General features: G+C 49.1%; 3 protein-coding genes across 6 annotated transcripts; 1 reads left to right on the plus strand and 2 right to left on the minus strand.

Annotated features, from left to right (window-relative positions):
* The first annotated feature begins 1,675 nt into the window (after positions 1 to 1,675).
* On the plus strand, positions 1,676 to 54,715 carry DHRS7B (dehydrogenase/reductase 7B). 3 transcript variants are annotated; one of them, XM_030923073.1, is made up of 8 exons: positions 1,975 to 1,993; positions 9,919 to 10,007; positions 37,446 to 37,624; positions 42,911 to 43,020; positions 47,195 to 47,411; positions 47,972 to 48,064; positions 51,688 to 51,840; positions 54,240 to 54,715. In XM_030923073.1, exons 3-8 carry the CDS (start codon positions 37,471 to 37,473, stop codon positions 54,443 to 54,445), a joined length of 933 nt encoding a protein of 310 aa, XP_030778933.1. In that variant the 5' UTR covers positions 1,975 to 1,993; positions 9,919 to 10,007; positions 37,446 to 37,470; the 3' UTR covers positions 54,446 to 54,715. The 3 variants fall into 3 exon arrangements, with proteins under 3 accessions (XP_010382070.1, XP_030778933.1, XP_010382069.2); XM_010383768.2 differs by lacking the exon at positions 9,919 to 10,007 and having other exon boundaries at positions 1,676 to 1,993; XM_010383767.2 differs by lacking the exons at positions 1,975 to 1,993; positions 9,919 to 10,007 and adding an exon at positions 34,213 to 34,350.
* A 6,426-nt stretch (positions 54,716 to 61,141) lies between these two features.
* TMEM11 (transmembrane protein 11) lies at positions 61,142 to 77,789 on the minus strand. Of its 2 annotated transcripts, XM_010383770.2 has the most exons (3): positions 77,217 to 77,789; positions 74,104 to 74,395; positions 61,142 to 62,034 (listed from the first exon to the last, which is right to left on the minus strand). In XM_010383770.2, coding segments are annotated over exons 2-3 (519 nt in total). In that variant the 5' UTR covers positions 74,106 to 74,395; positions 77,217 to 77,789; the 3' UTR covers positions 61,142 to 61,517. The 2 variants fall into 2 exon arrangements, with proteins under 2 accessions (XP_010382072.1, XP_010382071.1); XM_010383769.2 differs by lacking the exon at positions 74,104 to 74,395.
* Positions 77,790 to 103,580: 25,791 nt separating this feature from the next.
* Positions 103,581 to 118,682, minus strand: NATD1 (N-acetyltransferase domain containing 1). Its single transcript, XM_030923578.1, has 3 exons — positions 118,408 to 118,682; positions 108,781 to 108,899; positions 103,581 to 108,110 (listed from the first exon to the last, which is right to left on the minus strand). Exons 1-3 carry the CDS (start codon positions 118,511 to 118,513, stop codon positions 107,994 to 107,996), a joined length of 342 nt encoding a protein of 113 aa, XP_030779438.1. The 5' UTR covers positions 118,514 to 118,682; the 3' UTR covers positions 103,581 to 107,993.
* Positions 118,683 to 142,176: the final 23,494 nt, after the last annotated feature.

The following is a 142,176-nucleotide window of genomic DNA, read 5'->3' on the forward strand; positions in this document are numbered from 1 at the left end:
ATAATATCCTGGCTGTGAAGTTAGAGCTCTTACATTTGCATTTGGGAGACGCAATTCAAATTGGTTACCAAAACATTAAAATGTGTTGAGTTGCTTCTAAAACAAATACCATGCAGGATTGAAGAGTGGGTTGGCTAAGAGGGTAGCAGGCCTAGGAAATGAACCCCAGGAAACTGACTTAGTCAGGCGTCACCCAGTGGAGGGTGTCCAGGTTCTTGGCGTTTTGAACAAAGAATTGGACAAAACGCACAAAGCAAGGAAAGAATGATGCAACAAAAGCACACTCCACAACGTGGGAGCCTGCCTAGCATGTGGCTCAAGAGCCCGGTTACAGAATTTTCTGGAGTTTAAATACCCTCTAGAGGTTTCCCGTTGGTTGCTTGGTGTGCACCCTATGTAAAAGAGGTAGTGGCCTGTGATCAGCCTGATTGGTTGCAAGAGGGGACCAATCAGAGGTACCTTCAATTTTTCATCTGCCAGGCAGAAAAGCGGGGCAGGTTGCAAAGGGAGTAGCTTCTGGTCCTTCTGTTACTTGGGCATGGAAAGTTCCGGTTTTCCTTTTGATTTAGTTCTAGGAAATCAGCGTGAATTAGCCTTAGGTTCCCCTGCCTCCAGACCCTACTTTCCTGCCTCACAGGTTCATATTGGGTTTGTTATAAGGATATTCAAACTTTGTGAATAGGCAAGCAGGAATCTAGAGTTTCTAGAACATTGGAGAGGGACCAGAAGGGTATAAAAACTTGTGTGAAAACATCAAAAATAAATATTTAGTTAAAAATAAAATTTCCCATTTTCAGAGTTTGTGGATATCTGTAAGAATTTCCATGATATATTAATTCGTTAAAGTGAATAAAAGCAAGAAACAGAAGGGTGTTTCAGAATGCTATTGTTTGTGTAACAAGGGGGTGTTGAATATATATATATAATTGCTTGGTTATCAATAAACTGGCTCTGAAAGGACACACATAGCTAATAGCATTGTTACCTAGGGGGAGGTGAAGTGGGTTCCTGGAGAACAGAGAGGGAGATTTTCCACCTTACACATATTTGCCATCTTATGAATTTTGAACGATGAGAGTCCCCCCACCCCTTCCTTCCTCTGCCCTGCCCCTTCCTTCCTCTGCCCTTTACTCTCTCAATATCCTCTTTTCATGCTTTTTTTTTTTTTTTTTTTTAAATCACTTCAGGTCCTTCAAAAAATTTATTTGCAAGAAGTACGTATATATTCTGAATGAAATTCATTTTCAGATATATGTATTACAAATACCTTGTCTGTTCTATTGTCTTTCTCTTTTCTCAATGGGGTCTTTTTGGTGTCTTATAGTTACTGACGCCCAATTTATCAGCCTTTTCCTTTAGGACTGGCACTTTTTGTGTTCTGCTAAAACGTTATTTTCCTCTCTCATGGTCATGATATTCTGCGATTTTATTGTCTAGAGTTGTACTGTTCACATTCAGGTCTACCATCCATCTAGAATTATTTTACTTGAGATAGGAGTCAAGGTTCATTTTCCCCCAATCGACATTCAATTGACGTAGCACTATATATTGAACAAAACTTTCCTTATTGCATTACCGTGGCTACTTGTAGGAGGAAAAAGTGACTACATAGCTGCGGGTCTGTTTCTGGCCTCTCTCTTTTTCATTCATTGTTTTTACCTTTGTACCAGTTATCAGACTGTTCAGATTACTGTGACATTATAATCATCTTGATAACTGTATCGTGAATTCTCCAACTATGTTCTTCGCCGAAAGTCCACGGAACACCAACCACGACCTTCGGAATTTCTCTCCGGAAGATGAAGGCACTGTAGTTATGCAGGTGGACCCTGTTCAGATCTCGGGTCTAGCGGGTCCTACGTACACCTCGAGGGACGCCCGCCCAACGTGCATGCGCAGCCTCATCGCTGGGATTGGACGGAGCCTCGCCGGCTGCGTTCACGTCATTTCCGAGGCGGGAGGATGGATTGACTATGGTCTCTCCGGCAACCAGGTAGGGGCTGGGGAAGAAGGAACCTCCGAGATCAGGGGATAGGGTCTGGCCTTGAGCTGAGGCGACTCCCCGGCCTGGGTGAGGGGAAGCGGTGTAGTGGTCGAGCGAAGGCCGCGGGCCCTGGGGGAGCGCGCGGAATCCCGGGCGGCTTTCGGATCCCCGCGACGCCGAACTCTGAAGGAAGACAGCCCAGGCGCTGGGACCAGGGCTCTGGCTCGGGCGAGTGCTTGGCTGGGAACCCCGCCTGTCGCCGAGGTCTCTTCAGTCCGGTTTCCGCGGCTGGAAATGGGTGTCGCGCTGGGCTCTGTGTGTGAAAGGCCTCTGCTCCCAGAGGGCTCCTGGCTCGAGCCTGTTTATTCCCGCATTTCTGCGCGACGTAGGGGAGCCCCCGCATCGTGTGCCAGCGGCGGGACCGAGGGTTGAGCGCTGGGGGCCGGTGGCGCCTTAGCCAGTGATGGCGAGTTAGGACTAGCCAAAGGAACTCCGGTTTTTCAGAAGGCAGAAGGAGGGTGCTGACTCGAGCGTCCACGGGAATGGCTGTTTGAGATGTCTTGCTCTTCCAATACTTACTCTGTGGCTTCCTGGCTGTGCGGCTTTGGGCAAATGTTTTAAACTCGGAGTGTCTGTTTCTTCAGCTGTAACTGGGAATAACAAACCCACTCATAAGGTTGTTGTGAAGCGTAAATGAGACTGCACTTGCAAGGTGCTCAGCTGGTGTCTGGCACGTAGTAGGTATTCAACAAATGGTAGCCACGTAATGCTCTTTTTTCAGTTTCCAAACCTTTGGTGTAATGATTTGAGAATCGTGAAGTTACTTTTGAAGTAACGTTTGGGTTTCATATACATTTAGTAAGCAGAATACTTGCTTACACTGTTGCCGATTGCAACGGTGTGTTTGCATAATGGAAGCTATGTTTGTGCCTTTATCAAAGGTGTGGAATGTGCCTTCCCTACCATGTACATGTCCCCTTTTCTCCATTCCTTAATAATAGTTGATATTTTTTGAGTGTTTACTATGTTCCAGGCACTGTACTAATCCCTTTACTGAATTACTCAATCCCGTAATAACCCTAATAATAGGAACTATAATCTTCATTTATGGAGGGAGAAGTGGGCTTAGAGATGTTGAGAAATTTATCCTAAGGCATAGAGCTATTAGCCAGGCATGGTGGCACAGGCTTGTAGTCCCAGCTACTTGTTGGGACCGAGGCAAGTGGATTGCTTGAAGCTGGGAGATTGAGGCTGCAGTGAGCCGAGATCAAGCCATTGTATTCAAGTCTGGGTGACAAAGTGAGACCCTGTCTTAGCTAGGTACGGTGGCTCACACCTTTGGGGGCTGAGGTGGTGGGGGGATCACCTGAGGTAAGGAGTTCGAGACCAGCCTGGCCAACATGGTGAAACCAGTCTCTAGTAAAAAATACAAAAATTGGCCGGGCGCTGTGGCTCACGCCTGTAATTTCAGCACTTTGAGAGGCCGAGGTGGGCGGATCACGAGGTCAGGAGATCGAGACCATCCTGGCTAACACGGTGAAACCCTGTCTGTACTAAAAAAAATACAAAAAAATTAGCCGGGCGTGGTGGAGGGCTCCTGTAGTCCCAGCTACTCGGGAGGCTAAGGCAGGAGAATGGCGTGAACCCGGGAGGCGGAGCTTGCAGTGAGCCGAGATCCCGCCACTGCACTCGAGCCTGGGCAACAGAGCAAGACTCCGTCTCAAAACAAACAAACAAACAAAAATTAGCCGGGCGTGGTGGTGGATGCGTGTAATCCCAGCTACTCAGGAGGTTTTGGCAGGAGAATCGCTTGAACCTGGGAGGCAGAGGTTGCAGTGAGCTGAGATCCCGCCACTGCACTCTAGTCTGGGCGACAAGAGCGAGACTCCATCTTGGGGGAAAAAAAAAACCGAGACCCTGCCTCAAATAACAACAACGAAGGCATAGAGCCGGTAAAGGCAGCTCCAATACCACGTCACTTCAGAACCTAGCGCTTAGCTACAAATCTTATTAATTCCTTCAGATACTTATTGAACGCTTACAGTGTACCAGGATTGTGCTGGGTGTTGTGGATACAGTGATGACCAAAACAGATAAAACGCTGTCTTTAAATTGCTTATAAATCTAGCAAGGGAGATAGACAGTAAATATATACATAAAACTAAATGTTAATTACGATTGTGGTGCATGCTGTGGAGAACAGTAGAGGGTGCTGTGAGAATACATAATGGAGTCACCGGCATGCTGGGAGCGGTGGGGGTGTTGGGGGGGAATGAGGAGAGACAGGGAAGGCTTTCCCAAGAAAATAATATTTAGCTGAGACTTCAAGGACTGAGTTGGAGGTAAATGGACAAAGAGCTAACAGAAGGAGGGAAGGGCATGTGTGAAGTCTTGAGACTAGGAGGAGTTTCTATCTTGTTACCTAAAGACCTGTGTGAGGCTGAATGTGGTGGCTCACACCTGTAATTTCAGTGCTTTGGGAGGCTGAGGTGGGAGGATCACGTGAGGCCGGGAGTTTGAGACTGGCCTGGGCAACAAAGGGAGACCCCATCTCTACAAAAAATAAAAAATTATCTAGGTGTGGTGATGTGCACCTGTCGTCCCAGTTACTCTGAAGGCTGAGTCAGGAGGATCGCTTGAGCCCAGGACTTTGAGGCTGCAGTAAACTGCATTCCAGCCTGGGCAACAGAGTAAGACTCTGACTCAAAAAAAAAAAAAAAAAAAAAAAAAAAGAAAAGAAAAAGAATAATAAGCATTAAACCAGACTGGGATGTATTATGGATAATATACTAATGCAGTTTCTTTCAGAAAAGAAATACCAAATACAAATAAATGCCACCATTTATTTGTATGTAGCTGAGCAGATACAACCCATTATGTAGTCTCAAGATTAATGGTAATTTGTCCTCTTGTAAGAAGACTTGATAGCACCATTTGCTTTACATGCTTTCATAGTTCATTCTAAATTCATTTGGTAATTGGGTTGGTCATCTGTGCCACCTAGTTACTTTTTTCCAAAGGAAAACATAAAACAGCTCTATGATAAAACAAGTAGTTGAGGTGCCTAGGTTAAACTCCCACAGTGACAGGGCTGGGTCATTTTCTTCCTGGATATTTCCATTTAAAATAGGGGATTCAGGGGGTTTGGCTGAGCATGGTGGCTCACGCCTGTAATTCCAGTACTTTGGGAGGCTGAGGAGAGCAGATCACTTGAGGTCAGGAGTTCGAGACCAGCCTAGCCAACATGTCGAACCCCATCTCTATTAAAAATACAAAAATTAGCTGGGTGTGGTGGCACGCGCCTGTAATCCCAGCTACTTGGGAGGCTGAGGCAGGAGAATCACTTGAACCAGGAGGGAGGTTGCAGTGAGTCGACATTGTGCCTCTGCACTCCAGCCTAGGCTACAGAGTGAGACTTCATCTAAAAAAAATTTTTTTAAATAAATGAATAAATATAAAGGAGGGAGTTCCAGGCCCTTCAGAAAAACAGTCCTGGGTTTTACTGTATTTACTGGGTTTAAAAAAGGTAAGATAGGGCTAGTTTATTTAGTCTTTTAAAAGATTTGCATACATATCAAAGGGAAAGAGGAATAATTTATAAATACTGGGTTTTTCAAAGAAATGCTGTAAGGAAAAGGAAGGAGAGAAAAGATCTCCTTCCCTTTAGGCAACAGGGAAAATTCAGTTTTAAAATTTTTACTATATGTTTGCATGACAACTAAAAAAAAATTTACTTACAGTACGGTAAAATGTTGGACTAGAGCAACATCCATAATGTTGACTGGTGTAGGAATTATTCATTCCCACCCCATTATACACATATGAAACCTTTCTTTGGTAGCCAATGTTATTTTAATGCAGAAATTAACTCTCTATTCTGGAAAGCCATAAGCATGAGGGTGAAAACTGGGATGGAATGGCGTGTAAATTCAGTTTGAAAGCTTCTTGCCACCCACCCAGATAGGAAATACAACAAATTCCTTAGGATTTTATCTGAACTCTCCCTGCCATCTTCTAAAGTTCCCAGTAACATGAGACTTGGCCACTTAAACTGCTTAGTGGAGGGAGAGGTCTGTGATGGCCACTGAATTTGCTAGCGGAAAAGAGTCTCGATCCAGACCTCAAGAGAGGGTTCTTGGATCTTGTGTAAGAAATAATTTGAGGCCAATTCATAGAGAAAAGTGAAAGCAAGTTTATTAGAGAAGTAAAGAAACAAGATAATGGCTACTCCATAGGCACAGCAGCCCTGAGGGCTGTTGGCTGGCCACTTTTATGGTCATTTCCTGATTATATGCTAAACAAGGGGTGGATTATTCATGAATTTTCCAGGAAAGGGGTGGTAATTCCGTGACTGAGGGTTCCTTCCCTTCATAGACCATATAGGGTAATTTCTTGACCTTGCCATGGCATTTGTAAACTGGTATCGTGCTGGTGGAAGTGTTGTTTAGTGTGCTAATGCATTATAATTAGAATGTATGAGCAGTGAGGATGACCAGAGGTCACTTTCATTGCCATTTTCCATTTGGTGGGTTTTGGCTGGCTTCTTTACTTCAGCCTGCTTTATCAGCAAGGTCTTTGTGACCTGTATCTTATGCGATCTCTGTCTCATCTTGTGACTTAGAATGCCTAACCTGGGAATGCTGCCCAGTAGGTCTCAGCCTTATTTTACCCAGCCTGTATTCAAAATAGAGTTGCTCTGGTTCAGATGACTGATAAATTGATTGAATATTGCTTACCAGTTGTTTTGAGCTTCCTTGCTGTACTTAGCTAGTATTTTATTAAGTAAGCTATGTTTGCACTAGGAACAGTGGCCTTTCTTAGGCCACCAGAGAGAGACCACCTGTGGACAGGTCAAGTGCAACCAAGGGTTCTAGGAGCTCTGGCAGGAGGTTCTAGACAATTCTGGGCTTTCTTGTGATCTAATTTCTTACTCTCAGGTTGAGAAACACTCACCTGATGTAGACATGCAGCAGTAGAGGATGCTTGTAGCAGCTGAGGACAGGTCTGAAGACAGATCATTCCAGCAGACTCCATTCAACGTGTAATGCTTTATGGTGAATAAGGAACTGTTACCTCTTTAGGTCTTATCTTATAACTGCCTTGAGATGCAGGTAGAATGAGAATCTACTCATTCTGGAGGTGAGAAAACTGGGGTCCAAACGGGATAAGTTCCCAAATCAAACAGAGGAAGTAAATGGTGGAAACATTTTTATTCCAAATCAGTTGCTCCAACATGCAGGAACTATAAATCTAACAAGCATTTCATTTGTCATGCTGGACTGCCTTAGTTTAAGGAATCTAGATTTAGAAAAACCCAGGTTTACTAATTCACCCAAGTTTAAATGGTGAATATTTGCATTGCAGAAGGATTTTCCAGGCTGGGCAGGGTGACTCATGCCTGTAATCCCAGCACTCTGGGAGGCCAAGGTGGGTGGATCACCTGAGGTCAGGAGTTCGCGACCAGCCTGGCCAACATGGTGAAACGCTGTCTCTACTAAAATTTACAAAAATTAGCTGGGCATAGTGGTACATGCCTGTAATCCCAGCTAGTTGGGAGGCTGAGGCAGAGGAACCACTTGAACCCAGGAGGCGGATGTTGCAGTGAGCCCAGATCATGCCACTGTACTCCAGCCTGGGTGACAGAGTGAGACTCTGTCTCCAAAAAAAAAAAAAAAGATTTTCCAGTAAAAGTAGGTATTGTAACTTGGAGCGTACAGATGGGCTTCAAGGGTTTTGTAGGTCTCCTGAAATCATTTACACAATTTTTTATATACTTGCCTTTTAGCAGACATAGTAAAAATCAGATTTCCAAAGGAATCTATTCAGAGAAATGATAGAGACCCCCACCATTCTAGTGGATTAAAAAAAAAATCAACCTGTAGGCCGGGCACGGTGGCTTATGCCTGTTATCCCAGCACTTTGGGAGGCCGAGGCGGGTGGATCACGAGGTCAGGAGATCAAGACCATCCTGGCTAACATGGTAAAACCCCGTCTCTACTGAAAGTAAATACGAAAAATTAGCCAGGCATGGTGCTGGTGCTTGTAGTCCCAGCTACTCAGGAGGCTGAGGCAGGAGAATGGCATGAACCCAGGAGGCAGAGCTTGCAGTAAGCTGAGATCGCGCCACTGCACTCTAGCCTGGGTGACAGAGCAAGACTCCGTCTCAAAAAAAAAAAAAATCAACCTGTCAATTTTTAAATTGTGGTACTTAATGGAATGTTTCTCAGTAACTCTTCAGAAAATGTGTTTAAAAACATTTAAATGCAGGTTTACGGGGAAATGTTACATTTCTTAGTATGTTGCATGTGGTAGAATATTGTACTTGCAGACGCATCTCAATTAATGAAAAGGGGAATTTTAAAAATTTTAAAAATTTTCCATTGCTGGATAAGGAGAGATAAGGAAATTTAAACTACAGATGGTTCCCAGCTTATGATGTTTTTACTCAACCATTTTTCAACTTTATGATGGTGCAACAGTCATATGCATGTAGAAACTATACTCAAGTACCTATATACCCATTCTGTTTTTCATTTTCAGTACAGCATTAATAAATTACATGAGCCGGGCGCGGTGGCTCAAGCCTGTAATCCCAGCACTTTGGGAGGCCGAGACGGGCGGATCACAAGGTCAGGAGATCGAGACCATCCTGGCTAATACGGTGAAACCCCGTCTCTACTAAAGAATACAAAAAACTAGCCGGGCGACGAGGCGGGCGCCTGTAGTCCCAGCTACTTGGGAGGCGGAGGCAGGAGAATGGCGTGAACCCGGGAGGCGGAGCTTGCAGTGAGCTGAGATCCGGCCACCGCACTCCAGCCTGGGCGACAGAGCCAGACTCCGTCTCAAAATAAATAAATAAATAAATAAATTACATGAAATAGTCAACACTTTATTATAAAATAGGTTTATCTGAGATGATTTTGCCTAACTGTAGGCTAATGTAAGCATTCTGAGCATGTTTAAGGTAGGTTAGGCTAAGCTATGATGTTTGGTAGGTTAGGTGTATTAAATGCATTTTTATTTATGGTATTTTCAACTTATGATGGGTTTATTGAGATATAACCCTATGTAAATTGAAGAGCATCTGTAGTTAATTTTGTTGCCCATTAGTGTTGGGCACAAGGAAGAATAATAATTTATCCATTTTCTTCATTCCTTCTCTTTACTGTTTCTTATATTACCTAACACCCACTCCAGATAGATAATCCAGTAGTTGTCGTAATAATATCATTTAGCTAAACCAAATAAAATGCCTCCTAATCTACATATAAGCCTGGGTGCTGTAGCATAGCACATGTTTGTAATCCCAGCACTTTGGGAGACTGAGGCAGGCAGATTGTCTGAACTCAGGAGCTCAAGACAAACCTGGGCAACGTGGCAAAACCGGATCTGTACAAAGAATTATCTGGGCATGGTGGCATGCGCCTGTAGTCCCAGCTACTTGGGAGGCTGTGGTGGGAGGATTGTTTGAGCCCCAGAGGTCAAGGCTGCAGTGAGCTGAGATCACGCTACTGCACTCCAGCCTAGGTGACAGAGTGAGACCTTGTCTCAGAAAACAAAAACAAAAAACAGAAAACAAAAAACATGCATATATGTATTTAATCCTTTCTGCAATCTCATAAGGCAGATATTAGATACATTTTGCAGATGAGGAAACTGGCTAAACCATTAAGTAACTTGTTCAAAGGTACTCACTTAGTCAGTATGATGTTGGTATTTGATCCAAGATCTGCCTGGTTCCAACAATAGTTTGCTGTATCAACCATGTGAAGTGGTCATTCACACCTCAAATTTATTTATATCTCAATAGAAAAATGGCAGCTAGCAATTTGATCTTAAGCAAAAAGCAAGTCAGACTTGAATTTAAAGAGAATTTATTTTGTGGAAAAAACAATGAATTGCAAGAAACAAAATGTGGTTTCTTACTGAATCAGAAGGAAGATGTGGTTGGACAACTATAGCAATTGACCCCAGGCCAAGGGTACTGGTTAAAGTGAGGAAACGTTAATTCTTACAACAAGAGGTAAGTTTTGCAATGATCTACTATCTTTTTTTCTCATAAACTTGGAATTAAGGATATTGCCTTTTTCCCCAAACATTTTTTATTTAACTTGGCATATGTAATGTCTTAAAAGGCATCTCTTCTTGAAAGTTTCTAATTGACATGCATTACTATGAAGGCATTTGGATAGGATTATTTCAGAGACATAATTTCTATGTGATTAGGGTTTTTTGTCTGTTTTATCAAGATTTTAATTTCTAGCAGTGGGATAATTATATTAATAAGTCCTTGGGAAATTTGCGGCGCTTAGAATCTGTTGAGTTGCTGAACAGAGCTGGGGGTCTTGCTGTAGCCAGTGATCTCAGGACATTTTAAATGCTGCCACTGTTGTAGACCAAAACCAGTGTGCCTTATATCAGTGAAGGCTCTGAATGAAGCCTTGGGCTATGGCAGAACTTGGGGCCCTGAAGTACACATGGAAGTCAGCCCACTGAACATGGGGTTGACGAAAAGAGTACAGAAATGAGAATATATATTTGGACTACTTCTGGTTCCAAAGTAGCAACATAGAAATAAGCTGACTTCACTCACTCCCACAGAAAACCAAAAACAAATGTATAGTACTGAGAGTATCACCAGAAATGTCCCAGAACTCAAACATGAAGATGAGACAATTCTCGAGGCCATGGAGAAATGAAAAAGCTCCCAGCAGATGGTAAGAGAATTGGACTTCCACATCCATTCTGCCTGGCACCAAGTGTGAGGAAAATTTCCCTGCAAGTCACCATTTTTGCACTGGAAAAAGTAAGACTGAGATGAACAACCAACATCCTCATCATCTTAGATTCCCTAGCAGGAGACTTGTCCCTGCCTTAACCCACAGGAAGCATCTCAAGTGCCTGAAGGGGGAAATCCTGAGGACAGGCAGAGACAAAGGTGGGAGGCAGGACTGCCATCTCCAGCCCTGGAAACTCTGCTCTGTAATTCAATGGAGATGGCAAATCATAATGGCTACTCAGCAACACAACACTGTAGGAGGTTTTTACCTACAGGTCCTCTGGGCACAGTGTGGGAGGATCAAGAATTCAAAATAGGCCAGCACAGTGGCTCAGGCATGTAATCCCAGGCATCAGGGAGGCTAAGACAGGAGGACTACTTGAGCCCAGGAGTTTGAGACCAGCCTGGGCAACATGGTGAGATAGTGTGTCTATTTTATTTTTTATTTATTTATTTTTTATTTTATTTTATTTTATTTTTTGAGACGGAGTCTCGCTCTCTAGCCCAGGCTGGAGTGCAGTGGCCGGATCTCAGCTCACTGCAAGCTCCGCCTCCCGGGTTCACGCCATTCTTCCGCCTCAGCCTCCCGAGTAGCTGGGACTACAGGCGCCCGCCACATCGCCCGGCTAGTTTTTTGTATTTTTTTAGTAGAGACGGGGTTTCACCGTGTTAGCCAGGATGGCCTCGATCTTCTGACCTCATGATCCGCCCGTCTCGGCCTCCCAAAGTGCTGAGATTACAAGCTTGAGCCACCGCGCCCGGCCTAGTGTGTCTATTTTAAAAAATAAAATAATTTTTGAAATTTATTTTATATTTTTTGTAGAGACAAGTTCTCACCATGTTGCTCAGACTGGTGTCAAACTCCTGGGCTCAAGCAATCCTCCCACCTAAGCCTCTCAAAACACTGGGATTACAGGGAGAAGCCACCATGCCCAGCCCTGAAAAATAATTTTTTAATAAAGAATTCAAAATAGTAGTTTCAAGGAAACTCAATGATCTCCAAGGTGACACACACACACACACACACACACACACACACAATTCAGAAATTTATCAGAGAAACTTAACAAAGATATTGAAATAAAAAACAGAAATCTCAGAACTGAGAAATACAGTTGCTAAACTGAAAAATTCATTAATGGCTTTCAGCAGCAGAATGGATCAAGCAGAGGAAAGAATCAGTGAGCTGAAAGACGATTTGAAAATACACGGCTGGAGGCCGGGCGCGGTGGCTCAAGCCTGTAATCCCAGCACTTTGGGAGGCCGAGACGGGCGGATCATGAGGTCAGGAGATCGAGACCATCCTGGCTAACACAGTGAAACCCCGTCTCTACTAAAAACTACAAAAAACTAGCCGGGCGAGGTGGCGGCGCCCGTAGTCCCAGCTACCCGGGAGGCTGAGGCAGGAGAATGGCGTGAACCCGGGAGGCGGAGCTTGCAGTGAGCTGAGATCTGGCCACAGCACTCCAGCCTGGGTGACAGAGCGAGACTCCGTCTCAAAAAAAAAAAAAAAGAAAATACACGGCTGGGCGCGGTGGCTCATGCCTGTAATCCCAGCATTTTTGGAGGCCAAGGGTGGATCACTTGAGGTATAGGAGTTGGAGACCAGTCTGGCCAATGTGGTGAAACCCCGTCTCTACCAAAAAGTATAAAAAATTAGCCGAGTGTGGTGGTGTGCACCTGAAATCCTAGCTACTTGAGAGGCTGAGGCAGGGGAATCGCTTGAACCCAGGAAGGGGAAGTTGCAGTGAGCCAGGATCATGCCACTGCACTCCAGCCTAGGCGACAGAGCAAGACGGTAAAAAACAAACAAACCAACCAACAAACAAAACCAGAAAATACACAAAGGTGAAAAAAAAGTAAGGAAAAGCCATGAAGATTGCCCATAAGATATAGAAAACTACCTGAAAAGGCCCAAACTAGGAATTATTGGTGTTCAGGAGAGAGTTGAGCAAGAGCAAAGGGTAGAAACCTTAGTCTGAGAAATAACAGAAAACTTTACACAACTTAAGAAAGATACAAATATTCAGGAACAGGAAAATCAGAGAACATCAAATTTGACCCAAATAAGACCCCAAGGCATATAATAATCAGACTCTTTTTTTTTGGTTTGTTTGTTTGTTTGTTTGTTGTTTTGAGACGGAGTCTCGCTCTGTCGCCCGGGCTGGAATGCAGTGGCCGGATCTCAGCTCATTGCAAGCTCCGCCTCCCAGGTTCACACCATTCTCCTGCCTCAGCCTCTCGAGTAGCTGGGACTACAGGCGCCCGCCACGTCGCCCGGCTAGTTTTTTTTGTATTTTTTAGTAGAGACGGGGTTTCACCATGTTAGCCAGGATAGTCTCGATCTCCTGACCTCGTGATCCACCCGTCTCGGCCTCCCAAAGTGCTGGGATTACAGGCTTGAGCCACCGCGCCCGGCCAATAATCAGACTCTTAAAGGTCAACAAAGAGAGAATCCTAAGAGCAGTAAGAAAAAAGAAGCAAATAACATAAAGGAGCTCCAATTTGTCTGGCAACAGACTTCTCGATGAAGAAGCCTCATGGGAACCACGATGCAAAAAAGCATACAGGAAACCATACAGGCCAGGGAGGTGTGGAACAACATTTTCAAAGTGCTGAAAGAAAAAAATAACTGCCATTCAAAAATACTGTATCCAGCAAAATTGTCCTTCAAATATGAAAGAGAGATAAAGTATTTCCCAGACAAACCAAAGTTGAGAGAATTTACCACCACTAAACCCATCTTACAAGAAATGCTAAAGGGAGTTCTTCAAACAGAAAGAAAACACTCAATGTGGAAATAGGAAAACATTTGAAGGTATAAAACCCACTGATAAAGGTAAGTACGTGGACAAACCCAGAATACTCTAATACTGTAATTGTGGTATACAATTCACTTATAACTCTAGTGTGGAGCCCAAAAGACAAATCTATCAAAACAATAATAGGTATAGCAACCTGTTAAGAGGTAGATAATATAAAATTATGTAAATTGAGACAACTAAAAGTCAAAATATGGGGGATGAGGATAAAGTGTAGAAGGGTTTTTTTTTTTTAACATATTTTTCTTTGTTTCTATTTGTTTCTTTGTTATTTAAGATAAGTTGTTATCTCTTTAAAATGACTTGTTACATCTGTGAGATTTTTTTGGTAAGGTTCGTGGGAACCACAATACAAAACACTTATAATAGGTTTACTAAAAATATAAAGCAACAAAACATTCTACCAGAGAAAATCACTTAACCACAAAGGAAGACCAGAAGAAAGGAAGAGAGGAGTTACAAAACAACCAGAAAATAAGGAATAAAATGGCAGTATTAAGTTCTTATCAATAATAACACTGAATGTTAATGGACTCAGTTCTCCAGTTAAATAGCATAGAATTTTCTTTAGCCAGGCATGGTGGCTCATACTTGTAATTCCAGCACTTCGGGAGGCTAAGGTAGGAGGATCACTGGATCGCTTGAGTCCAGGAGTTCAAGACCAGCCTGGGCAACATAACAAGACTCCATCTCTATTTAAATAAATAAATAAATAAATAAGGCATAGAGTGTCTGAATGAATAAAAAGTCCTTGGCAAAGGGGCAAGGTATCTGGTATGGCAGACGAGGAGGCTGGGAAATCTCCTAGAAAACCAACCTATTAAAAAAGTATGAAACAGGATGAAATTGTCAAAAACAACAATTTCATGGGTGTGGAAATTGACCTAAGACATGCAATAAACCAAGAAGCATTTCTTTGGCCAGGCATGATGGCTTATGCCTGTAATCCAAGCACTTTGGGAGGCTGAGGTAGGTGGATCACCTGAGGTCAGGAGTTCAAGACCAGCCTGGCCAACATGGTGAAACCTACAAATACAAAAATTATCTGGGCATGGTGGTGCATGCCTGTAATCCCAGCTACTCGAGAGGATGGGGCAGGAGAATCTCTTGAACCCAAGAGGCAGAGTTTGCAATGAGCCAAGATCTCACCATTGCACTCCAGCCTGGGCAAAAGAGCAAAACTCCGTTTTTAAAAAAAGAAGCATTTATTCATGAAAAAACATGGAACTTTGAGTGAGAGCAGTAGGAGTCTGTGACATACTTGCCGAGAGCTATAATAAAATTACCACAAATTCAGTGGCTTAATAAACCACATATTTATTATCTTACAGTTCTAAAAGTTGGAAGTCCTAAAATTAAGCCATCAGCAGTGCTTGATTTCTTCTGGAGGGTCTAGAATAATCCCCCTATCTCAAGATTCTTAATTTAATCACAGCTGCAAAGTTTCTTTTTACCATATAAGTGAAGTAATATGCCCACTGATTCTAGAGATTAGGATTAGAATGTAGACATCTTTGAAAGGTATTATTTAGGCTACCGCAAACATTAATATACATATCCAGGAAACTTTGTGAGCTCCAAGTAGGACAGTCACAAAGAGATCCACCACATCTAGATACATCCTAGTCAAACTGTTGAAAGCCAAAGGCATAAGCTCAAAAACAGCAAAAGAAAAATTACTCATCACATGCAAGGGAACAACAGTTATATGATAGTGTCTGGCTTCTCATTATACGCAGCAGGGCTTTTAGCTTTCAGTCCAGCAGGTAGGTAGCTTAGAAGGTGCCACTTGTAGGCTGGGTGTGTGGCTCACGCCTGTAATCCTAGCACTTTGGCAGGCCTAGGCAGGTGGATCATGAGGTCAGGAGTTCAAGACCAGCCTGGCCAAGATGGTGAAACCCTGTCTCTACTAAAAATAAAAATTAAAAAAAAAATTAGCTGGGCATGTTGGCAGGCACCTGTAATCCCAGCTATTCGGAAGGCTGAAGCAGAGAATTGCTTGAACCTGGGAGGCAGAGTTTGCAGTGAGCCGAGATCACACCACTGCACTCCAGCCTGGGTGACAGAGTGAGACTCTGTCTCAAAAAACAAAAGTTGCCACTTGTTCCTAACAAGTAAAAAGCTTAACAAACCAAGAAATTGACTCTTCATAGATACATCAGAGACATGAAATCATACCGCACACTGTTGCCCCCAAAATAAGAGACAGATAGGTGGATACATGGAATCACATTTACTGGAGCAGAAACCTATGTGGGAACCAGTCCTGTGGTAGGAAAACATGAAGTGTAATTGACAAATTGCTGGAGACTCCTGTGAACAAGACTGAGAGTAATTTAGTTGAATGTTGTTCCCACTAAAATCCCATGTTCAATTGTAATCCCCAGTGTTGGAGATGGGGTCTGGTGGAAGGTGATTGGATCATGAGGAATCTTATGAAATGGTTTCATGCCATCCTCCTGGTGGTGTCCTTGCAACAGTGAGTGAGTTTTCACAAGATCTGACTGTGTAAAAGTTTGTGGCATCTTCCCTCTTGTTCTGTCTCACCCCCGCTCTCAACTGCTCCCTGTTCACCATCCACCATGATTGTAAACTTCTTGAGGCCTCCCCAGAAGCTGAGCAGATGCTGGCACGATGCTTGCTGCAAAACCTGCAGAACCATGAGCCAATTAAACCTCTTTATAAATTACCTAGCCTCAGGTGGTGTTTTGTTATTTCTATTTTTTGAGAAGGGGTCTCACTGTGTCACCCAGGTGAGAGTACACTGCCCCAATCTCAGCTCACTGTAGCCTCAGCCTCCTGGGCTCAAGTGATCCTCCTGCCTCAGCCTCCCTGAGTACCTGAGACCACAGGCACATGCCATGACACCTGCCTTATTTTTGTACTTTTTTGAAGAGACAGGATTTCACCATGTTGCCCAGGCTAGTGTTGAACTCCTGGACTCAAGCAATATGCCTCAGCTTCCAAAGTGTTGGGATTACAGGTGTGAACTACCACACCCAGCCCAGGTGTTTCTTTATAGCAGTGCAAGAATAGTGTAACACAGAGAGTTAAAAACTTCAGTGGGACCCAGTCATGGGGGTTGCTCATGCTTTCGTAAGTTTTACCTCCAAGACTTCTACCAGCCCCTCACAATGAATATTAGAGAGAAATCCCCTTGTGCTTCCAGCAGAGGGAAGGAAAAAAAAAATCATCACTTTGAAATATGCCAGAGCATTCTGCTCATCTTAACAAGGCCTACCCTCAGGAGAAACTATTTTACCAGAGCCTAACTTACTTTGGGGAAGGATAATACTCAACTTCAGCTCACTCTATTCTTTCATGTGGGGGAAATTAATACCCAACTCCAGCCCTCTCTAGCCATCCTGTCTCACCTAAAGGGGGAAAACTGAGAGACACTGGTGAAATTTGTAGTTCACAGGCTCACCAAAAAACTGAGAACTAATCATAGGACTGTAGAACACTTCCCCTCCCTCCAGCACCTTACCACTACATTACTAAAGGCCTGCTTGCCACAGTTCTTTTTACCCAGTGCATCCTATCCACCTTTTGATAAAAAATTACAAGGCATACTAAAAGGGAAAATACACAGAAGAGACTGAAGAAGCATCAGAACCAGAGTTTGATATGGCAGGAATGTTGGATTTATCAGACCAAGAATTTTTAAAAATCATGGTTAGTATGCTAAGGGCTTTAATGGAAAAGTAGACAACATGCAAGAATTAATGGGTAATGTAAACAGAAAGATGAAAAAGCTAAGAAGAAAAACAAAATGCTAGAAATCAAAAGTGATATAACAAATGAAGAATGTCTCTGATGGGCTCAGTAGACTGGACATGGCAGAGGAGAGAATCTGGGAGCTTTGAAGATATGACAATAGAAACTTCCAAAACTTAAAAGCAAAGAGAAGGCCGGGCGCGGTGGCTCAAGCCTGTAATCCCAGCACTTTGGGAGGCCGAGACGGGCGGATCACGAGGTCAGGAGATCGAGACCATCCTGGCTAACATGGTGAAACCCCGTCTCTACTAAAAAATACAAAAAACTAGCCGGGCGAGGTGGCGGGCGCCTGTAGTCCCAGCTACTCGGGAGGCTGAGGCAGGAGAATGGCGTAAACCCGGGAGGCGGAGCTTGCAGTGAGCTGAGATCTGGCCACTGCACTCCAGTCCGGGCGACAGAGCGAGACTCCGCCTCAAAAAAAAAAAAAAAAAAAAAAAGCAAAGAGAAAAAAGACTGAAAAAAACAGGAACAGAATATCCAAGAAATGTGAGATAACTACAAAAGATGCAACACACACATAACGGGAATGCCGGAAAGAGGAAAGAGTGAAAGGAATAGAAGCAATATATATATATATATTTTTTTTTTTTTCTTTTTTTTTTGAGACTGAGTCTCGCTCTGTCGCCCAGGCTGGAATGCAGTGGCTGGATCTCAGCTCACTGCAAGCTCCGCCTCCCGGGTTCACGCCATTCTCCTGCCTCAGCCTCCCGAACAGCTGGGACTACAGGCTTCCGCCACCTCGCCCGGCTAGTTTTTTGTATTTTTTTAGTAGAGACGGGGTTTCACCGTGTTATCCAGGATGGTCTCGATCTCCTGACCTCGTGATCCGCCCGTCTCGGCCTCCCCAAGTGCTGGGATTACAGGTTTGAGCCACCGCGCCCAGCCTAGAAGCAATATTTTAAGGAATAATGATTGAGAATTTCCCCCTCAGAGAACACCAAGCAGGATATCTTAGTCCTGTAGACTAGGTAATTTATAAAAAGACAGAAATGTGTTTCTTACAGTTCCAGAGGCTAGAAGTAGAAGATCAATGCACTGGCAGGTTCACTGTCTGGTGAGGGCCTGTTCCTTATAGAAGGTGCCATCTAAGTGTCCTCACATGGCAGAAGGGATAGAATGGGTGGGAAAAAAGGACAACGGCATGTAATCCCATTCATGAGGGCAGACCACTCATGACTCAATCACCTACAAAAGGTCACAACTCTTAATACTATTGCATTGGGGATAGAGTTTCAACATGAATTTTGAAAGGGACAAAAACATTCAAACCATAGCACAGGATAAAGGGAAAAAAGCCTATACAGACATATCATAGTCAAACTATAAATAATCAACGATAAAGAAAAAAAATCTAGAAAAAAGCCAGAGAGGAAAATTACTACCTATAGAGGAGCAAAGATAAGAATTACATCTGGGCTGGGCACGGTGGCTCATGCCTCTAAATCCCAGCACTTTGGGAGGCTGAGGTGGGTGGATTACCTGAGATCAGGAGTTTGAGACCAACCTGGCCAATATGGTGAAACCCTGTCTCTACTAATAATACAAAAATTAGCTGGGTATGGTGGCATGCGCCTGTAATCCCAGCTACTCTGGAGGCTGAGGCAGGAGAATCACTTGAATCCAGGAGGTGGAGGTTGCAGTGAGCCGAGATAGTTATAAGTGAAATGAATGACAGTAACAGTACAAGGGAAGAGAGGGAAGAATCAGGATTATTTTGTTATTATAAGGCACTTGCAATACCTTATAGTATTTGCATAGTGTATATTGCATAGCACTATAGTATGGTATAGTGTTATTTGAAAGTGGACTTGGATTCATTGGAAATGTATACTGTAAACTCTAGGGCAACCACTTAAAAAAGTTTGTTTGGGCCGGGCGCGGTGGCTCAAGTCTGTAATCCCAGCACTTTGGGAGGCTGAGACGGGCGGATCACAAGGTCAGGAGATCGAGACCATCCTGGATAACAGTGAAACCCCGTCTCTACTAAAAAATACAAAAAACTAGCCGGGCGAGGTGGCGGGCGCCTGTAGTCCCAGCTACTCAGGAGGCTGAGGCAGGAGAATGGCTTAAACCCAGGAGGCGGAGCTTGCAGTGAGCTGAGATCCGGCCATTGCACTCCAGCCCGGGCGACAGAGCGAGACTGTCTCAAAAAAAAAAAAAAAAAAAAAAGTTTGTTTTTTTTTTAAAAAAAAGCATAATTGATAAGCTATGAAAGGAGAGGAAATGGAATCATATAAAATGCTCAGTTAACCACAATGAGCAGAAGAACTGTGGAAGACAAAAAGAGGAGCAAAGAACAAGATTAACAAAAAAAAATTAACAAATATGGTAGCTGTTAATCCAGCTATGTCAATAATCACTTTAAATGTCAGTGGTTTTGTCAGTTACATCAATTAAAAGGCAGAGATTGTGAGAGTTTAATCAAAGAATAAGACCCAAATTTATGTTGTCTACAAGAAACCAACTTTAAGTATAAAGATACATATAGATTAAAAGTAAAGAGATGAAGAAAGATCCACCATACTAACACTAAATAAAGTGGGAGTAGCTATATTTCTATACAGAGCAGACTACAGAGCAAGGAAAGTTATCAGGGATAAAAAGCATTACATTATGACCACAGATCAATACTCCAATAAGACAATAATCTTTAATGTATATACATGTAATAGAGCATCAAAATATGTGAGGCAAAAACTGATAGAACTGCACAGAGAAAGAGATGAATCCACTATTATATTTGGAGACTTCAGTGCTGCTTTATCAGAAAGACAGATTTGGCATGCAGAAAATTAGAACATAGTTCAACTCAACAGCAGCAGTCAGCTGAATATAGTTAAAATGTAGAAACTACTTTGTCCAACAACAGCAGATTATACATTCTTCTGAAGTGAATGAAACATTCACTTAGACCACATTCTAGGCCACAAAACACACCTTAATAAATATAAAGGAACAGAAATACATTGTCTGCTTCCAGACCACCATGGAGTTGAACTAGAAATCAGTAACAGAAAGATAACTGGAAATCCCTCAAATAGTTAGTGATTAAACAACATACTTGTAAATAACGCATGGGTTAAAGAAGAAATCTCAAGAGAAAACTGAAAATATCTTGAAGTAAAAGAAAATGAAAACACACCTTACCAAATTTGTAGAATGCAGCAAAAGCAGTGCTTAGAGGGAAATTTATAGCATTGAATGTATGTATTAGAAAAGAAGAAAGATCTAAAATCAACAATCTAAGCTTATACTTTAGGCAACTAGAAAAAGAAGAGAAAATTAAAGCCAAAGTAAGCAGAAGAAAAATAATAAAAATTAAAGCAGAAATCAATGAAATTGAGAATAGGAAATCAGTAGAGAAAACCAAACAAAACTAAAAGCTGGTTCTTTGAAAAGATAATAAATAAAATCAATAAGCGTCTAGTCTGGCTAAGAAAGATAACCAAAAAACTAAGGCACAAATGACTAATATCAGAAATGAAAGCAAGGACATCACTACAGAGCCCATGAACATCAAAAGAATAATAAATGTAGCCGGGCATGGTGGTTTACGCCTGTAATCCTTGCACTTTGGGTGGCCGAGGCAGGTGGATTACCTAAGATCAGGAGATCGAGACCAGCCTGGCCAACATGGTGAAACCACATCTCTACAAAAATACAGAAGTTAGCCAGGCATGGTGTTGTGCACCTGTAGTCCCAGCTACTCGGGAGGCTGAGGCAGGAAAATCGCTTGAACCTGGGAGGTGGAGGTTGCATTGAGCCAATATCGTACCACTGCACTCTATCCTGGGTAACAGAGCGAGACTCCATCTCAAAATAAATAAACAAACAAAGCTGGGCGTGGTAGCTCCAGCCTGTAATCCCAGCACTTTGGGAAGCTGAGGTAGGTAGACCACCTGAGGTCAGGAGTTCAAGATAAGCCTGGCCAACATGGTGAAACCATCAATACTGAAAATACAAAAATTAGCCAGGCGTGGAGGCATGCACCTATTGTCCCAGCTACCTGGGGAGCTGAGGCAGGAGAATCGCTTGAACCTGGGAGGTGGAGGTTGCAGTGAGCTGAGATCGTGCCATTGCACCCCAGCCAGGGCGACGAGCAAAATTCCATCTCAAAAAAAAAAAAAAAAAAACAGAATGCTATGAATAACTCTGTACCCATTACTTGATAACCTAGATGAAATAGACCAATTCCATCAAAAGACAATCTGCCAAAACTCACACAATAAGAAATAGACACTCTGAATGGGCCTATATTTATTAGAGAAATGGAATCAATAATAATGACTTTCCAAACAGAAAGCACCAAGCCCAGATGGATTCACTGATGAATTCTACCAAACAATTAAGAAAGAATTATACCAATTCTCTACAATCTCTCCCAGAAGATAGAAGCAGAGAGACTTTCTAACTCAACCGATGAGACTTCCATTACCCTAATACCAAAACCAAGGATATTACAAGAAAATAAAAATATGTACCAGTATCTCTCATGAACATAGATGCAAATATCCTCAACAAAATATTAACAAATTGAATGCAATAATGCATGAAAATGACCAAGACCATGACCAAGTGGGATTTATCCAAGATATGCAAGTCTGGTTCAATATTCAAATCAGGCTAGGTAAAGTGCTCATGCTTGTAATCCCAGCACTTTGGGAGGGCGAGGTGGGAGAATTGATTGAGCCCAGAAATTCAAGACCAGCTTGGGCAACAGAGCAAGACCTCATCTCTACAAATAATAAAATCAGCCAGGTGAGGTAGTATACATCTGTGGTCTCAGCTACTTAGGAGGCTGAGGTGGGAGAATTGCTTGAGCTTGTACAGTTGAGGGTGCAGTGAGTAGTGATCACACCACTGCACTCCAGTCTGGGCAAGAAAGTGAGACCCTGTCTCAAAACAAAACCAAAAACTAATGTAATCTGGCTGAGCGCAGTGGCTTATTTCTGTAATCCCAGTACTTTGGGAGGCCGAGGCCAGTGGATCACTTAAGCCTGGGAGTTCAAGACCAGCCTAGGCAAAATGGTGAAACCCTGTCTCTACAAAAATGACCCAGGTGTGGTGGCACACTCCTGTAATGCCAGCTACTCGGAAGGCTGAGGCGGAAAAAATTAAGCCTGGGAGGTAAGGGCTGCAGTGAGCTGAGATTGCGCCACTGCGCTCCAGCTTGGTTGACGGAGTAAGACCCTGTCTGAAAAAAATAATAATAATCCATCACATCAACAAACTAAAGAGGAAAAAAAAGTCACATGATCATATCAGTAGATGCAGAGAAAGTATTTGACAGTATCTATCTCGGATTCATGATTAAAACTCTTAGGAAATAGGAGTAGAGGGGAACTCCCTCAACTTGATAAATACTTACAAGAAAACTACAGCCAACATCATACTCAATGGTGAAGAATTCAGAGCTTGCCCACTAAGATCAGGAACAAGGCAAGGATGTTCCCTCTCATCAGTGCTTTAAAAAAAAATTTTCCCACCCAAATCTCATATTGAATCATTACTGTTTTTTAACATCATACTGGAAGTCCTATATAGTGCAGTAAGACAAGAAAATGAAATAAAAATTGTAGAGACTGGGAAGGAAGAAATAAAAATGTATTTGTTCACAGATGGCAATCATTTATGTAAAAAATCTGAAAGAACAAGAAACTCCTGGAACTAATAAGTGATTAAGCAAAGTTGCAGGATACAAGGTGAATATATAAACGTGAATCACTTTTCTGTATACCAGTGGTGAACAAGTAGAATTTGAAATTAAGACATTACAGTATGAACAAGTTTTTTAATGAGGCAGACTATAAAACTGATGAAATGTAACAGATAACTAAATAGATATTCCATGTTCACAGAACAACTCAATAATGGCAAGATATAATTTCTTCCTAATTTATCTGTAGAGTCAATGCAATCCCAATCCAAATCCCAGCAAGTTATTTTATGGATATTGACAAACTGATTCTAAAGTTTATACGGAAAGGCAAAAGACCAAGAATAACCAGCTCAATATTGTAGGAGAAACAAGTTAGAGGACTGACACTACCTGACTCCAAGACTTAGTATAAAGCTACATTAATCAGGACAGCAATACTGGTGAAACAACAAGTAGATCAATGGAACAGAATAGAGAGCCCAGAAATAGACTCACATAAATAGAGCCAACTGATCTTTGACAATGGAGAAAAGATAGTCTTTTCAGCAGATAGTATTGAAACACTACCTGCATGCAAAAAAAAAAAAAAAAAAAAAAAAAAAAATCTAAACACAGACTTTACACCTTTCACAAAAGTTAATTCAAAATGGATCGTACACCTAAATGTAAAATGCAAAACTATGAAACTCCTAGAGGATAACACAAGAGCAAATTTGATGACCTCGGGTATGGTGGTGACTTCTGGGCATGATCCATGAAAGAAATAATTGATAAACTGGACTTCATTAAAATTACAAACATCTAGTCTAAGAAAGACGATGTCAAGAGAATGAGAAGACAAACCACAGACTAGTAGAAAATATTTTCATTCTTTCTTTTTTTTTTTTTTTTTTTTTAAAGACGGAGTCTCGCTCTGTCGCCCAGGCTAGAGTGCAGTGGCGTGATCTTGGCTCATTGCAACCTCTGCCTCCCGGGTTCAAGTGATTCTCCTGCCTCAGCCTCCTAAGTAGCTGGGATTATAGGCATGCGCCACCATGCTTGGCTAATTTTTTTTATTTTTTTTATTTTTAGTAGAGACGGGGTTTCACTGTGTTGGTCAGGCTGGTCTCAAACTCCTGACCTCATGATCCTCCTGCCTTGGCCTCCCAAAGTGTTGGGATTACAGGCGTAAGCCACCGCACCTGGCCAATATTTTCAAAAGACACATTTTAAAGGCCTGTTAGCTGGAATGGTGGCTCATGTCTATAATCCCAGCACTTTGGGAGGCCAAGATGAGAGGATCACTGAGCTCAGGAGTTTGAGACCAGCCTGGGCAAGATGGCAAGACCTTGTCTCTGCAATTTTTTTTTTTTTAAAGTTAGCTGGGCACAGTGTGGTGTGGCTATAGTTGTAGGTACTTGGGAAGCTGAGGCAGGAGAATCCCTTGAGACCAGGAAGTTGAGGTGGCAGTGAGCCACTGGACTCCAGCCTGGGCCACAGAGCGAGACCCTGTCTCACCAAAAAAAAAAAAAAAAAAAAAAGGACTGTTATCTAAATTATACAAAGAACTGTTAAAACTCATCAGTGAAAAATAGGGCCAGGCGTGGTGGTTCATGCCTGTAATCCTAGCACTTTGGGAGGCTGACGTGGTGGATCGCTTGAGGTCAGGAGTTCAAGACCAGCCTGGCCAACATGGTGAAACTCTGTCTCTACTAAAAATACAAAAATTAGGCCAGGCGTGGTGGTTCACGCCTGTAATCCCAGCACTTTGGGCGGCCAAGGTGGGTGGATCACAAGGTCATGAGTTCGAGACCAGCTGGACCAACATGGTGAAACCCCATCTGTACTAAAATACAAAAATTAGCCAGGCATGGTGGTGTGGGCCTGTAATCCCAGCTACTCGGAAGGCTGAGGCAGGAGAATTGCTTGAACCCAGGAGACAGAGGTTGCAGTGGCTGAAATCGTGCCACTGCACTCCAGCCTGGGCAACAGAGCAAGACTTCGCATCAAAAAAAAAAAAAAAAAAAAAATTATCTGGATGGTAGTGGCAATGTGCCTGTAATCCTAGCCACTCAGGAGGCTGAGGCAGGAGAATCACTTGAGCCTGGGAGGTGGAGGTTGCAATAAGCCAAGATCATGCCAGTGCACTCCAGCCTGGGTGACAAAGTGAGACTGTCTCAAAAATAAAAAAATTTTAAAAATTAACAATGAACAGCACAATAAAAAAATGGACGAAAGATCTGAAGAGACCTGAGTGAAGAAAATATACAAGTGGCAAATAAGCATATGAAAAGATGCTCTGCATCATATTTCATAAGGGAAATGCAAATTAAAATGACAGTGAGATACCACTGCACACCGAATAGGGTGGCCAAAATCCAGAACATTGACATCACCAAATGCTAGCATGAAAGTGGAGCAATAGAAACTCTTATTCATTACTGGTGGGAATGCAAAATGCTACAGCCACTTTGGAAGACAGTTGGTAGTTTCTTACAAACTGAAATGTACTCTTACCATACAACACAGTAATCACACTCCTTGATATTTACCCAGATAAACTGAAAACTTACATCTACTCAAAAACCTGCACACAGATGTTTATAGCAGCTTTATTCATAATTGCCGAAACTTCGAAGCCACCAAGATGTCTTTGAATGGGTAAACTGTGGTACATCCAGACAACTGAGTATTATTCAGTACTAAAAAAAAAAAAAGAGCTATGAAGCTATGAAAAGACATGGAGGAAACTGAAATGTATATTACTAAGTGAAAGTAGTCAATCTGGAAAGGCCACATACTATATGGTTCCAACTATATGACATTCTGGAAAAGGCAAAACTGTAGAGGTAGTTAAAGGTTCATGGGTTGGGGAGGAGGGAGAGATGAATAGGTGGAACACAGAGGACTTTTAGGGCAGTGAAACTATTCTGTATGGTATTACAGTGGTAGATATATGTCAGTATACATTTGTCCAAACCAAGAGAATGCATAGCACCGAGCAGGCACTAATGTAAACTTTGCCCTCTGGGTGACAATGATGTGACAGCATAGGCACATGGGTTATAACAGTGTAACACCGGTGGGGGATGTGGATAATGGAGGAGGCTGTACTTATGTGGATGCAAGGGTATATGGGAACTCTGTACTTTCTGCTCAGTTTTGCTGTGAACCTAAAATTCATCTCAGAAATTTCATTAATTTAAAAAATGGCAGCTATGAGGCAGTAGAACTGTATATTCAAAGAATATACATGGGCCGGGCACAGTGGCTCACACCTGTAATCCCAGCACTTTGGGAGGCCAGGGCGGGTGGATCATGAGGTCAGGAGTTCGAGATCAGCCTGACCAACATGGTGAAACCCCGTCTCTACTAAAAATACAAAAATTAGCTGGGCATGGTGGCGCGCACCTGTAATCCCAGCTACTTGGGAGACTGGGGCAGGAGAATCGCTTGAACCCAGAAGGCAGAGGTTGCAGTGAGCTGAGATCATGCCATTGCACTCCAGCCTGGGCGACAGAGCGAGACTTCATCTCGGGGAAAAAAAAAAAAAAAAGAATATACACGAAATTCTGTATCTAAAACTGTCCTTCAAAACTGAAGGTAAAATAAAGACATTCCCATATAAACAGAGACAGATAATTGGTAGATTGCAGATTTGTCCTTCAAGAAATGCTATATTAAAGGAAGTCCTTTAGGCTAAAAGGAAATAACTCCAGACATTATCTTGAATCCCCAGGAAGAAGGCCCTGTGAGAGAAATAAGGAGAGAGAAAAATCTATCTATGAAGAAAAGTGGGAAGTCTAACAGTGGGTGAAATAGATTGATTACTTACTGTATGACTGTCCTAAAGAGACACAGCCGTGTCCTCAGGAAATATTTGCTAGGACGCTTGGTAAAAGAAAGTGATAGGGCACCTGCTTAGGCTATTTTTAAGTGAAATCATAGATGTTGGGAGTGGCACGGCCTTCTCAGCTCATGATACTTGCCTTCCCAGTCAGTCCTTCCAGCATGTGTCCTTCCTCCTGTGTGTTTGCTGGCATTAAAAGTCAGTGTACCAAATGTTTTCAGGAGAGTTGTTATAGAAACTTTCAAAACCTCCTTCAGAATAAAGGTCATTTTCTAGTTAAATTTCACAAAAATGTTTTTCACACAGCTCTAAAAATAACTTGGAATTCAGGGTGAGCCATCATCCTAGATAAATTACAGTAAGGCACATTTGTCTGAGAGAAAGAGAGCGAACAGAGACATAATGATTTATCTAACTCTGTGAGGAAACGAAGACAACAATTTGTTAGAATTCAAAATATTCTGATTTCAACCATGAGACTACATGAAATTAAGCAACATTTAATGTTTAATCCCTAGTGAATGACATACTTTTGCCCCGGGATGTGATTTGGTTGCCGTAATTTGTTTTAGTGATATTTTGCTGAGATAAAGCTGCAGGAATGTTTGCTTTTCTTATGGCAACTGGCGAATAGTTGAAATGGACTGTGAGAACTTTTGTTATTCAGGATTCTGCATAATACTGAGTGTAGGCAAATAAAACAACACATCAGGGCTCTTGTTTTTTCTGTAATCTGAGGATATTAGATTAGATTATTTCCATAATACAATCTTACTCAACAAACATTTATGAAGTTCTCACCACATAGATGGTGTGGGAGTCAGAATGAAAGGCCAGACCCTCAGAGAACTGCCGTCTAGGGAGGCACATGGCAGTGAAGGGTAATCATTGTGATGCTTTGTGAGATGCCATGGAGGCTACACTGAAAAGGAAGTGATTAACGCTGTCCAGGTATGGGGGGCAGCGCTGCTGGGTGGCTTGAAAGGTTTCAGGGAGGAGATGGTGCCCAAGCAGGACTTGAAGATTGGATAGAGTTATCAAGGAGGATAGCAGGCAAGAACGAACGTCTAGAGACCCAATTTTTCTTATACTTTCTACTTATCAAAAAGTATTTAGCATTGAGAGTATTTTCTATAATGAAGGCTCTTAAAATTATTATTTAATATTTCTTGAGCATCCTTGGTACCATTTAAAATACAGGTTTAAGCCAGGCACAGTGGCCCACACCTGTAATCTCAGCACTTTGGGAGGCCGAGGTGGGTGGATCACCTGAGGTCAGGACTTCGAGACCAGCCTGGCCAGCATGGAGAAACCCCATCTCTGCTAAAGACACAAAAATTAGCTGCGTGTGGTGGCGGGCACTTGTAATCCCAGCTACTCAGAAGACTGAGGTAGGAGAATCGCTTGAACCTGGGAGGCAGAGGTTGCAGTGAACCGAGATCGCGCCACTGCTCTACAGCATGGGTGACAGAGCAAGATGGTTAAAAAAAAAAAAAAACTAGGTATAATCTAAATAATCAAGTTAAATTAGAAAGAAATGGCTTTGGTACATTGTCAGGACACTAGGAGGACGTTTACTTCTGGAGTTTTTGTCAGTTCTGTGTATTTTACTTCTTGAGTCTTCATGCTGACCACTCTATTTCAGTGAATTGAGTTCACTTTAAAAAGCATATCAGGAAGTAAAACTGCTTTTGTTGTGTTTCTTTTCCTGCTACAAATCTCCCAGAGTCTGCTTGCAGTGAAGTGTTAATAATGCGGTCTCTCCTGTCCGCACTTCATTGCCCCCATGAAGAAAATCCCATGAAATGTTACAAGGCATTTTAGTGGATGGAAAAGCAATACAAATGACCAGATTACCTAGGTGCTTAAAATTGCATCAGGTGGCCTCCTTGTAGCCCTTGCCACATGGTAATTAAATGTGTGTTACTGATTGTTCTCCTCACTGCCTTAGTCCACACACACGGTGGCATCAGGGGCTGGGTCTTGTTGATTCACTGATATCCAAGCTTCACATCCTTAGGGCATGATCACAGCTCACTGCAGCCTCTACTTCTGGGGCTCAAGTGATCCTCCCACCTCATCCTCCCAAGTAGCTAGGACCACAGATGTGCGCCACCACCCCCTGCTAATTTTTGTATTTTTGGTAGAGACGGGGTTTTACCATGTTGCCCAGGCTGGTCTGAAGCTCCTGAGCTCAAATGATCCTCCCGTCTTGGCCTCCTAAAGGGCTGAAATTACAGGTATGAGCCACCGCACCTGCCTGTGCTCAATCGTGAGTGTAGATATTGTCATTTGTTGTGCTTCATTTTGTTTTTTGATTTTTTGTTTTTTAGACAGGGTCTCATTCTGTCTCCTAGGCTGGAGTGCAGTGGCATCATCATAGCTCACTATAACCTCAAACTCCTGGGCTCAGGCAATCCTCCCACCTCAGCCTCCTGAGTAGCTGGGACTACAGGTGCATGCCACCACACCTGGCTACTTTTTTCACTTTTTTTATACAGACAAGGTCTCACTGTGTTGCTCAGGCTGGTCTCAAACTCCTGGGCTCAAGCAGTCCTCCCGCCTCAGCCTCCTGAGTAGCTGGGATTACAGGCATGAGCCACTGGGCCAGCCTTGCTTAATTAAGTTTCTGAAACTGATGCCTGTATATAGTTCCTCTTAGATACTCTAGTTGACGCTCTAGCATCTCCTTTTAAACTAGATTTCTGACCTCATATTTATGTTGGCATCTTATCTGTCTTGTTGCTGTTGTTATATGTAATTTTTAAAGACAATAATCTGATTTAGGAGTCACAAACCAGCAGTGGCCTCGGCCAGGTGCGGTGTTCGGCCAGCACAGCAGTTTGAATTGTTTTGACTTTGAATGAAGTCTTCAGGCAAGGCTTGTACTTCGGACAGCCCACTACTCTGTGTTGTTTTACATTGATTGTTTCTTTCATTATCACAATTACTTAATTTTTGTGTTTCTTTGTGTATTGTCAGTCTCCCATAGGGGCTGCCTCCATGAGGTCAGACAGCTTTTTTCCTTCTTTCATTGCCCTCCACCCCAGCCCTAGACCGGTGCCTGGTACCAGAGGGCACTCGAGAAGTATAGTTGAGAGGATGAGTGCACGACATCCAGGATCTGAGGTGATCCCCGGTGTGGGTGTGGAAGAATAAGGTTGGTCTTTCTACCAAACATACTCAAACATGACAAGCTCTTAAAGCTGCCAGCTTGGCTGCTATTGCTTGGAACGTTTCTGAAATTCTCTCTGGGGAATTGCCTTTTTTCAGTCAGTTTATGATTCAACAGCACAGTTGTTCAAGATTTTCACATTTACAAAGTGCTTTCCCATGCATTTTCCCATTGGAGCGACCATCCCCGTTCTGATGTGAGTGCGCTTAGTTTCAAGTAGTGAATGAATCTACCTGTGTAGAACAGCAAGTATGCAGCACGGTGGTCTTGTCCCCCACCCCTCGTGCTGACTTGGTGCTTTCTCTTCTTCACCACCACAGTCAGTGCCTTGTCCAGTTTCTGTCAGAGGTGGGTGCAGTGGGCCTGGGGCCTCTGGTGTGTTTTCTAGGAAAGAGAGTGACATTATTCCAATGTCTTCCAGCAACACTATATTCACTTTTTTCTTTCTTTTTTTTTGAGACAGGGTCTTACTCTGTCACCCAGACTGGAGTGCAGTGGCACGATCTCCACCTCCTGCGTTCAAGCCGTCCTCCCACTTCAGCCTCCCAAGTAGCTGGGACTACAGATGCGTGCCACCACGCCTGGCTAATTTTTAATTTTTGGTAAAGATGGGGTTTCTCTGTTGCCCAGGCTGGTCCCAAACTTGTGAGCTCAAGCAGTCCACCCACCCTGGCCTCCCAAAGTGGTGAGATTACAGGTGTGAGTCACTGCGCCTGATCTAATTCACTTTAAAAAGCACATTAAGGCCAGACATGGTGGCTCACACCTGTAATCCCAGCACTTTGGGAGGCTGAGGTAGGCAGATCACGAGGTTAGGAGTTCGAGACCAGCCTGGCCAATATGGTGAAACCTCGTCTCTACTAAAAATACAAAAATTAGCCTGGCGTGGTGGCATGCACCTGTAGTCCCAGCTGCTCGGGAGGCTGAGGCAGAAGAATCACTTGAACCCAGGAGGTGGAGGTTGCAGTGAGCCAATATCACACCACTGCTCTCCAGCCTGGGCAACAGAGTGAGACTCTGTCTCAAAAAAACCAAAAACAAAAACAGAAAAACACATTAGAAAACAAAATTGTGTGTGTCCAAGTTCCTAGGTAGCCGTAGTAAGTGCTATAATTGATAAGCAGGGCTTTAGGCCAAAATGAACAGGCAGACTTGGCATGGGCTCTGCCTCCTGCTCGTTGTCACCGCACTCCTGTGCCATCACATTACAGGGCCCAGGCTGGGCTTTGGCACCTTTCCCCGCCCCCCCACCCCGCATGGGATTGCTGGGAAGCATGTGCTCGGCGTCTTACTGGAGAGCAGAGCTCACTTCAATGTGGCTGCTCTTCCCAGGATTGAACACTCAGGAGCCTGGTCTGAAATCTTCCTTCTGGTTTTATTTTTACTAAAGCCAGCCTGTACTCTTTTAAACCAAGGGGCTGAAGGCTGGCTTCTGAAAATACACCCCATGGGCCACTCTGCTGTGGCTTGTTCAGGCATTCCAGGGAGGGCTTGCTGACCTGAAGGTGTCCTCTGGCCCAGGTCAAAAGACCAGAGAAGACACTGGCACTAGGACCCGCCACTGGCAAAGTAGCTGCCATCTGAGGTAGGATATTGTTCTTTTTTTTTTTTTCTCCAGTCGAAGGCACCCTTAATGTGGCTTCTCAGACATTTGAGACCAAAAAAAAAAAAAAAAAGCAAAAGCAGTTTGACCCTGCCTTTACTTTCTGAAAATGACAGAAGCTTTCAGATATATTTCAAGATATGGGTCATAAACATGACCCATAGTTTATGTCACCTTAAATAGAGCAGCTGATTAGAACTGGCCATTGCTTATAAAATAAAAGAGTAGGTGTAGCTTTGTGGGAGCAGGATCCTAACTGCTTTAGCGGTACTAAGCCAATCCTTGCCGTGTGATTTCAGTGTTTTGCCTTCCAGTTGAAACTCCTCTCTGCCCTTTAGCCCAATTTTCTTGTGTGTAACATGGCAAATTATTTCATGGCTAATCCTTCTTACAGACCTGAAATTGTTCTTTTTGAAAAATCTTTGGTGGGTTTTGAGATCCCCTCCTTTGATTCTCAGATGTGGCTGTTAGTAGTTTAATTTCTATGTGTGGTTTCTGAGTAGATTCCAACAACCTATTTTTATTAACAGTTCTTTAAAAAAAAATGCTTGAGAGAAAGGAATCTTAGGAACGGATTCCGTCTGTGAAATGCAATGGAGAATTTTGGCCAAAGTAGAAGGAATGGAATGGATGACATAAAGGGTGACATTTGTGCTCAGAGTTGATTTCTTGGTGATAGTCTTATGTCTAATTTGAGGTTCCAGAAGCCCTTTAAAGGGTGGATGAGCTGCATGAACGGATGTGAGGGAGTTAGACAGTGGTGGGTTCAGCAGAAAGTAAAGGTGCAGCAGAATCACAGGGAGAAACACCGAACTCTGGCTGCCCGGGCCCAAGGAACACTCACCCTTAGAGGGACTTTGCTACCTTTGTACTCTTTTTTTTTTTTTTTTTTTTAAGACGGAGTCTCACTCTATTGCCCAGCCTGGAGTGCAGTGGCACGATCACGACTCACTGCAAGCTCTGCCTCCCAGGTTCACGCCATTCTCCTACCTCAGCCTCCCGAGTAGCTGGGACTACAGGTGCCCGCCACCTTGCCCGGCTAATTTTTTGTATTTTTAATAGAGACGAGGTTTCACCGTGTTTGCCAGGATGGTCTCGATCTCCTGACCTTGTGATCCACCCGCCTCGGCCTCCCAAAGTGCTGGGATTAGAGGCGTGAGCCACCGCCCCCGGCCCCTTTGCACTCTTTTAACCTGGGTCTAGAGCTCATGGATCTGGCAAGGGATGAAAATACAAGCAGACAGCATTAATATGTGAGCCCCTGAGATCTCTCCCTTCCTCACGCCAGTTCGTGAGTCTCATCATCAGTGCAAGACCATGCTTCAGGTCTCTTGCCCAAGGACTGAGAGTGTGACTGTGAGTGTGCACATTCCATGTGTAGGTGGTGCTGTCTGATTCCAGATGCCGTGTGCACTATGGTTTCTATTTGCGGGGCTCTCACCTTCTTCTGGCCTCACTCTCTCTCCCCATGTCTCTGTCCTGCTTTCCGCCATGGCTCACAGTGGTGCGGGACAGACTCTGCCCCTTCTTTCTACAAGCTAATCTCCAAATGCTGAAGATCGTGAGCCAGATATTGTTTCCCAGTCCCTTTTTATACCATCAGTCTTGCCTTCTCAGTCCATGATCTGACTATATATCTGAAACTAGCAGTTAATAAGGATTTTGGTATAAAATGCATGATTGATAAATATATTAAAGTTTATACATATATATAAATCCTTCTTGTATGCCATTTTCAAAGAAAACAGGCCTCCCTTTGACCTTGTTTTATGTAGATGTATTTCCTAATCTGGAAATGTGGCCAGCTAGAACACTGTTCCTTTCTTCCACTGTGAAGCTGTCCTTTTAGCTGGTAGAAAGGCCTAGACACCACAGCAAGGTGATGGGGCTTTCCGTGGCTAGCTCTCCTGGCCATCCCACTTCCATAGTCAAGCTAGGAAAGTGTTGGCGCAGCTGTCTCTAAGAGCCCAAGAAGGCCCAGCAGTGTGGCCACATGCCCTGCAGAGTGGAAGAACAGTTAGAAGGGCTTTCAGAATTTGAAAAACTCTGGAAAGAGTCAGGATTATCAATATGAACAACTTCATCCGGTCAGGAAAGTTACGCTGGAATTGAAACTGATTCTCAGATAAATGGCTCGCTCTGGGGTATCTTTTCCCACCATGGTCATTCTTTGTTAGCAGAGGAGAGTTGGCACTGGATTTTGTTTTCTGTTTGTTTTTGAGACAGGGACTCACTCTGTCACCCAGACTGGAGTGCAGTGGTGCAATCTTGGCTCACTGCAGCCTCAACCTCCTAGGCTCAAGCAATCCTCCCACCTCAGCCTCCCAAGAAGCTGGGACTACAGACGTGCACTACCATACCTGGTTAGTTTTTGTATGTTTTGTAGAGATGGGATTTCACCATGTTGCCCAGGCTGGTCTTGAATTCCCAGGCTCAAGCGATCCCCCTACCTCAGCCTCCCAAAGTGCTGGAATTACAGGCGTGAGGCACTGCGTTTGGCCTTGGCACTGGCTTTTAATTTACTTTGCATTCTGATTCAATAGCAGCCTACCAGACTGAATGCAGACATGCGCTCTCCCCACAGAAAGCGGCCCGGGCCAAGGATGGATCCCATTCACCCGGCGCCATGTTTGCCTCAGGCAAAGTGGTCCCCAGGGCCAGGAGACCAAGGCTGGCCTATGATGTGTCAGGTGCTCAAGGAATCCCAGAAGTGTACAAGACGGTGTGTAGTTTTCTCTTTTCTTCATGACATAGATTGCTGGCTTGAGTTTTAATTAGGTTGCATGAAAGTACAATTCGTTGGGAGCTTTAATCATCTTCCACTGGGGAGCCTTGCTGGGCTGGTTTATTTTCATCCTACTCCTCCCTGGGTGTGAAAACGGGGTTGAGGGACATTTTGGTACCTGTCTGCTCTCTCCTGCTTTGCTGGCCTTGATAACCACATTTTCTAACACAAAACTTGGGACTGACTTCTGCCAATGTTGTGGATGGAGCTTTTTCCTATTTGTTAATTTGATTAAACTGAAGGGTTGATGAAGATATAGAAGTTAAACAACACTGGACACTTAATACATTTAATGAGCTTCCTTTAATGAGCCAGGGGTTCGACAGCCTTGGGAGCCTGATTGCTGGGAGGTGAGGTCCTGAGATAGTCGTGATCATGATGATGCTGGTGGCAGCTGTGTTCCTTCTGTGCGCACAGATGAATTCATCCAACATCGTAATAAACCCAGGAGGGAGGCCCTCTCATAACTTCAGCTCAGAGGCAAGGACACTGAGGCTCAGGGCAGTGAGGCCCCTTTGCCAGGCTGCCAAGTGACTGGGCCAGAGTGTCACCCAAGCCAGGCTGGCTTGAGGGTTCATCCTCATGACCCCTGCACTGCCACTGTTGTGCTGCAGTTAGTGTTTTTCAGGTGGCCTCTGGGTTTTGGGAAGCGACAGACTGCATACTTGGCTCTTGACCCCCATGACCTCAGTGGCATTCTGCCTCAGCCCCAGGTCGTCGGTTTGAAATGGGGCGGACTTCACAGGCTCTGGCCTCCAGGGGCCCATGGAGGAGTGTTCAGAGGGGTTTCCACCCCACACGCCTAGTGGGGCTCTGGGTCCCGGCCCCAGAGGCTGAGGCCTACTATCCTTCCCTGAGCTGAGGCCCCTACCCCTTTTGTACCTCAAGCTCATCCTGGGCAGTGGCTGCGCCCTGGGCCATTCTGGACAAGGCAGGGTGGTCCTACCCTGAGACCTACCTGTTACAAAGACCTGTGATTGCAGTGGGAAAAAAGCTTTTACCAAATAGCCATCCAGCCGAGTTAACTCTTCCTAAGTCCCCACCCCTCAACCAACTTATTATATGCAAGTTTTAAGCTACCCTTACCTCGAGCCTTCTCTTGCCTTTTGTCAATTGCTATAATTTTCTGGTAAAGCTATATCAACAAACTGGCAACCATTCCTGCCTCCCACTGTCTATCCCTCCTTCCCCTGGGAAACCCTCCCACATTCCCTGTTTTCAGGATCTTGGTCCTGTGCAGGACTTCAGGCAGCACCCACAGAACCCTGGAGTGGCACAGGCCTCGGTGCCTACCCTACACCTTTCCTGAGCACTTCTCAGATTCCAGACAAAGGGTCCTTGGGACCCAGCATAGCCTGCAGGCAAGAACACCTGGCCAGAGCTTCCTCTTGGGGCAGGGATGCTACCAGTAGTGCCTGGGTGAAGAGCTTGGTGCTTTAGATACCACTTTAATCCCCAGTTTATCCAGCAGAGGCTTGGCATAGTGTAGGGCAAGAGGGAGCTTTATCCACACAGCAGATAATAGCTGAGGTGTTTTCAGAAGTGGATTGAGTGGCAGTTGGTGGGAAACTGTCATTTTTACAGTCCGAGAATGTGGCTGTTTTTTACGGTGGTTAAGAATTCAGGTGTATCTGGAAAACCAGGTGAAAAAGTAAATGCTAAACTAGTTGACTTGACAGTTCCAGTTGCAGTAGAATCCCCTTGTAGGGGGTGGTTTAGTATAGATCAGGGCAGCCACCCTGAACATGAACTTCAGGATCAAAGCGACTTGGTGCATAGATGGATGCATGTTGGGAGTCCACAGTATTCCTGGCCTCACTCTGGCATCCAGAGTTGATGTCCTCTTAGGAAAGGAAGCAGAATTTCTTTTTTTTTTTAATGTGTGGGGGGCTTGAGATGGGATATTAAGTAGGTAAGTGAGGGTTTTACATCATTGCTCCAAGCTGATGAATAATTTAGAGCTACAGGCTGGTTTGCCAGAACTCTCTTCTTGGATTCCAGCCTCTTCCTTCCTGAGAAGGATTCTGTGCTTGTAAACCACAGTCCTGGAGGTGGACTGCTGGGGGCCTTTTGTCTCATAGACGCTGGCTCGCTCATCCAGTGGCCTTCCAGGGCATTGCTTCCCAGCGACAGCACGTGGTGCTCACCATGGTCCTCACCAGCTCCTCCTCGGCCTTCCTTTAACCCTGTGTCCCCCTCTTATCTCCTGCTTTGGGCACAGGGGGACAGGTGAATGTGGAAGAAAGGAGGAGGTTCAGGGGAAATAAGGGCAGGTGGGGAAAAACACACATTTCCCAAGAATCAACTGCACACTGTTGCATAGACACTCATACAGCGTCCGGATTTCACGGCTCACTGGGGAATGCTGGGCAGGAACATGCCACAGGCACAGCAGGGCAACACGCTCACCAGCCGGAGCCCACGTTGGTGCCTGGGGCAGGGCCCTGCACTGAATCCCCTTTGGGTGTCTGTGAGGCCTGTGGTCAGAAGTCCATCTGTGGCCCTCACTGTAACAATCTAGGGGCTGCTCCACCCAGAAACGTCCATCCTCTGAGTGTCTGCTCTGAAGAGGGTAAGAATTGGTACGATTTCCTTTTTCCTTTCCTCAAAAAAACCCCTTTCTAGTTTCACAAGTATTCAGGGATTGAAAATGAAAACAGGTGTTACTCGAGGTAAGGCCAACACAGGTTTCCGAAGGAGAGGCAGGTGAGTACTGACACGCCACCTCTTCCTGTAACACTGTGGGTGACTACATCCTAGGCTGAATGGCATTCTCCGCTTGTTCCCTGAGGGGCAGCATGAGGCCTGTGGCTTTTCTGTCCGCTCATGTCAGTACTGAGTAAGAGGGAGAAAGTTCTACAATGCTCGACAGTCAGCCGAGGGTGCAGGGCCCGGGTCAATACTTTCTGGGGCTTAGAGCTGAAGTCCACAGAAGGAGATCTAGGATTCGTATCAGATGAGAGGAAGAGCCTAGGAAAGTCCCCTGAGCTCTGCTACTTTGTCACTGGTGTGTTTGGTTTTGGTTCTTCCAGGAAGAATCTGCCAAAGGCGAGGGCCATGGACTTCATCACCTCCACAGCCATCCTGCCCCTGCTGTTCGGCTGCCTGGGCGTCTTCGGCCTCTTCCGGCTGCTGCAGTGGGTGCGCGGGAAGGCCTACCTGCGGAATGCTGTGGTGGTGATCACAGGCGCCACCTCAGGGCTGGGCAAAGGTGGGTGCTGGAGGCAGTGCTGCCAGGGGGCGGGGGGAAGTCAGCCAGCGATGGGGAGCGGCCCAGCTGCACAGGAACCACCAGCGCAAATGCCCAAAGCGGCAGCAGAAGTCCAGATAATGGAAGTGGGCCGGATGGCACTGTCCTTGGTCCAAGTGGAAAAAGCAGGAGCCAAGGCACAGTGAGAAATGACTCAGCGTCAGGGTGGGAGGCAAGCGCGAGAGAAGCAGCCTGGCCCCGGGGGTGGGGTGGGGTGGGAGGGGATGGGATGGGATGCCTGCCCCTCACAGGGCAGCCCTGCTCAGCCCCAGCTGCTTGCTGAGGTAGGAATTTTATGTGAAATCTCCCAATTTCCAAATATGGACAGCTAACTTAAAACGTGTTTTTACCTCTATGAGGACCAAATGAAACATGTCCTTTCCTAGATTCAGCCGGGACCTCCGGTTCACAGCTTTGGTGCAGCTTTCTCTGGGCCTTGCCTTCCCAGGCCAGGCCCCCAGCTGTCCCCTCAGCATGGTCTCGGCAAGGTCAAAGACAGGATAAGTGGTGCCTCAGCTGTTCCAGGGTCTCTGGTCTAGGTCCATTCCAACCCAGTGAACACCATGAGCTTCTAAGTCTCAGGAATGGTGTACCGGGACCCTGGCCTGGAGTGTCAAAACCTGGGTTCCCCCTTCTCCCATTTCTGGAAGCCTCTGAGTTACAGGGCTCCATTGTTTTCTTGCCACACACGTATATTGACTTGGCACGTTGCACATGCACACACCATACCATCTGCCATCCACACTCACGCTGAGTTCCATGGAAGAAGGCTGAGGAGTTCCCTGAATTGTGGTGACCCACCCGTTGCTACATCTTCTGGTTGGTGATAGCTCAGCTGGAGCTGATGGAGCGCGTGCTAAGTGGGAGGCTCTGGATCAGGTTCTAGAACAAACAGATGAAAGACAGGGTCCCTTGCTTGAAGGAGGTCACAGTTGACTGCTGTAAGGAGAAAGGCAAGGACTTATCTCAATATATTGCCATTGCAGTAGCATATGCTCCCAAACCAGCCTGGTGGCGACAAAGCACATGTATATGTGCTGGCTTGTGCTAAGCATTTTTTTTTTTGTATTTTTTTTTTTTTTTTTTTTTTTTTAGTAGAGATGGGGTTTCACCGTATTAGCCAGGATGGTCTCGATCTCCTGACCTCGTGATCCGCCCGTCTTGGCCTCCCAAAGTGCTGGGATTACAGGCTTGAGCCACCGCGCCCGGCCGTGCTAAGCATTTTTACATGCATTATCTCACTGACTTCTCACAGCTAAGATTCAGAGAAAGAATAACTAGGACTTCCAGCTGGAAAGTACAAAACCAAGAGTCAAACCCACATCTCTCCGTCTCTAGAACTCAAGTCTCAAAGCTGCAGCAGGGGAGATGGCCAGGTAAAAGGAATAGGTGGGCTGGTAGACAGAACATTCCAGACAGGCCCAGAGGTGGGAGAAGCACGGTCCCGCAGGGACTTATAAACAGTTGGGTGTTGCATGAACACAGAGAAGCAGATGGGTCTTTGTGGTGGAAGTGGCTTGCAGTTGGCCAGGGGTGGCCTGGGAAGGCTTTAGGGAGTATGGATTCATTTATGCACCACTGTAGATGTTAGGTGAGGTCTCTAGGGGTAAATACCGTGTCTGTCATTGGATATCCAGACCTTTGCAGGGACAGCTGTCTGCAGGCCCTTTGCCATCGTCAGTCCTCTGACCTTACTCAGTTGCTATATATAGGGTGGTCAGCAGCCACTTCTCTTGAGTTCAAAGAGAAGCATTTTGTGAAAGTCCTTGAAGAGCATTTGAGGGCTGGCAGAGGTGGAGCTCTGAGTCGCAGGTGCTCCCATCCGTGGATGTTTGAGAAACATGCTGTCATCTTCATTCTGCATCTCCTCTCCTGACACCAAGACTATGAAGGGAACAGAAAATGTCACGGAGGTCACCAGACCTGTCTGTGTATTATAAGATGTCAGGCCCTTCCTGGATTCCAGTCACTGCTTATATTCTGCCCCATTTTACTTTTTGGGAACAGGAGTTCCTCCATCCAGATAAAGTAGAGCAGATTCTTAACTGGCCATGTCAAGTACAGCCACTGTTGATGCCACCAAGGACGTGCTGCTGTTGCCTTGCTTCTGTGAGGAGGCAGAGCTATGTTGTCCTTAGTGGCTCTGCCTGCCGTGTCAGCCACCCGGAAGGTTTGGAGTTATGCAATGAGTCTTCAGTTTTTCATATTTCTCCTATCTTGTCTCTTGTTTTGTGTATTTAAGCCTCTTGAGCTTGTCCTTGTAGAATAGTGTGGGACCACTGACTAAAGGAACAGAACATTCTGAATATCAGCTTCCTCCAGCTTTAGCCACAGGGCTGTGCACAGCTCTCTTGATTTCCAAGCTAGGCATGCCAGCGGCACTGGACAGTCATCTGCAGCCCTTCACGTATGTACCTTGGAGTTGTTTTTCTTGGACCCTCCAACCTTCCAGTATCAGCTTTTCAATAAATGAAAATGGAATCCTTCCAATCTGTTGTTTTCATTTCTGTCACTCCCTACACAAACTTTCATTTCCTCTCTTTTTAGCTTTGCTCGGAAGCAAAACTCAAACAAAATTGAGGCAGTCAATTCCCCAAAGCAGTTTAGACTCCAGCGGGACTCCCACCTTTGAAGGGTTCTGTGTCTGCACCCTTTGGTGGGACCTCACAAATGTCCTAGGTATTGGTCAGGACAAGACAAAATGGGGTGAGGCAGCCAGCAGGACCCAAGGTTCCTAGCCTTTGGGAATGATTTATAAACCGGATGAACAGTTCCAGCCTCAGGAATGCTGGCGTCTGGCTGGGAGTGCAGCCACCACCCGCCTCATTCCTGTAGGGGTTTTGCTGGTCTGCTGAGAAGAGGACTAGGGCAGGCAGGGTTGGGGCGCTGGGACCAGGCCTCACTACCCATGGTGGGTGCTCTCTCTGGGCTTCCACCCTTTGTCGGGATGAGAACACACCAACCTCATCTCCTTCAAAGAAGATGGTGTGTCTAGATTGAGTCTACTTAACACCTTACCGAAGACTGGCGGGTGTGTGGAGAGGCGCCTGGGGGGTGAGCAAATGCTGTGTAGGGAGCTGAACAAGAAGCTGTGGAGCACAGGGAGGCTTCACACCATGAGAGACATCAGGGAGCCTTCCCTCAGACCTCTCAGGACCCCTGGTCCTGAAGGATGCTGGAGTTTCTTCTCCTCCTCTGTTTGGAACCCATCTAGCTTTAAGGAAATTTGATCCTTCTCTGAGGGCAGGCCTGTTCAGACCAGTACACACCGCCTGTCCCTCTGACCTTTCCTTTCCAGCGGAGGAGATGGCAGCCCTGATCCTCCAAGCCTGCAGCATTGGCCCCTCACCACATGGCTCCTAGAGATGGAGCTAGCCTGCAAAGGCCATTCTCTTCCATGAACCAGGAGCTAGGGCGCCACCTAATCACCTGGGCCTCTTAAGATTCCATCTAGAACCAAGTCAGTGGCTCACTGGTGTCAGGTCAGGGTTAGCCAGGGGCCAAGGTGTCCTGTGCAGATCTGCTGGTGAGCACTTGAGGGAGACGCCTCAGGTGAGGACAGGAGTTCAAGGCTGCGGTAAACTATCATTGTGCCACTGCACTCCAGCCTGAGCAACAGAGTAAGACCCTGTCTCTAAAAAAAAAAAAAAAATTTTAATAAATAGAAATACAAAAATGACAGTTGACACTGCAGGTGCTGTTTATCTAACACTGTGGTAAGAGATTCCTACCTTAACTCATTCAGTCTCACAGTCACACCCCCAGGGGCTGAATGAGTTAAGGTAGGTAATCTCTTACTACTGTGCTTGATAGATAAAAAGCGTCCTAAATAAGAAGAAAGTCAGAAACAAAGAAGTTCTAACCGGAGTTGGAAGTCTAGCTCAAGTCCATTCTCTTGGCTGCTGAGCTGTCCTGCTTTTCATAAGCTGTATGGACGTTTTCGGGGCACTGAACATTTATATAGGATATGTTGCAGGGGAGGGTAAGCAAGAAGCAACGACACCACCGTCTGCCTCCTCTCCTGCCATCACTCCGTTTCCTTTCTGACTCCCCACAGACTAGTCCTCCACCGCCAGTTCTGATGGTTTACCCTCCTGTGTCCAGGGGATTTTTTGTCGGGCCCTCCTGCTTAGCCACAGGAGAATTACCTGTGACCCTTGCTGGGCCCCCCACTCACGGCTGATCATGGCCTTCCCTGGGATTTGATCGGAGCTGGGAAGAGACAAGACAAAACCGTGCATGTGAGCTCTGGGGCCTGCCCACGTGTGAGAGCACCCGGGCAGCCAGCGCTTGGGTCCTTCCTAGGTTTCGGCCATCCGGCTCTCCTCTCCATTCTTGAACTTCCCCACAATCCCTCTGGCAAATTCTCTTTTTGCTTTACCCCAGTGTGAGTTTAGTTTCTGTTTCTTGCCACCAAAAGAATATAGACCATGTGTCTGACTAGCTTTGGACTGTCCCTGCTGTGGTCTTAGTTGAAGTCCTCACAGGTTGTCACCTGAAATAGTGCAGCGGGCTTGGTGGAGTCTGCTTTCCTCCAGTGTCCCCACTCCCTCCCACCCAGCAGGACTGAGCCTTTTCAAAGGTAGGCATCCTTAATAGTCCTGCGTGTGGTAGGTACTTGCGTGCACTGCCTTGACCCCTCCCCAGCCAGTGAGGCTATTAGACCCTCCACATTCTGTCCCAGCTCCATCTGCCTATGGCCCCTCAGGCACTCTGCTCCCTCTGCCTCAAGCACTCCCTCGGAAACAGCCCATCAGACCTGGGAAGGGCCTCGGTCCTCTGCCCCAGCTTTTCTACAGGACTGTGTGAGTAGTTCCAGGAGAGCTGTGCCTGGGTAGTGCCACCACACAGCCTTGGCAGGGCACAGCACCATAATAGCTGGCCCTGACTGTCCTTGTCAATCAGGACAAGCCTCTGCCTGAGTGACCTTGCTGAGCTCCCTCAGCTGTGAAGATAGGTGATGCTCACAGCTGATCCAGGTGAACAGGAGTTATCATGGGGCGTTCTGAGCACGATCCTTAACACATCTGTCCACCTTGGCCTGCCTTTCTTTTTGCCCTGTGGATGTCTGTAGCACTGGGTGTGAGCCCTGCATTGAACCCTAGCTCCCAGCTTCATGCTGGACCACAAGCAGGGACCAACACAGACATGTCAAGGGTGTGAAGCAGCAAACAGCAACACTGGGTGAATTTAAACTGAATGGCACTGGGGAAGAATGGCTGTCAGGGCTCTTTTCTCTTCCCTTAGAATGTGCAAAAGTCTTCTATGCTGCTGGTGCTAAGCTGGTGCTCTGTGGCCGGAATAGTGGGGCCCTCGAAGAGCTCATCAGAGAACTCACCGCTTCTCATGCCACCAAGGTGAGCCACGGGCATGCTTTCCATGGGGAAGGAGTGTAGGCCATCTTCTGTAGACACTGAGGAGATAGAGGCCCACTCCTGGACTGCTGAGTTACAGGACATCCATGTGTCACACTGTCCCAGGGAAGGCAGCAGGTCTCCATAGCGAATCGGGTCCGCTGCATGGGGAGGGAGAACTGTCCAGTGGTTTACATCCCGATGCCCCTACTGGCTAGCACTATGAGTTTAGAAAGTTCTCTTTTCTCCCTTACCTTTTACCTGGCTAAGCTCTACTCATTGGGTGGGAGTAGGGGATGGTGATAACTTTAAAAGGTTTTTTTGGAAACAGAGTCTTGCTCTGTCACCCAGGCTGGAGTGTAATGTCCCAATCTTAGCTTACTGCAATCTCCACCCCCTGGGTTCAAGTGATTCTCTTGCCTCAGCCTCCCAAATAGCTGGGACTACAGGTGTGCACCACCACACCCAGCTAATTTTTGTATTTTTAGTAGAGATGGGGTTTCACCATGTTGGCCAGGATGGTCTCAATCTCTTGACCTCATAATCCGCCTGCCTCACCCTCCCACAGTGCTGAGATTGCAGGCATGAGCCACCGTGCCCAGCCAAGTTTTATAGTTTTAAATCTTACATTTAGGTGACTGATCCATTTGAGTTAATTTTTATAAATGGTATTAGATAAGAGTCCAATTTCATTCTTTTGCATGTGGTTATCTACTTTTCCCAGCACCATTTGTTGAAGACCGTCTTTCCTCATTGAATGGGCATCCTTACAAAAATCAATTGATTACATATTTGAAGTGTATATTTCTCGGTTCCTTGTTCTATTCAGTCAGTCTATATGTCTGTCTTATGTCAGTAGTACCGTACGGGTTTTTCTCCCCCTTAGGGGGAAGGATGGAGCATGAGGGTAGGAAGGGGGAGGCAAGGGGGAGGAGGAGGGAAGGACCCATACGGTTTTAATTGCTGTAGCTTTGTGCAAGTTTTGGAGTGAGGAAGTGTGAGTCCTCCAACTGTCCTTTTTCAGGAGTGTTTTGGCTATTCAGGGCCCATTGTAATCCCATATGAATTTTAGGATTATTTTTTTCTATTTCTGCCAAAACTGCCAGTGAAATTTTGATAGGAATAACATCGAGTCTATTGATCAATTTGGGTAGTACTCTCACATTAACAACATGGTCTTCCAATCCGTGAATATAGAATGTCTTTCTGTGAACTTATATCTTCTTTAATTTCTGTCAGCAGTGTTTTACAATCTTTAGTGTACAGTCTTTCACCTCCTTAGATTATTGCCAAGTGTTTATCTTAGTCTGTTTTATGTTGCTGTAACAATAGCAGAGACTGGGTGATTTTTATTTTTATTTTATTATTCTTTTTAGAGACATAGTCTTGCTCTGTCATCTAGGCTAGAGTTCACTAGTGCAATCATGGCTCACTGCAGCCTGAAAATCCCAGACTCAAGCAATCCTCTGCCTCAGCCTCCTGAGTAGCTGGGACTACAGGCACATGCCACTGTACAGGGTTAATTTTTTCATTTTTTGTAGGGACAGGGTCCTGCTATGTTACCCAGGCTGGTCTCGAACTCCAGGCCTCAACTGATCTGCCCACTTTGCCCTCCCAAAGTGCCAGGATTATAGGCGTGAGCCACTGCGCCTAGCCAGACTGAGTAATTTTTAAAGAAATCTAGTTTTCAAAGTCTGGAGGCAGAGAAATCCAAGTTTGAGGAGCCGGCATCTGGCAAGGGTCTGGTGTCTGGCAGGGGCCTTCTTGCCACGTCATAACATGTAGGAAGGCATCACGTGGGCGAGAAAGAGGGAAAAGGGCTGAATTTATCCTTTGAGAAGGAAGCTCCCACAATAACAGCATTAATCCATTCATGAAGTTCCCAGCTCTCAACACTGTTGCATTGGGGATTAAGTTTCTAACACACAGGTTTTGGGAGACATATTCAAACCATAGGATATTTAATTTTTTAAACTGCTATTGTAAATAGAATTGCTTTCCTGATTCCCTTTTCAGATTATTCATTGTTTGTGTATAGAAACACAGCTGATTTTTGGATGTTGCTCTTTTTTTTTTTTGAGACGGAGTCTCGCTCTGTCGCCCAGGCTGGAGTGCAGTGGCCGGATCTCAGCTCACTGCAAGCTCCGCCTCCCGGGTTCACGCCATTCTCCTGCCTCAGCCTCCTGAGCAGCTGGGACTACAGGCGCCCACCACCACGCCCGGCTAGTTTTTTGTATTTTTTTAGTAGAGACGGGGTTTCACTGTGTTAGCCAGCATGGTCTCGATCTCCTGACCTCGTGATCCGCCCGTCTCGGCCTCCCAAAATGCTGGGATTACAGGCTTGAGCCACCGGGCCCGGCCGGATGTTGCTCTTGTACCTTGCCACTTTGCTCAATTTGTTAGTTAACTCTTAGTAGCTTTTTGTGGATGTATTGGAATTTCCTATATATAGAATCATGCCATCTGCAAACAGAGATAGTTTTACTTTTTCCTTTCCAAATTGGGTCATTTTTTTCTTGTCTAATTGTTCTGGTTAGCACTTCCAGTACAGTGTTGAGTAGCTGTTGCAAAAGCAGGCATCCTGTCTTGTTCCTGATCTTAGAGGAAGGCTTTCCATTTTTTTCCACTGAGTATGTTATCTGTGGGTTTTTCACAAACACCCTTTGCTGTATTGAGGAATTTCTGGTGTATTCCTAGTTTATTGAGTATGTTTACCATGAAAGGGTGTTAAATTTTGTCAGATCTCTTTTCTGCATCAATTGAGATGATCAGGTGGGGTTTTTTCCTTCATTCTATTAATGTGGTATAACGTTCAATTTTCTTTTTTTTTCTTTCTTTTATTGAGAAGGAGTTTTTGCTCTTGTTGCCCAGGCTGGAGTGCAATGGCACGATCTCAGCTCACCACAACCTCCGCCTCCCAGGTTCAAGTGATTCTCCTGCCTCAGCCTCCCGAGTAGCTGGGATTACAGGCATATGCCTCCATGCCCAGCTAATTTTGTATTTTTAGTAGAGACGGGGTTTCTCCATGTTGGTCAGGCTGGTCTCGAACTCCCGACCTTAGGTGATCCACCCACCTCGGCCTCCCAAAGTGCTAGGATTATAGGCATGAGCCACCACCCCCGGCCAATTTTCTTTTTTTTTTAATTTAAAGAGACAGGGTCTTGCCACGTTGCCCAGGCTGGCCTGGAACTCCTGGGCTCAAATGAGCCTCCCTCCTCAGCCATCCAAAGTGCTGGGGATTACAGGCATGAGCCACTGTACCTGGCCATGATTGATTTTCCTATGTTGAACCAATCTTGCTTGAATTCCTAGGATAAATCCCACTTGGTCGTGGTGAATAATCCTTTTAATATGCTGTTAAATTCAATTTGCTGGTATTTTGTTGAAGATTTTTGCATCTATATTCATAAGAGATATTGCTCTATAATTTTCTTGTGGTATCTTTAATCTGGCTTTAGTATCAAAGTAATGTTGGCCTCAGACTGAATTAGGAAGTGTTTTCTCTTGTTCAGTTTTCTAGAAGAGTACGAGAAGAACTGGTGTTAATTCTCCTTTCAATGTTTGGCAGAATTCACCAGTGAAGCCATCCGGTCCCGGACTTTTCTTTGTTGGGAGGTTTTTGATTGCTGATCCAATCTCTTTATCTGTTATAAGTCTCCTGAGATTTTTTATTTCTTTTTGAGTCAGTTTAGGTAATTTGTGTTTTTTAAGGAATTTATCCATTTATTCTAGTTTTTCTAACTTGTCGGCAAATAATTGTTCATAATATTCTTTTATATCATTTTTTATAATCTTTATAATCTTTTTTATCATCTGTTATCATTTCTGTAAAGTTGGTGGTCCCACTTTCATTTCTGATTTTAGTTATTTGTGTCTTCTGATTTTTCCTTGTCATTCTAGTTAATGCTTTCTGAACTTCGTTGATCTTTTCAAAGAACCAACTTTTGGTTTCATTGATTTTTATTGTTTTTCTGTATTCTGTTTGTTTGTCTCTGTTCTAATCTTTACTATAATATTTCCTTCCTCTGCTGGTTTTGGGTTTAGTTTGCTATTCTTTTTCTAGTTCCTTAAAGTATAAAGTTATGTTATTGTTTTGAGCCTAAGTGATCTGTGGGACACATAGCTCGGATGGCCTGCCATTCAGAAAGTGAATTTGGTGTCTGTTGTATTTGACCAGGTGCAGACATACAAGCCTTACTTGGTGACCTTCGACCTCACAGACCCTGGGGCCATAGTTGCAGCAGCAGCTGAGATCCTGCAGTGCTTTGGCTATGTGGACATACTTGTCAACAATGCTGGGATCAGCTACCGTGGTACTATCATGGACACCACAGTGGATGTGGACAAGAGGGTCATGGAGACAAACTATTTTGGCCCAGTTGCTCTAACGAAAGGTAACAGTCTTGAGAAAACAGCAGTGATAAGTGATATGTTGGCATTCTTTTTACTTCACTTGGATCCTTTTCAGCTAAACGTTCCCCATCTCCATCCTCTCTATTGCCCTGGAGTGGGTGTTAGGTGTTATTGTCACAGTTTGGGTATTTGCTTTATAGCTTCCAATCAAGATGTTCTCTTTAGTGACAGCCACATTTGTGCAGCATTACCTACATGTCTTTTTCATGCTATCTGCAAACCCCTACAGGGTGGGGATATTTTTATGTCCCACCACGGATTTCAGTCCAGGGGAGAGGCTCCAGCAGGAAAAGGGAACTGAGCTAACCATTTGCAGTGACCTCCGTCCCTGTTTCCTTGCCTCTCTCCTCTCTCCTGCCAGCCTGCTGGCACTCTGCTGGGCATAGGAGGCTAGGAGTTCCAACACAGTCCTCTACCCTAAGAGGTTTTCACCATTCTCCCTTACTCTGACTAAATATCAAAAGCAAGGTCGCCTTCCATCAGCATCACACACAATGACTGGAAGTAGGGTGCTTGTCTAAGCCTCTGCCTCTGTCCTCAGCACTTCTGCCCTCCATGATCAAGAGGAGGCAAGGCCACATTGTCGCCATCAGCAGCATCCAGGGCAAGATCAGCATTCCTTTTCGATCAGCATGTGAGTACTGCCGTCTCCCACAAAATGCTCTGCTTTATTGTTTTTCCTGATTATAAAAATAATACATTCACTGTCTAGAATTTACACACTGTAGAAATAAACTATCCAGAATGCAAAGGCACTTTAGAATGTGTTCTCCAGAGCCACATGTCTGGGATCAAATCCCAACTCTACTTTTTGTCCCCTGTGTGACCTTGGGCAAGTATCCCCACTTCTCTGTGCCCTGCCCTCAAGTGTAAATGGAGACAGCCTCAGTCTTAACCCAGAGGACTGCTGTGAGCACAGTGCTTGGAGCTGCCTCAGGCACTAAGCACTAGGCATGTGCTAGCCACTCCTACTGTTACGATTATTAGCTTGTCCCACAGATATAACCATGCCATCACTTTGGGGCATATGCCTCCACAATTTTTTCTACGTGTAATTCAAACATGCAAAAATGGGATGGCATTATTCATATTGCTTTGTAGCTTGCTAATCCCACTTAACAATGTATCTTTCTACATCAGCACGTATGGATTTACCTCATCCTTTCAATATAGTAATCCACTGAATACATGTGACATAATTGATTTAGCCATTTTCCTGGACACTTGAGGATTTTTTTCCCCCCACTCTTTGACCATTAGCAGCAGTGTGCTATGTAGAACACTCTCAAACATTTATATCTTGGGGCACTCAATGGGAAGGTTTCAATAAAGAGGGTTGTAAGGTAATTTCACAAACTGTCCTTTCTTTGCATCACCTCCTAAAAGGAAATACTGCCTCATCTCCTCTCAGCCACCCAAAAGCTAGACCCAGCCACAGCCTGGTCAGCAAAGGCAGGGAAATCTGAGCTGCTGCAGCACTTTGCAAGGGCAGCCACAAACATCCAGTTCCATGACACTATATGGCCACCTGTGAACTGGGAGGGTAAGATAATTTATTCTTTCTTCCAAGATCTGGATCCCAGCTGTACCTTTTGGCTCTGGTATACAACCAGAAAATCTGGTTGTATTTTCTTGGACACATTACTTAACTATTCTGATCCTGTTTCCTTACATATTAGTGAGATTTACAATCATCATACATGCTTGTACATACATGCTTTCCCTGTTTATTAATGTTCTCTTTCAACTTTGGATAGGACACCATCTAAGGCTTCTCAAATGGTGCAGGAAAAAAAATACTATATATAGAATCATAACTAATAAAGCAAATGAATTAAAATGTTAAGAATAGGTAAATCAGGGTAAAGAGTTTGTTTGTTTGTTTGTTTTGTTTTGTTTTGTTTTGTTTTTGAGACAGAGTTTCGCTCTTGTTGCCCAGGCTGGAATGCAGTGGTGCGATCTCGGCTCACTGCAACCTCCGCCTCCCGGGTTCAAGCGATTCTCCTGCCTCAGCCTCCTGAGTAGCTGGGATTATAGGCACGTGCCACCACACCTGGCTAACTTTTGTATTTTTGGTAGGGACAGGGTTTCACCATGTTGGTCAGGCTGATCTCAAATTCCTGACCTCAAGTGATCCGCCCACCTCAGCCTCCCAAAGTGCTGGGATTACAGGCGTGAGCCACTGCGCCCAGCTGGAGTTCTTTATACTAAATTATTTTCAAGTTTTACTTTGATTTATAATAATACCACTGATTTTTGTTGTCTGTTTGGCCTGCTGACTGCAGTAAGGCATACAATGGTTGGTCTCCATATTCAGCTTTATAATGACCAGGCTGAATATGGAGTGCCTCTTGGGCAAGTTGGTTAACCCAGATAAGTAGCAGCCTTCTCACCTATAAAATGGGGAGAACGGCATTCTCTCTCTCACACTGCTACAGTGAAGACCAAGTCACATGATCCACGCAGTGTGCTTAGTACTGGGCCGCACACTGGCAGGGTAAGTGATGTGGACAGTGGCGAGGTCAGCACAGCCTGGCTGAGAACTCACAGCCTGAGAGCTCTGGGGAGAACCAGCTGTCAGAGTGTAGCCTTCTATTTTGGGGACTTACAGGATAACCCACTCTCCCCTGTCCCCAAGCCTGGGCTGTACTCTTGGAATCATGGCTGATAGGAGCAGTCCTCTCCATCCACCCACAGCCAACCCATCCAGCCCCCAGCAACTGTGCCCCAAACCAACGGAGCAGGCCCAGCCAGGCACTGCAGCAAGCTCAGACGCTACTGAACTGCCTCATGTGACTTGCTGCCACACTTCCTTGCTTTCTCCCTTCCTGTTTCCTTAGCTGACGGATGCCCCTTCTTTCCTAAGGCTAAAACATTTACAATTCTGAATTGGAGGAAACTGATTTACTGTGGAGACACTGGTATGTTTCCCAGGAATGTCATTATAGGGTCACTGTGTTCCCATTCAGAGCACCTTTTACTGGGTTGTGAAGCCCTTGCTCGAGAGCAGACACAGCTATTTCTTGCAGGTGGAGTAAGCTCTGTAGCTCTTCTAGATGAAAAGCCACTGCCTGGATATTTGGCAAAATGAGATACATAAGAAGGCAGGCCTGGATTTTTTACACCCATGAAGGCCCACTGATGGGGCCAATTCTGTCACCTGGTAACTCATTGGGGAAGACTAGGCAGCCAGAGCTACATGGCAGGTCTGCAGGGCCAGCATGGGAGCGGTCCAGCCTGCCACCAGGTGAAGAAAGCTACTTGCAGGAACAGTAGAATAGGTAAGAGTTCATTTCTGTATTAAAAGATGTATATATATTTTTTATGTAAAATGTGTAAAATCACACGGCTATACGTAGGATATATTAAAAAAACAAATCACTGGGCATGGCTGCTTACTCCTATAATCCCACCGCTTTGGGAGGGTTAGGTGGGAGGATTGCTTGAGGCCAGGAGGTCGAGGCTGCAAAGAGCTATAATCCTATGATCATAGCTCTTCTCCAGCCTGGGTGACAGAGAAGATGTCTTCTCTAAAAAAGCAAAACAGAATTAAACAAAAATCCTGGGAAACTGTTAGCACTGATTATCTCTAGGAATGGAATTTGGAAGACAGGAGGACTGTCTTTTTCTTTTTTTTTTTTTTTTTACTTTCTGTCCTTTTATGTACTATTTGAATGTTTTACCCAGTAGGCATTCAGTTTTGTGTTTTTTTTTTTAACTTTTAACTTGGAATAACTTCAGACTTAAAGTTGCAGGAACAGCACAAATCACTCCCATGCACGCTTCATGCAGATTCCCTAATAACCTTTTTACCTTATTTCCTTTATCATACTCCCTCTCTGTGTATATGCATATATACCGTTTATAATATATATAAAACTGTATGTATATATAGCTTATAATTTTTTTCCTGAACCATTTGAAAGGAAACTGGAGACATGATGCTCATTTATTCCTATTTCAGTGTGTCTCCTAAGAACAAGGGCACAGTACACTTCTCAAAGTCAGGAAATGAACATTGGTATAATACTGTAATCTTAAATTATAAAACCAGGTTTTAAAGCTGCAGTCCCAGCTGAGGCGGGAGGATCACATGAGCTCAGGAGTTGGAGTCCAGCCTAGGCAACATAGCAAGACCTGATCACAAGTAAAACCAGGTTTTGAAAACAGAGAGCGTGAATGGTGGTGAATAGTTGGGTACCAGGCCATGCCCACCCCAGAGCACTCACTCCCCTGCCTCTCCGTCCACATGTGTAGACGCAGCCTCCAAGCACGCAACCCAGGCTTTCTTTGACTGTCTGCGGGCCGAGATGGAACAGTATGAAATTGAGGTGACCGTCATCAGCCCCGGCTACATCCACACCAACCTCTCCGTCAATGCCATCACCGCGGATGGATCTAGGTATGGAGGTGAGGCCCGGTTTCTCTTTTCTCCTATGAAAATCTGTGGGTCAGCCACAGTGAGACATGCGGCTCCTGCCTCAGGGATTCTTTGGTCATTTTCATTTGGAATAGAACTTTTAAAATGAAAAAACTTGACAGAGGTGTTGGTTCTAGATATGGACTATTGAATAATCTTCGTTTACCCTACCATGGTCTACCCTTAGTGTGAACGCCACCACTGCAGTGTTCAGAACAGGACTTCTGTGGACAGGACTCAAGGGCTAAAAGGAAGTTGCCAAGCTGGGATGCCACCAGACTCCCAACTAACCCGTTCGCAGATCCTGAGTCCACAGAGTATTATCAGCATCGGGATTGAGTGAACTGACCTCATGGCAAGTGTAGGGTGTTTGATGGTCTGTCTCTGTCCCGTAGGCTTGAGAAATGACTGATTCTGGGCCAGTCTTCTGGGTGAGGCCGAGTTCAGCAGTCTCAGCACCTTCATCTTGTCTCATTTGGAGACAGTGCAGAGCTGACCTGCAGTCACCACTCGCGGGCAGAGCAGCCGGCCCCGGCATGCAGGCTCAGGCCAAGCAGAGACCAGTGTGCCCATGATCACTGGAGCCCTTGGAGCTGGGGCTGCCTCCCCTTGCTTGGAACAGGGCCTGCTTACCCCTCCAGTGCTGTCCTGCCATGTCTTCCTCCCTGAAGTGATCTCTCGGGGTTTGTGCTGTGATATCTGCCAGGGGCCTCATGGTCGTGCACCCAGCCCAGGCAGGTCTGAACCAAGACTGCCCATGTCCTGGCAGCAGCTGCTCTCTCACACAGCGAGTCCTGTTTTCCCACAGTAGACACTACAGAGGCATGGGGCTTCATACAGCTTTACACCTGTTTAAACCTAGAAGATGCCACTTAAAAAATTCTCTCTGTGGCATTTAAAAATAAGCTGTAATCCGGCCGGGCGCGGTGGCTCAAGCCTGTAATCCCAGCACTTTGGGAGGCCGAGACGGGCGGATCACGAGGTCAGGAGATCGAGACCATCCTGGCTAACACGGTGAAACCCCGTCTCTACTAAAAATACAAAAAACTAGCCGGGCGCGGTGGCGGGCGCCTGTAGTCCCAGCTACTCGGAGGCTGAGGCGGGAGAATGGCGGAAACCCGGGAGGCGGAGCTTGCAGTGAGCCGAGATCGCGCCACTGCACTCCAGCCTGGGCGACACAGCGAGACTCCGTCTCAAAAAAAAAAAAAAAAAAAAAAAAAAAAAAAAAAAAAGCTGTAATCCAAAACTTCCTACTTTTCTGCATTAACAAAAACACAATGAGAACAGACATTGGTGAGGGAGCTCAGGCAATCTAGACAACTTAATAGTGGTTTCATATGGCTAGGCACTGTGGCCCACACACACCTGTAATCTCAACACTTTGGGAAGTCAAGTCAAGAGGATCACTTCAGCCTAGGAGTTTGAGACCAGTCTGGGCAATAGTGCAAGACCTTGCCTCCACAAAAAATATGAAAATTAGCCAACCATGGTGTCACCGCCTGTAGTCCAGCTACTCAGGAGGCTGAGTCAGGCAGGAGGATTGCTTGAGCCCAGGAGGCCGAGGCTGCAGTAAGCCATGATTGTGCCACTGCACTCCAGCCTGGGCAACAGAGCGAAACCCTGTCTCAAAAAAAAAAAAAAAAAGTGGTTTCACATGGTCTGTGCTAGTGGCCTCTCCTGTGTGCCTGCCAGCTGGTCCTACTTTGCTGGCAAAATTGTCAAATTACTAGGGTAGAAGGAACATCAGTTGCTGTTAACCTAACACCTCCTTCTAATCTCTTCCAGCTGTCCCTTCTAACGCCTAAAACAAACTAAGGATTTCTTCCTGTTTCTCATCCAGTTAATACTTGACATCGAGAACAGGGACATGTGTCTGCTCCTGACTCAGTGAGCTTGTGCATATGGGCGTCAGTAGTCCCCAGCCACCTTTGTCTGGCCACCCTGAAGCCAGGCTACCCAAGACAAATGAGGTGGCACAACATCCATTAGTCTTTCGTTGTTCTAACAGGCACATGTTTCCCAGGTCAGGAAGCTGCTTTTCAGATGCAGTGTGAGGGGCTCACTCTGTGCCTCTGCTGTGGACCACCAGGCAGACAGACTCACTTTGGTTCCAAGCCCTAACTGGGATCCTCAGTCTACCTTGTTTCCACATCCTACCCCGTTCTCGCTTCCCCTACTGACTCACATCCAGCTGCAAAATGGTTCCTCCTTTCCTTGGAGCATGGAATCATCAGGGGTGGTGGCACACCACCGGCTTCCTCGTCCTGGGAAGAGCTTCGCGGTGGGAAAGGCAGCAGGCTGACCTGACGGCTCACATCAGCTCCACTCCTCAAGAGGGACCTCTGCTTCCAAGTTAGTTCATGTGTTTCTTTTGTTTTATTTATTTTAGTTATGGACACCACCACAGCCCAGGGCCGAAGCCCTGTGGAGGTGGCCCACGATGTTCTTGCTGCTGTGGGGAAGAAGAAGAAAGATGTGATCCTGGCTGACTTACTGCCTTCCTTGGCCATTTATCTTCGAACTCTGGCTCCTGGGCTCTTCTTCAGCCTCATGGCCTCCAGGGCCAGAAAAGAGCGGAAATCCAAGAACTCCTAGTACTCCGACCAGCCAGAGCCAGGGCAGAGAAGCAGCACTCTTACACTTGGTTACGCTACAAGGGACAGTTGTATTTGTTGAGACTGTAATGGAGATTTGTCTCACAAATGGGAAAGACTGAAGAAACACGTCTCACGCAGATCTGCTGGCAGAGGAAGAGAACCAAAAACAGCAACAAGCTTCTTCCCAGGGTGAGGGGAAACACTTCAGGAATAAACATGGAGCTGGGATTTAACCCTAAAAATAAGAAATAAACATCTCAAACAGTAAGAGTTGTAGTCTTCAAGGACTAGAACCTTGTGTCCTTTGAATTCTGGCCCTGCCAGCTCCTAGAAATTGTTTCAACCTTGGAATCAAAAGATATTATGTCACCTGACCCAGTTGTTTTTGCATTTGACTTAAACCTCATTGTTTCGGCAGAAAGACCACCTCCAGTACTCAAGGGAGAAAGCTGTAGTTTCAAGAAGTCAGTAGTCACACCCATTTCCAGGGCCCTGTGATATCTCATCCAACATAAAAAGTGGGCCAGTATGTAATGGCTTATTGGCGTATCCCAAGGGATGCCGGCTTTAGCACCTCATAGGAATTCCTGTTTCTCTCTTAACTCTCACTGCATCCCTGTAGGATGCCAGGCACCACTCCAAGCAGAAGGTGAACTTACTAAAGAGAGAGCAGCCAAAAGGGAGAGGAGGATGCTGCATGGCCCCGTGCATCCCTCTAGAAGTGACACCATCAAATTGGCCAGCTGGGCAGATTCTACAGCAGCCCCTGGTCTGGTAGAAGTGAGCCTTTGTTAGCTGTGACTAGTTGGATCATAGCCAGAAAGAATGCCTGTTTCTGCCTTTCTGATTTAGTAAAAATACATGGTTGAGGCTCACTGAGTAGGTCAAGTTCATTTCTAGTGTTAAGGAAGAAACTTTTCCTGTTATTGAAACTGAAAATTGAAATGTAGGTCCACTGTAGACTTCCCCAAATTGGATTACAAATCTCCTATCATATCATACTGACATCTTGCACCATGTCCCTACTCTGGCCTTGTTGAGCCTATATTTTATGACCATTATATAACATTGGCAGCAACATGGTTTTTTTTTTTTTGTTTTGAGACGGAGTCTCACTCAGTCGCCCAGGCTGGAGTGCAGTGGCGCAATCTCGGCTCACTGCAACCTCCGCCTCCCGGGTTCAAGCAATTCTTCTACCTCGGCCTCCCGAGTAGCTGGGATTACAGGCACACGCCACCACACCCAGCTAATTTTTGTATTTTTAGTAGAGGCGGGGTTTCACCACATTGGCCAGGCTGGTCTCGATCTCTTGACCTCATGATCCGCCTGCCTCGGCCTCCCAAAGCTCTGGGATGACAGGCGTGAGCCACCGTGCCTGGCCTGGGCTCCTGGACGTTCCAGGAGCCTCTGGGTAAAATGTGGACACAGACATGATGGGTCTTTCTTCATTTTCCAGGTAAATTGTCAACCTCCCTCCTGACATGGAAGAGAAGGGTCTCCTTAGTGTTCCAGTGTGAGACAGTAGACCCAGGCAAGAGCTGGAACTGAGACAGCAGCAGCACCTGTCTAAAGCTCAGCCTGAGTCTAAGGTTGAATGAAAGTGTCGAGCACACAGCAGGTTTCCAGGAAATGGCAGCAATGAAGGGCGCTGTCCCTCTAGATGGAGATGAGAGGACGTTTCTCCTTGGACGCTGTTGGCTGCCACACTCAGAGGCACCTGGTGTCCAGGTGCTGTCCTTTCCTCTCCATTATATAACATGGTCAGCAACTGGAGGTTGTGATAGGCTGCCCTCAAAGGAATGCAAGTTTAGCAACCCTGTACTCCATCATCAGAAGACAGGAACGTCACATATGTTGTTGAGGTTGTTGGTTTTGGGGCCTTTGTGACCTGACTCACAGCTGGGGTGCATGGAGCTTGGGCTGGCATTAAATATTTCTTAACCTACATACCACCTGTTAGTTGTAAGTGGTTGGATTGCAGCCAGAACGAACACCTGCTTTTTGTTGTTTTTTCTTTTTTGTTTTTGTTTTTTTTGAGATGGCCTCGGCCTCCCAAAGTGTTGGGATTACAGGCCTGAGCCACCGTGCCTGGCCTCTTTTTCTTTTTCTTTTTTTTTTTTTTGAGACAGAGTCTCGCTCTGTTGCCCAGGCTGGAGTGCAGTGGCATGATCTCTGCTCACTGCAAGCTCCACCTCCCGGGTTCACACCATTCTCCCGCCTCAGCCTCCTGAGTAGCTGGGACTACAGGCGCCCGCCACCGCGCCCGGCTAATTTTTTTGTATTTTTAGTAGAGACAGGGTCTCACCATATTAGCCAGGATGGTCTCAATCTCCTGACCTCGTGATCCACCCACCTTGGCCTCCCAAAGTGCTGGGATTACAGGCGTGAGCCACTGCGCCTGGCCTCTTTTCTGAAATGGAGTTTTGCTCTTGTTGCCCAGGCTGGAGTACAATGGCACGATCTCAGCTCCCTGCAACCGCCACCTCCTGTGACTCACCTTCAAGTGATTCTCCTGCCTCAGCCTCCCGGGTAGCTGGGATTATAGGTGTGTGCCACCATGCCCAGCTACCACCTTTCTAATTTATTAAAAATACATGGTTGAGGCTTACTGAGTAGGTCCAGTTCATTTCTAAAGTTCATTTCCTCCCAATTAAAGTGGTTAGCAACTGGAGACTGACATGCTAGATCAGCCAGATCTCAATATTATTGTTTACTTATCCAACACTCTAAAAACCTCAAATCACTTTCTAAAACTTAACTTTATAAACTTTATATTTTGCCATATAAACTATAACACAAACTGAAGAATTGTTAAAATCTAGCTAAATAAAGCTGTTTGCCAAAGGCGGAGTCTGAGGCCCACTGTTCTTGAGGAGGAGGTTGGCGAGTCCCAGAGGGGACCTGTTAAAGTCGCACCAACACCAGACAGACGCTCTTCTTGGCCTCAGAGGCTGAGGACTAAAAGGGCCTGCAGCTGTGTTCTTTCATGTCCATGTTGTCTTGGGTCGCTGGAGTTCAGTGTCCCTTCCTGGAGACAGCAGTGGTTTGGATAATGTGGGACTTACCGAGCCTTTAGAATTCTCCCAACTTAGCAGCTGAAGCACCTTCCTGTGGGTGGGCCCCACGTGCACTGCTCCAAAGCAAGAAGCCCAGCCACAGCCCGGGTTCAGCTGATGGCCTTTGAGCAACCTTCATTGCTCTTGGATTTTAAAATCAGTGTTTGAACATGGACGTTGCCAGCAGGGTTAGCGATGCTGCCGTTCCACTTTCTCTTTCCTGTCTTTAGAGGGTTTTTGCCCCCTTCGCTTTCATCCTTAAATTCTGCTGGGGAGGTCTGAAAAGCATGATTTTTAATTGGTTCTGCCTTCAGATATCTGATGAAGTTCAAAGACACTTTCCACTTTGCTCTTTAAGCCCCTTGGTGTTTCACATCATGCCAAAACCAGAGACGGAAAAATAAAACCAATTAGCTTTTCCAAACAGCAGCACCTCCATGCAGTGCAGAGGGGCCGTAGCTGATTAGTGAATCGAAAAAAAGGTGTAGAGCCCTGGGCTCCCTGCCCGTCTCTCAGCAAGTCTCCCTTCCTTCCCTCAGGGCCCAGCAGCTGCTGCACCAGATGTGAAAACTCTGGAGGGAGCTAACAGACCAGAATGAGGAGATCCATCAGTTGTCCTTTTACATAACGGCTCTTCACTCTTCTCTGAAATTGGGTGGGGATGGGTAGCTAAAACTAATTTACTAGATTAATGACACAATCTATTCCCTAAAGTGGTCCATGTAGGACTCATTTAAGTGGATTTTGCAGAGGAGGGCCCCGGTATCTTGGCCTTTGCTTTCCTCAGCAGTTACTGAATGCTGTTTAAAAAAAAGAAAAAAAAAAAATTGGCCAGGCACAGCAGCTCATGTCTGTAATCCCAGCACTTTGGGAGGCCGAGGCAGATGGATCACCTGAGGCCAGGTGTTCAAGACCAGCCTGGCCAGCATGGTGAAACCCTGTCTCTACTAAAAAGACAAAAAATTAGCCAGTCATGGCAACCTGTAATCTCAGCTCACTCGGGAGGCTGAGACAGGAGAATTGCTTGAACCCAGGAGACAGAGGCTGCAGTGAGCCGAGATCGCGCCATTGCACTCTAGCCTGGGCGACAGAGAGACTCCATCTCAAGAAAAAAAAAAATATTTTTTGGAGAAAGGGTCACACTGTGTCGCCCAGGCTGGAGTGCAGTGGCAAGATCACAGCTCACTGCATCCTCAACCTTTGAGGCTTGAGCGATCCTCCCTCCTCAGACTCCTGAGTAGCTGGGACCACATTTGCGTAGCACCACATCTGGCTAATTTTCGTCTTTTTTTTTTGTAGAGACAGGTCTTGCTATGTTGCCCAGATTGGTCTTGAACTCCTGGACTCAAGTATTTAACGGTCCTCCTCCCTCAGCCTCCCAATGTGCTGGCATTACAGGCATGAGCTACTGCACTCAGCCTTCGAATGCTATTTCTTCAGAAGTACTGTCGCATATCACAGATGACCATAAGCGACTTGTCAGCAGCTCTGCCATGACTGATCCTCTAGGCAGGACAATGGCAGGAACAGAGAAGTCAGCACTGACAGTGGGGAGGGAGGCGCACTTCTGCTTCTCCTCGCTGCCAGCCTCAGGCACATGAAACCACTGCCTGCTGTCCACACCAGCACCTCATCCCCATCTCCCTGGTCAGGGGTCATGTAACTAAGATGGCATTTCAGAACCTGGGTTAATACATCCAACAAGAATCACTTGGCTCAGTGCAGCTTGGGAAACGGTGGAAGAGCTACCCGTTTGCGCCTGGTTTCTACTTCGGGCGAGGACTTCTGCTCAGCTGACTTGAGGTTGCCTCAACTTGTCTGGCTTGTCCAGCTTGTGCCTTCTAGTCAACTCCCCCATGAAATCTAACTTGTTGGCAGAGCACTTCCAGGCCAGGCATGGGGCTCCCTTTCCAAATCTGGGCATTATTTAAAAACAAAAAACAAAAAACAAAAAAACCTGCCCAGCAGGCTCAGATGCCAGCACTGACACCTGAGGGGTCATAGGCAGCTGCATTTCAACTCACCCTGCTGTCGAGATGAGGCATGTTTTTCCGGGATCAGTTGTGTGGCTAAGGCAGTTCCCTCTTTACCATTATTCCAGGTGCCTAGAGACTGCCACGTAAACAGTGCTGCACACTCAACATCGTCATGCCCCCAGCACTCAACTGAGTGATAAGTATTTCTAAATCTCTTGGAATTAAATCAAAGTTTCTTAAACTTTCTGTGGGCCATGGGTCCCTTTTAAAATCTTTAAAAGCTCTGAATCTCCCCTACAAAAAATGGCCCAATCACCCCTTGTGAAGCCTTTCCATGCACCCCTCCATGACTCTGTCACATTAGGTCTTCCTGATGGAGCTTTTAAAACTAGGTGAGAAACCACTTTGGCTATCTCTTAAAGATTGGCCTGGCTGGGCACGGCAGCTCACGCCTATAATCCCAACACTTTGGGAGGCCGAGGCAGGCAGATCACTTGAGGCCAGGAGTTAGAGACTAGCCTGGCCAGCACGGCGAAATCCCGTCTATACTAAAAATAACAAAAATTATCCAGGCATGGTAGCACACACCTGTGGTCTCAGCTACTCGGGCCTGAGGCAAGAGAATCACTTGAACTCAGGAGGTAGAGGTTGCAGTGAGCCGAGAGAGATCACGCCACTGCACTCCATCCTGGATGACAGAGCAAGACTCTGTCTCAAAAAAAAAAAAAAGAAAAAAAAATGATTGGCTTTCAGAAGGAGGTGCCACGTGGCTCTTCAGGGATGAATGGGCCTTAGGAAGGCAGGTGAAGACAGGGGCCCTAGCCTTTTTGTGGAAGTGGTAATTTCCCATTTACCCAAGGCCTTAGAGCAAGCTTGTCCAATCACCAACCAGCAGCCCACGGGCCTCATGCAGCCCAGGACGGCTTTGAATGTGGCCCAACACAAATTTGTAAACTTTCTTAAAACATTATTTTTTTGCAAGTTTTTTTTTTGTTTTTAGCTCATCAGCTATCATTAGTGTTAGTGTATTTTATGTGTGGTCCAAGACAATTCTCTTTCCAGTGTTTGACAGGGAAGTCAAGATTGGCCACCCCTGCCTTAGAGGAAACGTGGCAGGTGATGCAGTCTACCTTTCGGTGTGAGGAAGGAGCACTGGCTTGGCTCCTGTGGAACAGGGAGCACTGAGGCCAGAGGGTGTTTCCAAGATGGCTCTGAGGGCTTTTCTGTCAGCCAAGGGCAATGGGTTGATAAACTCAGGGTCCACAGCAGGAGGAGTGTCAATGCTTCAAAGAAAACACAGTGTTCAGATCTCCGAAGAGGGATCCTAGAGCCCAGAGTTCCCCACGTGAACCCAAATGGAGACCCAAAGGCCTCCAAGCCTCATCACCTTATCCTACCATGTTCCTGAATGGCATGGTAGCAGTGCTGGCCTTCGGAATGATGAGGCCAACGTGAGCCAGGAGACTGCTCCTGGGTGGGGGTTGGCCCCAGGACTACCTCGGATCTAGGCTTGTCGTCGCTGTAACTGGTAACACTGGGCCGCAGCTAAGAGCAGGGCAGGGTGGCTACCACAGCACCTGCTGCTTCCACGTACAAGCCGCCACCCAGAGCGGATGTGCAGCAGCAGCTGCAGGCAGACATGGAAAGAGAGAACAGCAGGAGTTGAAATTCTCATAATTTTAATGGTCAATAGCTTCTGGTGGGCTCTGGATGGTATAGTTAAACAATAGACTTAAAGACCTCCCCCAAAGCACGTCCACACCCCCTCAGCAGCGTCTGCCTCCATCAGCGTTTCACTGCCCAATCGGACTTCCACAGCCTCAGACCCCCCTCTTGGGTTATGGAAATCCACATCTTAGTGTAATGAGCTGAAAAACCCTGGGTACACCCGTGATCTGTTATTTTTTAAAAATAACAAATATTAAGCCTTCCCAGGCTCTGCTGCCTCACAGAGTAAGAAACGTGACTGTGGCGATCTGAATACTCTGTTGTCTCTTGTGGGCCAGGTGGTTTTGCTTCGCTCCCTGTTCTACTGAAATCATACGGCATAGAGTTCGTAAATCTTCTTTACACAGTACACCAGGGCGGCCAGTGCTATCGTGTTGTGCAGTCTCTTTCTGTGCAGGTCGTCCTTCCGGACCAGCACCACTGGGGTGGAGGAGGTGAGTGTGTGCAGAGGCAGGCGCGACAGTTTATAGGCGTCGTACTCCACTTGGTACTTGCAGCAAGGGTCAAACTGCCAGGAGATCCCGTAGAGGGTGCAGCAGGCCAGGCTCAGCACACCAGCGGGCAGGGAGATGTAGTGGGAATAATCTAAGGGCAGCGCCAATGGGGTGAAGAGGCAGGCGGTGCCCGCCAGCACAGCCGTCTTGTGCAGACAGTTGCCCACGGTGATCCAGCGGGCCGTCTCGTCGCCGATGCGCGTGGGCTCAATCACAATATACTTGTACTGGGCTTCCAGGGCCTGCTCCAGCTCGTACTCAAACTGGTCTTGGGCATTCTCCCCATTGTAGATCTCGTGCACAATGTAGCAGTCTGTGGCCGACAAGCTCACCCTTTTGATGGAGGGGGCAGGAGAGGGAGAGAGAGAGACAGGATGATTAGGCTGAGGAGCACTTAACTGTGTTTCAGTGCTGGGGGAGGTCTGAACCTGCACTGCGGAGAGCACATCTCACTTAGGTCCTTATCTCCTTTAGATCCCAACACAAGACAATAAGTAAAAAGTATTTTTCCTGAAATAGTGAAATAAGCCTGGGCGCAGTGGCTCACACCTGTAATCCTAGCACTTTGAGAGGCTGGGGTGGGTGAAACATGAGGTCAGGAGTTCAAGACCAGCCTGGCCAACATGGTGAAACCCTATGTCTACTAAAGATACAAAAAATTAGCCAGGTGTGGTGGCGCATGCCTATAATCCCTGTTATCTACTCGGGAGGGTGAGGCAGGAGAATCACTTGAACCTGGGAGGCGAAGGTTGCAGTGAGCCGAGATCGCGCCATTGCCTGGGTGACAGGACGAGACTCTGTCTCAAAAAAAAAAAAAAAAAAAAATTTAGATATAAAAAGGCAGGAAGAGGAGTACCTCAGTGTTTAAAAGAACAAACGCAGGCCTGGTAGTCAGCCTAAGGCTGTGGACCAACTGATCTGAGTCAGCAAAGGAGCCTAAAGGGGAAAGAACGATTGGCACAGTCACATGATCACACACGGCAGCACGAGGCCAACAGCCTGAGAGCCGTTCTTAATCAGGGCAACTGCAGGAGGATTCTTACTGGAAACCACAGGCCTCAGGACAGATCATGCAAAGCCCTTGCCCTCCACACGGTTCCTAAGTGGTCATCCTGGGCCCGCAGAACAGAGGCACAATGGAAGAGCTCTGCCTTGGGCGAAATCCAAACTCCTTTGGCTCTCCTGGGAGGCCGGGCTGCACAAGCCCTGGGTGCCCTTCCCACCGCGGAGGGGAGAACAGGAGACCCAGGACACTAGCCCACTGCATAGGAAAAGCGACCCTTTCCCTGAATGAGGAAAAGACGACACTTCAAGGACAGTAGTAGCCCCCAAATGTAGTGGGCAGGAGGGTCAACTGAGGGGCTTCAAAACATCCAGCCAGCAATGCCACCGATTCCGGCCCTGTAGGCCCAGGCCCCTGCCCCACAGGCAAATACCACTCATTTGCATCAGAAGCACAGCCACAGAGACCACACAAGGGGCTTTCCCCCCGGGACTGGGGTGCATGCCATGACCCCAACCAGCAGGAGATCCACCACATGGTAGGCTCAGCTCTGCAGCAAGGCCAGACAGCAGCCCCAGCAGTGACCGTGGGCCAAGCTGCATTTTAGGCAGTCTGGCTTTTCTTGGTGGTTTCAGGCCTTGCGGTCCAAATTTCCCACCCAAAGCAGAATCTTCTTCACCTGTGGTGGGCAGGCCTGAATACAGGGCTATCCACGCCTTGTCATTTTTCCTTGGCTGGTTTCAGCGGAGACAGATCTTTCTGCATCTCCACAACGCCACTCCGCATCCTACTTTTCCATTATCTGCTCATCTGCGAGAAGTCTTTATCTGAGCCCTGACAGGGACACTGCTAGACACAGCTCTTGAGGCTGGATCAAGTTTTCCAACCCATGGCTCCCACGGCTGTGCAGAGCCATGTTCTGTCACATGCCTCAGTGCAAAGCTGCCCCTTCCCTCAGCACACCCTGGTCCCCAGGATGGTCAAACTCATCTGACTAAAGGACACGAGGCTCTAGGGACCTGCTGGTCACTGCTCCCCTGCCGGAGTCCATGCCCCTCCAACTGGGAGGCTCTGGCACAGTGTACTAGGCCACACAAGGGTCAATGTGGCCTATCTACCTGAGGCTCTGACAGGAACTAGCTTCCTTTAAGGGCCAACAAGAAGCACAGCCCTCAGTGTGCACAGATGCGAAGGTCCCGTCCGCCCGGCCTGTCCTGGCACGCACACCTGGCTGCCGTGCAGAGGAAAGTCACGGGGAGCTGAGCCACCTGGCCGCTTGCCATAACATGGGAGCGACGAGTGAAGACATTCATAACAAGCCACCCCAGAACCTCAGCCCAGCATGAAGGTAACTCCCTCCAGCCTCCTTCAAAGATGGGAGCAATTCCAAGTGAAGGATGGTGGAAATCGGACTGTCAGGGCAAACTTTAAGGAAAAAGAACAGGCAATCACAGTCCTTCCTACTACTGAGACTCCTCCCAGCACAAAGCTTTCAGCAAACAAATAAGCAAGCCTAACAGGCAGGGTTTCATGCCAGCTGGATAAACAACTGGTTAACGATCTTATGTGGCCACATTAAAGATGAAAGTCATTAGTAAGGGGCTGACTGTGCCCCCAAACATGGGGGCCCTACCCCCTGGGTGGGAACCACTTTCATAAAAGGCACTGGCTTGGACCTGGGCAAAGGGAACTCTTTATCCTGAAAAAGTCACTGTAACGAAGCTGGGCTAAGGCAAAGCCTCCTAATTCAATCACAGGCCCTAATTAAACTGCATGCACTGGGGAGAAATCAGTTCGCTGAGTGTGGGACAAGAGCCTCCTCAACCTGGGTTGCTGCCAAGCCGCCTGTGACTGTGTGCCAATGTCGTGGCTGCCTTGCCAGGGGTGAATTGATGAGCTGTTACTGTAAGACTGCACGAGCAGCTTCTGTGGGGAAAGGAGGGGTCTCCTTCTAAAGTCCTCGGTGGAGTTTTTCCATTTGGTCTTAGAGGAGAGGTGAGGGAGAGGCCAGCTGTTACTCCCAGGCAGGATTCAACAGTTTTTATTTTTGAGACAGGTTCTTGCTCTGTCACCCAGGTAGGAGTGCAGTGGTGTGATCTCTACTCATTGCAGCCTCGACCTCCCGGGTTCAAGCGATCTTCCCACTTCTGTCTCCCGAGTAGCTAGGACTACAGGTGTGTGCCACCACGCCTGGCTGCATGGCTAATTAAAAAAAATTGTTTTGTACAGATGGGGTTTTGCCATGTTGCTCCGGCTGGTCTCGATCTTCTGGGCTCAAGTGTTCCGCTTGCCTTCGCCTCCCAAAGTCCTGGGATTAACAGGCATGAGCTACCGCATCCAGCCAGATTCAGCATTTTAAAAGCACCTACAGCAAACAGGCACACCTGAGGCAGGGTCTTCACTGGCGTTGGGGGGCTGAAGGCCGAGCAGTGCCCCCACATGCTCATATGAGAAATGAGTGGCAGCGGCGCAATGGGCTGGCTGTGGCCCTGGGTGTAGGGGGAGGGGCGGGGCCTCCACTCTCAGGTGGGAGCACTCCTGACCAAGAGAACTCCCTTCTAGTCTCAAGTCCATCAGCCAAGAGGAGCAGACAGGCCAGATAACAAGGTCGGGGTGGAGGGCCAAATCGTGTCCCCATCTTGAGACCGAAATGGAGATGCTTCCAAGTCAGCTGTGCATCCTACTGACTGTCAAAACCAGGCCAGGGACACCTCGGGGCGGGTCCCAGAGGCAGGCTTCCTCCCTCAGGAACACTCAAAGCAAAAGGGAGGTGTTAAGTTGGGCTTACACAATGCTCTGGCCAACACCCAAATCCACCCTAGTCCGGTGCCCTTCTCTGCCCAGCAGGTCAGCGCCATCCTGAATGTACTGAAAACCACTGTTGGTCCCACAGAGGAAATTCCAGAAACCCCAGCCCCGGAACAGACTGCCCCATCTGGAAACACAGCAGCGGGCAGATGCCACCCCCTCACCCCCTCCGGCCCCCCTGCAAGCCCAGCTGGCACCCACATCTACCCAGACCTGTCTGCAGGCTCCATCGCTTGCTGGGACGGATGGGTGGGTACATCCACGTATCCCAACCAGCCTAGAAGCAGCGAGAAGCCAAGGCCCTCCAGGCTGTCTCCCACCTCACTGCCACTGCCAGGTGTGGCCCGCCCCCCAGCACAGGGAGTGAGGAGACTGGGCATCCTCTGCCTTCGGCTGTGGGCAGTCCTATGAATGACACAGCCGTGAGCAAGCACGTGGACATGGGGGCACTCGCCAGCACACATTCTGAGATGGTGGCATGGGTCTGCCCCCACCCGCCTGTCAAACCACGGCCCTGGCCTCCTGCAGCCTCGGCATCTTCATGTGGGCCGGGCACTGTTGCTGCCCACTGTCTGAGACACCTATCAACAGCAGAAACACAAAGAGCATAAGCCATGCTGCCTCCAAACAAAGGCAGGGTCCTGCACAACTGTGCCGCCGCCAGAGGCTCGCCAATTCTGCTTTTAAAGTCAGTCAGGCCCAGGGAACCTCGGTCTCCACTGGGAAAGGACGACACATGAAGTCTAGGGAAATGCATTTCTAGCGCTCCATAAGGCAACAGACCCATACAGACATGGCAAGGCTCAAACCAAAACACACACAGACGCACACAAAGCTGCAGGATCCCTCTGTTGGAGATCACGCGACCACGACCAGGCCATCAGCACCCCAACTTCCCGGTACACTGGTGGGAGCGGGGTGCTGTCAGTGCAGACACAGGTTTTTAAGCTGTCGCTGCTGGGCCCCTGGGTTCAGGTCTGCACTGCTGACACGGACTGCTTGACTTCTCTTACTTCAGAAACTCGTGGCCATGACCAGGTGCGGTGGCTCACGCCTATAATCCCAGCACTTTGAGAGGCCAAGGTGTGCAGATCACTTGATGTCAGGAGTTTGAGACCAGCCTGGCCAACACGGTGCAACCGTCTTTACCAAAAATTAGCCAGGCGTGGTGGTGCGTGCCTGTAATTCTAGCTACTTAGGAGGCTGAGGCACAAGAATCACTTGAACCCGGGAGGCAGAGGTTGCAGTGAGCCAAGAGTGTGCCACTGCACTCCAGCCTGGGTGACGGAAAGAAAAAAAAAAAAAGAAACTGCCGAGTACTCCCAGGAGACAGCCACGTCCAGCCAGCACCTGAGCACCCAGCAGCCACCCATATATAGCTTGCTTCTGCTTACGGGTCAAACGAAACCTAATGAAGGAAAGAACCCAGTCGGAAGGTTGTCTCAAACCACTGCAGATCATCACCAGCTGCCCTCCAACTTGTAAGGTCATGGGCCTAAAGACCTGGGCAACCTGAACCCTGGTGCACGGGAGATTTTTTTTTTCTTTTTTTTATTATTATATGGAGTTTTTTTTTTTTTAAAGTAAGAGCTAGTTGGAATCTTTTGAGCCCTGGGCTTCCTAAGGGACTGTATTTTTGCTTTTCATTGCAGGTGTGAGATGACCAATACGAGAGCAATTAATAGAGTCTATGTTAAAAAAAAAAAAACAGAAAGACAGAAAGAAAAAGAAAAAGCGGCCAGGCGCAGTGGCTCATGCCTGTAATCCCAGCACTTTAGGAGGCCAAGGCGGGTGGATCACCTGAGGTCAGGAGTTTGACACCAGCCTGGCTTAACATGGTGAAACCCTGTCTCTACTAAAAACACAAGAATTAGCCGGGTTTGGTGGCACGTGCTTGTAATCCCAGTTACTTGGGAGCCTGAGGCTGAAGAATTGCTTGAACCCAGGAGGCGGAGGTTGCAGTGAGCTGAGATCACACCACTGCACTCCAGCCTGGGCAACGAGTAAAACTCTGTCTCAAAAAAAAAAAAAAAAAAGAAAAAGAAAAAAAAAAGAAAGAAAGAAAGAAAGAAAAAGGTAGCAGCAGTAACAGCAAAGTCTCCAAGTGAAAGCAAGTTCAGGGGAAAAGGCAAGGTTCAGAAGAGTGTGTACAGTATGCTAGCTGTAGTGATTTTTAAAAGTCGATTTGCTTTTATATACACAGAACATTTCTGAAAGGATACACAAAGACAAGATTTTTATGACTGGTCACTAGGGAGGGAACTAAGGGGTTCGGGAAAGAAAAGGGAGGGAGGGCTCTTTCTAGTAAATGACTTTTGATCCTTTTGAATCTGGCATGATCTCTGGTACTTAAAGATCACTGTCGGAAGTGGGCCTTAACATATGGAAGAAGTAAAAGGATCAGTGTCGCTATCCTAAACACACCATGCCAGCACTGAGGTAGCTTTGGATTCTCTGAGCCTTTAGCGCTGGAAGCAGGGGTCAGCCAGTTCCAGCACCTCAGGGGGACTGCTGCAGACACTGAAGGGGACCGGCCTCTGCGGCCTCAGGACAGCTTGTAGGCACTGGTAAAGTGGGCGTCTTGAACTTCCCTCCCTCAGCCTTCAACCAGAGTCAGGCTTCAGGCCCTCATCTCTCCACTTTAGAGCCCAACTCAATCAGCTCTCGCAGTCAGCAAAGGAATCCCCTGGGAACACTAGCATGGCAGTTAAAAGGCGGCCACAGTGAAAACTCAGCAGGGCAACTCCATGACCCCTCTGGGATGTGGCCGGCCTGTGCCAGCAGCCATAATCTGGAGGCATCTCCCCAAAAGGCAAGAGCTGCGCAAGAAAGTTAGAGCAGGACTGTTCGGTGAGAGCAAAAGATGACCGACAGGAGAGGGGAGAGCAGAATCGCGCCTCCTCCATGAGTGACATGAACGAGTTCCAGTGGCCTGAGCCAGGGATACAACTCTCACACACTCTAAGGTGGCAGAGGTCAGGGACGTGCCACTGAGAGCCAACTATAAAGACAGCGAGGGTGCTGTGGCATACCTGGGCCACAGGGTCTCTGCTGCAGGAGGCGGCGGGCCAGGGTAACACTAGTTCTCTGTCACGCTGGGTGGGGAGCACACACGTCTATCACTTTGTCTTTTTTAAAGTGTGGTAAAATACACATAAAATATTCCACCGTAAGCACTTTCAAGCGTACAGTTCAGTGGCACTAAGCACATGCACACTGATGTACAACCATCACCACCATCCACCTCCAGGATTCCTTTATCTTCCCAAACTGAAACTCTACCCGTGAAACGACACCCCCATTCCCCACCGACGCCAAGCCCCTGCAAACTACCATTCTACTCTCTACCCCAATGAATCTGACTACACAAGTACTTCATACAAGTGGGAGCATATATAGTATTTGCCCCTTTGTGTCTGGCTTATTCCATTGAGCATAATTAGTCTTCAAGGTTCATCCATATTGTAGCATGTATCCGAATTTTCTTCCTTTTTAAGGCTGAATAATGTTCCACTGTATGCATAAACCACATTTTGTTAATCCATTCATCTGTGATGGATACTTTGGTTTCCACCACTGGCTACTGTGAATAAAGCTGCTACGAACACGGGTGCACAAACATCTCTTTGATTCCTTGCTTTTTTCGGGGGGTGTATATACCCAGAAGTGGAACTGCTGGATCATGTAGTAATTCAACTTCATAGTTTTTTTGAGGAAACTCCATACTGTTTTCCAGAGCAGCTGCACCATTGTACATTCCCACCAGCAGTGCACAGCAGTTCCCATTTCTCCATATCCTCACCAACACTTGTTATTTTCCGTTTTCTTTCTTTTGAGACAGAGTCTCGCTCCATCGCCCAGGCTGGAGTGCAGTGGCACCATCTCGACTCACTGCAACCTCTGCATCCCGGGCTTAAGCGAGTCTCCTGCCTCAGCCTCCCAAATAGCTGGGACTACAGGCATGCACCACCATGCCCAGCTAATTTTTGTATTTTTAGTAGAGAGGGGGTTTTCACCATGTTGGCCAGGCTGGTCTCGAACTCCTAAGTGATCTGCCTGCCTCAGCTTCCCAAAGCATTGGGATTACAGGCAAGAGCCACTGTACCTGGCTTTTTATTTTTATTTATTTATTTATTTATTTTGTGGAGATGGAGTTTCACTCTTGTCGCCCAGACTGGAGTGGAGTGGCATGATCTTGGTGCACTGCAACCTCCGCCTCCTGGGTTCAAGCGCTTCTCTTGCCTCAGCCTCCCGAGTAGCTGAGATTATAGACATGTGCCACAACACCTGGCTAATTTTGTGTTTTTAGTAGAAATGGAGTTTCTCCATGTTGGCCAGGCTAGTCTCAAATTCCTAATCTCAGGTGATCCACCCGCCTGGCCTCCCAAAGTGCTGGAATTACAGGCATGAGTCACCACGCCTGGCCTGATTTGTATTTTTTAATGGCAGCTTTATTGAGATAGAATTCACAGAGCATCTCCCCCATCTGAGGTGAACGATGAGGTGGTTCAGCACTTTCCCACAGTTGTGCAACCAATAGCACAACTGATCCTGGTGCATTTTCATCATCTCAGAAAGAAACCCTGTACCAATTAGCAGTCCCTTCACATCTCCCCAGCCCCTCCCAGCCCTCCACAACCACCAGTCTGCTTCCCGACTCTCTGGATATGCCAATTCTGGGCACTTCATTTAAATGGAATCCTGTAACATGTGGTCTTCAGCAACTGGCTTCTTTCATTTTGCATTATGTTTTTAAGGGCCATGATGCTGGGGCATGTTTATTACTTTTCACATTATTGTAAACATAACTTTTGATGTGTTTAACATATAACTTTAAAAAAATCTAAGATAAGGCTGGGCATGGTGACTCACGCCTGTAATCCCAGCACTTTGGGAGGCTGAGGCAGGCAGATCATGAGGTCAGGACTTCAAGACCAGCCCGGCAAACATGGTAAAACCATGTCCTTACTAAAAATACAAAAATTAGCTGGGCGTATTGGCACATGTCTGTGGTCCCAGCTACTTGGGAGACTGAGGCAGCAGAATCACTTGAACCCGGAAGGCAGAGGCTGCAGTAAGCCAAGACTGCGCCACTGCACTCCAGACTGGGTAACAAAGCGAGATTCTGCCTCAATAATAATAATTTTAAAAACCCCTAAGAAAAGATACATAAGACCAAGTATCAAAGGTGCTATACATTAAAATAGATCAGGCCGCGCGCGGTGGCTCACGCCTGTAATCCCAGCACTTTGGGAGGCCGAGGCGGGCAGATCACCTAAGGTCAGGAGTTTGAGACCAGCCTGGCCAACATGGTGAAACCCTGTCTCTACTAAAAATACAAAAATTAGCTGGGCGTGGTGGCGGGTGCCTGTAATCCCAGCTACTTGGGAGGCTGAGGCGGGAGAATCGCTTAAACCCAGGAGGTTGCAGTGAGCCAAGATCGAGCCATTACACTCCACCCTGGGGGACAAGAGCGAGCCATCATCTCAAAAAAAAATTAAAAAAAAAACAGAAAAGAAAAAAATAAAAAAATAAAAGAAAATAGATCAACAGTGGTTTTCTTTGGATGGTGGCCTAATAGGTGACTTTTCAATTTCTTCATGCTTTTCTGTATTTAAAAAAAAAAGTGTTTCTTTTTGCTTTTTTTTTGAGACAGAGTCTTGCTCTGTCTCCCAGGCTCGAGTACAGTGGCGTGATCTTGGCTCACCACAAGCTCCACCTCCTGGGTTCACGCCATTCTCCTGCCTCAGCCTCCCAAGTAGCTGGGACTACAGGCGCCCACCATCACGCCTGGCTAATTTTTTCTATTTTTAGTAGAGATGGGGTTTCACTGTGTTAGCCAGGATGGTCTCGATCTCCTGACCTCCTGATCCGCCCGCCTCAGCCTCCCAAAGTGTTGGGATTACAGGTGTGAGCCACCACGCCCAAAGTATTTCTTTTATAATGGGAAAAATAATTATAAACTTATTCTTAAAAAGAAAAATTCTGTTCAACCCTATATCCCTTGAGGTTAAGGGACCAGACACCCGTGGTGGGGGAGCCCTCCTTCCACTGCCAAGAAGAGCAGGAGGTGGCTCACTTCCTGCTCCAGAACCTTCTCGGTATCCATGAAAGGCAGAAGTCTGGACGGGCAGCTTCTTGTGGCTGAGGCGTCATGCTGGTGTCTACCCACAGTCCTGCCCAAAAAGAGAAGGACGGTTCCAGCTCCCTGTTTCCCTTGAGCAAACACTGGCCAAGCTGCCAGGCCAGCCACCATCACCCTCCCAGTTCCGAGAGACCCAGCAGAGGCAGATCTGAGTGGAAGCACCCACATTAGGCCCCTTCCTGGAGTGGGCCGGGCTCACAGGCAGGCCTGAAGCTCCGCCAGGGCAGAGGTTGCATTTCCATCATAGTTTCCCCAGCACTGGGCCTGAATGTAACAGGTTCCCAAAAGACACAGGTTGGAGGAACATTTCTAATGATTACAGGGATGAGCCACAGGAGTGACAGGAGGGGAAAAACAATGATGGTCATTAAGAGAACTGGTACCGGAAAAAAGTCAACCCATCCGTCAGGTTGCTTTTCGCTTAGTGAACAGGGTCACCTGATCACCTAAGACACGGGAGGGGCTGGGCTGGACCTCCACCCGCTTCTGCCTAATTAAGCCCTGCTTCTTCCCGACCCACAGGAAGCAGAGGAATGAAGCAGAGAAAGCCCGTGCCTCAGACTCAAAGGCACAGGCACGCGGCCCCGTGGCCTGAGGAAGACTCCCACAGGCCAAGGAACTTGCACAGGGTACCCAGCCCTTTCGTTGGCTTCAGAGGACGCTTTCCTATTCTGCGCACTGGTAACTGAGCAGCGCTTCTATCTGGGGGGCAGGAACACGGTGCACTGAGTGTGGGAGCCGAGAGGGTGGATTCAAGTTCTCTCTCAGCTGCCTACTGGCTTTGTGTCCTAGGGCAAAACACCCGGCCCCTCTGAGCCAGTTTCCCGTGTTATCAAATGGGGCCAGACGCCCTGGCTCTACCAGAGGACTGCAGTGAAGAGGGAACAGTTGCCAAGCAATGCCCCTCTGCCTAAGGCACATGTGGCTGTTGAAATGTAAATAAATTAAAATTAGAAATATTAAAAAATTCAGTTCCTGGCGGGGCACAGTGGCTCACACCTGTAATTCCAGCACTTTGGAGGGCCAGGGCAGATGGATTCCTTGAGCCCACAAATTTAAGACCAGCCCGGATAACACGGTGAAAGCCCGCCTCTACAAAAAATACAAAAATGAGCTGGGCGTGGTGGTGCATGGCTGTGGCCCCAGCTACTCGAGAGGCTGGGGTGGGAGAATGCTTTGAGCCAGGGAGACGCAGGTTGCAGAGAGCTGAGATCACACCACTGCACTCCAGCCTGGGTGACAGAGCCAGACCTGTCTCATAAAACAAATAAATAAATAAAACCTGTTTCTCAGACACTACAAATCCTGATCAGCCATACGTGGCTAATGGCTGCCCTAATGGACTGCAGGGACACACCAGAAGGAGTCTGTCATGCCAGAAACTCCTACTGGACAGCCCTGCTCTGAAGAACTGTTATGACTACTACATGGTCGTCAGCTTTTCCTGAGAACTGTGCCCATAAAGCGGCTGCTGGCACCAGGGCGGAACACAGTGGCGGCTGGGAGGTTCCCGCGTGCGCTCGCTCATGGAGGACTGCCCAACTCTACTCCCCGCACCTCGCTCATTGAAGAACAGGTGCACACCCACAAGCCGGATCACAGGAGCCACCTCCCCACCTCCGTGGACCCAGGCGCAGCCCTCCCCTCTTCAGAAAGGGGGGTCTTCCCTGGAACACGACCTAAAGGACTGAACCACTGAGGCACAAATTCATGCACTTGGAATCCAGGCTGCTTGAGTGAACCAAGGAAAATAGAAATTCTTGAAAACTTGGAAGGCACATCAATGCTGAAGAGGATGAACCCCATCCTTACCTACGAATCCAACTTCTGTGGCCAGAACATGTGGCTCTGCCTTTGTTAAGCAGCTGAGCAGAACCCCACAACCAGCGGCTAAACCCCCACACACTTGGGTGCAGATCCCGTATCTGCTCATCTCATCCCAGTCAGAAGGAAACAAAAACTCCCACCACACACAAAAGCGAACATGGGAGTCTTTCAAGAGAGAGTAAATACTCCCAAACCCTGAGCGTGTAAAAGGGAAGGATCAGATCAGAAAGGGAAGCTGTCACCCCGGGACCATGGCCCGACCTGCCCCCGGGACTTGTGCTCCATCTGCTCGCTGGATGAACCTGCAAGGGCCACCTGGTACCAGGCACACCTGAGTTCACAAAGAAGAGGACAGGTCCTGGGGAATAAAGCGTGGCATGGAACGCTATGGAAGTCAGCCCAGGGAATTGGTTGCTTATAAAATGCTGGAGCAGATGGCCACGCAAGCCAGGGGAGGGGCAGGCCGCAACAAATAACTTCACCCTAAACCTGAACCGTTAGCCCAGTGCATCTGGCCCTCTGCACTCCCCAGGTTGCCTCATATCATGCTCAGAAGCAGATCAAGTACATCTTCACATGATTATAAAAACAGGAACTCAGAGCACACAGCTATACTCACATTCCAACAATCACGGAGGGCTCAGGGAGGTTCAGGGGCCCTGAGAGAGTGAAGTCAAGCAACCCAAGTAAGACAGGTGGGGCTGTCTGTGAGCTGGTCCGGGCTGGCACACGGTGGCAGAACACAGATACCTGCACTGTGCTTTCCTAGATGGGCAAGTGTGTCTCAAAGACGCCGACAGGACAAGTGGCAATCTGTTTGATGTGCTCGTTGCCAGTGTGCTGAATTTTGGACAAGAATTCAGGTTACAGCTCAGAGTCTGATGTTCTTCATTACAAACACTGTTGGTTCCCTAGATTTAATGGAGTGGAGAGAAAAATCAACATGCAAGCACTACCATTTTGCTATTTCCACCCCTCCTATTTTAGTCGAAACCAGCACTGTCCATGTCGTAACTTTCTGCAGTGATGGAAATGTCCTCCACCTATGCTGCCCAATATGGTAGCCACGAGCCAGAAGTGGCTATTCAGCCTTTGAAATGTGGCTAGTGAGACTGAGGAGCTGAATTCTTCATTTTATTTAATTTTAATGAATTTAAATGTAATTGCCACATGTGGCTGGTGACTACTGAACTGCTGTGTTAATTCAGCACTAATTCTAGAGCTGTGGTTCTAGACTCAACAAGGTAAAGCAAGAACCCACACGCTACACGCGCTAAGCTGGACCATCCAACACACAGCGCTGGCAGTAATACTGTGGGCAATCTGGTACTGGGTGAGGCCTTTAAGTACAGTGCATGCTTCAGAGTTGATAGCCGCTGGCAAATCTGGCAAGTTTGCCCAATGGGTCGCTCTGTTCTAGCCCCTTGTCCAAACCAGACAGTTTCCCTCAGCTTCAGCAAAAGCAGATGCTAACCAGGTGTGAGCAGCAACGGGAGAGAGCACTCGTATAATATGGAGCTGAGATTTGAGTCAGCACAAATGTGACATGGAACAAAGTCATTTAAGAGAACCATAAACAGCCTACTTCAGTCATAAGAGCCAATAATACACTCAGATCTCACAATCTAGGGTGCTGGGCCATCAGCTAATCCGCCCTGCTCCACCTGAACAGTCATCACCAACTGAGCAGGAATGGAAGGATGCCCAGATGTCAGCTCACTAGCCCCACAGCGGGTTATGTTTCCATCCGCTGCTCAGCATGGAAAGAGCTTGGGGAAGTTGGGCTCGGGCAAATGACTTTTCCAACAGAACCTGGCTAGGGGTTTACAGCAAAAGCAAACAGAGAGGTAGTCTCCACCCACACCACGTTATCTAGGAGAGTTGATGGTGACATCCAAACTACAAAACCAAATGCCACATTCCTGCTGACACACAACATCTGCATGTATGAGTGGAGCCTTCAGTTCCAGGCCAAAGGTGCAACCTGAACACCTACAGAGACCAAGCAGGTAAATGCATTGAGTCAAGCTGTCAGGTGATTGAGTCAAGCTGTCAGGTGAGGAACCAAGAACTGGAGAACACTGTCCTAACCAAAAAGAGTCAGCCACTACCCAGCTTTTCAGGGAGCGTTTTATGTGAAATCTGTTGGCAACTAATTTAAATTCTCTTAAAAACTGTTGAGGTTCAACAGTCAAGCACTGGCTCCAGCGGATGCACTGCTAATTTGCCGACTCCATTTTGAATAAATACTTGTCTCAAGCCAAAGCAAAAACAATTCTCAGGATCTATTTTCTCAGATCAATAAAAGCTTAACCTGTGCTGGCAAGGCTCCTGTTCCCTGCCTAAGGCATCCCTATTCGGCTCTTTTCAGTTGCTTTCAGTCCAACAAGAGGGCGAACGTTTCTAAAACTTTGTTTTCTAAACAGGTTATTTCCTATTACTGTTTGCATTGAATATCTTGAAAATGTTTGCTAGTTTTTAAGGGCATCTGAAAACCATTGAGGTAACTTATTTAAATAGTCCAATCTAAGAAATACCAGGCGGGAGTTAGAAAAACAAAAGTGTGTTTACCACTGCTTTTCCAAGGAAGAGGAAGTGCAGAATGGGCAACGTTGGATAACTGGGCTCAAGAATAAAGTGCAAGCAAGCTAAAGGACTCTATCACAACTGCCAAACAGGAGGAATCTTCCCAGCTGGGAAAGCCATCTGCAAGCAATAGCAATGAACACGGGATGGAATCAGTCATAGAAAAAGAATAATGCAGAGTAGTTGAGAGGCAGAGAAATTTTCTGGTTAGACAATCCTCACCAAAGAGACGGGGAAAAAAACAACAACAGCAAAACCAAAACTTTCCTTTTTTGCTGACCGCTGCTGTAACAATCAAGCTTTAGCGGATAGTTAATCCAGGTGGCTCCACCAATATAAATCCTCTCCCAAACTTCTAGTGGCTGAACAGCTTCTAGTGGCTTCCACTAGCTGAAACTGCTTCCCAGAAGCAAAAACTGCAACTTGAACATGTAACACGGAAACTACTCCAATCTCATCTTCTAGAAACCAGTTATTCAAATGGAGGTCCCTGTTGGAAGAAACGCTCCTAGCTCCCTACCCACACACCATTCATTAGGAAAGGTCACTTTAATTGACTTCCACGGCAGGAGAGCTTGCACAGAACCATCCAAAAGTCTCCAGAATCGCCCCTCGAGGAAGTGGCCGCTCTGGGCCCGGAAGAGACACATGTGGCGGGAGCTAAAGCTCCCTGGTAAACGTGCAGATCAAACTACCCCTGCCGCGGCCGGCCTGCTCTGTGAAGGCTTCACCTTCTTTCTCTCTCCGGGGGCCCTGCCTTCCTCGCCACGTCGGGGGCCGCGGCCGAGATGGCCACGCGCGCGGCCAAGCGGGAAGGGTGCTTCGGCCGCCGATCAGCCCGCGGCTAGGCGGGTCCCTGAGGCCTGCGCTGGGCGCCAGTTCCTCTCCGCACGGCCCGGCCTCGAGCCCAGCCCCGCATGGCCGCTGCCCACCTTACCCAGCCCGGCTAACGCCCCTTCCCCTAAGCTCTCCGCCGAAGCCTTCGACCTCGCTCCTACCCAGATCCCGGATCCTCCGGAACTGGAACCCCGTATGCCAGGCGGGGGTCGGGGGAGCCCGGGGATACCAGGGCAGGAAAGCTGCTGCAGCCCCCGGAGGCCGCGCTGGGCTCTCCGGCCCCTGAGCCGCCTGCACCTTGGATCTTACCTCTCTCGGGCGCTGCCGCCACTGCTGCCCGGGCCAAGACGCCTCCTTCCCCAAGCGGCCATCTTGGAGACACTCCGCTTGCCAACGTCTCGCGCCAAGGCGGCATCGGGAGAGCAGGCGGGCCGACGGGAAGTGTAGTCCGGCCCGCTGTCCCGGGAGGCTCGGCAGGTGGAAGCCGGGCCTAGCGGAACTACCGCGCCCACAAGGCAGCGCGCCGGAAGCCCCGCCCCCGGGGTCGCAGGGGCCCGTAGTCCTCCTGCGAGGGCGCGAGGACCCCTAGGAGCAGTCGTGGTTCAGACATTTTTGAAGAAACTGAGTTCCCGGCGTTCGCAGCCTGGGAGTCACAGGCGCCCACCCACCGGTAGGTCCTTGGGTTTCGAGAGCCAGCAGCTGAAGGAGAGAGAAGAGGAAAGTGCCTACAACTCCCAGAGCACCGCGCGTAGGCGCCCGGCCCCGCCGTCCCGGCCTTCCAGGCCGCGTCTCCTGCCGGGGGGCCGCCGCGCTGTTTGCGGGCCTCTAGCGCCCGGCCCCTCCGCGTCGCCCCGCCTGCCCTTCACAGCCTTGGCCCATAAGGTCACCGAGGGGCGGGAGATGCTGCCCGGGCCCTCCTCGGAGTCAGGCGCTGCTCCCGCACCATCCCCCGCCCAATTCAGACTCCGGGGTACTTTGGAGGCGGAGACAGACACGCTGACCCGGCTGCCACGGAGATCCCTGCTTGCAGGTGCAGGCTGTTAGAGGAGAGGGTCTGAACGCCAGGAAGGGGAATAGCTGTATGATAACTGCTTGAAGGAGAGAGGGCCCTGCGACAGCGACAGCCCTGTTTCAGACCTCTTTCAGACCCTGTTTCAGGCCTCTTAGACTCAGTCCCCTGCCACGCACCCACTCTTGTTCTGTCCGCTGCGACGGCATAATCTCGGGATCTTTGAAGGCAGATGCGGGGCTAAACCATCCCACCTGACGGGAACCCTGCCCCAGGACCTGACATCTCCTTGTCTGGACTGCTGTAGCGAGTCAGTTAGGAAGGACTAACTGGAACCCAGAGATTCCCAGGTGCTGCTGCCTCAGACCTGTGGACTCTTTGGGGGATCTCTTAGTTTGTAAACTTCTCAGTTCCTCTACTGCTCCCACACACAACGTTGCTAAACATATTAGTTGGCCGCATAAATACTTGAGCAAAAGAAATGCGAAAATCTGCCCCAAATTCAGCCTAGAAGAAGTCCAGCCCGGCGCGTCACACTTCCGTGTAGTGGAACCTCTCCGTCCCCACCCACCGCAGGCCACAGCAGGAAGGCCAGCAGAAGGAAAGACGACCCTCTCATTGTTGAGGATTCCTTTCTATTTCCTTCCAGCTCACATTCTACCACAGTTTTAGCTGCTTACAATCCTCTCACCGTCCCTCATCACTTATAGTGTGTGATTCAAACTCCTTAGCACAGTCGAGAAGCACCCCCGTAGTTTGGAAGTTGCCTAGCTCTCCAAATTCAACTGCCTACCTTTCCCGTCTGGAACTTAACAAGCTAGGAAATTCAGAGGGTTTGCAGGTACGCAGATGTTCTATGCTTTGCCTAAATGCTTTTGCCACCCAGCTAACTTTGTTTGTTTTTTCGAGACAGAGTCTCGTTCTGTCTCCCAGGCTTGAATGCAGTGGCGCTACCTTGGCTCACTGCAACGTCACTGCAACCTCCGCCTCCCAGGTTCAAGCAATTCTGCCTCAGCCTCCTGAGTAGCTGAGATTACAGGCGCGCGCCACCACACCTGGCTAATTTTTGTGTTTTTAGTAGAGACGGGGTTTCACCATGTTAGTCAGGCTGCTTTCTAACTCCTGAGCTCTTAATCCGTCCGCCTCGGCCTCCCAAAGTGCTGGGATTTACAGGTGTAAGCCACCGTGCCCAGCCCTCCCCGCCAACTTTTATCCTTCAAGACCTTGTACCTGTCTGGTCTCTAAAAAGTACCCAGTCTTTCAGTTGGGTCATACGGCCCTGCCTCCAAGTGACAGCGTAGCCCATGCTGGAGACCTCTGAACAATTCCGTGGCATGACACTGTCTGCGGATATGGCTGTCTTTCCTTTGGATCAGTGTGGTGGTTCAGAGGGTATACTAGGGATTCTAGAACACAATTCTGGCTCAGGGGCTGCTTGTGTAACTTCTCTTTCTCAGCTGCCTGGTTTGTATCATGGATGATAGTACTTCCCCTCAGAGGATTGCCGTGTTTCATGAGGTGATACATGTATGGAACTTAGAAAAACAGCACAAGGTAACAGTAACAAGTGATTATTATGTAATGCCAAGTGCTGTTCCGTATTTTAAGTGATCTACATCTTGGTCTTCACAGCAACCCTATAAAAGTGATACTGTTGGCCAGGCGCAGTAGTTCATGCCTGTAATCCCAGCACTTTGGGAGGCTGAGGCGGGTGGATCACCTGAGGTCAGAAGTTCAAGACCAGCCTGGCCAGCATGGTGAAACCTCGTCTCTACTAAAAATACAAAAATTAACCAGGCATGGTGGCGTCCGCCTGTAATCCAAGCTACTCAGGAGGCTGAGGCAGGAGAATCACTTGAACCCAGGAGGTGGAGGTTACAGTGATCTGAGATTACGCCACTGTACTCCAGACCGGACCACAGAGCAAGACTCTGCCTTAAAAAAAAAAAAAAAAAGTGATATTATCAACAATCTCATTTTGCAAATGAGGAAATCAACTTACAGAGGACCTGAGTGACTTGCTTACACTGCCAGGCAGGAAAGTGCTAGGATCTGAGCCCAGACTGTCCAGAGATTACACCCTGCCATTGTGCCTCTCCAGAAGCACTGGAGGTAGGTCTAGTACACAGAGTGAATGTAAACGCTCAAAACAACTGTGGCCCTAATGACCTTCCTGTTTCTCTGGCTTTTACTCTCCCCTTAACTTCTGAATGGCCGTCTGCTTCCAATCTGCCAACTTGGGCTAAGATCCTCACAACAGTTGCCTCTGGATTACTGTTAATGCACGGAGGTTGTCTAGAAGGTTCATAGGCAGCCCGATTGACTCAGTATATATTAGCTGAGCACCTACGGAGGGCACAGCCTGAGTGTTGGGAATTAGATCCTGTGGGCTGTCATGCAGTGGAGACTCCTGTGAGCCCTCTGTCCTGTAGGAAGGCAGCCAGTGGAAGGGCGTGTCCTCGCTGGTGCTCAAAGTAATCTGCTACTTCTCTTACTACACTTTTCATTCATTGATTCTTAAATCGTTGAAGGCATATTCTGCAGGTACTCTTTTGGGCACAGAGATACAGTGTTAGTAAGACAAACCCTGTTCCTGGGTCTTATGGGCTTTACGTTCCAATGGGATAAGCAACTAAGTAAATATTCTCAGAGAGTAGTACCAAGAAGAAAAGGAACAGGATGATCAAATGCAGTGGCTTGGAGATCTCAGGTGGTAAGAGAAGGTCACTCTAAAAAGATAACATTTGAAGGCTGAGCACAGTGGTTCACACCTGTAACCACAGCACTTTAGGAGGCTGAGGAAGGAGGACAGCTTGAGGCCAGCCTGGGTAACATAGGGAGACCTTGACTCTACAAAAAATGTAAACATTAAGTATGGTGGCACGTGTCTGTAGTCTTAGCTACTGGAGAGGCTGAGGTGAGAGGATCTCTTGAGCCCAGGAGTTTGAGACTGCAGGGAGCTATGATTGTATTACTACACTGCAGCCTGAGGGACAGAGTGAGACCCTCTCTTAAAAAAATAAAAAATAAAAAAAAAATAAAGACTGCATCGAAAGGTAACATTTGAGTGGGATGCATGTGAAGGCCTGAACACAGAATGTTCTGGCTGGGCGCGGTGGCTCACGCCTGTAATCCCAGCACTTTAGGAGGCCAAGGTGGGTGGATCACGAGGTCAGGAGATTGAGACCATCCTGGCTAACACAGTGAAACCCCGTCTCCACTAAAAATACAAAAAATTAGCCAGGTGTGGTGGCGGGCACCTGTAGTCCCAGCTACTCGGGAGGCTGAGGCAGGAGAATGGCGTGAACTTGGGAGGCAGAGTTGCAGTGAGCCAAGATCGTGGTACTAGTCTCTAGCCTAGGCGACAGAGCAAGAATCTCTCTCAAAAAAAAAAAAAAAAAAAATGTAGACAGAATGTTCTGTGCAGAGTGAATTAATGCAATGGCTTTGCAGTGCAGATGGGCTTGGGGTGTTCCAATAAAGTTAGGACCAAGGTGGCTGGAGCATGATGAGACAAGGGTGATACTTAGCTTGCCTTTGGTTAAGTCACTTTCTCTATTTGAATTTCAGTTTCTCACCTGTAAAATATGAGTAATTTTATCTATATTAGCCAGTGTGTAATTAGAGGAAAAACCATTTAATACAGAGCATTGTTTACAAAGGTGTTGGAAGGGCATGAGAACCAAGGGGAGGACAAGGGCACCCAAAGCCTAGTAACTGGAGGTAGCTACTATGACCTCTGCAAGGCTGGAGGAGCAAAAGGAAAATTCGTTTCCAGAAACTGATTCCTCAGCTGCTGAGCAGGAGCCTGGAGCTGCACTTGCTGCCTGGTGCTACTGACACACAACTGGAACCACCAGTGTGGCCTGGGGTGCAACCAGGAGCCAGAGATTGGAATCGCTTTCCCCATCTCATATCTTCCAGATTCCCAGCAGTGCCTCCCACTGGCTGAGTCAGATGACAAGGGAGTCTGGGAAATGTAGTTCTCTGGCTTCCAGCCCTGACCATGGAGCATATAGAAAGGCACGTGTAGGGGAGAAAACAGATGCGTTCACACAGCACATGTCTTGCAGGGCTGTTTTGAGGAGTAAAAACTCAGCCTATTTTTATTCCTTATAGCATGTAGTAGCATTCAGGGAAAGGCAAATCTTCCAAAACAATGTCTTAGGTATAATAGTTCTACGTAAAGGTTTGAATTTACCATTAAAAGCATCAAAATGAGCATTTTAAAAGTAGAATTTTAAGTCTGAATGGGCAGTATATTCACATGGTATAAAATTCAAATTACAAAACAATATACAGTGAAAAATAAGGGGTTTTTTTGCCCATCTTGTGACCTAGCTCTTTCCATCTCTGTCCAAAACCCTCTGCAGGCTATCTCTGGTACCTTTGTTATGGATCTTCTGCAGATATAAAGTAGACATATATTAACAAATGTTTTCTTTGGCCTAGAGGATGCATATTATACACATTGCTCCACTTCTTGTTTGTTTGTTTTTGCACTTTATTGTATCTTGAAGATGACTGCATCAGTGCATATCTGATTTGTTTTAGCAGTACATGATAATGCATTGTTTGGATATGCCATAATTGTATCAGCCAGTCTCTGGACAGTGTTTTACTCTTTCAAAGAGTGCTGCAATAAACACGTTTGCGCCATTTCCTGGTACCCATTGCAAATAAAACTGGGATAATTTCCTGACGAGAACTTGCTGGGTCAAAGAGTGTAGGCACTTGTTATTTTGATAAATGTTGCCAGACTGCTCTCCACTCCCTCCAGTAGTACATGACACCGCCTATATTCCCACAGCTGTGCCAGCACGGTCTGTTAGCAAATGTTTTCTTTTTGTAAATCTGATAAATTTAAAAGTGGTATCTCGCTAAGTGCAATATGCTAGCAGAGGACATTTGTGGAAAAACAGGTGAAATCTGGGCCGGGTGCGGTGGCTCACGCCTGTAATCCCAGCATTTTGGGAGGCCGAGGCGGGTGGATCACAAGGGCTCGAGTTCGAGACCAGCTTGGCCAATATGGTGAAACCCCATCTCTACTAAAAATACCGAAAAAAGTTAGCTGGGCGTGGAGGTGCACACCTGTAATCTCAGCTGCTCAGGAAGCTGAGGCAGGAGAATCGCCTGGACATGGGAGGTGGAGGTTGCAGTGAGCCAAGATCGTGCCACTACACTCCAGCCTGAGTGATGGAATGAAACTCTGTCTCAAAAAAGAAAAAAAAAAAGAAAAAAGAAAAGAAAAAAAACCACACACATAAAAAAAAGGAAAAAAAAAAAAAAGGTGAAATCTGAATGGGGTCTTGAGTTCAGTTAATAGTAACGGCCAATGTTGGTTCTTAGTTTTGACATGTACTATGACTATGTGAGATGTTAATGTCAAGGGAACCAGGGTGAAAACTATACAGAACTGTATTATTTTTGCAAGTTTCCTGTACATCTAAAATTATCCTTGGCAAGGTTTCTTTAAAAAATGACATCTTGGCCGGGCGCAGTGGCTCAAGCCTGTAATCCCAGCACTTTGGGAGGCCGAGACGGGCGGATCACTAGGTCAGGAGATCGAGACCGTCCTGGCTAACACAGTGAAACCCCGTCTCTACTAAAAAATACAAAAAAAAAAAAAAAAAACTAGCCGGGCGAGGTGGCAGGCGCCTGTAGTCCCAGCTACTCAGGAGGCTGAGGCAGGAGAATGGCGTGAACCCGGGAGGCGGAGCTTGCAGTGAGCTGAGATCCGGCCACTGCACTCCAGCCTGGGCGACAGAGCGAGACTCTGTCTCAAAAAAAAAAAAAAAAAAAAAAATCTTGTTTTATGCAAAATTTGAATTTCTCATAAGTGAAATGGAACATTTTGAATATGATGCTCTTTTTAAAAGGTGGCCTTGATAACGTGTATTTACTAAGGAAAAAAGTCACAGTTTATTTACTTATAAAAAATTCATTAACAGTGCATTTAAAATTTCTGTACTGGAGACTGTAGTTCTCATCCCATCCATTAATGTGCAACTTAAATGTTTCTCCCCAGATGAGCAGTTTCACTCTACGGGATCTTGTTCTTCAGTGACATGTCATAAGAGTTAATAATTCCACAAGCCGCCCTGCACTGCTGTGATCCTTACAATATTGAAAGGTTGATCCTTACAATATTGAAAGGTTGATCCTACCTTTCCTCATTCTAAAATGTTTCCTCATTCTAAATGCCAAGCTGGTTTTGAACAACTGACCTCAGGTGATCCACCTGCCTTGGCCCCCCACGGTGCTGGGATTATAGACATGAGCTAACATGCCCAGCCCTAATCTGTTCTTCTTACATAGATACTTGTCAAATCGGGTTAGGACCCACTCTCATGGCCTCATTTTAACTTAATTTCCTCTTTAATCAAAGTCCAAATGTAGTCTCATTTTGAGGTACTGGGAGGTTAAGATAGTGACATTTGAATTGGGGTGAGGGTAAGGGGTAGGGGCACACAACTCACCGCATAACATGTAGGATTTAAAAAATTATTCGGGCCCGGGGAGGTGGCTCACACCTATAATCCCAGCACTTTGGGAGGCCAAGGTGAGAGGATCACTTGAGCCCAGGAACTGGAGGATGCAGTGAGCTATGACTGCACCACTGCAGCCTGGGTGGCAGAGTGAGACCCTGTCTCAAAAACTAAAGTGAAGCCTCAGCCTCAGCATACAGTGAGGCAGTGTGTGTGCAGTGAATCGAAGTTCCAATCATTATCCCTTCATTTCAGGGCTCCACATTGCCATCTGGGCATCCCCAGGCCTCTCTGGGCTGGCCCTGCCCCACCCTCATGGAGGTAGTCTTTACCTGGCAGGCATCTTGGAGGCTGGTCCTATACATTGAGATATATAGGTCCATCATTGAGATAAAAAATCCAAGGCTGGAAGCAGTGACAAATGGTGTGGACTTGGTGGAAGTTGCCCAGGGAGATGGAGGATGGTGACATCACAGCACGGCTTTTTCTCCAAAATCCCAGGACTTACCACGGTGGCCACCCTCTGTTTCTCACCTGTTCACTTTCTTCTGCTCTCTCTCTCAGCCTCCTGTGTCCCACCTTTTTCACACATGAAGACTCTTTTCTCCCCCAGCACTCCTCTGGTGGTTTAAAAGCACGGCAGCAAACTCTTCAGCATTCCTTCCTTCAGGATGGTGCCTAAGTCCCCTCCCAGGGAATTTGAGTGGGCCTATGACTGCTTCAGTCAGCAGGGTATAGAGAAAGCGATGCTGAATGACTTTTAAAGTTGGCTCCTAAAAGGCCACAGAGGCTCTGTCACTGGAGCTCCCTGTGCTCTGATGGAGGTCTGAAGTCTTGTGCTGGAGAAGCCCAAGCCACGTGGAGAGGCCAGGTGTCGAGGCTCTAGTGAGCATCACAGCTGAGCAGAGACGGGGCCCTCTGCTTCTTGTGGTGCCCTCTCTAGATTCCCCACATAGACTCCACAGGCAGAATGAAGTGGCTGTGGTTTGATGCCCCTGGTTTCCAAGTGACTTGTTATGCAACAGTAGATTGCTGAAACAACCCTCTTCTAAAGGACTCTGCAGACATTCTCCACTTGGTGAGACCAAAGCTAGCCTAACAGGGCTCAGCAGCAGAGAAGCCCAGCTGTTGGCCAAAAATGCCACTGGCTACCGTGCAGCCAGGATGTCCTTGGGGAGCCTTGATCTATCCCACCACATCAACATCTCCACCTCAGACATGGGAAAGGCACCAAGGTGCAAGCATAGGCAGTACTCCTAGGGAACCGCAAGTACAGCCCACTGCCCCAAGATGCAAATGGAACTCCTCACTGGTCCCATAGTTTTACAATGTGAGTCTGGGAAAGCACAGATGGGCCCTATTTTATGTTAGTGTCCACCTTGGTGGAGAATGGAAACAGCAAGGGTGCTGAGCTTGTGGTGCAGACTTGGAGATGCGTTTGTCACTAGAACCGTAGAGGGTGCTTGTGCAAACCTGGTGTTGGAGGGATGAATGGACGAGGCCTCTCCTTTCCATAGCTCATGTGGCCAGCCCCTCATCTAAGGCAGGGGCCAAAACAGAGCAGGCGTGTGTAAGGGTGACCAGCCGTCCTGGCTTGCCCAGGCCTGAGGGGAATCCCAGGGCATGGGATTTTTAGTTTTAATATTGGGAGAGTTTTGGGCAAACTGGGCCAAGGTGGTCACGTGAGGGTGTGGCAAGCAAGGCAAAGATGGTTTCATCATTGCAGCCCCTCACTTCCTATAGCTCACTGCAGAGCCTATGTCATCCTGACAACAACGATGCAGAACGTGAGACATCTGGCAGCATTTTGACTTCATGAACTGGGAAACACGCATGGGTGGAGGCACCTCCCCATGCTGCCCAGTGTCTCATGGTGGCCACAAGAGGCTGTGGCTCCTGTTGCTCAAACAGTGCCGTGTTCTTGTCCAGCATTTCCACAGCAAGGCCCCTGCTCACACCAGACACTTCCAGGGAACCCTTGGCCAGATGATAGCAGTTGATCTGGTAGTTAACAGATTCTATGTGTTGTGTAAAACAGATTCTAGAAGGCGCCCATGCATCCCATGACACTTTTTCATCTCTCCTTCTGTCCATCCTTCTGCCCACTCTTATGGCATGTGTGCTCCAGGCTGGGAGCCAGGGCAGCCTCATGGGCCAGCCCCATCCACAAGGAACCCGTGTCTGGGGAGACAGGCAGTCACGAATGAGATATTTTCAGGTGAGTCCTAGGCAGGTGATACCACTGAACATACTTAGGAGTGAGTGGGGAAAGTGGTCTACCTGGGTAAGGAGGTGTGTGAGTCTGCCCTAGCCAAATACCACAGACTGGGTGATTGAAACAACACAATTCCTGCTCAGTTCTGCAGGCTGAAGTGCAAAATCAAGGTGCTGGCAGATCCCGTTCCTGCTGAAGGCAGATGTCTGCCTTCTTGTGTCCCCATATGGCCGAGAGAGACAGACACAGAGAGTTCTCTCCTTATAAGCGTACCCTTTCTGTCAGATGAAGATGCCGTCCTGTGGCCTCATTGCACCTTCGTTGCCTCCTAAAAGCCCCATTTCCAAATACAGTCCCATTCTGAGGTCCTGGGAGTTAGGTCCTTAACATAGGAATTCTAAGGGGACACAATTCGGCCCCTAGCACCCCGTTCCCAGTTGGATCAAGGCCTCAAAATGAAGACAAGCTTGTCTCACTTCACCTGTGCCTCTTCTGAGAAGCTGCAAGACTGAGAGGGAGCTGGAGATAATAGGTTGATTTGGGACAAGGACAGTGCAGGGCGAGGACATGGGTCTGTGTCCCCAGGTTGGGGAGCAGCAGGCTGGTGGAGGACCACGCTCACGGGTTCTGAAGGGGAGCAGCTTGCCTGGCAACCTGAGGCAGGTCTTGCCCAAGACACAGAGGGCAGGACACACAGATCCGAGCTGGGGCCAGATACATTGCGCCACTGCACTCCAGCCTGGGCCATAGAGCAAGACTGTCTCGAAAAGAAAAAATAATAATTTCACCTCCTTTTAAAGTGTTGCTACTGGAAAACTGTGTTTGTTTGTTTTGAAGACAAACAGTGCCGTGAAGGCACGGCACTGTTTGAGCAACAGGAGCCACAGCCTCTTGTGGCCACTATGAGACACTGGGCAGCGTGGGGAGGTGCCTCCACCCATGCGTGTTTCCCAGTTCATGAAGTCAAAATGCTGCCAGATGTCTCACGTTCTGCATCGTTGTTGTCAGGATGACATAGGCTCTGCAGTGAAGTGGGAGTGGAAGGCGATGGAAATGAAGGTCTGACGCTATGTTCAATCCTGTCCTGCCCTAGATGATGGCTGGAGGGACAAGGGAACCCCAGTAGGATGATGGATTCCTAGAGGTTGCAAAAGGAATGGGCAGGGTCAGCCATCACTGAGAGCACCCAGGCGGTCTTGTAGGTTTTGCTCAGAGGTTGTGCACCCCACTCACCATTGCCAGGAGGGGCATCCATCCAGGCGTCCGTGAATACATGGATATACACAAGGAGGTGAAGCCACATGATGCAGTGTGATTCAGCTAAAGGGGAGTGGAGCTCTGGTCCATGGACCTTGCGGAGGCACCTTGAGAGCCTTGTTCCAAGTGAAAGAAGCCAGACACAAAAGAAAATATTGTATGAGTGTAACTATGTAGAAATGTCCAGAACAAGCACATCCACAGAGACAGAAACCAGACTCTGTGACTGCCAGGGGCTGAGGGTGGGAGGGAAAATGGGGATGGGTTCTGGGGGGAATGAGGTTTCTTTTGGAGGATGAGAATATTTTGGAAGTAGATAGAGGCAATGGCTGTGCAACATTGTGGAGGCACCAAATGCCACTGAATTGTAGTCTAAAATGGTTAATTGTGCATTGTGTGAATTTCACCTAAATTTAAAGAAAAAAGTGACAATGAGAGCAAAATCCATCCCAACCATGGGAACCCTCAGGCTCACCTGGGTATCACTTAAGCCGAACTCTCTGGCCCCTTGCTGGTCTCCCTCCCCAGCCCAGACTGACAAATAGCAGGTCCTGGAGATATCTGGGCAGCATCCACACATCATTCCATAGAGCACATGCCAGGGGCCCCGGCATGACTAGGACAGAGATGAGGGAGACCGCCGCAGAGAGCCACAGGATAGATACTGTGCCACTCACAAAGGTCCTTTACAATTTTCCAGTAGTGGCTGGGCATAGTGGCTTACACTTGTAATCCCAGCACATTGGGAGGCTGAGGCGGGTGGATCACTTTAGGTCAGGAGTTCGAGACCATCCTGGGCAACACGGTGAAACCCCGTCTCTACTAAAATACGAAAAAATTAGCCGGGAGTGGCAGCGTGTGCCTGTAATCCCAGCTACTTGGGAGGCTGAGGCAGGAAAATCACTTGAACCCAGGAGGCAGAGGTTGCAGTAAGCTGAGATAGTGCCACTGCACTCCAGCCTAGGCGACAGAGCAAGACTCTGTCTTCAAAACAAACAAACACAGTTTTCCAGTAGCAACACTTTAAAAGGAGGTGAAATTATTATTTTTTCTTTTTGAGACAGTCTTGCTCTGTCGCCCAGGCTGGAGTGCAGTGGCGCAATCTCAGCTTACTGCAACCTCCGCCTCCCGGGTTTAAGCGATTCTTGGGCCTCAGCCTTGCAGGTAGCTGGGATTACAAGCATGCACCACCAAACCTGGCTAATTTTTGTATTTTTAGTAAATATGGGGTTTTGCCATGTTTGCCAGGCTTGTCTCAAACTCCTGACCTCAAGTGATCCACCTGCCTCGGCCTCCCAAAATTCTGGGATTACAGGCATAAGCCACCACGCCTGGCCTGAAGTTAATTTTAATAATATATTTTACTTAGTCCAATATATATCCAAAAAGTGTCATTTCATGTAGTCAATTAGAATTTATGAGTGAGACATAGGTGGGAGTTGAACAATGAGAACACAGGGACACAGGATGGGGAACATGACACCCCAGGGCTGGTCGGAGTGTGGGGGGCTGGGGGAGGGATAGCATTAGAAGAAATACCTAATGTAAATGATGAGTTGAAGGGTGCAGCAAACCAACATGGCACATGTATACCTATGTCACAAACCTGCATGTTGTGTACATGTACCCTAGAATTTAAAGTATAATAATAATGAAAAAAGGAATTTGAGTGAGATATTTTAACATTCTTTTTCTTTTTTTTTTTTTTTCTGTGAGACGGAGTCTTTCTCTGTCACCCAGGCTAGAATGCAGCAGTGCGATCTCCACTCACTGCAACCTCCGCCTCCCGGGTTCAAGTGATTCTATTGCCTCAGCCTCCTGAATACCTGGGACTACAGGTACACGCCACCACACCTGGCTAGTTTTTGTGATTTTAGTAGAGGCAGGGTTTCACCATATTGGTCAGGCTGGTGTCAAACTCCTGACCTCAGGTAATCCACCTGCCTTGGCCTCCCAAAGTGCTGGGATTATAGGCGTGAGCCACCGCACCCAGCCAACATCCCTCCCCTCCCCTCAGCTCCCCCTCCCCTCCCCTCTGCTGCCACTTCCCTTCTCTCCCCTCCCCTTCCCCTTCCCTCCCCTCCCCTCTCCTCCCTTCCCCCTTCCCTTCTCCTTTTTTGAGACAGACTCTTGCTCTGTCCCCCAGGCTGGAGTGCAGTGGTACGATCTCAGCTCACTGCAACCTCTGCCTCCCAGTTTCAAGCGATTCCCCTGCCTCAGCCTCCTGAGTAGCTGGGACTACAAGCACGTGCCACCTCACCTGGCTAATTTTTTGTATTTTAGTAGAGACGGGGTTTCACCATGTTGACCAGGATGGTTTCAATCTCCTGACCTCGTGATCTGCCCGCCTTGGCCTCCCGAAGTGCCAGGATTACAGGCATGAGCCACTGTGCCCAGCCAACATTCTTTTTCTTCATACTAACTCTTTCAAATTATCTGTGGGGTTTTGCACTTGGAGTATATCTCACAGATCCTGAAACCCATGGACTCCTAGAAACTTCTTCCAATTCTTTAGAGAGAACACTGCAGCTCAGAGGGGCCTCAGGGGGATCTGGTGCGACTCTTCCCATTTCCACAGAGGAAACCCAGCGAAGCCCAGGGAGGTCCTAAAATGACCCCGGGGCCCCACTGCAAGCTCGCAGCAGAGCCAGGACCAAATGCCTGTCCCACCAGCCCTTGCCTCCCTGCCAGTGTCCAAGGCGTCTCTGCTCTTCTGGATGGAGTAAGAAGCTGCCTTTTGAGGCTGCATCTCATCTCGTGGTTTGGGGTTGGAGTTGGGAGAAAATGCCTGAGAAGAGGTCGGGTGTTGTGGCTCACGTCTGTAATCCCAGCACTTTGGGAGGCCGAGGCGGGCAGATCATGAGGTCAGGAGTTCGAGACCAGCATGGCCAACATGGTGAAACTCCGTCTCTACTAAAAATACAAAAACTAGCCGGGCGTGGTGGCAGGCGCCTGTAGTCCCAGCTACTCGGGAGGCTGAGGCAGAAGAATCGCTTGAACCCGGGAGGCCGAGGTTGCAGGGAGCCAAGATCATGCCACTGCGCTCCAGCCCAGGTGACAGAGCAAGACTCCATCTCGGGAAAAGAAAAAAAAAAAAAAACAGAAAAGAAAATGCCTGAGAAGATAGGAATTGGTGGAGATGAGGGGACACAGGTCCCCAGGCCTCCTGGACTTATGTGGCCTGAGAAGGCAGAGTCAGAAGAAGTAGGATGGTATGCGGGAAGAGAGAGGCAAGAAAGATGTCAGGGAGGAAGAAGAGCTTGGGGCATGGGAATGACTGGGGATTTGCTTCCATGGATTGGGGGCCGACAGGTCTTAGCTTCTGTGGCCACTGTCGCAAATGACCACAAATGGGGTGACTTCAGACAGCAAGCATGTGTTCAGAAGAATGAAATCAGGGTGCTGGGCTGGCCATGTTCCCCAAGAGGTTCTGGGGAGATGTTCCCTCCCTTTCCCACTTCTGGTTGCGGCCTGCCTGGATCTGTGGCCTCGTCACACCAAGCTCTGCCTCATGGTCACACGTCAGCCTTCTTGGTCTCAACTCTCCCTCTGCCTCCCTCACATAAAGACACTTGTTGGATTTAGGGGCCACCCAGATAATCCAGAATGATCTCCTCATCTCAAGATCCTTAACCTGACCGGGTGTGCTGGCTCACACCTGTAATCCCAGCACTTTGGGAGGCTGAGGTGGGAGGATCTCGAGCCCAGGAGGTCGAGGCTGCAGTGAGCTGAGATCACACCACTGCAGTCCAGCCTGGGCAACAGAGTGAGATCCCGTCTCAAAGTAATCATCATTGTAATGAAAGATTCTTAGCCTAAGTATATTTACAAAGATATTTTTCCAAATATAGTGGCACTCATGGGTTCTAGGAATTAGGATTTGGGCATGTCACTTTGACGGTCACCATTCAACCCACTGCAAAGGGACAGAGTGAGAACATCAGCCCAAAAGTAAGGAGAAACCCTGTGGCCATCAGAGGCGGTGTATCCTGTGGAGACATTCAGGCAGGTGACTTGGAGCAGGGAGTTTCAGTGTAGCGAGCCCTTGGGTCCAGGGCCTGCATGCCTGGCTTGGGAGTGGATGAGATTAGGAGGTTACAAAGGCCCTCCTAACAGGCCCCAAGAGTCTTCCAGACCTCAGCACCCCCATCTTGAGGGGAGCAGTGGGGCCCTGTCACCCTCACACCTGTGTCTCTATTGTCTGAAAGTTCAGTAGAAGGGAGTAGATTCGTCACCTCTGTCAGCTCCTGCCTGGAGCCACTTTCTCCTCACCCAGACACAGGCTCCCAGCCAGATCACTCTGGAACTTTCCCTGGCAGCTCAGAGTGGTGGGAGTCAGAGCTGTGTTGACATTGCACATTTTTGAACTGGTCTACAGCAGCCTGGGTTGGGCACAACCTGGAGTTGCTGTCAGGCACCCCCTTGGGCCTGTGCATCAGTGAGGCCAGGGCGGCTGCCTCTGTACTGCCCTGCCAGGCTGCTGGCTCTTCCTGCTTCCTTCCTGCTGCTAGAGGCCTCCCAGGTCTAGCACACATGCATTCATTGCAGCCAGGAGTCCTGCACTGAGGCTCAGAACACCTGGGTCTCTGTCCCACCTCCGCCTAACTAACCTGTCACCCCACCTTGGGGCCTCGGTTTCTCTCCTTTAAAAAGGAGTTGAATTGCTAGGTGTGGTGGCTCATGCCTGTAATCCCAGCACTTTGGGAGGCCGAGGCCAGCAGATCACAAGGTCAGGAGATGGAGACTATCCTGCCTAACACGGTGAAACCCCGTCTCTACTAAAATAGTAATAATAATAATAATAATAATAATAATAATAATAATAATAATAAATTAGCCAGGCATGGTGGCAGGAGCCTGTAGTCCCAGCTACTCGGGAGGCTGAGGCAGGAGAATGGCATGACCTGGGAGGCGGAGCTTGCAGTGAGCCAAGATCATGCCACTGCACTCTAGCCTGGGCGACAGAGCAAGACTCCATCTCAAAAAAAAAAAAAAAAAAAAGTTGAATTATGAAGGTTTCCTCCAGCTTGGTCCTCTGTACAGGGGATTGTGCCAGGCACTGGTGGTGGGTGAGAGTTAAGGAGGAAGGTGGCTGGGTGTAGTGACTCACGCCTGTAATCCCAACACTTTCTGAGGCCAAGGCGGGCAGATCACTTGAGGTCAGGAGTTCGAGACCAGCCAGCCAATATGGTGAAACTCTACTAGAAATACAAAAATTAGCCAGACGTGGTGACATGCGCCCGTAATCCCAGCTACTCAGGAGGCTGAGACATGGGAATGGCTTGAACCCAGGAGGCAGAGATTCGCAGTGGGCTGAGATTGTACCACTGTACTCCAGCCTGACTTTTTCATACTCTGTCTCAAAAAAAAAAAAAAAAGAAAAAAAGAAAAGAAAAGAAAAAGGAAGGTGATGGCGGGTAGGGGTTTCCTGAGAGACTGTGAAGGGAGCCCAGGGTTCCCCAGAGAGAGCAGGGGAGGCCCAGTCAGAGACCGCTATCTATAGAGTGGGCCAGTGCCTGTCAGGTCAGTGTATCCTCCCAGCAAACTCCCATCCTTATCTGTTCTGGAATGTTCTCGGTGGTGTCTGGTGGAATTGCTCTCCTAGGTATAAGCTCAGATTGGGTTTCTGCCCATCCTGGGGTCAGCTGAGACAGAGTAGTATGTGTCGTAGGGAGAAGCACTGAGCTGTCCTCTGACATCCTTCGGCTACAGGGACCAAAATGAGTTTAGGAGGGATGTGATGTGATACATTTATTATTTTTATTTTTCAATTTTCATTTTTCATTTTTCTTTTTTTTCCCCTCTTTTTTTTAGAGATGGGGTCTCGTTGTGTTGCTCAGGCTAGAGTTCAGTGGCTCTTTACAGGCACGATCATACTACCAATCAGCATGGGAGTTTTGACCTCCGTTTCCAGCAGAGGCCAGTTCACCCCTCCTTAGTCAACCTGGTGGTCCCCTGCTCCCAGGAGGCCACCATGTTGATGCTGAACTTAGTGTGAACACCTGATTGGCATAGCACGCTACAGCCCAGAACTCCTGGGCTCAAGCGATCCTCCTGCCTCAGCCTCCCGAGTGGCTGGACTACAGGTGTGCCCCACCACACCCAGCTAACCATTTTTTAATGAAAAAAAAAAAGTGTAATTTTCTCCATTTTTTTCATTCAAAAGTCTTTCTTTCAGCTAATACTTATGAGCACTGCTTTGTGCTAGGCTTACTTGTGCAGTAAATTCTTTTTTTTTTTTTATGGAGTCTTGTTCTGTCAACCAGGCTGGAGTGAGGAAGCCCTAATATGTAATCTTCAGTGAACTGTCAATCTGGAAACCTCACCACATTGCTTTTGGGATTAGCAGAATACCATCCTGGGGAATCCCAGCAGAAAGGAGCACTGTCGGTCTTACTGGTCACCCCTGGCCAAGGCCCAGTCATGACCCTTCCTTCCATCTCCATTTGATCCCATCATAAACCTCAAGAAAAATAAAAAGCGTCATCATCTTAGGAAAAAGTGGCAGGGGACCTCAATATGTTGATTATGCTATGGCAAGACTAAAGATTATCTCTTTTTTTTTTCTTTTTTTTGAGATGGAGTCTTGCTCTGTGGCCCAGGCTGGAGTGCAGTGGTGCGATCTCGGCTCACTGTAAACTCCGCCTCCCAGGTTCATGCCGTTCTCCTGCCTCAGCCTCCCAAGTAGCTGTGACTACAGGCGCCCGCCACCGTGCCCAGCTAATTTTTTGTATTTTTTTTTTAAGTAGAGACGGGGTTTCACTGTGTTAGCCAGGGTGGTCTCGATCTCCTGACCTCATGATCCACCCACCTCAGCCTCCCAAAGTGCTGGGATTACTTGTGTGAGCCACCGCGCCCGGCCATTGCGCAGTAAATTCTAAAAGCAATGCTCATACAGAAATGCAGGCATTTTGTGAGCAGCGCCTGGTTCCCTCCTGGCTGTGCAGCTGTGGGGCCTGGCTGTCCTTACTCTCCAGTGCAGGTGGAGCTCCTGTGGAAAGTGCAGAGGGTCCTGTTTCCAGGGCTATGAGTGCTGCCCCTTGTCATTTGTATGCTTGTGCCAGGGCACCCAGCGGGGCAGGCATGGAAACTTGTTGCAGCACCACCCTCCTCCCTGCCCCTGGAAACTAACACGACCTCAGCAGGACAGGCCATTTCTGGAAGGCAGCCTGTCCACGTGTAACATGTTGCCATGGATGGCGTGATGGTGGTCAGCTGCATAGGTCATCTGGCCCAAGACTGACCCAGGCATCTCTGATCTTAGGGCTGACAGGCACTGGACGAGGTGTAAGTGGTTTGGGCTCTGGCCCCAGTGACATCGTGAGGTTGCAGTGGTCCTGAATAGCTGCCCCTGCTTCTGCACCTCCTCTCTCTGCTTAGAAATGAGCCCTGCCATCATGCTGGACCCTTCATCTACTCCTAGTATTGTTCTTAAGTGGGTTCACTCTTTGAACACTGAAACATATTATTTAAAAGGGAAACTGGCTGGGCGTGGTGGCTCACGCCTGTAATTCCAGCACTTGGGGAGGCTGAGGCAGGTGGATTGCTTGAGCCCAGGAGTTGAAGACAAACCCAGGCACCATAGGGAGACCCTGTCTCTACAAAATACCAAAAAATTAGCCGGGAGTGGTGGTGCATGCCTGTAGTTCCAGCTACTCAGGAGGCTGAGGCAGGAGGATTGTGTGAGCCCTAAAGGTTGAGGCGGCAGTGAGCTGTGATTGTGCCACTGTACTCCAGCCTGGGAGACAGAGTGAAACTCCATCTCAAAAAATAGTTAATTTTAAAAAGGAAGTTCTATGCAGCCACCTAAATGGAACACCTGTATCATGTGCAGGTAACTGCAAAAGTAAATACAATGAAGACCAAAACCAAAGCAGATAATAAAATTCTAGATAGACTTGGCTGCCGCCCTACATCTCGGCGCCTGGGCTCTGCATTTGTTGGGAGTTAGGGGCGTGCTGGCCTGGAGCTGAGCCCTACTTCACCTACACAGGTGACTGGAAGATCCTTGAAGAGGGAGGGTCTTTACCAGCAGGCAAGGGCTGCCATTAAACCTGGGGCTTTGCACTACACAGGAAGGCCTGCCAGCCGGCGTGCGTCTGAGGACATGCTCACCTGTGAGCAGGAAGCACTCCCTAAACCCTGGTGGTGGGATTCTCCCTCTCTCCACCGGACCTCAAAACACAAGCTCCGTGTTCATGTGGCTGGAGACTGCCGAGGGTTTGGCTGCTGCTCAGGACTGCCTGGATTCCTCACAGAGAGTTGGCAAGGAGGCGCCAGGATACACTAGGAAATGCCCAGGCCCATGAGGTGGGAGGCTGGGGTTTCAGTCCTGCTTCTGGCACCACGCCAGCTGGGGGACTTTATTATTCATGCAGTCTACAAATATTTATTGAGCATTTCTTATGTGCCAGATACTGTGCCAGGGCTGGGCTTTGGCAGTAAACAAGATGGAAATGAAATTGCTATGGCAATTTGGCAATCTGGCAATTTGGCAATGAACAAGATGGAAAACAAGATGGAAATCAAAGCCTCTGCCCTAGGGGGGCTTTTATTGAAGTGATAGGAGGTTGTCAGCAAGCAAGGAAACAAGTAAGAAACTTCCAAGTAGTCATATGGGATCAAAATAAGATGGGGTAATGGGATAGAGTGCCTAGGGAGCCAGCGTTAGATGGGGAGGCCAGGGAAGGCAGTGTCTGGAATATGGATGTGATGCCTACAGGCATAGCAGCCATTTTGTGACCATGAGGCAAGAAGCATGAGGACAAAAAACAACACAGCAAGGATGCTGCAGAGGAAAGATGAGAAGAGCCTAGGCCTTTGGTGACATCGTTGCACCACTGTACAAACTCTGGACCTTCATCCTCCAGGCTTCATGATACATGAGGTAAATGAAATGCCTTGTGAGTTAGGTTTTTCTAGCAGCTAAACATGTCTTTAACTAAAACAGACATAAATGATAAGGAAGGTCAAACTAGGGGAATATGTAGAAGAAGAACATTTCAGGTAGAGGGAACACATGTGCAAAGGCCCTGAGGCAGGAATAAGCTTGAAAGAGTTGACGAACGTAAACAAAGTCAATGCAGCTGAAGTGTGATGAAGGGACTTGGGTAAGCAGAAGCAGCATTGGGGCCGTTGGGTTTTATCCTTCATATAGTAAATAAGAGGGCATTGGGGACTTTTGAGCAGGAGAGAGACATGATGTGATTGAGGTTTTAGAAAGATCTTTCTGAGGCCGGGCGCGGTGGCTCAAGCCTGTAATCCCAGCACTTTGGGAGGCCGAGACGGGTGGATCACGAGGGCAGGAGATCGAGACCATCCTGGCTAACACCGTGAAACCCCGTCTCTACTAAAAAATAAAAAAACTAGCCGGGCGAGGTGGCGGGCGCCTATAGTCCCAGATACTCGGGAGGCTGAGGCAGGAGAATGGCATAAACCTGGGAGGCAGAGCTTGCAGTGAGCTGAGATCCGGCCACTGCACTCCAGCCTGGGTGATAGAGCGAGACTCCGTCTCAAAAAAAAAAAAAAAAAGAAAGATCTTTCTGGCTGCTGCATGGAGCCTACAGGGGGCAAGATAGCAGTCAGGCCAAAAGGTCAAGTGAGGAGTGCTGGACTCTGGCCTGACTCAGCCACAGCAGAGATGGAGTCTGGGGGCCATGCATATAATACACCACACACACCTCAACACACTCCCTTCTACCCAGGCAGACCCAGGTTCGAGTCCTGACCCTGCCACTTGTCAGCTCTCAAACCTACCCATTTTCTCTCTCCTTACTGCCCCAACTGTAGTGCAAGAGAGAGTCATCCTCTCTCACCTAGCATCTGCCACGGCCTCCTAATCTGCCTTTCTACCTCTAGCCTTCATCCCTCCCATCCTTTCTCCACATCCCAGCCACAGTTATAAATTTTTTCTTTTCTTTTTTTCAGAGAGAGGTTCACTGTGTCACCCAGGCTGGTCTCCAATTCCTGGGCTCAAGTAATCCTCCTACCTCAGCCTCCCAAAGTGTTGGCATTACAGGCGTGAGCCACTGTGCCTGGCCCAGCCACAATAATTCCTTTAAAACAATAAACATAACCATACTGCTTCTCTGCTTAGAATCTTCTAGTGGAGCCTCAGCATCAACTCTAGATCCCTGGCCATGGCCTGTGTGTTTGTCAGGGCATTGTCAGCTGCTGGAACAAACGGGCTGAGAAATGCTTCATAGTTGAGATGCAGTTCAGTCTGGTTCTTCCTCACTGTGGTGGGAAGTAGGTGTCTCTTGCCAGTGGACAGCTGTCCTCCATGCAGTGACTCAGGGACCCAGGCTCCAACTGTCTTGTTCCCCTTCTGTATCCAGCCAGTTAAGGGGAAGCAGAGGTCAGGGAGGGGCTCTCCCACTCTTAGAAGCCTCAGTCCACCTCTGCTCACAACTGACTGCAGGGGGAGACTATGAAATAGTCTGTGTATCCAGGGAGGTCAGAAAATTGATTTTTAATGATTCACTATGAGTCTCAGCAACAGTCTGTCTTTCTGGCAACGAGATAGCAGTGTGCTCTTTCTTCTATCACACCCTCCCCCAGAGGGATGACCCAAACCCCATCTGTCTCTGCCTGTGGCCCTGCACCTCCTGGAACATGCCATGCTCTCTGCTATGACCATCCTGGGATCTCCAAGTAAAATCCAGTTCCTGCTCCCTCTGAACTGGCTGGGGGCAGTTAAAGCTCTCATTGGGGAAGCGGGAACAGGGACACACAGCAGCTCCCACCCCACAATTGCAGAATCTGACTGGCGATGTTGTGAAGCTCGCTGTCCTACTCATGGAGGGATTTCCCAACTCTGCTTTCTGGGAGGCCTCTCCTCTTCCAGTTTTCTCCATGGCGACATCTGAGGTGGGGACCACATGGTTTTTGCAGCTCTTTTCCTGCCTGTACAAGGGTGGAGGCCCAAGGCTTGTTCTACAATGACAGGCTTGTGGTGGCTTTGGCAATACAATTCCCTCCAGATTTTAGGGAGTTTTCCTTCCAATAAGTTCCATGTGACCACACCCGAGATACTTTTCTACTATCATCTTCCAGCAGCTTTATTTCTTAGCTTCCTCATCTCCCATGTCTCTGTCTCTGCTGTCTGTCTCTCTATTTACTGACACTGACCTTGAGAACATCTCAACAATTAGTGGGGCAAGACCACCCACTTCATTTGGTCCTTGCTGCAGGATTAAGGCCTTCGTCTGTAGACCTGAGAGTTTTAATAAGCCGTTGCTACTTAAAACCTTTTCATTTTTATTTCCTGCTATTTGAGATCCGTTCGCAGTTCATTTTTCCAACACTGCAAGGCCTCAAACTCTTTGTATTTCCTTTTCTTCTATTTCCACACTGTTTACATCTTGCTTGAGTGCGTCTCTATCTCACAATACCTTACTGTACATCAAAGGAATGACTAACACATTTTTCTTTTCTTTTTTTTTTTGAGACGGAGTCTCGCTCTGTCTTCAGGCTGGAGTGTAGTGGTACGATCTCGGCTCACTGCAACCTCCGCCTCCCGGTTTCAAGCGATTCTCCTGCCTCAGCCTCCTGAGTATCTGGGACTACAGGCATGCGCCACCATGCCCAGCTAATTTTTGTATTTTTGGTAGAGACGGGGTTTCACCATGTTGGCCAGGATGGTTTCGATCTCTTGACCTCATCACCTGCCCGCCTCAGCCTCCCAAAGTGCTGGGATTACAGACATGAGCCACCGTGCCCAGCCTAACATGTATTTTTATTGTACTCACTCGGCCTCCTTTCTCTGGAGCTACAGGGTTACTTCTCCCAGTCTGCCCTTCAAGCTATTGTAGGCTACAGCTCTAACAAACATTTTACCTCTGCATGACATGAGTCTCCCACTTTCCATTCTGCAACATCTATTTCCATGTTCCTTGCTGCCTGGCCACTAAGCCAATGGTACATATTTGAGGTTTCCAGTTACAGCAGCACTTTATTTTGAGGTGTTCATTAGTGCACACTATCTGCTGTAACAAATAGACCCCAAAATGCAGAATGATTAAAAAACCACAGAGATGTATTTCTCACATAACAAGCCAGAGTGAGAGCTCATTAGTGGCATGAGGCTTTTCTCATGAAAAGCTGAATGCAGTAATTTGGAAACCTGTATTCTTTACGGTTAGTAGATTCACCCTTCCCAAGGCCTAGTAACCAACGGTATTCAACAGTGGAACGGGAAAGAGAGAGCCTGGAGAGAGCCCATATCCTTGCTCCTTGCAGAATGCAGACCTCAGGCCCCACCTGCTGTGTGGGTGGCAGGAGGTGCAGCTGTGTGCCCATGAGTGAAAACCCATTGAACTGCTAACAATCTCTGCCACACTTCAGGGCCCTCCATCATCCAGCTATTCCGCCTCTCCAGTCTCATCCCTTGACCTTCCCCCTGCCAGCCTCACTCATCTTCATTCGATTCCTCAAGGATGGCATGACTCTCTCATCTCTAGGCCTTTGCTCATGCTGGTTAGCCCACCTGGAGCCCTCTCCCTCTCATTGTTCTAGCGGTTCACTCAGCCATCCATCCATCCACTCATCCACCAAACCACCCACCCACCCACCTACTCATCCAACCATCCACCCAGCCATCCATTCACCCATTCATCCACCCACCCAGCCATTCATCCACCCACACCCATCCATCCATCCACCCATCCACCCACACATCTACCCACTCACCCACCTACCCATCCATCCATCCACCCACTCACCCACCTACCCATCCATCCACCCATTCACTCATCCACCCACTCACCCATCCACCCACACATCCTCTCATTCATCCATCCACCCACTCATCCACCCAGCCATACATCCACCAACACCCATCCACTGATTCACCCACTCATCTGCCCATCCATTCATCCACCCACTCATCCATCTACCAATCCATCTATCCATCCACCCACTCATCTATCCACCAATCCATCCATCCACCCATTCATCCATCCACCCACTCATCCACCCACTCACTCATCCAACCACATCCATCCATCCATCCACCCACTCATCCACCCACTCACCTATCCACCCATCCATCCACCCACCCATCCATCCACCCACCCACTCACCCATCCACCCACTCATCTACCCATCCATCTATCCACTCAATCACCTATCCACCCGCCCATCCACCCAGTCATCCACCCAGCCATTCACCCACCCATCCATCCACCCACTCACCCATCCACCCACTCATCTACCCATCCATCTATCCAATCATCTATCCACCCACCCATCCACCCAGTCATCCACCCAGCCATTCACCCACCCATCCATCCATCCATCCACCCACTCACCATCCACCCACCTATCCACTAATTCACTCATCCATTCATTCATCCATTTACCTATCCATCCATCCACCCACCCATCCACACACCCATCCACTAATCCACCCACCCATCCAACAAATGTTTTGAGCACTAAATGTGTGCCAGGCACTGATACACATGCTGGGATTCTGCAATGAACAAAATAAACTCCTGCCCTCATGCAGCTTGTATTCTAGCTGGGAAAGACAATTAATAATAAACCAGATAAAATAAATAAATCATACGTCGTGTAAGAAGAAATCAATGGCTGGAAAAAATAGGGCAGGTAAGGGGATCAGAAGTGGAGGAGGTAATAATTTAAATGTTGGGCAGGGGAGAACTGGGAAGGAAGGCCTCATTCAGAAGGTGATCACTGGGCACGGACCTGAAGGAGGTGAGGGAGGGAGCCATGAGCATATCTGGGGGAAGAGTGTTCTAGGCAGAGGGCATAGCCTCTGAGGTGGGAGCAGCTTTGCAGATACAAGGACCAGCAGGAGGCCCATGTGGCTGGAGTGGAGTGAGAAAGGGGAGGAGTAGTGGGAGCTGAGGTCAGAGACCATGAGGCCCCGATCCCTTGGGGCCTGCAGGCTGTGCCCCTTGCAAAGCTCCTCATCTTTCAGGCCCCAGTCCACATCTCCTTCTTCAAGAGAGCCTTGCAGGTTCTCCGCATTGGAGCTGGGTGCGTCACCTGTGTGTGCACCAATAGTCTGGCCACAGTTTCTTGTTACGTGTGCACTTTCTCATCCCCCTCCTCTGAACTCGGGTCCTGTGAAGATAGTGGCCCGTCTGCCTGGGTCACCCTCACTAAGCACGGTGTGGATGACATCGTATCTCCAAAGGGCAGTGGCTCCGTGTGAACAGGATGCAGTTCTCTCCTCATGGCTTGCTGGGAAGTTTAAATGAGATGACCTAGTCCAGGGCACCTAGTTGGACTTTTTATCTTAGTTGGCAGATGAAACACCAATACATTTGTATGCCCTGGCTCTCCTTTCCTAGATTCCAGAGTGGCCATGCAGAGGCTTATTCCTGCAGTCTCAGCGTCTCCACACCCAATGTGCGACCCCATCATCAAGTTTCCTCCTGAATCAGGACAACTTTCAGGAACAAACCTCTCAAGGGGTCCCCTCTTTCAACTCCTGGGTTCCACCTTCTCCCTAATTCAGAAAATGATAGAATCTCACCCAGCCAGATCTCCCACCTGACTCCATGTGTAATGGTCTACAAGTATCTCCCTCGACCCTCAGACAAGCTCTTTCCAAGACAAAGGAGCTTTTAATTTTAGCATGATGTGCTGATATTAGTGATGGCAGATGAGCTGGTATTGCTAATAACCATTCTCTCACCCATCCACACATCCATCCACCCACTTACCCACCCACCCACTCATCTACCTCTCCATCTATCACCCAACCATCTACTCACTATCCATCCATTCTTGGTCTGCCTGGCTCTGGGGCCTGTCATCCTCTAGATGCTTTGCCTCAGCCTTGGTACCAATGGACTGGCATTATGTCATATGCCACACCCCCTGCAGGCAAGAATATTTCTGCTTGCCCTGATTGTCTGTTGGTTGCCAGATCCCTTCCCTCCTCTGATCACAGAGAGGCTGGAAGCCTGCAAACTATATTTGCTAGAGCTCTTACCAGTGGGCTTCCAATTTGTTCCCACTGGTAGGAAGCACTGATCAATCAGAAGGCAGTAAACTTCCTGGATCTGGGGGTGTTTTTAGTGCTGGCAACAGCAGCAGTCATCAGCAGGCATGCACACCTCGGTCTTGTTCAGTCAGCAAGGTTCTACCAGGAGCACCCTCAGCAGCCCTGTGATCCCCAGGCACTTCTGGGTGACACCTGTTCCTCCAGCCTCCATGTAAAAGCAGCTTCCTGCACTTTTCCTGCACTTACCAATATTTGGGCAATCTCACCTTTTCACTCTCACTCCTTTCATTTTTCCAACAGTTTTCATAACCAGTCCCCTGCATTAAATCCACTCTGAAGCGCCTGGGCAATTTCCATTTTCCCGACTCTTCACTGACTGATAATGTCCTTGGTAGCAGAAATGACTTCCTAGAAATAGACCCTTAATGCTGGAAATCGGGGATTGGTTATCTGCCTGGATTGGGCTGGAACACAGTAATGACCTAACTGTCAGGGGATGTGGTACCCTAAAAAGTCACAGCATTCAGTGACAAAACTAGTCCTTACAACATCACCTATTTTAAGTGCCTGGGGTGAAGTGTCTCTTGAAGACAAAGCTTGAGAAACCAAATGGCTGAAGCCCTTCATGTCACGGGGACAGCTGGAGAGACTGTTGGCTTCTGACTACACTGGAGTCAGCAGAAGTGATAAACCCAACTCAAGACTTGGATAGAAAAACAGCATCTTTGATAACCAGAAAAAAATCTCTTTAATATCTTGTAGCCATAAGACTGATGCAACTGAAAACATAACCCTAAATTTGATCCTGCAGGTTGCAGTTACAACACAAGTTGAATTCACAGCCTTGCCGGAACTCTTATGTAAAATGTAGGGCACTGGATCTGGAAGGAGTGGGACCCTGAGAATCATAAAGGGATATTTGGGTGGACTTGAGCAAATCCAAGAACCCTGAACTGAGGAAGAGCAGTGAGAGTGTATGGTCAGGGGCTCCATGAATATTCCTGCCTACAACCCCAGCCTCACAGGCCATTCAGCCTTCTCCATACCAGCCCAGCACTGGTTAGCCGCTCACCTTACGGCTCGAGGCAGGACCCACAGCAGGCTTGCAGCTGAGTGGGAAGTTGCTGGAAGTTTTATGTTTATTGCTTTCAAGGCCATCTGTCACCACAAGCAGACATAAGACCTCGTATCACACAAGCTGGGTGCCACCAAGAGGACGGGAGCTGGGCTGGATCCTGAGCCCTTCAAGTGGCATGGGCTTTGGCTTGTGACCCCTGACTCAGTCTCATCCATCAAATAGGCCTAATAATGGGCATGTCACGGGACTGCTGTGAAAACAAAGTGGAATAAGATTGCAACGGGGCCGTATGAGGTGGCTCACACCTGTAATCCCAACACTTTGGGAGGCCAAGGCGGGTGGATCATTTGAGGTCAGGGGTTCGAGACCAGCCTGGCCAACATGATGGAACCCTGTCTCTACTAAATATACAAAAATTAGCCAGGCGTGCTGGCACGCACCTGTAATCCCATCTACTTGTGAAGCTGAGGCAGGAGAATCACTTGAACCTGGGAGGTGGAGGTTGCAGTGAGCCGAGATGACACCACTGCACTCCAGCCTGGGCGACAGAGCGAGACTCCATCTCCAAAAAAAAAAAAGGTTGCAACGGGCCTGACACTTTCTCTTTCATTCTGAGTGGGAACTAGGAGAAATTGTCCTGCAGTCTGTTCCCTCCCTCAGTAGCTGGCATGGAATGAGATGTGGCCCTGGGCCTGGTGCAATATTTTCACTTGTTTTGTAAGCATTAGCCACAGCTTTCCTTGATGGGCATGTGTTGACATGAGGCTGGGCCTCACCTCCCTGCAGTGGACCAGAAATCCCAAAGGAGCGACTTCTCATGGCACAGCGGATCTCATGCATGGCATCGCTGCCCCTTCCTAGGAAACCCCACAAAGTCACTCTGCTTCATAGCTGGGCTGTGGCCTCGGGGGCTTTTGCACCTGGAGATGGCAGGCAACTGTGATGTGGGGGCTGGGCCAGCTGGAAAGGCAGAGCTGCCCAGACTGGGGTCTGGGGTCCTGAAGTCACTGTTATTCTGCGGGGAGACCTCAGCCAAGCCCCAGTACCACTCAGGGTCTCGCTCTCCACACTGAAGGCTAGGCTGAGGACTGAGAAGAGTGGCCAGACACCAGGGAGGGAAGCCCGCCTCCCCCTTCCCACCTCAACCTCCCCACCAGTTAAGGACAGGGCTGACCAGCAGGTTGCTGTTGGGGAGGCAACCGTGTGGGGACAGCACTGCAAGTCAGGCCACACCTTTTATGGAAACGTTCCTCTGAGACCTGTTGAGGAGCTTGGAGAATGAGGAAGGGGGCGGTCCCAGGGCCAGCTGGGTCCACACCCTGCCACGGGCCCTGAGGAGGGAAGGCACGAGTCACTGCCTATTTTGACCGGGCAAGAAATAGAAACCCACAGGGTGAGGCGGGCAGGAAAGCAGCTCTGTGGGAGACCTGCAGGCCCCCGAGCATCCCCTGCCCCACTCTGGCTCTCACCCACATGCATAAACCATCCCCATGTGGTGGCATCCTTACCAAGGACTCCCAGGTGACCTGATGGGAGGGGTGAGGTTGGGCTGCCAGGCAGACAGGGTAGCACCAGACGGGATGGGCTGGGGACTCCAGGGCAGGGTGTCTGTGGCGACCCGACCTGGGGAGATGTGGTTATTGCTCTGCTGGAGACCTTGGGCCAGGTCCCACGAAGCCCTGCCTAGCCCCCTGGCGTGGGTTAGCGGTGATGTAAGGCAGCCCGAGGCGAGGCCAGGTCATACCAGCGGGAGCTTGGATCAGGCCTCCTGAGAAAGCCCTAGTCTTGGTTCCTGGGCCCAGGGTCTCTGCAGGCCTCCACCACCCCAAGCCTCCTGGTTCAAGTATTGGTTGTGGGCTGGTCGGATGGAGAGTCACCGGCTAGAACACAGGGGGAGGAATCTTAGGTGAGAGTGGGAACAGGGTGGGGCCAGGCCCATTCCCTCCTGGCTCTCAAGGACTTCCTGTGGGGGGCTCCTTGTACTGCCACTGCAAGGGACCCTCCTGCGGGTGGGCTGGAGGCCACAGGGACACAGCCTCAGCTCACTGAGCTCCTGGGTGGTCATGATGGACTATGTGCTTGAATGTAGGGAGGGACGTGTGCATGGGAAGGGGGTGACCTTAGGGAGGGGAAAGGAGGCCCCTAGCCCTGCTGCCCCGGGACAGTAACGGGAAGGCCCAGGCCTGGCTGCCCATCCTCTGTGCCTACAACCTCCTCCTTCCTTAAATTCTGCCAGCAATGGGCCACCCCTAGCCCTGGAGGGGACCCGGAGCAGCTCGGCCCACCTCCTGCCAGCTGTATCTCCCTGGAGGCCCAGGGCCTTCTCCGAACTCTCACACAAGCCCTCTGCAAAAGAGCCGAATTCCTGGAGGCCAGGGCAGGAGCATCTGCCACAGGGCAAGGGGCAGGGATGTGGGGGGTGCTCAGGATGGTGACCCCTGCTGGTCCACACTGTGACCCACAGCAGGGGTTTCGAGGAAACTCTGGGGCTCCAGGACCCCCATCGGCAGGATGCCAGGCCTCCCTGCACATGCAGGTCTCCATGGTCCTGTGTCCAGGCAGGAAGACCCCTGAGCTGCTGTGGCTGGAGAAGGAATGCGGGGGGTCTCGGTGCCAAGACTGGGGATAGCAAGGAGGTGAGTGGAAAATGCAACCATAGGCCAGCCAGCGCCTGCGCATGGAGTCAAAGGGAGGAGTCACCATGGCAACCACTGCTGCTGCACCGGGGGAGTCGACTTCTCCCTGTACTGCCCAGAGCCCAGCCTGACACCCCTCGAAGCCTGGTGGAAATGCATCACTCCCAAGGGATGTGGTGTTGACTAACAAATGTCTCAGCCCTAAAGGGCCCCTGGTTCCAGGGTCACCCTCCAGCTCTACAGAGGAGCAGGAACGAATCTGACCCTTATTAGAGCTGACACAAGAGGGCAGGACCTGAGCCAACCCCAGGGGAAGCCAGCATGCCCGGGAAAGGCTGGTCCCACCAAAGTGTGCTGGTGTGTCTCCCAGACTGCACCCAGGAAGGCTGGGTTGGGGAGGAGCCCAGGACCGGATGGGAAGCAGAGTGTATCCAGCTTAGCCAGCCCAAAAGAGGACACTGATGTCTGGCAGCAGCACAGAAACCCTTGTGCCTGATGTTTCTTCCTCTTGGATGCTGACGGCAGTTTTTGGAGAACAGTCAGCCTCTCTCCCACCCCAGCTCCAAGACATCTTCTCGGAGAACGCTCAGGCAGGTGGTCAAGGCCAGCAAGGGACGGGCCTGCAGCTGCCCAGGCCCCCTTGGAGCTGCTCCCAGCAGACAGGGGTATAGGGGACAGCAGCCCAGGGGGATGGGGCCTTGGTTTCCCGCAGAACCTACACGAGAGGCCAAAAAAAGATGGGGATACCAAGGAGAGGGAAACACCCACAGCACCCACCACCAGCCCGCCTGCCGACCACATCCTGTGTGTTCACATGTGTGAACCGCACGTGCAATTGAGCCTGGCCGGTGCTCAGTCCTTCACTCTCCTGGTTTCTGTCAGCGAGAGCTGCTCCCTTCCAGGGCCCTGCCTGTACTGGGCATGGGGGTCTGAGAAAGGGGCAGCGCTGGTGGCAGGTGGGGTCTGGCGCTGCCACCCTCAGAAGCTGGCACATGAGGTTTCTTATTGCTCCTCTTGGCTCTGGGGCACACCTTCCTAATTTCCAGAAAGGACACAGGCCCAGGAGAGGTGGCAGCAGGGGTCCGCACTGGCCCTCCTGCTGATCTCCAAGTGGAAGCCGGTGGGCGGGATGCAGGCTGGCTCTAGCCCCTAGTGCGGCCCACAGGCCTCCCACGAAGCTGCTGGTCTCTGCAGAGTGGGAGCTGCCGGGACTACCCGGCCTCCTTGCCACCTCAGTTACCGGGTCACCGCCCATCATTGGTCAGCGGCCTCCAGGGATCTGGACGCGGAGCACAGATAAGTGTCCTTACAAAAATAACTCTGAGTCTGTTCCCAGTGGGACCAGGTTCCTGAGAGCACGTAGGGCCGGGCAAAGGCCACGTGGAAGAGTCTGGCAGGGAGCGCTCCCGCCTGCAGGCCAGGGTTACGGCTGCAGGCGCTCCAGGTACTGCGGCAGGGGGTTCTCCTTGACGTACTTCTGGATGTACCAGCAGGTGAGATGGGCTTTCAGGTCCTCCTCCACCACGAAGTCCAGGGCGGCCTGGGAGCCGGGCAGAGAGGACAGTGGTCAGGGCCTGCAGCCGGCACCAGAAAGGTGGCATCGTCTGCTCCCTCCCCAGGCCCCGGCTCCCTGGCCACCCACTTTGTTCTGCTCAGTAATTCTCTTGCTTCAGCATCACCTGGGATGATCCCCACAGACTAGTCCAGTATACAAGGAAAAAAACACATCACCTCTCCCCAGGGAGGTACAAGCCCCCATGCCCCAGGCAGCACGGAGGGCAAAGGTTGCTCTGCAATTCTCCTGGCGGGGTGGGGGTGGAGGAGGGGAAGCCTGCCGAGGGCCCAGCTAAGTCCCAGCAGCAGCCCTCAGGGTCTGCTTTGCTCTGGCTGTAACTCCCTTCACCAAGCCCAAACCTGCTCTCCAGATAGCCTGGGATTTGGGATTCCCTGAGGATGAAGGGGTTGGGGGCAGGAATGGGGCTCCCATGAAGCACCTGCCACACAGGAGGTGTGTAAGGATCCTGGAGGCTCAGCCACGCCAGGGTCTTGAACAGGAGGAGCCTGGGCCCAGAAAGGCTGCCACCGGCCCGGAGAGGACTCAGGGCCAAGAAGCAGGCTGAACTGGCCACCAGGGCCACCGTCTCCTCTGAGGGAGGGTGGCAGCCCCCATGTCCCCGCTCCCACCTGGCCCTGCCGCCTGCCTACCCTACCTTGGCGAGGTGCTTGGCGATGCCGCGCCCACGGTAGGCATCTGGGACCTCGGTGTGCTGCAGGTCCACGATCCGCTTGCCCACGTACTCATAGAGCAGGACGGCCCGGTCATGACATCCTGGGGGTTGTGGAGACAAGTAAGCCTATGCTGACTCCCATCCCAGTGGACTCAGGTGCACAGGCTGGGGTGGAGGGACAGGCATTTGGAGCCATTCAACTGCTACAGCTAAATCCTCAGTCCCCTCATCCATAAAGTGGGGATACAATAAAATGTCCTTCATAGGGTGGTTTGGAAAATTAAATGAGGTAACCTCTGTGACATGCTTACAGTAGTGCTTAGAACACCTGAACCTTTGCTACTACGTCAGTCTTAGCATCCCAGAGCCCTACCACTCCTTCTGTAGCCCTGCTCTCTGCATCCCCACCCCACCACACCCCGGATCTGGCTCCAGGACCCAGCATTGGACACAGAACAGGGCTCAGCAAATCTGCAACTAAGGCAGAGCATGAAGAGACAAGAGAGGCAGCGCTGTGCCACGCATCAGGACCACCTGCTGGACCCTGACAGAGATGCAGCAGGCAAGATCAGAGGCCTGTGGCAGAGTCCATGACGCTGGACACGGGAGACAGTAACAAATGCGTCTTCACACTCCACCAGGCCTGCCAGGCCTGGAGCTCACCAGTCCACCCCAAACTCCTGCTGGGCAAACAATTAACTGAAGTTTTTCCTAACCACAGTTTTCAGTGTCTCATCTGTTTGCCTGTCCACCTACCCATGCATCTATCGACCCACCCATCCACTTATCCATCCACCAAATGTTTCCTGAACCCCAGGTACTGTTTCAGATGCTGGGAATATAGCAGCAAACAAGCCAGACAAGGAGTCCTACCCCCATGAAACCGAAACGGGAGAAAGAATAAACATGAAAAGCAAGTGGATGTGTAGGATGCCAGGGAATGGGGGCAGGTGAAGACAGGAAGGAGAGGGCACCAGCCATTCTGAGGGAACGGTGTTCTGGGCAGAGGGGACAGCCAGTGTAAAGGCTCTGAGGCGGGAGTGGGCCTGAATGAGGGGCAGCTGGAGTGGGGTGGGTGAGGGGAAGGGCAGAGATGGGGGCAGGGAGGTGATAGGGCAGGTCCTGCAGAGCCTCCTAAGCCTTCTGAGCTGGGCACCACTGGAAGCCCCTCAGCAAAGGGACGGATGTGATTCACGACTCCACAGGATTCTGCTGCCACTGTGGGGAGAACTGATGGGGAGCAGGGGCAGGGAGCCCAGAGGGTGAAGACGGAACACAGACCAGGGCAGGGGCAGTGTGGCTGTGTGGAGCAGTGTTTTGACTGGATGGTATCTGAAAGTGTAGCCAGCAGGATTTACTGATGGCTCGGATGTGGTCGAGCAGGGAAAGGGGAGTCTAGGACAACACTGAGGTTTCTAGTTACAGGGAGCGCCAAGTGTGTGAATGAAATAAACAAGCTGAGAGGGGGCCATCAGGGAGGCCCCTCCAATGGAGGGGAAGTCACCATGCCCAGCTCAGTGGCCTTCCGTCTCTCCTTTGATTATCCCCAAAGCCTCTGAGTTGAGAGGGGAGTGCTGGGAAGGTGGTGCAGGTGCATGGCCAGGGCAAAGGTTCCAAGGTGAGAGACTCAACACGCTGGCACTGAAAGAAGACATTCATCGCCACGTGTCTTTCTCCACTCTTTAAAAGCACGCTGTGTTTCACGTTTTTTAACTTCAAAGCCCCAGAGAATCTGCCCCTAAAGCCTGCGCTGGGCAACACGAGGGGAAGGCTGACGGGCCAAGAGGTCCAACCACTAGTCCAGGGCCACCGGAACCGGGGCCAACGGCAGCAAGGAGGCTTTCTGGCCCTTGGTCTCTCCTTTGATTCTCCCCAAAGCCTCAGGAGATGGCTACAATCCATCTCCCCATTTCCAGAGAAGAAACTACTGAGATCCAGGGATCCAAGTCACACAGCAGGCCGAGATGACGCTGGAGCCCAGGCCTGCAGGTCCTGAGCCACAGCCATTCTTTCTGCTCCACCAACACACCTGCTACTTCCTGCACCCGCCATCGCCAAGGCATTTCCCTCTGACCGATGCCCTTTCCCCATTCCTGCCAGGCCCAGCTGAGGGTTCCCCAGCCCCATGCCTGCAGCCCCGCCCCCGCACCGGCCCTGCTACCTCCTCCTTGTGGGCCTGACTGTCCTTCTGTGGACTGTGTATGCCACCCTGGCCAAGGCCCAGCTGTGGCCACTGCCGCCTGTCCTGGCTGCACAGCAAGGGATGTGGTTCTTGGCTCCCCACCTGCTGGGGTTAATTGAACTCACCCAGGACAGGCGAGCAGAGATAGGAGGCTATTTTGAGACTGACCCGGTCACCAAGGGAGCTGCCTACCTAGCCTGGCCATTTAATTACCCCAGGCTCATTAAGGTCCTACTATGTTCCAGCAGTGTTTGGGCTGCAGGGCAGGCAGCAGTGAACAAAACTGATGAAACTCTTCCTCATGGATCTTCCCTACTGAGGAAGACACATAATAAGCACTATAATCATAAATAATACCAGGGCCGGGCACGGTGGCTCATGCCTGTAACCCCAGCACTTTAGGAGGCAGAGGTAGGAGGATCACTTGAGCCCAGGAGCTGGAGACCAACCTGGGCAACATGATGACCCAGTCTCTACAAAAATAAAAATAAAGTTGGCCAGGCACAGTGACCCACTCCTATAATCCCAGCACTTTGGAAGGCCAAGGTGGGCGGATAACCTGAGGTCAGGAGTTCGAGACCAGCCTGGCCAATATGGTGAAAGCCCATCTCTACTAAATATACAAAAATTAGCTGGGCGTGGCAGCGGGTGCTTGTAATCCCAGCTACTTGGGAAGCTGAGGCAGGAGAATCACCTGAACCCGGGAAGCGGAGGTTGCAGTGAGCCGAGACCGCACCATTGCACTCTAGCCTGGGCAACAAGAGCAAAACTCTATTTCAAGAAAAAACAAAACAAAACAAAACAAAACAAAAAGGGTAGCTGAGCATGGTGGTACACACCTATGGTCCCAGCTATTTGGGAGGCTGAGACGGGAGGATCACTTGAGCCCAGGAGTTTGGGGCTGCAGTGAGATACGATTGTATCACTGCACTCCAGCCTGGGTGAGAATGAGACCCTGTCCCTAAATAAATACATACATACATCACAGGTGATAAGCTGACAGGTGACAAGGATCACTACACAGCAGAGGAGGGGTGGATGGGGAGGGGCAGGGCTGCCACTGTAAAGAGGGCATACAGGGACCCCAAAGGAGATGTGGGGTATGAGGCATCCACTGGCGAGAATAGCATGTGCAAAGGCCCTGGGATAGGAGGCTGAAGGAAGAGCAAGGAGGCCAGAGTGGCTGGGCCCGAACAAGCCGGGGGTGAGGGTTGGGAAGCCAAGTCAGAGGTGCTGGGGCCAGACCATACAGAACCCTGCAAGCCACCAAAAAGACTTCAGCTTTTGTTCCAGCACAGTCTCTGCAGAGCAGGGAGGTGGACACAAGAAGCCTGGCAAGCTCATTTCTGCTCCTCTGTGCACGCCCTGCGTCAGCGTTTCTGGAGTAGCCACCTGGGCCATGGATGGGCCTGACCCTGGGAGGCCTCTGCTTCCCACTGGCCCTCAGTGATCGCACGGCTCAGCCACTACCATATTCCAGGCACCCAGCTCAGGGTAGATACCCAAGAAATATTTGTCCAACTGAAACAACTGCTGTTCTGTCTCTGCCAGACACACACTAGGGCCTTGCGGCAGACCCGTGGACAACTGGCTGGACCAGCATGCTGGCCTTCCCACAGCCGGGCCCGCACCTCGGGCTGTGGCTCCCAGGAGACGGCAGGACAGGAACGGTGGTGGCCCAAGCGTGTGCAGCCCCAGCATGGGGCAGGCTCGTGCTCTGCTCTCTCCACACGACAATCCTCACAACCATCCCACTAAACAGGTAGGATTCTCACAGCCCCATATACAGATGGGGAAACTGAGGCCCAGGAGGGAGGAGGGCGGTGGTGATCGTCCTGGGACAGGTGAGGTCTCTGGGGCAGAGAGGTGTCAGGACTGGCGTAAGATCACCTGGCAGAGTTGAGACTGGAACTGAGGGCCCTGCCCTGCCCTAGGTTTGCTCCTGTGGCTCCCAAGTGACAAGTACTGACCCCCTCTGTGCTAGTCTGAGGTCTGGAGCTCTCAAGGCAGCTCTTAGAGCCTAGCCCAGATAAGGGCCTGGGGCCTGGGCCAGGCCCAGAGGCTGTGCCTGTGTCACTGTGAGCTGAGACAGCAGGATCCACGGTGCCCAGAAATGAAAGCGTGGCTGACAGTGCTGCCCTGGTATCCTGCTGTCCCATCATGGGGGCTGCGGGCGGTCAGGGGAGGCCTCTGGACAGGTCATGTTTGGGCTCACCTAGAATGAGAGTCAGGGAGGTGTGTGGAGTTGACTGGTGATAGGGCTGAGTCAAAGGAGGGTCTTCAGGCTGAAAGGGGAACAGAGGGCATCTGGGGTGGCCATAGTGGTGGTGGGGCTACATGTGAGGAAAAGATCAAGTTTAAATGGACACCCTACATGGGCCAGACCACATGGCACTGGGTGGCGAGGAGCCGGGCTCCTGGGCGGCAACCTCGGAGCATCTGGCCAGGGCCTGAACCCCACCTTCGAGGGCCTTCAAAGGCCACCCCGTCACAAGTGTCTACACCCACGACACAGCCCACAAATGCAATACTGGTCCTCGCGCTCAACTCCTTGTCCTGCCCCAAACCTGTCTGGAGATCCCACGAAAATGCCCAAGTCCCCACAGCTTGACCAAGGTCCTTGGCTCCTCCTCGCCTTGCCTTTCTCATCTGACCTGACCCTCGGCAGGGCTGTGGACACAGCTTTCTAAACGTGCCTGGGGTCCAGCTGCCTCTCTGGCCTCCCTGCTTTGGTGGCTGTTCCCCTGCCTGCCACCTTTCTGCCCAGGGCCTCCAGGAACCCTTCCTTCTCATTCCAGGTGAGCCCAAAGGTCACCTGCCCAGAAGCCTCCACTGGCCGCCCGCAGCCCCCATGATGGGACAGCAGGATACCAGGGCAGCACTGTCAGCCACGCTTTCATTTCTGGGCACCGTGGATCCTGCTGTCTCAGCTCACAGCGACATAGGCACAGTCTCTGGGCCTGGTCCGGGCCCCAGGCCCTTATCTGGGCTAGGCTCTAAGAGTTGCCTTGAGAGCTCCAGACTTCAGACTAGCACAGAGGGGGTCAGTACTTGTCATTTGGGAGCCACAGGAGCAAGCCTAGGCAGGGCAGGGCCCTCAGTTCCAGTCTCAACTCTGCCAGATGATCTTACGCCAGTCCCGACATCTCTCTGCCCCAGAGACCTCACCTGTCCCGGGACAATCACCACCACCCTCCTCCCTCCTGGGTGTGAGAACCCCACCAGCATCATGTGGCTGCTCTGAGAAAAGTTAAAGCTACTCTGCTCGTGGGAGACCCGTCCCTGGGTCTCTGTACCCCCATGCTCTCTCTGCCCCTCCCCAACCTCAGGGCTAAAGCGGGCCAGGAAATTGTCAGGGGAGGCGATCACAGAGAAAGACCAAAGCTTGCAGACAGGGGACAGGGGCAAGACCTCTGGGAGATGTGGAGTCTGCAGAAGGTGTTGACCTCTGCTTTCTCCACTCGGCCCACACCCACCCCGAAAGAAGAGCTGGCGGATCAAAATATATAGATGAGGAGACTCAGGCAGACGGAGGCAGAGCCCAGGCTGCTGGAACTGTGGCACTGGACAAGGACAAGCAGACACCCTGGCTGGCTTTTCTGGCACCTCTGTAAGTAGAGCCTGGATCAGAGAGGAGCCACATGGTGGTGGCTCATTGGTGGATTAGGCAGAGGGAGCTGTGAGCCTGGAGAGGCTCAACCATAGGTCCCTCCCCTCCCCAGAGGACCTTGGTCCAGCCCAGCCCAACACAGCCAGGGGCCTCATATTGGGGCTGTGATCTGAGCACCTCCCAAGGCCTGGGGCTGTGGTCTCAGCTCCACTGCATCCAGGGGTGCTAAGGGAGGCCAGGGACAGCAGCTGACTCTCTGGGGCCTCAGTCTTCCTATCTGCAAAATGGGGGTTAGGGAGGATGCAGAAAGTTCCAGGGTTCTGCAACCCTCAAGTGTCCCTTCCCTTGCAGCAAGTGGAACACACAGCCCTGCCTGTGAGGGAGAGGGAAGGCTGAGGAAGGGGCTGCCCAGGAGGTGGGGGTCTCTTCCAGCTGCCTCCAACCTTCAGAAACCATCCTCAGATGGAGGCTAGGGGCTTAATTCTGGCTTAGCTGCCTACAGGCTGTGTGCTTTGGTTTCCCCATCTATGAAGTGATGACAAGCTTGCATTTCAGAACTGGGATGTGGGATCAGACAAGCCCGAGCTCAAGCCTTCCTCTCATCACCCAAAAGCAAGTCACAGCCATGCTTCTTTCCACATCTGTCCAGGATTTAGGCATTTCTCCCACACCTCTTTGCAGTGCCTGGACTAGTAAAGTAACCACCTCCCTGCTCGTCCTGGTCCTCACAGTTTGCTCCCCTTAGAGCAGCAGCCAGAGGGAGCCACGGCATCCCGTCTTTCTTCTGCTCAGGACCCTCCTAGGTGCCTCAGAGTCAAAGCCAAGCCCACAGGACAACGGCCTCCAGGCCCTGCACCACGTGCTCCCCATGACCTCTTGATCCATCCTGCACACACCAGGCATCGCAGGCACTGCAGAGCCTTTGCTCTTGCTGTTCCCTCCACTTGGAACACTTTTCCCTGTTGTAGCTCTGTTTCTTGACTCCTTCAGGTCTTCACTTAAATGCCACCCTCCAGGGAGGGGCGTCCTGGACATAAGATTCTAAATAGCAGCCCTGCCTAACACAGCCTCACCTTTGCCCCCTGCACCTCTCTTGAGAGCCCTTGTTTTCCAGGATACATTAAAACTGACTCTATTTCTTGTCCATTTCCCTCTCTAAAGTGTCAGCCACACGAGACCCCAACACCTAAGAGTGCTTGGTACACGGTAGGCGCTCAACAAATACTTAACGGGGTGAATCACAGCTCCTCCACCTCTGTGGTGCAAGACTTGGGGCAAGTCATTTCACTTCCCCATGCCTCAGTCTCCCCATCTGTATATGGGAAATGCAGTTTCCCCTCTCCCTGTGCTTTGCGGCTATGAAATAAAGAGACTCCAGGTGCACCAGGCCTCCTAGAACGCTGTTAAGTACTTAATAAACGAAGCTGCTCAAACTTTTTCCCTCACTCAGAACCAGAGCTCGCAGGAAGAGAAATCGGCCTAGCTCTGCTATGTGGACAGCCTAGGAACACTTCCGCACCAGGCCCCTGGGGCTAGCTGACCCCTCAGCCTCAGTGTTTATATCGCTCAGTGGGCACAACAGCACCAGCCTCCAGGCTTGCCTTACAGGTCGGGAATGATACCACAGCCTGTTGTCCTGATCAGCTCAGGGAGGCCTGGGCCCAGACTCAGACGACCCTTCTCTGGTCCCAAGACACACACCCAAACCCAGTGCGGCCTGGAAGCCCAGAAGAACCCCAACCTGAGCTGCACAGCCACTCCCTTGGGGGCCTCTGGCCTCCCTCTTCTCTCTCCCCTGGGCTTGGCTGGCGAGATCCCCAGCCACATCTGTGGTCAGCTATCTGGGCAGTAAGTTCCAGAAGGGGGTAAGTTTAGAAATACGGCTGGGTATGTACAGCCCTGACCACAGCCAGCTCTGGAGGGCTGTCCTTTGGCTGTACCCACTTGGAAGAGAAAAAAAAAAAAACCCCAAATGTATCCCCTCTTCTTTCTATCTTTGAGTATTATGGGCCTCCCAAGCCCCCAAGGGAACCAGAGGCCGCTCTGGAACCTCAGAAGAGAGAATATGAAAGCCACAAGGCCTCTCTCCCAGAGTGGCCAGGGCCCCAAATGTCACCGCCAGCTAAGCCCTGCCGGCACCCTAGCAGTAGCAGGACTGGCCTCTGCCTGGTGGTGTAGGGTTGGTTGGGCCAACGGTGAAGTTCTGGGTGATGCTGGGCAATCATTTCCTAAGGTCTCTAGCCTCAGTTTCCTCATCTGTAACACGGGGTGGTATGTCACAACATCGTCAAGGTATTGTGACAGTTCCATCCACGAAGCAGTAGTGGGGCCTGGCTCGACACTGGGCACATTCCAAATAGCATTGGCGATCTGGCAGAGGCCCCTCCTTGCTGAAGCCAAACGTGGCTCACAGGAGCCCCACAGTCCAGGGAGTCAGACCAGTCAGGAGGCCATCGCAGCTCTACCCAACTCTCGGCCTGACCTCTGGCAAACCTTTCCCTTTCCTGGCCCTCCACCTTCCCTTCTTGAAAATGGGCACAGTGGCCTCTAAGGGCTGGTCCAGCTTGGACATTCCCGCTGGGACGAGGTGGGCCACAAGGAGTTCATGGCCCTGTTTTTGTAGTTCTATTTCCTACCTGTGGGACCTCCTGAGCGGGATGGGCTAGTCAAAACTTCTCTACAACGGTTGGGCGTGGTGACTCACTCCTGTAATCCCAGCACTTTGGGAGGCCGTGGCAGGTGGATCACCTGAAGTCAGGAGTTCAAAACCAGCCTGGCCAACATGGTGAAAACCCGTCTCTACTAAAAATACAAAAATTAGCTGGGTGTGGTGGTGGGTGCCTGTAATCCCAGCTACTCGGGAGGCTGAGGCGGGAGAATCACTTGAACTCAGGAAGCAGAGGTTGCAGTGAGCCGAGATCGTGCCACAGGAACTCCAGCCTGGGTGACAGAGTGAGACTCCGTCTCAAAAAAACAAAAACAAAAACTTCTCTACACTAAAGGAGGACTTGCCCTTGCTTTCTGGCTTCACGAATCACGATCGGGCCACATTTACCAGCACTTACTAATGCCCCACAAGCTGGTCTGATCCTTTACATTTGTCACAGTCTTTCATCCTTACAGCTAGCCAATGGGGTGTGCACTGGTGTTATTCCCACTGCAGAGAGGGAAAAACTGAGGCACACAGAAGTGAGGCAAATGGCCAGTCCCAGAGCCACTGAAGTCTTGATAGTGATAGTCATCCCCCTCCAACACTCCCCACAAGGGACCACAAGCCCCTTTCGCGGTCAGCCCCAGGTCCGCAGGCCTCCCAGGTGTAGAAAGACTAAGATTCCCAGGGGCAGCAAGAAGCCATATAACACCCGCAGAAGGGGACACGTCACCGCTGACCACCTTTCCAGGATCTCAAACAGGAGCCTTCAGTGGGTGCCCAACAGCCTTGAACTGGGCCCGAGCAGGTGCGGTTCCCCTGCGGCTGAGACAGGAGACCCGCGCGGCCCCAGCTCCTGCCTCTGCCTTTGGAGGGGCCTCTGTTCGCCCTGGCTCCGGTTCTCCCGGGTAGTCTGACCCCGCCCAGCCCGTTCCACTTCCCGGAGCGCCGACCGCGCCCCCACCTGCCCCGAGCGCAACCCAGCCCGCGCCCGGAGCTCCAGCCGCCCGAGACCACCCCGCGGCGCACGCTCGCAACAGCCTTCCCGGGCAGCGGGCCGGGGCCCGACCACGGGCGCGCGGGGGACGGGCGCCCAGAAACGGGGCGGCCCCGGCGGGTTCCGCTCGCTCGCACACAAAAGGTCGGGGCGGACCGGGGCCGCGTTACCGTTGAGCCGGACAGTGAACTGGCGGCGCCGGCGGTCGTGCTCCACGCGGATGGGGCAGCTCTGCTCCAGCGCGCCCAGCGGCACGGCGGCCGCCGAGTGCGCCATCTGCGCGCGGGGCTGCGGCGCAGGGACCGGGCGGCGCGGGCGGGGGCCCGGACGCGAGGCGAGGGCTCGGGCGCGCGGCGGGGCTCGCGCGCGGGCGCAGGCTGCAGGCGGTGGGGTAGTTAGGGCCTGGGAGACCGCAGGCGGCGGCGCTGAAACTGACACTCGGCGGCCGCGGCAGCAACAAAAAGGAGTGGGGGGGCCCAGGAAATCAGCTGTGAGGTCACGTGCGGCGCGCAGCCAGTGGACGCGCGGCCTTTTTGTTTTGATACATTCCAGTCACCTCTTAAAGGGACCGCCCCGGCCGCGTTCCGCTCGCAGCCCCAAACAAAACAACACGGGACGCCAACGCTCCGGGCTGCTTTTCCGTCTTGCGTTTGTCCCACGTGCAACTTTGGTACCCCTGCAAGGACCCTTTTAAAAAAGACGTAATAACCTGTATGGACATTCTAATCGTCCCGAAGGCAGCCACCATTTATTAAGCACTTGCTGTGTGCACGACCCGTGTATAGCAAAGCCCTGGAGCACAGGAAGCGCTCAGTAAACACTGCGCTGAAATTTATCACCAGAAACCTGAGAAATAGGTATGCTTGACTCCATTTTACAGTTGAGCAAATAGAGGCCTAAGGCAATGAAAGACTTGCATGAGTTTTCACGCAGTTAGTGCCCTAGGGCTACTGGTGCTAGGAGCACGCACCCACCCGTGTGCGCAGCCTGGGTGGCTACTGGCTACTGGGAAGGAATTGTCCCGTGAAGCCTTGTTTGGGATAGAAGTGAAATGCCACCTCTCCCAAGGGAGGCGGAAATGCGGGAAGAGGCCTTGGGGATCCCTGGATCCACTCCACAGATGGGAAGGCTGAATACCAGAAAGGGGCAGGGATTTGCTTGAAGGCACACAGGACTCTTGGGGCTCAGACTTCTTTGAAAGACGACTTAATTAGGCTCTTCAAGGCTCAACCTTAGATCCAAACCCTCCCCTCTTGTTCACCTGAAGGGGCACTCCTGTTGCTGTTGCCCATAGCTGTGCAGTGAATCACACAGGTTGCTTTTAATATTTTGTTAATTACGGTGTAAGCTTCATGTTCATACCCACGTGACCACCATCCAAATCAAAATACAGAACATTGCTGGTTCCCTAGGGCCCTCTTCCAAGCAATGCCCTACCCTTTGATTTAACCACTATCCCTGACTTCTAGCATTGTTGACTAATTAGGTTTTTCTAGACCATCATGTAAACAGAATCATACAATATGTACTATTTTATTTTATTTTATTTTTGTTTTGTTTTGTTTTAAGACAGAGTCTTGCTGTGTTGCCCAGGCTGGAGTGCAGTGGCTTGATCTCGGCTCACTGCAGGCTCTGCCTCCTGGGTTCAAGTGATTCTCCTGCCTCAGCATCCCTAGGAGCTGGGACTAGAGGCCTACACCACCACGCTCGGCTAATTTTGGTATTTTTAGTAGAGACAGGGTTTCGCCATGTTGGCCAGGCTAGTTTCAAACTTCCAACCTCAGGTGATCCATCCGCCTTGGCCTCCCAAACTACTGGAATTACAGGCGTGAGCCACCACACCCAGCCCAGTGTGTACTTTTGATGTCCAGTTTCTTTTGCTCAATATTTTATCTGTGAAATTCATCCCTCTTGTTGTATCTTTTTCACCACTGAGTAATTATTCCATTGTGTTGACAAAAAAAAGCCAAACTGTAAAATATTTGAAGAGCTTAATCTGAGCCAAATATGAGTGACTATGATCCTGGACACAGCCTCAAGAGGTCCTGAGAACATGTGCCGGAGGTGGTTGGGTTATAGCTTGGTTTTATACATTTTAGGGAGACAGAAGTTACAGGCGAAGACCTAACACCTGTAAGGTGTACATTGGTTCGGCCATCCAGAAGGTGGTGGGGGCTTACAGGTTATAGGTGTATTCAAATATTTTCTTTTTCTTTTTTTTAAACAGGGTCTCACTCTGTCACCCTGCTTGGAGTGCAGTGGCGCCATTTTGGCTCACTGCAACCTCTGCCTACCTGGCTCAAGCCATTACTTTGTCAGATATGTTTACTGAAAAAATCCTCTGATTCTCCCACCTCAGCCTCCCAAGTAGCTGGCACCACTGGCGTGAGCCACCACACCCGGCTAATTTTTTTGTATTTCTTGTAGAGATGGAGTTTCAACACGTTGCCCTGGCAAAGGCGATCCATCTGCCTCGACCTCCCAAAGTGCTGGGATTATAGGCGTGAGCCACCCGCCCCTCCCTCCCGCCCCCCATTCAAAGATTTTCTGATTGACATTTGGTTGAAAGAGTTAAGCTTTTCCTAAAGAGTTGATGTCAGAAAGAGTTAAGATAAGGGGCGTGTGTGGAAAGCCAAGGTTCTTATTATGTAGATGAAGCCGCTAATAGCAGACTTCAGAAAGAATAGATGGTAAATGTCTCTTTTAGGACTTTAAAAGGTGTCAGACTCTTAGTCAAATCTCTCCTTAATCAGGAAAAGGCCCAGAAAGGCAGGGAAATTCTCCACACATGCAAATTTCCCCCACAAGAGATGGTATTGCAGGGCCATTCCAAAATATGTCAAAGAATACATTTTTGGGTAAAATTATTTCATTTCCTTCGGAGCCTGTTATCTGTCATGTGATACTATGCCAGAGTCAGGTTGGAATTTGGTATCTTAGTGCTACAAAGAGTCTGTTTTGGGTCAGGCGCAGTGACTCACACCTGTAATCCCAGCACTTTGGGAGGCTGAGGCGGGCAGATCACAAGGTCAGGAGATCAAGACCATCCTGGCTAACACGGTGAAACCCTGTCTCTACTAAAAATACAGAAAAAGAATTAGCCGGGCGTCATGGTGGGCGCCTGTAGTCCCAGCTACTCTGGAGGCTGAGGCAGGAGAACGGTGCGAACCTGGGAGGCGGAGCTTTCAGTGAGCCAAGATTGCGCCACTGCACTCCAGCCTGGGTGACAGAGCAAGACTCCATCTCAAAAAAGAAAAAAGAAAAAAATGAGTCTATTTTGTCAGTCTATATATATTTTATGTTTTTTTTGTTGTTGTTGTTTTGTTGTTTTTGAGACGGAGTTTCGTTCTTGTTGCCTAGGCTGGAGTGCAGTGGCACGATCTCGGCTCACTGCAACCTCTGCCTCCTGTGGGTTCAAGCGATTCTCCTGCCTCAGCCTCTGGAGTAACTAGGATTACAGTCATGCATCACCACGCTGGGCTAATTTTTTTTGTATTTTTAGTAGAGACAGGGTTTCTGCATGTTGGTCAGGCTGGTCTTGAACTCCCAACCTCAGGTGATCCACCCGCCTCAGCATCCCAAAAGTGCTGGGATTACAGGCGTGAGCCACCGTGCCCGGCCATGATGTATATTTTAATGTTAATTCTGGTCAGTTGTGCCTACACTCCAAAGGGAGGGGGTTATAAATGAGGCATGTCCCAATTCCCTTCCCATCACTGCCTGAACTAGCTTTTCAAGTGTCTTTGGAATCCCCCTGGGGAAGAGGGGAGATCCATTCAGTCAGTTGGGGAGCTTAGAATTTTATTTTTGGCTTATAGTGTGGATATACCACAATTTATCCATTCATCTGTTGATGGGCATTTGGATTGTTTTGCTTTTGGACTATGATGAATAAATCTGCCATGGACATTCTTAAAAATGTCTTTTAGGGTCTGCATTGTAGCATTCCTCTTGTGTGGCTACCAGAAATGGATTGCTGGATTTTTTTTATAAGAGAAAGTCTGTCTCTATAACCCAGGCTGGAGTGCAATGGCATGATCACTGCTCACTGCAGCTTCGATCTCCTGTGCTCAAGTGATCCACCTCAGCTTCCTGAGTAGCTGGGACTGCAGGTGTGTGCTACCATGCTGGGCTAATTTTCAGTTTCATAGAGATGGAGGCCTCTCTGTGTTGCTCTGGCTGGTATTAGACTCCTGGACTCAAGTGATATCCTCCTGTGTTGGCCTCTCAAAAAGTGCTGGGTTTACAGTCATGAGCCACCATACCTGGCCTTTGTTGGATCTTATAGTAGGTGTATATTTAGTTTTGTGAGAAATTGCCAGAGCTTTTTCCAAAGTGGGTGTACCATTTTACACTCCTGCCGCCAATTTTGTTAGTTTCATTCATTGTCCAGTCTTTTCCAAGTTAGCCATTCTGCATGTGAAGTGGCATCACACTGTAGCTCTCATTTGTGGCGGCCTGTTGAATGGAGATGTTGAGCCTCTTTTGATATGCTCCTTGGCCATTTGGATATCCTGTTGTGAACACTTTGGCCAATTGTTGTGCCGCAATTTTTGTGGCACAAAATTAATTTTTTTAATTTGTAAATTCATTAGAGTGATTTTTGTTGTTCAGTTACCATTCCTTTGTCAGATATATTTACTGAGACTATCCTCTGCTAGTGTATTTTTATTGTTATTTTAACCAGTGTGTCTTGTATTGGGGAGTTTGTAAACAAAACAAGGCTAGAGAGTGAGTCTACATGCAAGGAGACAGAAAGTGATTCTGGGGTCAGATAAGTCCTTGCCCTCAGATGGGTCATAGTGGCTGGCACTCCTGAGCAAGCAAGATGTAACCTCGTGAGTGTCTCAGGTGTCTTCTCCATCTCCAGAGCACGTAAGTGGTTTGGGGAGGCCAGAACGTGTTCCTGAAATTTCTTGAATAGGCCATACTCGTTCCCAACTCTGGGCCAGTGCACATGCTGTTGTCCAGACATCACCTCCTCTGGGAAGCCCTTATCTCTGCAGTCACATTTATTTAGTGTCTGTCCCCCAGCTATCCTAGATCCAGGGCAGATTCCTCTCTGATCAGTCCCTGGCAGAGCCCAGCACACACCTGGCCCAGTTAAAAGCCAGGGTCAAAAAAAAAAAAAAAAAAAAGTCCGGGCGCGGTGGCTCAAGCCTGTAATCCCAGCACTTTGGGAGGCCGAGACAAGCGGATCACGAGGTCAGGAGTTCGAGACCATCCTGACTAACACGGTGAAACCCTGTCTCTACTAAAAAATACAAAAAGCTAGCCGGGCGAGGTGGCTGGCGCCTGTAGTCCCAGCTACTCGGGAGGCTGAGGCAGGAGAATGGTGTAAACCCGGGAGGCGGAGCTTGCAGTGAGCTGAGATCCGGCCACTGCACTCCAGCCCGGGCGACAGCGAGACTCGGTCTCAAACCAGGGTCTTCCTTGTCTCTGGCTCCCTTCCTTCTCCCCTGCTTTTGAATATCCTTAGCTTACTGGCATCTTTTCACCTTGCAGAAATTCCTTCTGGAACAAGGCTAAACAAAAGAACCAAGTGAGCATTTACCGTCTGATCCAGTCAGTGGATGTGCTCTGCCTCCCTACCCTGGGGAAACCGGGCTATGTGGAGACCAGGTTGTAGACGTAGGATATCATTTATTCAGTCAGTCATCAGTTCATTTAGCAAATATTGGACGCTTACTGCATGCCAGGTACTGTTATAAGGAGACCCAACAGCGAACAATACAAAAAACTCCCTGCCCTGGCCCGGTGCGATGGCTCACGCCTGTAATCCCAGCACTTTGGGAGACCGAGGCCGGCGGATCACGAGGTCAGGAGATTGAGACCATCCTGGCTAACACGGTGAAACCCGTTTCTACTAAAAATAAAAAAATTAGCTGGGCTGCGGTGGCAGGTGCCTGTAGTCCCAGCTACTTGGGAGGCTGAGGCAGAATGGTGTGAACCTGGGAGACAGAGCTTGCAGTGAGCCGAGATTGCACCACTGCACTCCAGCCTGGGTGACAGAGTGAGACTCTGTCTCAAAACAACAACAACGACGACAACAACAACAACACCAAAACTCCCTGCCCTTTAGGAGCTGATGCTCTCGCTGGAAGAGAGACAATAAGCAAAGAGGAAAATAATGATCTGGCCCTTCACATGGCCCAGAGGGAGATTCAGCAGGGGGCGGGGGCGTGCTCCTGGAGGAGGTCATGGTTTCAGATTGGGTGGTCAGGACAGACATCAGCTGATGTGAAGTCTTTTTTGAAAGGCTTGAAGGAGGGGTCGGGGTGGTGGCTCACACCTGTAATCCCAGCACTTTGGGAGACCCAGGTGGGCAGATCACCTGAGGTCAGGAGTTCAAGACCAGCCTGACCAACATGGAGAAACCCTGTCTCTACTAAAAATACCAACATTAGCTGGGTATGGTGGCGCATACCTGTAATCCCAGCTACTCGGGAGGCTGAGGCAGGGGAATCGCTTGAACCTCGGAGGTGGAGGCTGCAGTAAGCCAAGATTGTGCCACTGCACTCCAACCTAGGTGACAGACTGAGACTCGATGTCAAAAAAAAAAAAAAAGAAAAACTTGAAGGAAGTGAGGGAGTGAATCAGGTGGCATAGGGATGAGGGCAGAAAGAGTGGCTGTGCAGAGACCCTGGGGTGCATTTCCAGAACACATGGAAGCCAGCGTGGCTAGGACAGAGGCCCTGGGGGACAGGGAATGAGACGAGAGGTCCTGCAGGCAGATTGAGGGGCCTTTGGCTTGGACTCTGTTTTGGGGCATGATCTTGTCAGAGGTGTTTGAACCAGAATGACTACATCTCGAATAGGGGCTGGGTAAAATAAGGCTGAGACTTGCTGGGCTGCATTCTTAGTAAATTAGGCATTTTAAGTCACAGGATGAGATAGGAGGTCGGCACAAGATATAGGTCATAAAGACCTTGCTGATAGAACAGGTTGCAGTAGGCCGGGTGCAGTGGCTCACGCCTGTAATCCCAGCACTTTAGGAGGCCGAGGCAGGCAGATCACGAGGTCAGGAGATCGAGACCATCCTGGCTAACACGGTGAAACCCTGTCTCTACTAAAAATTCCAAAAAAAAAAATTAGCCAGGCGTGGTGGCAGGCACCTGTAGTCCCAGCTACTTGGGAGGCTGAGGCAGGAGAATGGCGTGAACCCAGGAGGCGGAGCTTGCAGTGAGCCAAGATCATACCACTGCACACCAGCCTGGGCGACAGAGCAAGACTCCGTCTCAAAAAAAAAAAAGAAAGAAAAGAAAAAAAACAGATTGCAGTAAAGAAGCCAGCCAAAACCCACCAAAACCAAGATGGCGATGAGAGTGACCTCTGGACGTCCTCATTGCTCATTATGCACTCATTAGAATATATTAGCATGCTAAAAGACACTCCCACCAGGGCCATGAGAGTTTACAGATGCAATAGCAACTTCTGGAAGTTACTCTATGTGGTCTAAAAAGGGGTTTAACTCTAGGAATTGCTCACCCCTTTCCTGAAAAACTCATGGATAATCCACCCCTTGTTTAATATAAAATCAAAAAATAACTATAACTATCCTTAGTCCAGCAGGCCAAGCTACTGCTCTGCCTGTGGAATAGCCCTTCTTTTATTCCTTTACTTTCTTTTTTTTCCTCGAGACAGAGTCTTGCTCTGTCACCCAGCCTGGAGTGCAGTGGATGATCTCGGCTCGCTGCCACTTTTGCCTCCCGGATTCAAGCGATTCTCCTGCCTCAGCCTCCTGAGTATCTGGGATTACAGGCACGTGCCACCAAGCCCAGCTAATTTTTGTATTTTTTTTATGTCTCTTTTCAGTGGATTGCATGAAGGTGTTACACTAGTCCAAGTTAAAAAGGGATCAGACCCCAAATGGTTACATTGTATAAGCTGTGAGGTTTTTAAACTTGTGACAAGGGACAGAAGGGAAATTTTACTCTTTGCAAGGAAATCCTCACTTAAGCTTCACTGAGCCACAAGCACTTAAAACCCATGAACCTTCGGCTGATCGTCCTTAGCCAGTCCAGTCTCTATGAGGAACTGGCATATGTTCTTGCGTTGGTCGCCCTATAGCTGAAGTACTTCTCCATATTCTGAATGCTCAATTACAGTACCATTGCAGGCAAACTTCTTTTATTTTTTATTTTCGAGAAGAATCTACCTCTGTCATCCAGGCTGGAGTGCAGCAGCGCAATCTCGGCTTACTGCAACCTCCGCTTCCCGGGTTCAAGTGATTCTCCTGCCTCAGCCTCCCGAGTAGCTGGGATTACAGGCGCCCGCCACTATGCCCAGCTAATTTTTTGTATTTTTAGTAGAGATGGGGCTTCAACATATTGGCCAGGCTGGTCTCGAACTCCTGACCTTGTGATCTGCCCACCTCAGCCTCCCAAAGTGTTGGGATTACAGGTGTAAGCCACCGCGCCCAGTCTCTCTGTTGAATTCTTATATGGATATAATCCTCAGTACCAGCAAGAAACAGGTTATCAGCCTTACTTGCATCAACAAAGGGGTCTGAAAAGAAAGGTTAAGCTGCGCCGGGTGTGGTGGCTCACCCTTCTAATCTCAGCACTTTGGGAGGCCGAGGCCGGCGGATTGCCAGACCTCAGGAATTTGCAAGGCTCAGATGCCACTGCCACTGCCATCCCCCCAAGATGTTTTGTGCATGCAGAAAATAACACTGAAATCATCAGGGCTTGGGCCAGGCCAAATGTGTCCTTTGCTGGCTCTCCTGGAGCAGGTCAGTCTGGGACAGCCGGCTTCCCCAGGCTCGGGGAATGCCTGGGCCTTCCGCCCTGCCTGGGAAGCTGATCACATCTAATTTTTGTATTCTTAGTAGATACAGGGTTTCACCATGTTGGCCAGGCTGGTCTCAAACTCTTGACCTTGTGATCTGCCTGCCTTGGCTTTCCAAAGTGCTGGGATTACAGGCGTGAGCCACCGCACCCAGCGTATTCAGTTACTTTCTTAATAAACTTGCTTTCACTTTACTCTGTGGACTTGCCCTGAATTCTTTCTTGGATAAGATCCAAGAACCCTCTCTTTCGGACCCATTTCCGGTAGCAATCTTGGTGTTTTTTTGTCCCCCCCCAATTTTAGAAAACTTCAAAGATATATGTAAATATATACAATAGTAAAATGAAACCCATGTACCTGTATTGTGGTTGAGGAGTTTGGTTTTCTTTTCATTAAAAAAAATTAAATGTACTGTTTATGGCCGGGCATGGTAACTTATGCCTATAATCCCAGCACTTTGGGCGGCTGAGATGGGCCAGTCACCTGAGGCCAGGAATTCAAGACTGGCCTGGCCAACATGGCAAAACCCTGTCTCTACTAAAATTACAAAAATTAGCTGGGTGTGGTGGCATGCACCTGTAGTCCCAGCTAATTGGGAGGCTGGGGTAGGAGAATTGCCTGAACCCAGGAGGTGAAGGCTTCAGGGAGCTGAGATAGTACCACTGCACTGCAGCCTGGGTGACAGAGTGAGACTGTCTCAGAAGGAAGGAAGGAAGGAAGGGAGGGAGGGAGGCAGGGAGGGGAGAAGAAAGAAAGATTTAATGTACTGTTTATATGCAGTAAAAATGATTTCTTTCAGCATGCTCTGCAAGTTTTGACAAACATATGTAATCATTTAACCATGACCACTACCAACTTATAAAACAGTTTACCGTCTCAGCACTTTGGGAGCCCGAAGTAGGAAGATTGCTTGAGCCCAGGAGTTTGAGACCAGCCTGGGCAACCTAGTGAGACCCTGTCTCTATGAAAATAAAAAAATTGGCCAAGCATAATGGCACATGCCTATAGCCCCAGCAACTTGGGAGGCTGAGGTGGGAGGATTGCTTGAGCTCAGGAGGTCGAGGCTACAGTGAGCAGTGATTGTACCACCTAACTCCAGCCTAGGTGACAGAGTGAGACCCTGTCTCAAAAAAGATAAAAGAATGACGAGTTAATGGGTGCAGCAAACCAACATGGCACATGTGTACCTATGTAACAAACCAGCACATTGTGCACATGGACCCTATAACTTAAAGTATAATAAACAATAATAATAATAATTAAAAAAAAAAAAAAGAATGGCCACCTGGGTGCTGCACGGCTCAGCAGTCTGTCCCTTCACAGCTGCGTGGGATTCCAGGAAATGATGAACTGGCCTTGGTTTTGAAGACCGCTCTGCCCTTGGTGTGGGGGATGAACCCTGGAAGGGAAGGGGAAGAGCAGGGGACCACTGTCCTCTCCCTACACACAATGACAGCAGTGGCAGAGCCTGTGGCCCTGAGCACTTCCCACTCAAGGCAGTGTTGTGCAGAAGGTGCTGTGCTCAGTTCAGCCTCGCTTTACAGAGAGGGGAGGTAACTTCCTTGGGTTACATGCTGGCAAGTGGCAAAGTCAGATTCAAACCCAGCCACTCTGTGTTCTGTCTCCAGGAGTGCACAGTCTCTTCGGGGCTCCCCAGGGGACTCCATGGACATTTGTAGATTTTCTGATCTCCACTCTGGGGCCAGGGAACCGACTCCAGGGAGGCAGCTTCAGAATCCTAATGGCCAACAGCAGCCTGAGGACCTCCGCATGTGCAGGCAGCTCCTGGGCTTGGCCCACATCCTACTGCCCGCTTGCAGAAGAGGGAGGAGCACCAACAAAAGTTTAGTGACAGATCGGTCTGGGATGAGACGCTGAATCTGTCTTCAGAGCCTCTAGCTCTACTCCCCATCTGTGAACCAGAGGTAAGAAGTGTGAATTACTTCATCCAGTATCAAAGTGTCTTGGTGTTGGAGGCTGACACCTGAGCAGGCCTGGTTCCATCCTGGCCCTGCTGTGTGGCCTGATGCCAGTCACAGGCCTTCCACAGGGCTCCTGCAGCCCTAATTCTCTGTGCTCCTGAGCTGCCTGCACCGGGAATCCTGCTCTGCTGCTAGGGCAGAATAGTGTGGGCAAGACATGTGGGACACATGCCGGTCACCAGCCCAAGCTTCTTCCCAGTGAGTCTACCTCCTTCCCTTGCCCAGACTCCAGTGTCCTGACACCTGCAGACAGAGCCTTTGCATTTTGTTGCCATACCTTTACTGTTTTTTTTCTTTCTTCTTTCCTTCCTTCCTTCCTTCCTTCCTTCCTTCCTTCCTTCCTTCCTTCCTTCCTTCCTTCCTTCCTTCCTTCCTTCCTTCCTTCCTTCCTTCTTTCTCTCTCTCTCTCTCTCTCTCTCTTTCTTTCTTTCTTTCTCTCTTTCTCTCTCTCTCTCTCTCTTTCTCTCTCCTTCCTTCTCTTCTCTTCTTTCTTTCTTTTTTTTTTTTTAGACAGAGTCTTGCTCTTGTTGCCCAGGCTGGAGTACAGTGGCACGATCTTAGCTCACTGCAACCTCCGCCTCCCAGGTTCAAACGATTCTCCTGCCTCAGCTTCCTGAGTAGCTGGGATTATAGGCACGCACCACCACACCCAGCTAATTTTTGTATTTTTAGTAGAGACGGAGTTTCACCATGTTGGCCAGGCTGGTCTCAAACTCCTGACCCAGTTCCATGGTGTAGGACCCAGGCAGGTTACAGGATTGCAAGAGATGGCTGGGTGTCAGACAGGAGAGAGCAGTGTGGAGTGTGGCAAAGTGGGACCACCTGGTCTGTCCCAGGGGCAGCTTCTGCTCCTTCCAGCAAGTTGTTCCCCAAGGGAGCCCTGGGCTAAGTCTTCTGATTTTCAGTAGGAGCTGGAAATTAAATAAGAATGTGAGACTTCTTGATGTTTAAATGGCAATTAATTTTGGCTGAGTGTGATGGCTCATGCCTATAATCCCAGCACTTTGGGAGGGCAAGGTGGGCGGATCACTTGAGCTCAGGAGTTCAAGACCAGCCTGGGCAACAGAGTGAGGCCCCGCCTATACAAAAAATACAAAAATTAGCTGGGATGGGAAGCCAAGGCGAGAAGATCATTTGATCTCGGGTGACTGAGAATGCAGTGAGCAGATTGAGTCTTTGCATTCCAGCCTGGGCAACAGAGTGAGACACTGTCTCAAAAATAAACAGGCTGGGTGAGGTGGCTCACACCTATAATCAGCACTTTGGGAGCCTGAGGTGGAGGGGATCACTTGAGGCCAGGAGTTTGAGACCAACCTGGCCAAACCATGGCAAAACCTCGTCTCTACTAAAAGTACAAAAAATAACTGGGCGTGATGGCACATGCCTGTAGTCCCAGCTATTCAGGAGGCTGAGCACAAGAATCGCTTAAACCCGGGAGGGGTAGGTTGCAGTGAGCAGAGATGGCGCTACTCCACTCCAGCCTGGGTTACAGAGGCCGGGCGCAGTGGCTCATGCCTATAATCCCAGCACTTTGGGAGGCTGAGGAGAGTGGATCACAAGGTCAGGAGTTCAAGACCAGCTTGGCCAATATGTTGAAACCTCGTCTCTACTAAAAATGCAAACATTAGCTGGGCGTAGTGGCAGTCGCCTGTAGTCCCTGCTACTCAGGAGGCTGAGGCAGGAAGAATCGCTTGAACTCAGGAGGAGAAGGTTTCAGTGAGCCAAGATCGCACCACTGCACTCCAGTCTGGGCGACAGAGTGAGACTCCGTCTCAAAAAAAAAAAAAAGATTCAGAAAACAGCACATAGCTGTGTGTAGAGAGGGGAGTGTGCACGTGGGCAGAGTGTCAGCACCGGGCAGGTTGCTGTGGATTCTGCTCTTGACTTACTGTGTGCTTAAATTTTACATAAATGAAAATTCAGAGGAAAAGCGGGAAAAAGTGACCACGGGGTGAAACAAAACATATGGGTGCTAGAAATGGCCCCTGGTTTGTGACATGTCATTCAGCCCAATCCTCCCCCAATGTAGGATGGGAAAACTGAGGCCCAGAGGCGGAGGGTCTCTTCTCAGAGCCGACTTCCCTCCCTAATTCTGTTTTCCTCATGCCGCGTGCAAGCAGGTGTTTGGGCAAGAGAGGCTGATTTGGCACTTCCTGTCCCTTTGTCTTTTCTCTTCCTGCCAGAGCTCTGTGAGGGTGGTTCTGTTGCAGCCCATTTCACAGAGGTGGAAGCTGAGGGCCTGAGAACAGAAGTTACCTGCCTGAGCCGCACATTGAGTTGGGGTGGGAAGCTGGTCCCCAGGCCTCCACCTTCCTCTGATCCCTAGATCAAGGGCAATGGCTTTGGATTAGTAGGTCTGGCCCGGCACCCAGTTTTGCTGTGTGACCTTGGGGGATTCGTCTGACCTCTCTGTGCTGCTCCAGGGGTGAGGAGTTAATGAGGAGACCCATGAGAAGCTCCTGCCTTGCTGCTGCACACGGTCAGTTGTGTCACATGTTCCTCTGTCCCTGCAGTCTCTGGAATCTCAGAATCTCCAGGGATTGACATGGTCCCCGCCCCGCCTTGTTGCTGTTTCCCTCTAGCCTGCTTATCGGTTTCTGCATGTCTCCTCCTGTCAGGGTTTGCCACTAGCCAGGCTCTGGCCCTGAGGAATGGCATGAACTAGTGGAATTTCAGGCAGTAAGAGGCAGAGCGACTGGGGAGATATACGGGATATTCTCACCCCTTATCTGGAATGTCCTTTTTCTCACACTCCTTTTGGCAAACTCCTATTCATCCTCTGAAGCCCAGGTTAAATATCCTCACTCTGAGAAGCTTTTCCCCATCCTCAGCCCAGGTTGGGTCAGGCACCAGCCGGTGGCTCCCGCAGTCCCTCTGAGTGTCACCATTATGTGGGTGTGGGTTTTCCTGCTCCGTCGCCTGAGAGGGCCTGGGTTTTGCTTGTCCCCCTAACCATTTTAAAGAACGAGAAACTGAGACCAGACTGTAGTCATACAGCAAATGCAGGGCAGACTCCTGGGGGTGAGAGTGCAGGCAAATCCCGGTCTCACCACAGACTCTCTCTCTGCTTGACCTTGGGCCCATCATGTCACCCCCGAGCCTCAGTTTCCTTATGTGTAACATGGCAGTAATGGCCCCAAATGCTCACCGTTTCTTCCCTTCATTGAAAGGGCTTCTCTGTTCCTCCTTCAGCTTTAATGAAGGATAATTTACATATAATAAAATGCAGCCATTTAAGTGCATGATTTGATGATGTTTGACAAATGTATACAGTTGTGTAATCACCACTGCAACCATCATACACAACATTTCCTTTATTCCCACATTTCCCTGGGGCCCCTTTGCAGTTGGTCCCCTCCCCACCCCAGTCCCTTGCCACTACTGATGGCTCTGTGCCCCTGTGGTTTTGCTTTTTCCAGAATGTGCTGTGAATGGAATCATATTGTAGGCAGCCTTTTGAATCTGGCTTTTCTTTCGGCAGAATGCATCTGAGCTCCATCTGTGCTGTGGCATGTTTTGGGAGTGTATTCCTTTCCTGTCACTGAGTAGTATTGCATTGATGGATATATACCATGTTTTGTTTATCCCTTTCCAAGTTCATAGACAGCTGAGTTCTTCCTAGGTTTTATCTATAGTGGAAAAAGCTGTTACTGACATTTGTGTTCAGGTTCGTGTGTGTGTAAACAGTTATTTCTCTTGGGAGTGAAATGGCTGAGTCCTAAGTAGGTATATTTAACTTTATAAGAAATTGTCAAACTGTTTTCCAAAGTGATCCTGCCATTTCACATTCCCACAGCAATGTATGAGAGTTCTGGTTTCTGCACATCTTCACCAATACTTGGAATTATCTTTTTTTTTTTGTTTTTTTTTTGAGACAGAGTCTTACTCTGTCACCCAGGCTGGAGTGCAATGGCGCGATCTCGGCTCACTGCAACCTCTGCCTCCTGGGTTCAAGCGATTCTCCTGCCTCAGCCTCCTGAGTAGCTGGGATTACAAGTGCACCCCCACGCCCGGCTAATTTTTGCGTTTTTAGTAGAGATGGGGTTTCACCATGTTGGTCTCCATCTCCTGATCTCGTGATCCACCCACCTCAGCCTCCCAAAATGCTGGGATTACAGGCGTGAGCCACCACGCCCGGCCTGGAATTATCTTATTATTATTTTTTTACACTTTATTTATTTTTGAGAGAGGGTTTTGCTCTGTCACTCAGGCTGGAGGGTAGTGGCACACTCATGGCTCACTGCAGTCTCAGACTCCCAGGCTCAAGTGATCCTCCTGCCTCAGCCTCCCGAATAGCTGGGACCACAGGTGGGTGCCACCACACCCAGCTAATTTGTCCTTTCTTTCTTTCTTTCTTTCTTTCTTTCTTTCTTTCTTTCTTTCTTTCTTTCTTTCTTTCTTTCTTTCTTTCTTTCTTTCTTTCTTTCTTTCTTCTTTCTTTCTTTCTTTCTTTCTTTCTTTCTTTCTTTCTTTCTTTCTTTCTTTCTTTCTTTCTTTCTTTCTTTTCTTTTCTTTTCTTTTCTTTCTTTCTTCCTTCCTTCCTTCCTTCCTTCCTTCCCTCCCTCCCTCCCTCCCTCCCTCCCTCCCTCCTTCCTTCCTTCCTTTTCTTTCTCTCTCTCTCTCTCTCTCTCTCTCTTTTTGAGACAAAATCTTGCTCTGTCACCCAGGCTGGAGTACAATGGTGCAATCTTGGCTCATTGCAACCTCCACCTCCCGGGTTCCAGTGATTCTCCTGCCTCAGCCTCTGAGTAGCTGGGATTACAGGCACCTGCCATCATGCCCTGCTAATTTTTGTATTTTTCAGTAGAGATGGGGTTTCACCATGTTGGCCAGGCTAGTCTCAAACTCCTGACCTCAGGTGATCTGCCCACCTCGGCCTCCCAAAGTGCTGGGATTATAGGCGTGAGCCACCGTGCCCGGCCTTTACACCCAGTGAATTTTTTATTTTTTGTAGAGATTGGGTCTTGCTGTGTTGTTCAGGCTGTGTCAGTCATTTTAATTTTCACCTAATAGGTGTGTAGTGGTTTCATTGTGGTTTTTTTTTTTTTTTTTTGAGACGGAGTCTCGCTTGTCACCCAGGCTGGAGTGCAGTGGCCGGATCTCAGCTCACTGCAAGCTCCGCCTCCCGGGTTCACACCATTCTCCTGCCTCAGCCTCCCGAATAGCTGGGACTACAGGCGCCCGCCACCTCGCCCGGCTAGTTTTTTTGTATTTTTTTTAGTAGAGACGGGGTTTCACCGTGTTAGCCAGGATGGTCTCGATCTCCTGACCTCGTGATCCACCCGTCTCGGCCTCCCAAAGTACTGGGATTACAGGCTTGAGCCACCGCGCCCGGCCTCATTGTGGTTTTAACTGCATTCCACTGATGACTCCCAGGGTTGAGTCTCTTTCCAAATAAGTGCATGGAAAAGAGACTCCCCATCCATATGTCTTCCTTGGGGAGGTGTCTGTTCAGATCTTTAGCACATTTTTCAGTCATTTTAATTTTCACCTTCGTAATAGGTGTGCGGTGGTTTCATTTTGGTTTTAACTGCACTCTGCTGATGACTCCCAGGTTGGGTCTCTTTCCATGTGCTTATCTGCCATCCACATGTCTTCCATGGGGAGGTGTCTGTTCAGATCTTTAGCACGTTTTTCTTTTTTTCTTTCTCTTTTTTTTTTTTTTTTTTTTTTGAGATGGCGTTTCGCTCTGTCGCCCAGGCTGGAGTGTAGTGGCATGATCTCGGCTCACTGCAACCTCTGCTTCCTGGGTTCAAGCAATTCTCCTGCCTCAGCCTCCTGAGTAGCTGAGACTACAGGTGCACACCACCATGCCTGGCTAATTTTTGTATTTTTAGTGGAGACGGGGTTTCACCATGTTGGCCAGGCTGGTCTTGAACTCCTGACCTCATGATCCACCTGCCTTGGCTGCCCAAAGTGCTGGGATTACAGGCGTGAGCCACCACGCCCAGCCATAGCACATTTGTCTTTTTCTTTCTTTTTTTTCTTTTTTTGAGACAGAATCTCATTCTGTTGCCCAGGCTGGAGTGCAGTGATGTGATCTCGGCTCACTGCAAACTCCGCCTCCCGGGTTCACACCATTCTCTTGCCTCAGCCTCCTGAGCAGCTGGGACTACAGGTGCCCACCACCACACCCGGCTAATTTTTTGTAATTTTTATTAGAGACAGGGTTTCACCGTGCTAGCCAGGATGGTCTCGATCTCCTGACCCCGTGATCCGCCTGCCTCAGCCTCTCAAAGTGCTGGGATTACAGGTGTGAGCCACCACACGTGGCCCATAGCACATTTTTCATTGTGTTGTTCTCTTACTATTGAGTTGTAGGAGTTGTTTGCATGCTCTGGGTGCAAGCCTTGCATCTAGGAAATATTCTGCCAAGATCTTCTCTCAGGATTGTTTTGAGCATTAAATGACATCTTCAACACCCAGTAGTGGGTGCTCTTATCATTATTATGATTACTACTATTATTTATCACTTCATTTTGTCATTGTGGATATGATGATGTGTCTCCCAGCCCAGAACTGCTGGGAGCACCTGCCCATGGAGCTTCTTTGGTGCCCCATACCTACCAGTCGGGTCCCCTCCAGCAGGCCCCCCCGAAGGATCCCCAGTTTCCATCAGAGCACCGGGATGTGCCCTGTGTGTTGTTTATAATACTTACTTATCAAAACCAGCCAGCTGACTTAGGCTGCTCGGCTGCACTGCTCATGGGAGGAGAGGCCTGGGAGGTGGCCTCGCCCTCCCCGACTTGTGGGAGAGACATCATAGCCCTCCCCATCACCTGGCCTGCACCCATAGCCCAGTGTGCTGGGTGTCTGCAGACATCTCCCATTCATTAGAGCCATACCATAGCACCTGGGTCTAGGTTCTGATTCCCATTTGCCAGATGAGACAACAGTCTCAAAGAGGCCACGTGGTTGCCAAGAGTCCCACAGCCAAGAAGGTTGGCATTGAGATACGATTGCAGGGTCTCTGGCTCTCACGTCATCACTTGCTTACATTCTCACTCCGCAAACCCTCATCCACCTCTCCTGCTGCCTGCCCAAGTGGGAGAGCAGCCAGAGGCAGGCAGCGACTATTGAGCACCCAGCAGGTATGAAGCACCAGACTGCATAAATGATCTCGCTCCAGGGAGGTGGCTGTTATTGTGTTATTGTCCAGTTTTACAGACCAGGAAACTGAGGCTTAAAGAGTCCTAGTGACTCACTCAATAAATTAGTGGCAGAGCAGGATTTGAACCCAGGCGCACTGTTTCGTCAGCCAGAGTGGCTGACTGCTGGGCCAAACTGAATCCATGGGCTGTATCCGTTCAGTGGGATGGGCCCCAATCTGGCCCACAGTTCTGGGAGCACACAAACTGTGCGTGTGCTCTCACCAACCATCACAAAGGTCCTCCAGGAGGCCCTGCCATTCTCATTCATCCTTGAAATCCCCTTTCCTTCCCCACTCAAGCTCATGTGGCCCCATCTCTGAACCTTGTTCCGTGCAGGGCTGCTTCCTGCACCAGCGTCCCCACCCAAGCAGCTACTAAGAACCAGAACTCCATCTGGAGGCTCGCAGCAGCCCTTGAGGGAGACTGGCCAAGGCGGCCCAGCCCTTCCAACTGCGGGAGGCCTGGAGGCCTGCAGGTGCCTTTCTCTTCCTCTGGATGACACTAGGAACCCAAAGATACATCTGGCCTGCACCTGCAGGCTCAAGGTCAGTACAGGGTTTGCAGGAACCCAGAGGAGCCAGTGGTAATACCACCTGGAGCATCAGGGAAGGCTGCTTAGGGGAGGTGGTGCTGGCATGTGGCCTAGAAAGATGACGTGGTCATTAACCTATCGACTCCACATTTCTCCACCAAGCTCTATCTCCCCTTCCCACACCCGCTGCCCTGCCTTGTTTTAACTTTGTGATTGGCAGGCTCCCCAACCCTAATCTAGAAGAGGCTCCAAGCCTCCCCATCACCCTGGCCTCCTCTCTCAGCCTCCTTCTACTGCCCACCTGCCACCACAACCTCAGAATCTTTCTCAGGTCCCGTCCCCTCCCCACTGGAGGAGGAAGCCTCCGCCAGGGGCCCTGCTCTAGGAAACATGCTGACAGACTGTGAAGTGTGGCAGATGGCCCTGTGAATGGTCACAGTTCACAATAAATGCCAGGAGTGCGGAGGTTTTAGAGAATGGCTGCAAATTCTCTGTCATTCCTCCATTGAGAGGCAGGGTCTATGTCTCCTCCCTTATATCTAAATGGGCTACTTCAACCCACGGAGTGAGGCAGAAGTGATGCTGGGAGGCTGTCTATGCTACATCAGGCCATGCAGCTTCATCTGGTTCTCTTGGGACACTCGTGCTCCATGCCTGTTGCCATGTTATGAGGAAGTCATAGGCAGAGGCTGGGTGGAGGTGCTCCAGTCCGCTGTCAGGCAGGCCCAGAGTCCTCCTGGCCCAGGTGAGAAGGAGGTAACTATGCAGGTGAAGGAACCTGCACATGAATCCCGCCAAGGCTGGGACCTTATAGCACAGGGACAGGCCATCCCTACTGTGCCAGCTGTTTCATACCCCTGAGTTTAGGGTAGTTTGTGACACAGCAGGAGATAAGCAAAGAGGGGATTTTGTGACTTCCCCCAACCCTGGTCATCATTCCTTTCTCAACACGTATCTGCTGGAACCCATGAGGGGATAGGGGTTGTACAGGCAGCTCAAGGTCAAATCCTAGATCCACTGTTTTCTCTGTCCCTGTAAAACAGTGGGGGCAGGATTAGAATCAGGGCACATTTGACAGGACCCCCTGCACTACCCCCAAGCCACTGCACACACCCTAGCCCCTGACAACATTTGAGTCTGGGGTCTCAGGTCACTAGTTGGTGACATGTTCCTCCTGGCTCTGGCTTCCCATGAGGACCTCAATTTGGGTAATCCTGGAAGGCTGCATGGAAGAGGCAGGATTTGAGCTGTAAAGAATAGGCAGAGTTGAAATAATTGTGATATTGTTTATGTTAAAATACTATATTAACAATTATATTTATTGTATTAACATTAAAATACTATAAATTTAATATATCCTGAAAATAATACTTTTTGCAGAAATGTTTGACAGAAAAAGTATAAAGAAAAAACAAAACAATCTTTGTAATTTCAGTGCCCAGAAATCATCATGGCTGATGTGTTGGTGTATTTCCTACATTTCTACCATCCAACTCAGACCAGGCTGCAGCCTTTAGCAAGCTTTCCCAGCTCATGCAGGGCAGAGACCAGCTGGCAGGAGAGATCCCATCACCAGCAGAAGTGCCCATGTTTGGGCCATGTGGCCTCCAAGGAGGGTGCCAGCTCAGTGCCCTCCGTGCCCAGACAGAACTACTTAGGGTCCCCAGGCCAAGGCTGCTCCTTCTCTGCCCTGCACCGACTGCCGCAGAGGCTCTCACAACCATTCCTCCTGCCTCAAGCCATTCACGTCGGAATCACCTTGGGTAAGGTGGACTCTGCAACCTCGACCTCGACCTCTCGGATTCAAGCATTTCTCCTGCCTCAGCCTCCCGAGTAGCTGGGAGTACAGACTCGCGCCACTACGCCCAGCTAAATTTTTTTGTATTTTTAGTAGAGACTAAAAAATCCATGGGTTTTTGCCATGTTGGTCAGGCTGGTCTCGAACTCCTGAACCTCAGGTGATCCGCCTGCCTCGGCCTCCCAGTCCTGGGATTACAGGTATGAGCCACCGCACCTGGCCGACTTGATCTGTTGTATAGGGACATCCTTGAAGATGGTGCATCCTTCCTGCTGCAGACTATTCTTGGCTCTCAAGTCTCCAAGCACAAACAATAACCCGTAGACTCAGGACAGTGTAAATCTATCCTCAGGAGGGCAAAGGAAGCCACTTCTCTAAGCACGCGGGGGGTATCCTGGCGGCCGCTCAACAGATGTCTGGATCAGTCTGAATCCTGGGCACCCGGGAGAGGAAATGAATTCCCTTCATCAGCGGCCTCAAGAGCACCCAGCAGCCCTCCTCCACCGGGGACAAATTATTCTCTCCACCCAAGAATGTTTGCAATCCTTCGGATGGCAGTTTTCCAAGACCAACCACTTGAATGCCCTCTCTACCCTCATACAAGCAAGACCTATTCCTTGCTGGGAAAGTATGGGGTGTGTGACCGTCTTGAACCTTTAAAGGGCTGGACCCATAGCTGCTGCACCCGGGGGCACAGCTGATGGGAGAGGAGAAGCGGCCTCTTCTCTGCATGGGGATGTGGGGAGCCGCTCAGGGAGAGAAAACGAGGCCTTTACAGCACCGGTTTAACAGCGTCGGCCACGCCACTCCCCGCACAGATCTTAGGCTTCGCTTTGGGTCCGGCTCCATGCCCGCCCGACGTCCCCACGGTCCGCGGCCCTCGGGAGGCCAGGCCCTGGGGGCTGAGCTCTGATCTGGGACCGGAGGCCACACTCACAGGCAAGTCCGGAGGGCTCTGCCCGGGGCATGTGCGCTCCCTCAGCCGGCCCTGCGCAGACCCCGGGGCTCCACACCACCCCGCTAGCGGCTGAGAACCTGGAGGCGGCAGCTGCACACTCGCCCTTGCGGCTTGCCCTGCGACCTGCGCGGCCATGTGAGCCAGCGCAGCCAATCAGAGGCTCACCCTGGACTCCGTCCGGGGCTGGGGGGCGTGGCTGGGGGCGTGGCTGGAGGGCGTGGGCGGGAGGTATCCGCGGCCTGTCTGCGCTGCCGCCTTTGCTCCCGCGTCTGTGTAGGGGGTTGTGGCCGGCCGGCGAGTCCGCGAGTGACTTAACATTCTCTAAAAATACTCCATTTTTGAACTTCGACTACCTGGGCTGGCCTGCTCACTGTGTCCCTGCTCTCCTCTGCTTCTCTGCTCCTTCGGTCTTGTGTGCTGGGGACAAGTGGGCCTTTCCAGTTTCCTGCAGCCGCCTTTGGTCTGTAGGAAGGCAGTGGCGCAGGGAGCGTTGGGAGCCCGCGGCTGCAGGGCTCAAGGCGGCGACGGCCAAGCGGCCTGCCCCACCCGCCACCCCTACCCGCAGGATGCGCATCGCCGGTGCAGCCCGGGTCCTGACCCCCCCCCCCCCCCCCAACAGACCCAGTTCCGCCGCGACCTGGCAGCTGCACCTCTTCGGCCCTTTGAGCTCTTCCCTCCTTATTTCTCAGTTGCATTCTACACTGAGATTCTTTTATTTCTTTGCGATTTTAGACGGTATCCGCCGGCTCTCTACCATGGACACTCAGTGAGGATTTGGTTCTCTTAGGTATGAACCCTGTGCTTCGCCTCCTGTGAGCTCCAAGTCTCATTTCATCAGTTTTGGGATGCATCAGTATTTGGTGTTTACACTATTATGGTTATGTAAATATTGTTCCCAGCTGAGCTGTGCAGTACACTGTGACAACATTTTCTATTTTGTGTTGTTTGTTTTCCTGGGAATTCATAATAGCCTGTTTTCTTCTTGCATCAAGCTGGACACTCAGTGGATCCTTTCAAATATAGAGACATGACCTTCGGTTCTGGGAAGCTGGAAGGCTGTTTTTACAAGCTCTCAACTCATCTTGTTTCCGTCCCCACCTGCCCCTCCACTTCCAGAGGGACCTTGTGACTCCCAGGCTGTGTTTCTGGGGGGCCTCTGGCTTTGAATGGTCCCCTCGACATGCAGAATTTGGTTGCAGCTTCCTCCACTCTGCCTAGGTGATTACTATTAATTTTCCAGCTTTGAAAATTCTGTAGGCTGGACACGGTGGTTCGCGTCTGTAATCCCAGCACTTTGGGAGGCTGAGTTAGGAAGATCACTTGAGTCCAGGAATTCGAGACCAGCCTGGGCAACGTGGCAAGACCCCGTCTCTACAAAAAAAATGTAAAATTAGTGGCATGTGGTGGTGCACGCTTGTGGGCCCAGCTACTCTGGAGCTTGAAGCGGGAGGATCACTTGAGTCCAGGAGGTTGAGGCTGCAGTGAGCAGCGATTACGCCACTGCAATCCAGTCTGGGTGCTAGAGAGAGACCCTGTCTCCAAAAAAAAAAGTTCTGTAAACTTTTTGTCCTTGTCATTGACTTTCTTTGTCATTGACTTTCTTTATAAGTTTGCGACTTAAACATTTTTCCATATATTGTCATCTTAGTGGGATTTGGAGAGGGAAAGGAGAAAAATATCCTTATTCATTCCATGTTAGCTAGAAGTACCTCTCACTCTCTGAGCACCTGCTGTGCGCCACAGCCTATTTTAAGCCAGCCCTCATCCCCAGTTTCACATAGCTCTTTCTGTCACCCAGTCCTGAGCAGAGAAGACACTTCCTCCAGGAAGGTCTCTCTGACCACCCAGTGCTTCTCTGCTACCTCACTCAGCTCTACTTTGGTTCATACCCTTACTGCTATTTGAAATTATAGATTACGTTCATCCATGCTGAATTTGCCTTATTTCTCAAGCTCCTCCAGAAGACTTGCCCCATAAAGGCAGGAGGTTTTCACTGCCCCGTGAAGGCAGGGACCTGTCTGTCTTGCTTTTCACTGTATCCTCAGTGCTTCCCGTAGTGTCAGGCAAAACCAGATGCTGAGGAAGCACATGGAATGGATGGATGGGTTTGAGCATGACACCACTTCAGGATTGCTTAAGAAAAAGCTAATAATGGTCCAAGCTTACTGGGAATGAAAGACCCTGCCATGAAAGGGTGAGACATTCATCGTGGGAGGGACATAAGCACAGGCTTGGATGGCCGAAAAGGGACAGAAGCACTGATGGGAACGGATAGGGTGACCTCCAAGGCCTGGCTGAGACAAATCATTGGCTCAAGGTTACTTGGCTACTTCCTGGCTTAGATTAGAAAACAGCCCTTTGAAGGCAGATATGCTGGACGCACCTGTGTGGTGGAGTAAGCCCCATTGGGATGCTTCTGCCTCTCTGCTCCCTGGTTGTGTGATCTCGTGGGCAAGTTGCTTCATCTCTGTGTCTACAGTACTTCTCACCCATCACGGGGCAATAAGAACAGCCCTGTGGTCTTGGCATCTAGATATGAAGCACAGGCTTGAACTAAAAAGCCCGACACACAGTAGCTGTTATGGTGATGGCTTGGGTTAAAAATCTGGTGTCATCCTTCCTAGTGGTGGGACCTGGGCAAGCTGCTTGAAGCCTTGGGCCTCTGTTTCTTCATCTGTAAGATGAAGGGCTAACCACACCCACTTCCCTGGAGTGTGTGTCAAGTCAC

The sequence above is a fragment of the Rhinopithecus roxellana genome, chromosome 19, assembly GCF_007565055.1.
Source record: "Rhinopithecus roxellana isolate Shanxi Qingling chromosome 19, ASM756505v1, whole genome shotgun sequence".
In the NCBI taxonomy this organism is placed as follows: domain Eukaryota; kingdom Metazoa; phylum Chordata; class Mammalia; order Primates; family Cercopithecidae; genus Rhinopithecus; species Rhinopithecus roxellana.

Excerpts from the sequence above, each read along its gene's own strand:
- NATD1 (XM_030923578.1), bottom strand. The coding sequence starts at position 118,513 with ATGGCGCACTCGGCGGCCGCCGTGCCGCTGGGCGCGCTGGAGCAGAGC. Across the intron at positions 108,900-118,407 it reads GTTCACTGTCCGGCTCAACG|GATGTCATGACCGGGCCGTC; the intron begins GTAACGCGGCCC and ends CACAACCCCCAG. Across the intron at positions 108,111-108,780 it reads TCGCCAAGCACCTCGCCAAG|GCCGCCCTGGACTTCGTGGT; the intron begins GTAGGGTAGGCA and ends CCCGGCTCCCAG.
- TMEM11 (XM_010383769.2), bottom strand. The coding sequence starts at position 77,278 with ATGGCCGCTTGGGGAAGGAGGCGTCTTGGCCCGGGCAGCAGTGGCGGC. Across the intron at positions 62,035-77,216 it reads GGCGGCAGCGCCCGAGAGAG|GGTGAGCTTGTCGGCCACAG; the intron begins GTAAGATCCAAG and ends CTCCATCAAAAG.
- DHRS7B (XM_010383767.2), top strand. The coding sequence starts at position 34,232 with ATGGATCCCATTCACCCGGCGCCATGTTTGCCTCAGGCAAAGTGGTCC. Across the intron at positions 34,351-37,445 it reads TCCCAGAAGTGTACAAGACG|GAAGAATCTGCCAAAGGCGA; the intron begins GTGTGTAGTTTT and ends TGGTTCTTCCAG. Across the intron at positions 48,065-51,687 it reads CATTCCTTTTCGATCAGCAT|ACGCAGCCTCCAAGCACGCA; the intron begins GTGAGTACTGCC and ends CCACATGTGTAG.